At 33.0% G+C, this 136,709-nt stretch overlaps 5 protein-coding genes across 6 annotated transcripts; 1 reads left to right on the plus strand and 4 right to left on the minus strand.

Annotated features, from left to right (window-relative positions):
* Nucleotides 1-596: 596 nt before the first annotated feature.
* Nucleotides 597-23,250, plus strand: LOC132755547 (merlin-like). The gene is made up of 15 exons (XM_060746427.1): nucleotides 597-870; nucleotides 2,983-3,111; nucleotides 4,698-4,904; nucleotides 5,246-5,397; nucleotides 6,641-6,716; nucleotides 7,088-7,222; nucleotides 13,500-13,574; nucleotides 15,125-15,238; nucleotides 15,711-15,833; nucleotides 17,276-17,407; nucleotides 17,911-17,996; nucleotides 19,331-19,439; nucleotides 19,939-20,093; nucleotides 20,741-20,900; nucleotides 21,404-23,250. Exons 1-15 carry the CDS (start codon nucleotides 757-759, stop codon nucleotides 21,452-21,454), a joined length of 1,818 nt encoding a protein of 605 aa, XP_060602410.1. The 5' UTR covers nucleotides 597-756; the 3' UTR covers nucleotides 21,455-23,250.
* Nucleotides 8,295-10,019, minus strand: LOC132755544 (uncharacterized). The gene is made up of 4 exons (XM_060746419.1): nucleotides 9,739-10,019; nucleotides 9,550-9,622; nucleotides 8,980-9,330; nucleotides 8,295-8,749 (listed from the first exon to the last, which is right to left on the minus strand). The coding sequence occupies exons 1-4, from the start codon at nucleotides 9,937-9,939 to the stop codon at nucleotides 8,490-8,492; spliced, it is 885 nt and encodes a 294-aa protein (XP_060602402.1). The 5' UTR covers nucleotides 9,940-10,019; the 3' UTR covers nucleotides 8,295-8,489.
* LOC132755543 (uncharacterized) lies at nucleotides 10,005-13,013 on the minus strand. The gene is made up of 6 exons (XM_060746418.1): nucleotides 12,560-13,013; nucleotides 11,687-11,859; nucleotides 11,227-11,429; nucleotides 10,908-11,043; nucleotides 10,487-10,651; nucleotides 10,005-10,330 (listed from the first exon to the last, which is right to left on the minus strand). The coding sequence occupies exons 1-6, from the start codon at nucleotides 12,666-12,668 to the stop codon at nucleotides 10,106-10,108; spliced, it is 1,011 nt and encodes a 336-aa protein (XP_060602401.1). The 5' UTR covers nucleotides 12,669-13,013; the 3' UTR covers nucleotides 10,005-10,105.
* Nucleotides 23,251-57,009: 33,759 nt separating the features above from the next.
* Nucleotides 57,010-58,840, minus strand: LOC132755550 (uncharacterized). The gene is made up of 3 exons (XM_060746431.1): nucleotides 58,724-58,840; nucleotides 57,992-58,350; nucleotides 57,010-57,904 (listed from the first exon to the last, which is right to left on the minus strand). The coding sequence occupies exons 1-3, from the start codon at nucleotides 58,838-58,840 to the stop codon at nucleotides 57,010-57,012; spliced, it is 1,371 nt and encodes a 456-aa protein (XP_060602414.1).
* Nucleotides 58,841-66,210: 7,370 nt separating this feature from the next.
* Nucleotides 66,211-121,640, minus strand: LOC132755548 (protein yippee-like 2). 2 transcript variants are annotated; one of them, XM_060746428.1, is made up of 5 exons: nucleotides 121,483-121,640; nucleotides 87,444-88,509; nucleotides 79,436-79,479; nucleotides 70,002-70,110; nucleotides 66,211-68,385 (listed from the first exon to the last, which is right to left on the minus strand). In XM_060746428.1, exons 2-5 carry the CDS (start codon nucleotides 87,546-87,548, stop codon nucleotides 68,296-68,298), a joined length of 348 nt encoding a protein of 115 aa, XP_060602411.1. In that variant the 5' UTR covers nucleotides 87,549-88,509; nucleotides 121,483-121,640; the 3' UTR covers nucleotides 66,211-68,295. The 2 variants fall into 2 exon arrangements, with proteins under 2 accessions (XP_060602411.1, XP_060602412.1); XM_060746429.1 differs by lacking the exon at nucleotides 121,483-121,640 and adding an exon at nucleotides 101,828-101,962.
* Nucleotides 121,641-136,709: the final 15,069 nt, after the last annotated feature.

Raw genomic sequence — 136,709 nt, forward strand, 5'->3', positions numbered from 1 at the left:
ATCCTTTACAACATCAACATTGCAGCTATTTGATTATTTGATATACGATTAAGGTTTTTAATTTTTTTTTTAAATTTATTTATTCAAATAACATTGGTGTTAATTAATTTCATATATTAGTACATACGTTGTGCCGATTTTCCAAACTTATCTCCGTTGCGCCATGACATTTCCATTTCGCCAGGCATATATAATCCTTCAGTGTAAACATATACAATTTATGAAACATTTTAAAACATACTTACTTTATAGTGCTAAACAATCATTTTAGATTCTCAAATATAGCATATTGACTTTAAAAAAAGGCGTTGTGTCGGTTTTTTTCTAAAAAATATCTCCGTTGCGCCATGAAATTTCCATTTCGCCAGACATAAAACCCTTCAGTGCAATTAAACATATACAATTTATGAAAGATTTTAAAACATACTTACTTAATAGTGCTAAACAAATCATTTTAGATGCTTAAATATAGCAAATTGACTTTAAAAAAGGCGTTGTGGCGGTTTTTCTAAAAAAAAATATCTCCGTTGCGCCCGTTGCGTCCGTTGCGTCAAAAAATCTCCGTTGCGTATTTTAGTGGTACCCGTTTTAGACGCTTACAATTTGCAAACATTTTAAAGATAGTGATGTAAAAAAAATAAAAAGTTAAAATATTTGTTGAAAATACCTTAATACGCTAAAATTTTAATATTTCCGATGAATAAGTTGTACTATTTTCGAGTTGATTTTTAAAGAGCTACCATTGAAAAGGTAATCATGCCGCTGGTAAACATGAAGAAGGCCAGCAAAGCGGCAGCTAAGTCATCCGGAAAAAGTTTTTCTGTCCGAGTTCAAACAATGGATGCAGAGCTTGAGTTCGCAAATATTGAAGTAAGAAATAGAAATAATAAATATGTACATCACTGCAGTATATTTAAAAATTATAGATTGTAGGTAACAATCTGTTTTTATTTAGGGCTGCAAGGATACACCAAAAGTTTGATCCGATTCGATTACAGACACCCCGATTCGATTTTTTTTGCGATTCGATAGGTTCTACATGTGTAATTACTATTTAGTCTTCAGTTGAAAATTCTGGTTATTTGCTGTAAAAGTCAGTAGTCCTTGACAATTTTTTATTATTAAAGTGGTTTATTTCAAATTTATATTTAGAAAACAATTCTAATCAAACAAACTATCACAATAATTAATTTAATGTGATTAGTAATCTTATAAATCTGACTTTTTCTGAAACTAAAACTAGGCTTTTTATATACATCAACAACAGGATACTTCTTTCTTTTCATGTGTCATGCACCACGGCTTGTATTAAACAGAAGCCATGGTTGCATCAAGTTAGTTGTACCACGGAGCTTGACATTCTATCAATAATTGAAAAATATAAGCAAATTATTAAGAAATAATGGCAAATATACCTCTTTACACAATAAATAAATTATTGATAAGTAATAAATACGTTATTGATAGAATGTCAAGCTCTTGTGGTTGTACTTACCAACTTCGGACATGACGCGCCGGCAAAGCATATCTTACATGTCACAAGCTCGAATTTTGAAAGTTCGGGTCGGATGAGAGAAAATGTTGTTGAAACATCCCCAGCAGGATTAGTAAGATTCTCCAGATCCTAATGACGTTTCACTAAACATTTAATATGAAAGTAGGCAAAGCCTTTGAACAGGAAAGTCGAATAAAAATATTTGTTCATTTTTTTTATTTTACATAATTTTCCATTTTAAAAACAGCATTTGGTTTTTTATGTACTGCTTCCATCTAGACTGATCCCCAGAGCACTTCATCTTGGATGGACACCATAGTCATGATAGTAGGACAGGGAATTAAAATTTATAGATAATGTGTATTAGAAAGACAGTGTCAGGGATTTACCAACCCTTTTTATATTAGGGGTCCATTGGACGCAGGATCTATAAAAACAGGGGTCCACCACAAAGTTTTGGGAGTCCACTCCCAGACAATTTTCGAAATTGCTGACTGCTCACAGAAGAAGTATACTAAGATTGCAATATAAATGACTATTGTAAACAATTTTAGATTTATTTCTCAAACAAAAACAAAAAACAGCTTTTTAGTATTTTGACTAGAAACATTCGTTCATTCGAAGCTCTAGTGTAATCACTTGTATCTACCTAACCAGACAGACCGGAATGTTGTGTCACTTTTCTGTTTTGTGGATTGTTAGATGATGTACTCGTTCAGTTACAGGTGACGAGACAGGCTCATTGTCATCTCATTTTTTTTTCGGACCACCCCCACCCAAAAACTTCTTAAGCCATCGTTTAAATTGAAAGTATTATCATAGTTAAAGGTAACAACCGAATGCTTCGACTGATAATAATATCCGGGACACGTGGGTGCTCATTAATGATTGGTTGGTATTTTGAATGCAGACATTAACTAGCCAATAAACTGACACGTTACTATAAATACCAATTGGTGATTCCCATGACCTTCACCAGTCACCACTAACCAAAACATTTTAGATATCGTAAAAATACGGAAAGAAGAGTTACTCTTAACAATTTTTGTGTGGTCACGATACTAAGTATTTATTTTAGAGTATGGAAATGACAGGTACTTTAGACAATTTTCTGCGTCCATGTGTACGAAGAATTTATTTTTGTGCGTACAGGATGGCATTTTATGCGTATATGACGCAGGATCCTGCGTCCGGTAAATCCCCGAGTGTGTAAATAATTTTTTTCTAGACATGTTAAAGTAAATAACAAGTGCAAAGCCAAGAAAACCAATTAGGAGGCTGATGAACGTCTTTATATATTTAAAAAGTAATATGAAAAAGGACTTGTTTAAATTTTCAGGATAGTAAAACTGGTACCAGTTGGCTATATGACATTTTATTTTTATTGACAAAGCTTGATTGGCTATGACCATAAAAATTGTGAATATATCTTGTTATGAATACATTAAACTTTTTAAATTAAATTTATGAATTTTGTTTGTTTACAGCACAAGGCATCTGGCAAAGAGCTGTTTGAACTGGTCTGCAAGACAATTGGTCTAAGAGAAACATGGTATTTTGGTCTCCAGTATATTGATTCTAAAGGCTATATAGCCTGGCTAAAGTTTGATAAAAAGGTTTGTTCATTACATAATTGCTTTTACCTCACCTTACAATATTTATGAGACAAATCTTAGACTTTCTGTTAGTAGGCCCTTGAAATAGTACCCAGCCATGGGAACATATTTTAAGATTAAGTTAAGTTAGCTGCAACAATGATATGCATGATGATGATATAATGGTTTAGAGATAGGCTCATCTATAATAATCAATGGTATAGAGAAATGGTATTGAGAAAGGCCAGTTTATAATGGTGTAGAGATAGGCCAGTCTAAAATGGTATAGAGATAAGCCAGTCAAAATGGTAAAGAGATAGGTCAGTCTATAATGGTGTAGAAATAGGCCAGTCTACAATGGTCTAGAGATATGCCAGTCTATAATGGTGTATAGATAGGCCAGTCTATAATGGTGTAGAGATAGGTCAGTCTATAATGTTATAGAGATAGGTCAGTCTATAATGGTGTAGAGATAGGTCAGTCTATAATGGTGTAGAGATAGGTCAGTCTATAATGGTGTAGAGATAGGCCAGTCTATAATGGTGTAGAGATAGGCCAGTCTATAATGTTATAGCGATAGGTCAGTCTATAATGGTATACAGGTAGGTCAGTCTATAACAATATACAGATAGGCCAGTCTATAGTGGTGTAGAGATAGGCCAGTCTATAATGGTAAATAAATAGGCCAGTCTATAATAGTATACAGATAGGCCAGTCTATAATGTGATAGAGATAGACCAGTCTATAATGGTATACAGATAGGCCAATCTATAATTGTTTAGAGATAGACCAGTCTATAATGGTAAAGAGATAGGTCAGTCTATAATTGTATAGAGATAGGCCAGTCTATAGTGGTAAAGAGATAGGGCAGTCTATAATAGTATAGAGATAGGCCAGTCTATAATAGTAAAGAGATAGGTCAGTCTATAATTGTATAGAGATAGGCCAATCTATAATGGTATAGAGATAGGTCAGTCTATAATTGTATAGAGATAGACCAGTCTATAGTGGTAAAGAGATAGGCCAGTCTATATTGGTATAGAGATAGGCCAGTCTATAGTGGTAAAGAGATGGCTCAGTCTATAATGGTATAGAGATAGGTCAGTCTATAATGGTATAAAGATAGGCCAGTCTATAATGGTAAAGAGATAGGTCAGTCTATAATGGTATAGAGATAGGCCAGTCTATAATAGTATAGAGATAGGCCAGTCTATAATGGTACAGAGATAGGCCAGTCTATAATAGTATACAGATAGGTCAGTCTATATATTGGTATAGTCTGACATGCAAGATGAAATGGTATAGAGACAGGTTTGTCTACATGTTGGTCTGAACAGTATGCTGTTGGTAGCTGAGTATTGATATTAAAGCCTTTGAACAAGCTACATGTATATACATTTTTGAAAGAGGAAAAGTCTTTTATAAGTGCAAATTTTCAAAGGGTAAAGAGTCCATTTCATTGTCAAGAGTAAATTAGTTGACACATTTAAAACATTGTAGCAGGTGACAAATGGACAAGTTTTATGACTCATATTTAAATCTTAGCGTATTACTAAATATACTCACAGTATCTACATATGTTGTACAACATGTATCATAATTGACAGGTGCTGGATCAAGATGTACCTAAAGAATCTCCTGTAACATTTTTGTTTCTTGCCAAGTTTTATCCGGAGGATGTTTCTGAAGAGTTGATTCAAGAGATTACCCAGCATTTGTTCTTTCTACAAGTGAAACAGTCCATTCTCAACATGGATATATACTGTCCACCTGAAGCTTCTGTCTTACTTGCCTCATATGCAGTACAGGCAAAGGTGAAAACATCAATATTTATATAATTGTTACTTTATAAAGTATGCAACAAATAATTTTTTTATGAAAGAGCCTAAATCTAAACTAAGTTCTGTCTATATTCTTAAAAGATAGATGTATATTGCCTAAATGAAAAAGTATAACATTGTGAAGTTAGTTTATAAACATATTTTTGCTGAATCAAGTCACTTGTAAAGCAAGTTCTTAGAACTTACACTGACCTTGCTTAGTGTTTTTAATGAATTCTTTACATTTGTTTTGTGTGCAGATAAAGATTAAGTTGTAAGTTGTAGATTTTGTTGTGTATTTATATAATTATAATAGTAGTTGTGTTTTACTATAGTATGGTGATTATGATGAGGGAACATATAAACCTGGCATGTTGGCCAGTGAAGATCTACTACCTCAAAGAGTTATAGATCAGTATCAGATGACATCAGAAATGTGGGAAGAGAGAATAAAAACATGGTATGCTGATCAGCGAGGATTTACAAGGTAAATTATTTACTTGACATATTATAGACAGTCAAATTTAATCAATAACAATTTCTTATATATCTTAGTTGTAGGACTTATATATGGTATGTATGTTTAAATGAGATAATTGCTTTTGCAAGTGAAATTATCATTTCAATGTAAAATACCATGTTGAATTTGTAAATTCTTGCATTAATTAAGAGATTTAAATATCATGTATAAAATAATTACTTAATTAATTTAATTACTTAATTAAGGAGTATTTCTGTAGACTGAGTTCAGAAATTGATTTTTTTATGATAAATTATGTGAATCATAGTATGGTGCCTGTATGATGTAAATAGTAGTTTTGCTATGTTTGGTGTATGGTCAAAGTTTATTAGATGTCGTCAATCACTGTATTCTGATATTGATTATTCGAACCCATTGATTATTTGAAGTAATATTCCAGTCTCCGGCAATTCAAATAATCAAAGTCGTGCGGTATCTTCAAATTATGACACAGGCTATGATTATGTTTTTGAACTACCAGTTTGACTGAGCATTTCTAGAAGTAAAACATCTGTAATATATTACATATCATACAAAGTATTAGAATCATATTTTCCATTCACACAAAATTATAACTGAATTACCTAAATAAATATAGATGCAAGAGAGATAACTTCTTTAAATTTGAATTATTGACAACTATTATTGTAGTCTGCTACTTCTGTATATTTGACTTAGTTGTGTGTAAAATTCAAAGGCACACTATGCCTCAGAATTGAATAAATTTCAACTTCTTTATAAAAGGCAAACATTAATTTTATAACAATTAAATAATGGTTTAAGAGCATGTTAGATTCTTATAAATTGAAAGAAATAGGGCTAAATGAGAAATTATTTGTCATTAACGTAGCAAAATGTAAACAAAGTAGTATTTTGACTTCCATACAAAATACTTAAATCACTGTAACTGTACTATCTGCCAAAACTTTCACATAGGCAAAAGATGGTTCAGGTAAATGGCCAATCACTAACCTTTTAGAAATTAAAACAGGACATAATGAATAAAATGCTTTTGAGAAATAAAAGAATAATGCATTTCTGGGGCATAATGGGCCTTTAAACTGGTTTTATATTCATATGAATATTTCTGTATTGTAAAAATACATTTCCTATACATCCTTTTAAAATAGCCTGTCACATGTGGACACCTTTGCAGATTTTGAACAACCATGTGTTTTGATTTTTGTTTCATTAATGAATGTGTTTACAGGAGTGAAGCACAGATGGAGTATCTGAAGATAGCACAAGAATTTGAGATGTATGGTGTCAACTATTTTCAAATCAAAGTACGCCTCTTTACATCCATCTTTTCATCTGGCTAAAGTAGAAAATTAATTTTAAACTTACTTTATCATAAAATGTAGTCTCAATAAGTCAACTAGAAGAGGGACTGACTGACTTTACAATCTGAGATGTTGAGATGGGTGACCATTGTCTATATAGTAAAAAGCCCTGGCACACAAATTGTTGGGCTACGTATCTATGCTTTTATATTACATTGTTGCTTTTATCACTCTGAATTTCAAAATTTAATTGATGAAGTTAATCGATATTTACATGAAACACCCAGAAGTCCTTTTAATTTGATCATTTTCTGTATGAGAAGAGACATGTTTGAAATTTTGAAGAATTAATATGACTTTTTTTATGATTTCAGAATAAGAGGAACACAGATTTATGGCTAGGTGTCAATGCTCTTGGTTTGAACATATATGAGAGAGATAACAGGTTGTCACCAAATGTCACCTTTCCCTGGAATGAAATAAAAAACATCTCATTTAAAGATAAGAAGGTGAGTCATAAGTTATATACAGCTGTCATTGATGGGTTTTTTTTGTATCAATATATAGAAGCCAATTATCAGCGATATATCATATTTATGTAGAAGGTACAACACAAACCATGTGAATATGTATTATACACTATTATCATGTTGATATTGTATGCTTGTTTTAGTCATCACAAATACAAGATGGTTTTTGTGTGTGATTATTTCTCATTGACCTCTGTAAATAAATTCTGTACTCAAGCTAGCCAAGAAAAAGGAAATTGACTTCTATCTTCACACATAAAAGAAAATTATTGCCTTAGAGAGTGAAAAATGGGTGTTTGAACTGTATCTATATTGAATTGTGAACTTATTTAAAGTCAAATGTCAAATATCTATGTTATATTGATATCCCAATATTCAGTGACAGCCATAACTTAACATATATTAGGATCTAAGTTTATTATCAACAGTCTTTTAAAAAATATACTAAATCTCTTTACAAAGACATTAACAACTAAATGTAGATATCTTGTAAGTAATTTTCATGTGTATATATTCATATATTAATTGTATTATAAAATATAACTTATTTACATTATTTAATAAAGAATTTTGAATCTCATATAATACAATATGTGTCATAATTTTTGTTACATCACTAAGAAGGGAAGACATTGTAAACTTTTTAAAAAAAAGACACAGAAATTTTCAGAAATACATATAGAGTGACAAATTTTTTATCTTGGTTTTTGGATATCTATCTCCTATGTCAGGGTAAGTTTATCACTTGTGAATTGTTATGAACAATTAATATTCATGTACAAATGAACTTAATACGAGTGTATGACATCTAGACCCCTTGACACCTCGACCCCTTGACACCTCGACCCCTAAGACATCTCGACCCCTGACACTTAGACCCCTTAGACACTTAGACCCCTTAAATATACCGGACATTTCGACCCCTTAATTAATGTATTGTTATATTAGGAAAGTCCGTGCTTTTATTAAATAAAACACAAAGTAATGACTAGGTTAGAACATTTTCAGCCGTTTATTAATCATTTATGTATATTTTTTACAAACACAGTAACACAAATAAATATACATATACACACATTACATACACACATTACATTGAAACAACAATACATAGAAAACGCAGACACTATCACTTTATTTATATACATGTATGTAAGAACTACATTATTTACAATATATACACTTTTTCAAACTGTATTTGTGTATGTCTTATTGCTCTACAGCGTCCAATAACACACTTCCTTGTCTAGAAGTTTCCGTAGATCGATCCTATTTCTAGAAGGAACTCCTCACAAACAACATCATGAGCGTCATACATGTCCCATAGGTCCATCACCTTTGCGTCCATGTTTCTGTTCACTTCCCTTCGATAGCGACCGACGCCAGCTTCCGTGACCAATTGTAGATGTATGTTCACTAGCTTCGCCTCTTGCAATAGTAACGTAAGAAGAACATAGAAGGGAATCACGCCCCGACCAGCCTGGCTATTAAGACGTCTATGCCATCCTATAAAAAATAACAACGTATATTCAATATAAGCAAACGAACCAAAAACAGTTTACATAAAAATGTGCAAAATAGATTCACCAATGTCTTTATATTTTATTTTTGCGTCACAATTCAATCATTATGTTTTATTAAGAATTATTGACGACATTGTCTGTATAAAATTAAAATATTATTTTACTTAATAACTCTTATTTTTATATTAAAAAGATAACACAAATAGAGCATACCCTCTGTTTCGTTGTTGGTACGAACAGTCTGTCTGTAGACGGACCATTCTTCTGCAGACCACAAACTGTTCTCCAGCCATTGATCATTCACGTACTCGAATAGGTCTACAAGCGCTTGAGAGCTAACATCAACTTTGTCGAACAGCTTCTTGAATGCTCTTGGTATATCACTTCCAGGCAGGAACGGTAGAGCCAGTAGTTTCCTAATAATCTGATGTACACCCTCTATGTGTCGATATGTGGTCATCAAACCTAGCTCCTGTACTCGTCGCTGTATCGCCTGTGCCCAGTGAAAACCGCATCCTTTGAGACTGGCACCAGGAAAGATCTGTCGTAAGGCTTGCCATAAACCTGAAATGTACTTTTTTGTTATGATCTAACGTCGTGCCGAAATATCATATCAGATTATGTAAACTTTAATTTTTTAATAGTGTATGCAATTAAGAAATCATTATTTATTTTTTTCAAGCATTTATCAATATTCTTTTTAATAATACGTTTATGAATAGAAACAAGTCATACGGTGTTATTTGTTCAAATTAAATAAATAAGTGATCAAATCAAACCTACCGGCTTCGAAGTCCATAGTAAAGCGTTCAACCACCGGCGCTTCATCCATGATATCAAGAAGTTTCTCCAATACCTGTATTATAAAATATTCATATTGATATACTGAAATATGATGAACTGCAATTGAGTTAAATACAATTCAAGTGAATTTCATTCATATTAGGAATAATAAATGATTGATATACTAACAGCAATGTAGTCTTGCTTCCGCCGACGAGACATCATCACAAAAAGAAGCGGTACTTGTTTCATTGTCTCTCCTTTGCGTAGAAAGGCATGAATGCTCCATAATTGCCTAAACGGCTTCCTGACGACTCTAAACGTACCATCACGATACCACTTGCGTGCTCTTTGAAGAAGTTGTAGCTGATCGTTGGTTGCAAACATCATATGACGCTCGTCTCCGACGTGGACATCACCAACAAGAAACTCTTGACCAAGGTAGTCACAGTCAAACTGTAGAAAAATTTAACAGTTATAGAAAATGTAGAGATCAATATTTATTAATTTATTAATTTCATTTCTTAACATTCATTATGATAATTCCATTGATATTTCACAATTGGTATGAAATATTTGAAGGAAAAAAACAACTTGCCTCAAAGTCTGTTAACGTTGTGGGTTCTGCTGGCCGGATCTTCTGTCTTGCTCGATTTACCTGTCTCAACATGGAGTCTGGGAGAGGTAAACCAAAATCACCTTTTCCGAAAGTTTCGGCAATGTGTCCGCTTATAACCTTTCCTGCTGGGGCATATACGTCTTTCACAGCATCTTGTTTTATCTGTAAATTAAATGTTATTATTAAACACTGTTTTCGGCGCCTGTATCATATTTCAACATTTATGGTAAAAATATATTTTTTCATGAAAATGATGTTTATTTTCTTTTGGGTAAAAACTGATACAAAGTTAATATGTAATAAAAATGTCGTTCTTACGTTTCGTTTGAATATAACTCTCTTTTTCATTAACGGGTCCGATGAGTGATTGTGAGGCCCTGGTCCTCGCGAGAAGATGTCGCCTCGCTGTGTCACGCTGGCGTAACAAATGTTTCCCGGCCTTCGTTGACTACAACGCCACTGAGTACTGGATTTTGTCTGTCTCTGAAACAAATCACATGTAAAGAGTGCATTTTCGCATCTAAATTAATTAAAATATCAAATGATTATTTCTACTACAAAAACTATGTATTGGATTATTATTCAATTTATAAGAAATTTTCTCCAGTATGATTTTGACATACACTCTATATCGTTCCTTGCACAGACCATTTTGAATAAGGGAAGTTCGTTTTTACATAAGACATTTAGATTAAGTAAACATTACATGTACATGAAAAATTAGTCATTTGTTACACACCTTAACACAGTATGAATAACCATCAGATGATACAAGCTTCTTCTTTTTCCGTATGGAACCCTCTTCTACAACCTCAAACTTGATCATATCATTATCTTCTAAAACCGTATCGGTCAAGGCCGGATCTTCAACTGACCTGTTATTTTTTAATACAAAGGATATGTTAGCATGCTTATATGAAGAAATCGTAGATATAATATATATTGCAAAAACATTTAAAAAGTACACGAAAATACATATACACACGCAGATATATTTACTTGATATTTATTCACCGTGATAAGCATTTATGTTAATTAAAATATTTTCAATGCATTACCTGTCAGTGACATTTGACGTATCTTGCGCATGACGTGTAACGTCGAATAGATCTCTATCCGTATTTTCATAACAAGTTTCTGGTGTAACAACGTAAGTAGCATTCTGTATGTTCTGTGTCTCACCGGCAGTATCACTAGACGTGGAACCAATACTATAATCCAGCAGAAATGTCACATGTCTGTTAACGTCTTCACTCGAAGTCTAAAATACACATTTACGTTATGCATTTACCTATTTACTTTAAAACAATTCATACGTTTCACTATAACATGGACAATTACTAGTTGTATATTTCTTTAATGGCAATATATAATGTCATATACGGGAAATCATGTACGTATTTCTTAAATACATGTAGCATTGATATCAACGAAGAATAATCATTACATCCTTAAAAAATGTTATTCTATGTCATGATTGTGAAGTAAAATAATTTATATCAATTCAATTTGACAAACCTCAATCAAAGTAGAATGCAATGCGGTCCCAACAGCTTCCGAAATTGAATGATCAACGGAATTGTCATGATCAGGTGTTGCTTCATCTGAAGGGGCGTCACTACAAATACTACAAGTGAACTGTACGACGCTTAAACGTTTACGTGCCTTGTAATAATCTATTCTGCTGATACCTGCAAAATACAAATTTTTCATCTGATAACAAAATTTAAAAAAATAAAATTATGTTTTTATTGATAATACATGTATATACCTTTCTAATGACCGATAATCGGATTAGTATCGGCACGCGCCGGTGTTAATCCAATTACGTGTCACTGAATAAACACATACATGTAATACCGATAATTTGATTATTTAACGGCACGCGCCGGTGTTTATCCTATCACGTGTCACGGATTAAACACATACATGTTAAACAAGCACACGGGAGATGTATGATGATAACTTATTTGTCATTTTCATTTTTTGTGGTCAAAATATGTTTGCAAGTGATTAAATGTGTATCAAAAATAAATCCTTTATTATTTAATAATTTTATTGGATACAGTTTGAAGCACACTCATTCTAATTTTCACTGTTGCAAAAATGAAATTTTAATTGTTTTAGTAGTGAGTCATATATATTTTTGTAAATATCTGACATACCAAGTCAGTCAATAAATATATCTTCAACTATATCATTTACCTAAAATTACTGATAGTATTTTTTTACTTTGATAATTATGGGGTCAGCTTCCGTTAATTATTACGCAGTCAATAATTACATTTCCGTTAACTATTACACACAATTCAATATTTCTTTTAGTATAAACTTTCATTGCCAATGTATCATTATCATAAACAATAAACTGAAAAATGAAACATTACTAACCAGTGTTGCAGGTTCTGTGTTGCACCTTCTCACAAATGACACATGTGACGGCATGTTGTAAAGGACGAACAGTCTCCTCGCACGCAATACACAAAACGGACATTATCATTTAATAAATTATCATTTAATAAAGTAATATGATTATGAGAAATATACACACAAAAAAGTCTGTAATACTATTCCTTCACTATTTATGAGGCAATATTAATAGGAAACACGCCTAATTTTAATAAAACTGAATTGATGTAGAAAATACGCGTTTTTATGTATATCTTCACAAGTTTGAGTAAATGGTATGAATAAAAAATGTGTGAAAGTAATTAGCAAAGACTTTCTTTAACATCAAAGATTATTTGTTACGCACGATGTTATATATCTAAAAAATGATTGTTACTTAATGCGCTAATGACGTAATTAGAAATTAGCACCATTACATTAAACCACGGGACTTTAATCCGATTTTAGTCAATAATTAAACAAATAAAAACTGTGATTTGTTTATTAATCACCAAAATTAAATTTAAAAAATGTAAATTTTGCAACTAATATTTAAAAAAAAAACATATAAATTTAAAGAAAAAAATTAAATATTATATAAAAGTCTTACAATATTTTCAAAATATATTTATGGTTCTTTTAAAGTCCAACATTTAAAACAGGGGTCGAAATGTCTTAGTCAGTAGGGGTCGAAAAGTCATCTTACAAGGGGTCTAAGAGTCAAGGGGTCTAGATGTCATCTTAATATCCTAAGGGGTCGAGAAGTCAAGGGGTCTAGATGTCTTACTTCCCTTAATACATATTTAAAAGTGATTAACTGAAAATGCTCTGATTTACATTTTACCCAAATGTCTTTGTAAATGTATGATAATAGTTTAATATTGATATAAGTTAAATTATATGTAGCAAGGACATAGTGTTATAATAGTTTTCCTTGTTTCAGTTTGTGATTAAAGCTATAGACAAGAAGGCACCTGACTTTGTATTCTATGCTCCAAAAATCAGGCTGAATAAATTGGTATGTTATGAGTAGGAGTTTTCTTTTTGTGGTCTTTAATAAGCAAAATAATGAGTATAAAAATGATGAGTATATTTTCTGAATCCTCATAAAACTAAGAAGTGGTCTTAAAGGAACTTCACTGAGGTCTCTAAGCCCAAAATCACAAAATTTGAAATTCATCATCAGTCATTTGGTTCTCTTAAAATGGTAAAAATGTTTAATAGATAATATGTAAATACACTAAACAGCCCATGAGGTCATCCTCCAAAAGCTGACATGTTGCCATATGACCTTTACAAATTACAGTTTTGATGTGACTTTAAACTCAACAAAACAATCAGGTCATTTACTATACCACAGTTTACGAGGATTGATAAAAAAAGTTCTTGGCCCGGTGTACTTCCGGTATTCAGAGAACCCAACAAATGGTCTTACATTTCAAATAATCACCCTCTACATCAATGCACTTTGCCCACCTGTGCTCCAACTTGTTTAACCCTTCAAAATAGAACTCTCTATTTTGGTCCTCAAAGAACTCATTGACCGCCTCCATGACACCTTCATTGCTTCCAAAACGTCTACCACGAAGCTTGGTTTTCAGTTTCGGAAACAGGTAGAAGTCAGAAGGGGCCAAGTCCGGAGAATATGGGGGATGGGGAAGAATTTCAAATCCGCAGTCAGTTGCAGCAGCCATCGCAACTTGGGATGTGTGAGCTGGCGCATTGTCGTGCAGGAGCAGAACGCCTTGAATCAGTTTGCCCCGCCTTTTACGCGTGATTTCTTGACGCAGACACAGAGGGGGTGAGTCAGGGTGCTTCCACTGCATGTTCTGGATTCTGGATCAAAGAACCCATCTAGGGGAAACCTTTTACATGCCATAGACATCAGTCAGAATTGCCTGAACTTAACCAAAACTTATATCCACTTCCCTAGCAATGCTTCGCAGGTCTCGCCTTCTGTCGCATATGACCAGATTGTGCACAGCTTCTGCAGTTTCATTGTTGGTGGCCTCTTTTGGCCGACCAGGCCGTTCATCATCTCAAATGCTCTCCCTGCCCCTCTTATATTTAGCAGCCCATTTTTTCGCAGTGCTTCCCAAGTGTATCCATGAAGTCTTCATGGATTTCCTTGTTGGACATCCCTTTCTGCACAGGTACTTAATGACAGCTCTTATGACAACTTTCTCCATTTGGTCTAAATGACGCACCCATCTACTGATCAAAGTGTGTTTTATGTTACTTAATCTGTGTAAAACCACATGTAACTCGGTCAGTAATTTTCAATAAGATATCAGTATCGACGTATCGTGTGTAAATGTCATGGCTAGAAGTATATCGGGCCGAGAACTTTTTGATCATACCTCATATATATGCACATTACACTGTTATAATAAAGTTTTATGTAATAGAAAGAGCATTGAAACAACTTTTATTAACATTATGTAACTGAAGTATGTCGCTGTTCCAGAAAGTACAGTTTAATAGCATTGATAAAATACTTTATTGTATGACATAAATGATTTGTAGATTATGTTATAGATGACAGTTGACATGATGATATAATTTCAGATATTAGAGTTATGTGTAGGTAATCATGAGTTGTTTATGAGACGTCGTAGACCTGACTCTATGGAGATACAACAGATGAAAGCACAGGCAAGAGATGAGAAACTTAGAAAACAGGTATTATACATCATACTTACATACATATTTATGTTTTACCTTTAAATATCATAGTCGGCAATATAATCACAACAAGTTGTACAGTTTTTGTGTTTTAAGAAAGTTAACACACATCATTGGAAGCGATCAAGAGAAAAATGCATCAAAAGTTCACTGTGATTGAAGATTTTAAAATTTGGAAAATTACATTTTGCAACTTTCAACTATATTGAGGCATTAGGCTAAATCATGCTGGGTTTGATCTTTATTATTGTATAAAATAAACAACTTTATAAATCTTGTATATATGCTTTTTGTTTGATCTTTCACAGCTGATAGTCATAAAATGGATGAGAAAAGAGTCTATAAAAGTGAATATGTTGTGCTGTCTATTTCTATACTGGTGACATTTTGTCATACTATACTGGTAGTAGTGTTAACATTATGATTTTGTTACACAATTGAAGCACCAAGTTCTGCTAACATATTTTAGATAGAGAGAACAAGATACACAAAGGAGAAACAGATGAAGGAAGATGCTTTGAGAGAGAAAGAAGAATTAGAACGAAGATTATCACAGTTACAGGACGATGTTAGAATTGTTCAAGATTCTCTTGTTAGTATAATGTTTTTATAATGTACTAAATGAGGGTTTTTACTTATTGGTATTGTTACCACGTATTTATTCAGTGTAGCCAACTCAAGATATTTTCTGTTTATGTGTTCTGATGGTGGTTGTGCATTATAAAGTAATTTATTTTACAAAACCAAACGTTATGTGTGAATATTCTTTACACCTATATGAACTTTTTAATGAAACTAGAAATGTTTGTGTGTAACACTTGTTTATTGTTTGTGGTTTAATGTTAATATGGGTTCATGTGTCAGCACTAGTCTTTAATTAATACATTGTTATACTACAGTCACAATATTAATACTTAAATTTTTGTGGTATACAAAACATAAATTATCCTGGAACGTCTTTTATAAGAGTTTCTTGTACTAAAGTCTTGACAAACCATTTTTATGCTCATATACTGTAGACTATTTAACAAAAGGAAAGATAAAGTATAATGTTTTATTGAATAAGAGATGTTTTATTGTATGTTATATATTTATATAAGGGAACAGTTGTGGTATTTTATAATATGATACAGGGAAATGTTAACATATGTTATTGTATGATATATATCAGGGAAATGTTGACATATATTATTGTATGATATATATGAGGGAAATGTTGACATATGTTATTGTATGATATATATCAGGGAAATGTTGACATATTTTATTCTATGATATATATGACGGAAATATTGACATATATTATTGTATGATATATATCAGGGAAATGTTGACATATTTTATTGTATGATATATATCAGGGAAATGTTGACATATATTATTGTATGATATATATCAGGGATATTTTGACATATTTTATTGTATGATACAGGGAAATGTTGACATATTTTATTGTATGATATATATCAGGGAAATGTTGACATATTTATTTGTATGATATATATCAGGGAAATGTTGACATATATTATTGTATGATATATATCAGGGATATTTTGACATATTTTATAGTATGATACAGGGAAATGTTGACATATTTTATTGTATGATATATATCAGGGATATTTTGACATATTTTATTGTATGATATATATGTGGGAAATATTGACATATTTATTGAATGATATATATGAGGGATATTTTGACATATTTTATTGTATGATATATATGAGGGAAATGTTGACATATTTTATTGTATGATATATATGAGGGAAATGTTGACATATATTATTGTATGATATAAATGAGGGAAATGTTGACATATGTTATTGTATGATATATATGAGGGAAATGTTGACATATATTATTGTATGATATATATGAGGGAAATGTTGACATATATTATTGTATGATATATATGAGGGAAATGTTGACATATATTATTGTATGATATATATGAGGGAAATGTTTACATATATTATTGTATGATATATATGAGGGAAATGTTGACATATATTATTGTATGATATATATCAGGGAAGATCGGAGGAGACAGCTGAGTTGTTAGCAGAGAAGGCAAGAATTGCTGAGGAGGAGGCATCTCTTCTCTCACAGAAAGCTAATGAAGCAGAAAATGAGAAAAATAGAATTAGATTATCTGCAATTAAGGTATTTATAACATTATAACTTTATACAGAAACACATCACAAAACTCAGGTGTTAAATGGTTAAATGCCAGTTTGGTTGTTAAATGTTTTCACATGGGGCGTAAGAGAGTGGGGTGACCTATTGGTAAATGAATATTGGTTGGTTCCGGGAACAAATTTCCAAGTGTGTCTGTAAGCTTATAGCTTCTTACACAAACCCAAATAAATCAGTACAAACTTACACAAGACATGGTATTCAAGAAGAGGGTGGCTTCAGAACTAATGTGCGATATCATATATCAGTTATGCATCAATATCTTCATTTTAATAATAAATATCTAGATACTGTTCTGTATATTTGTACAAAACAAAAAAGGGGTTTACCAGCCAGATATGCTAACATAATCATTTTTAGCTTGACTTTTTAGCTCACCTGTCACAAAGTGACATGATGAGCTTTTGTGATCGCTTTTCGTCAGGCGTCCGTTTAGCAATGTTATAAATCAATATAATTTCTATTTATAGACAGAGGAGGAGAAATTAACAATGGAATTAAGAGCCAGAGATGCTGAATTCATAGCAACAAGATTGTTGGAAGATTCAGAGCAAAGGTATACTAACTTTTAGTTGTACTGACCTTGTTTGATATGATATTTTTGTTAAACTAATCATTTTTGACATGACTTTACAGTTATACTAGCCATGGTTGACACAATTTTATAGTTAACTTACCTTGTTTGACATGATTTTTTGTTACTGACCTTGTTTGACATGATTTTTTGTTACTGACCTTGTTTGACATGATTTTATAGTTATACTGACATTGTGTTACATTGTTTTATAGTTATCTGACCTTGTTTGACATGATTTTATAGTTATCTGACCTTGTTTGACATGATTTTATAGTTATCTGACCTTGTTTGACATGATTTTATAGTTATACTGCCATTGTGTGACATGATTTTATAGTTATCTGACCTTGTCTGACATGATTTTATAGTTATCTGACCTTGTTTGACATGATTTTATAGTTATCTGACCTTGTTTGACATGATTTATATTTAAGCATACATTGTTTGACAATATTTTTTGTTTTTATGACATGAGTTCTTCAAAATATAAGATTGCTAACAATGTTCTAGAAAAAAGAATCATATATTTACTGTTGGAAGGGGATCTCAGATACCCACTGTGCATTATTTAAGGCACAAGGGGTCACCTGAGTAAATCAAGAGGTCTTCTTAATAGGAACTATAAACTGATTAATGTATAAACAAAGCACAATTTATTTATATATATAAATCAAGAATGATTTTTTTGCCATTTCATTTTACCAGTACATTATTTACAGAAACCATAAATTCAGTTCACCTCTATCTCTGTTACTAAAAATGATGCCATAGAATATACATGTAAATACATGTTTTATTTTATGCTTACCTTTAGGAATTTGTATAATCAATTTGCCCTGCACACAGCTGTCAAAGAAAGTGTGATGGGTAATATAATAATCCTTAATATGCTTGCAAGTGATACTAGTATAGAAACTTTCAGTAAATTTCACTAATAACAATATCACTTATAACAATATACACCTTATAAAGATGCTGTTGTCACATTCCCAACTCTTTGTTTTCAAATTGGTTGCTATTCAGATATAACTGTATAACTTCGGCGGTCCCAAAGAAAATTGTAATGAGCTGAGTTTACTGCATATTTAAATCTATTATTATCACTAATGCTAGTTCTGAGCTTACAGCAGGGCAGTAAGATCAAACAAAATCAGTAGGGCTAGAACAAAGCTTCAGATTATATAGACGTGCAAGCTGATCTGATCTCAGACTAATGATATAGGCTTAGATTCAGACCCTCTAGTACTAGCATTCTGAAGAGTTGGTATTTTATTATACAACTTAAAGAAATCTTCAAATTTGTTTGACTGCAGGGTAAGAGAGGCTGAACAATTGAGAGAAGAGTTACGACAAGCTAAACTGGAAGAAAGATTGGCAAAGGAAAAACTCCTTGAAATTACCAGAGGATCTATGGCATATCCTGTAATTACTTTTCTTTATTCTCACAAATCTATCTGCATTCTTCTATATGAGGAAGCATATTCTTAGCTGACTGAAGTTTGGTGGTTTAATACTCATGTGGCTGCCTGATCCGGGCCACCAAAAAGGGCCACCTAAAGATTTCTAGCCAAAGACCTGGAAAGTTGTCATGTCAACAGTACCAGTTTGACTTTTAAACAGATGTAGTTCATATACAACTATTTAACCTCAGGATTTCAATAATACTGTATTTGTTATAAAGTCTGTATAGTGGATGATTCTCAGAATAAAGAAGATCATAATTGATTTGTGGTTCAGAATGAACAAGCCATAAATAAATCTTGATTTTGATTAGAATGGTTAAATATTATCACATTTTTACAATACTTCTTGTTGTACACTGTTAACAGCATAAATGTCATCCCTAAATGTTAATTGTTGAGATGATTTCAGACACAAAAACATTATATGAAAATAACCAGACATGATTGCATATTTATAGGAAATGTTTTCAATACCTAACTTGACATCTGACCTAGCGTCCCATTTGACGTTGTCACCAGATTTAGGGCCGAACGAGTCGACTACAGAAGCTAACTGTGATCTCCTAGCAACAACAGATATGGCACAACTCTCTCTAGAAATAGAGAAAGAAAGGTGAAGATTTTCTTCTTTCTTATATACAACCATTAAAGATCCTAATAGATCTAATGGTTACAACTTAAGAGAAAATACTAGAGTATATGCTTTGTATTAAATGTTTGAGCTTCACATTTAGGTTGTTAAGTAACTGAGCTATGTAGGGATAAGTTTTTGTCTGTTTTGGACATGCTGCAACGTTCATCAGCAAGGCATGTTACTAGAAATGTTTGTTTATATCATGTTGTGAAATGAAATTTATCTCATATGCTAATATAATGTCACTGACCTTTGTAGCTTGACTATTCAAAGGATAGGGAGAGCTTTTGTTCTCCCCCAGATGTCAGTGTCACACTTTGGTTATGTTATTTCCATGGTATCTCCAAAACTATTAAAAAGAATGGGCTGAAACTTCACACACTCATTTAAAACACATTCCAAGGCTAATTACTCTAAATGAATTTTGACAAAATTATGGCCTTTTTTTTTTAAACTTAAAAAATTCTACTTTATCTAGGCTCTTGTTTTACTATCAAGCACAGAGAAAAGTTGAGCACACTGTCCCACAGACAGCTCTTGTCAGTACCTGTTGTTGATTTATGCAAAGGCAAGAGAGCTTTACATGAGATAATGAATTTAAATGTTTCCTCTGATATCTTTAACAGAGTGGAATACACAGAAAAATCAAAGAATTTATCAGATCATTTAAGAGAACTAAAGACAGAAATAGAGGTATTGAAGAAGGAAGATACAGAGAATATGTTAGACAGACTACATGAAGAAGGTGTACTGAGAGGGGAAACAAAGTACTCAACTTTACGCCAGGTAAGACACACACAGGTTCATACAAATACTGACACAAACAGTATGATTGTCTGTAGCCTTACAGGTCAGCTGTTATTTTACATCAATGATTTCATTTTGTTATGTATGCCTTGATGAAATATGGTAGCTGCCCTGAACTATAAATTTTGTTGTAAACCAGGTTTGCATTGGCTTGTTCAGTGTTTGTTTCTCAACTTATAAACTTTAGAAGAAAGAAAGTTTTTGTAAGTACAAGAAGTAAGAATTATGTTTTTCCATATGAATAAAAGATAAGGGATGAATCGAGACCCGAAAACTTGTCTGGTTTTAGGGGTACTTCACATAATAGAGTTTCACTGTGTAATTGAAAATAAGCTTGTTTAAGTTGATTTAGTTATCTATTTTTGTATCACTTTATCATATAGTACATACTAGATAAATTTATATACTGGTTATATGTTTGTTTTAGTTATTCAATTTTTGATTCAATGTTAATTTTATTTATTAATTTCTGTTACTTACAGGCATCATCAACGAGTACTCAGTCTAGAGTGACCCTGTTTGAACAGTTGTGATATAACAGTAAAGTACATTAGTGTGAGCTAGCAGATACCTTGTTCTTATTGCCAGTAATCACTTCATGTAATATTTCAAGGAGGTATCTTCTGTAATACAAGTGTGTCTGTCTATGTGTTGGCATTATGTAACTTATAGTCTGTGATCAGTATACATGTCATGTTTTAATATAACTGCTATATACAGTTCCAGTTGATCCACATAACCTAGAATGATGACCTGTATAAACGTTTATATACTGTAGGCCCTCATTATCTGATATATGTAAATGTATGAACAGAGGTCTATTTTACCTAAGAACAATGTTATCTTTGTATATTGTTTTGAAAGAAACAAAGATAAAAATCACAAGTTAAAAATAAATATATTGCAATATAATAATGGTGTATAAACTGAGACAAGGTTTGAGGTCTTGTTTTCTTTTTATTACAAGACTAGTGTACCTCCTGCTTGCCCACTCATGTATTGTAAATAAAAACACTTCAGCCTTTCCTTCTCTAGTATACGTCAATATCAATATATGACTTTTTACCTAAAACTTGAATAAAAGTTGAATACAAAGTATAATTATCTTTAACTTGTGATTATCTTGTGGTAATATATCAAATGTAAACTTTATAATTGATTAATATTCTAATCTAACAAAAAAATGAAGAAAACTACCACATTCTTACAGAATCATCATTTAGCCTTAACTTTGCTTTATGTATGGTTATTGTTTTAAGAAAACTTGTCTGAAATGTTCATGAATGTGTTACATATATTGAGAGAAGAGTGTTTTACTATTACTTCTTGCAATTTTATAACTCTGTGTATAAATGTGTTATATGTGAAACTTTATATCACTATGTCTTCCATTGCTACTTTTGACTGCCATATTTAATGTATATACATGAATACACTGTTTTATAAGTAATGAACATTGCTTAAATGTGCAGGTTATTTGTCCTTTTTTAGCTTGATTATTTTAGAGAACAAATTTGGCTATTGCTTTAGGTATGGTGTTGTTGCTTAACATTTGTTATATTTTTTCATTTCTTTATACTTGGTCACAAAAATTATTTGCGCAAGACCTTCAATAGATCTGACTTAACTTGTCCTTGACACCTTCAAGTGGGTATTTTTCACCTTTGCTTGGTTTTTGCTATAACTGGCTATAACTTTGTTTTTCACAGATGGATTGTCTTCATACTTAGTCTCAACAAGCTTTTGGACATGACTTTTAAGTAGACCAGACTGAATTTGACCCTGATGGTCAATATATTGTTTTGTTGTGTTGTTGTTTTTTTTGCTATAATTAGCCATACATTTGTAATAAATTAATGAATTGTTCCCACAAAGGACACACTAACCCTTCAGACAAGATAGTCAAGAAGATTGAATTGAACTTTACATTGACATTCAAGGTCAAATTATTGAAATTTGCTTAAAGTAGCCATAATTTTGTCAAGTTTTAATGGATTTGATTTATACTTAGGCAAAACAACACTTCTTATCATACCAAATGTTGCATAATTTAAAAATGACCTTGACCTTTAATGGCCTTGACCGTGAAGGTCAAATATTTGCTGAAATAGTCTTAAATTGTTTATTAATTTACAGGTTTTATTCATACTTAAATAAAACCACACTTATGAAGAAACTGTTCTGTTTAATAATTCTAATATGACCTTGACCTTTAAATGACCTAGACCATCAAGGTCATATTAATGAATTTTGCTTAAATTGTCATGATTTTATTATCAATTTACAGAAGTGTGTTTTTTCTCTAAAATATCAATACTTTTTACAAAACTAATATAATAAATAATTCAAATAATGACTTTTACACACATAAATGAATTCAAGGTAAGGTTATTGAATTTAGCTTAAATTATATTTTTGTTATTAGTCCCCTACCGGTTTAACCGGAGGGGACTTTAGGTTTACCCTCCGTCCGTCTGTCCGTCTGTCTGTCTGTCTGTCTGTCTGTCTGTCTGTCCGTCTGTCTGTCTGTCTGTCTGTCAGTCTGTCAGTCCGTCAGTCCGTCAGTCCGTCCGTCCACAAAACTGGATCCCGCGATAACGCAAAAAGTACTGAAAATATTTTTATGAAACTTGATATATGGATAGATGGCAGTATGGAGATTATGCACGTCTTTTTTTTTTCTTCCTATGTTGAAAATTCTGGTTGCTATGGCAACAAATAGTCTGAAAATATGGCAAATTTAACACATAAACTGGATCCAGTGATAACTCAAAAAGTACTGAAAATATTTTTATGAAACTTGAAATATGGGTAGATGGCAGTCTGGAGATTATGCACATCTTTTTATTTTCTTCCTATGTTGAAAATTCTGGTTGCTATGGCAACAAATAGCCTGAATTTCAAGATTTCTGATTTAAATTTTTCAGCTTTTTCACTATATGTTCTTTATTTCTTAAGGTGTTTACTTCAAACTTTAAATATAAGTTCCTGGTCATCAACCACATCATATGTGACAAGGTTTATAACTCTAGCACAAAAAATATTAATATTACCTCCCTTGAACTTAGATTTTTTAGGGGAAAAAATGTTGTCTTTTTTAAATAACTTCTTTATTTCCTAATGTATCTACTTCAAACTTCATATATATGTTTCTTATTATCACTCGACATTTTTGAGAAGGTTAAATACTCTAGCAAGACTATTTCCAGAATTATGTCCCCCTTGAACTTAGATTTTTTTCGAGAAACTGGTATTTTCACTCCAACTTCTTCATTCCTTATAGGATTTACTTTAAAATCCCACATCGTAATAATATGACAAGGTTGTATAAACATAATTTCCTTACTAAGCATGGAAACTTAACACATTACTGTGATATAAACAAACTTATTTTATTATGTTTTGTGGTCGATATTTTCAAATACAGACTTCATCCTCAAATTCATTATAAATGGCAATACACAGGAGTGTATGACAATTAAAGAACTTTTTGAGGGACCGGTAGGGGACTACTGTATTGCCCGCAATACTATCAAATGCTTGTTTATTATGGATTTGATTCAGATTTCAACAAAGCTAACATGTTAAATAAGATTGACCTTAACCTAGGAATGATCTTGTCAACTTGTCATTTTATTGAATTCAGCTTAAATTGTAAAAAAAAATTATGTATGACTAATACTTGGACAAATTGACACTTGTGACTAAACCAACATCCTGACATTTCTAGGTTTTGCCTTGAACATAAATGTGACTTTGACAGTCATATTACTTTGCCATAAATGTGTTATACCTGGACAGATTTTATTTATACTGAAACAAAACATTGTTGACAACACAGACTGGAATAATTTGACTATGACCTTGTGACCTTGATTTGTAAATGGCCTTAATTGTCAAAGTCAAATAAAAAATTTTAATTAAATCCTGTACATAAATGTAATGTTTTCTGTGAAAACCCTTCACTAAAATGTTTTTCCTCTGATGTGTTTGCCTTTTGAAATAAGGAATAGTTGACTGAGGCCCCCCCCCCATTCTGCAGTGGCTCTTGTTAGGTGTTGAACATTCGACTTTTTAATGTTATATGTAACTTTGAAATATTTATATGAAATAAGTTTTTTTTTTAATTTATTTTGTAAGTTTACAAAAGATGGGAAATGTAATGAATGTTTTGGTTAAGATCATTTACTTCAGAGAATATTGATAAGGGTTATAATGTATAAATTTTATGTTGTGATATTTCACATGCCCTGTGATATGAGTTTAAAGATAACTATATATATTACAACACTCAAACATTTGATATTATTACGTTTAAAGAAATCCAGTGGAGCTAATATGTTCACTAGTTTTTATATTATTCGAAAGAAGGATGCTTTGCTAAGACATTTAAAATTTTGATTATTGTCTTTTTGATGCATACATTGATTCAATTATTGTTAAATTAAAAAAATTATGGCCACCCTATCCAGCTACAGTGCATTTTATATATTTGTTTGTGCTTTTTTATTTTCATCTTCATACATGTACATTGTATATAATGTTTGTATATTATTTGTATGTTAATAGATCTGAATTGTTGTGCAATATTTGTGAAAACATGTCGCTTGCATTAAGATTTTACCTCACATAAATGAAGCTTTGTTACCTACTATTTCTGAATGCTATCATTCTAAAACTGGCAATGTCTTCTTACACTATTTAAGCTGATTGATAAAATATTGTTTGAGTTGAAATCACAAGTATAGTTATCTAAATTATGTCATCAATACTGAAGGCTTTTACCATGCTGCTAGTGACATAAAATATCCCTCATTATAGAGGTTGTTTAGTATCAGGGAAATACTAAATGGTTTTGCTTGTATTGTGCAAAGCAAACACGCAAGTTTATTAATGATCATATGGTGTTATTAATTAATTAGGTTCTAAATATTTTATGTTAACATAATAAATTATTGCAATAAATTATTTGTAAGACCATATGCATCAATATTAATTTTTTCTGATCTTAAATATCTTAAAGAAATAATGTTTTATAATAGAGCTATTTTTGTGTCGCCTCTACGGAGTAGTGGCGACATATAGGGATCACATCTCCGTCATCCGTCTGTCTGTCCGTCACAAAACTTGTCCGGACTACTCCTCATAAACTACTGGTGCAATTTCATCCAATTTTTACAGGAATGATCAGTACCAAGTCTAGTTGTGCATATTGTCAGCATTTTCCGGTTCAATGATTTTTTGTCAGAGTTATGGCCCTTTAATAATTTTTAATTTTAAAGTTTGTCCGGACTACTTCTCTTATACCACTAATGCAATTTCAATGAAACTTTACAGGATTGATCTGTAGCTCAAGTTCTTGCGCATATTGCACGGGTTTTCCGGTTGAATGATTTTTGGTCGAGTTATGGCCCTTTGATAAAAAGGTGTTTTTTTCTGTGTGTTGCCAGATACACAAAAGCTTGTCCGGACTACTCCTCATAAACTACTGGTGCAATTTCATCCAAACTTTACAGGAATGATCAGTACCAAGTCTAGTTGTGCATATTGTCAGCATTTTCCGGTTCAATGATTTTTGTCAGAGTTATGGCCCTTTGATAAAAAGGTGTTTTTTTCTGTATGTTGCCAGATATGCAAAAGCTTGTCCGGACTACTGTTCATAAACTACTGGTCCAATTTTATCAAAACTTTACAGGAATGATCAGTACCAAGTCTAGTTGTGCACTGTCCGTCTGTCTGTCCGTCTGTCACAAAATTTGTCCCAACATGAAATTGGCCATCATGAGGCGACACATGTGATTACTGATCGCTCTTGTTGTATTTTAAACCAAAGCCTGCATTTTGACTGATGTTAAATACATCTTTATGCATTATATAAATTTTTTCAAATTTTGATTTGAATTTTTGCAGGAGAAATGTTTTAAAGTAGTAAAACTATATTGAAAATGTGTTTCATTTTTATGTTACCTGAAGAGAGAGCCTATGGTTGCTGCCTTGTCTGTTTGTCTGTCCATCCTTGACAGCATAATAACTTGCTGTGTTGCTTAGGTTTTAAACTTTCTCCCTTTATAATATTAATTAATGCTTATTGTAAAAAAAACTTGAAAAGTACTTCATACAATGATAGAGATTAGAAAGTGGAAGTGCAGAGTACAAACCATAATTCTACCATGCTTAAATTTTGAATTATCGTCCTTAATGATACTATAGATGTAGAAAGTCTATAATATCTAATTGATGAGGGGAAGTGGATATTACAGGACTTGATTATTGGTCTTTTATCTGTTGTAGGTATTTACCATGATTTATGCTGTAACTGTGGTTTTTGGTGGTGTCAAGGTCGTTGCTACTTGAATTTTTACACTTTTGTTCTTACTGCTTTTATTTTTTTCACTGAAATATAATTGCACATGTGCAGTTTCGGGGAGTATTCATTGTCTGTAGGGATGTTTTTATTCTGTTAATACATGTTCTACACAAATGAGTTCATCATTCAATAACCAAAGTGTAATTAATGTTTTTTGGTAGAAATCAATTTAATGTTGAAAAGTGAAGAAATCATGTGATGCTATGTTAAATCAAAATTTTTATCAGTATTACAATGTATTTGTTAATTATTTGAAAGGGTACCATATATATGTATTGCTTTCATAATTTGTCTCATTTATAAAAGTTGTATCTATAGTTTGTATTTAACTGAACTATATAGTGAAATGATGAATTTTGTTATGATGATATAAAATATGATAATGAAAATAATGGTATAAATTAGTTTACAGATTATATTGTATGTATAATAGTGACATACTGGACTGATAATCAGTGATATCAATGTTAGAAGTTATATTATAGTACATGTATAAAATATTACCTAGTTGTATACTGTTGACTGTTTAAGTTTAGCACATTAAAACCTTTAAACTACTAAAGGTGTGAATTTAGAGCATTACACACTTTTATTAGACAAATATCAACTAATATGTACTTTATATTGATAATTTGAGTTACTTTTTGATTTACTTTATATTTATTGTAAAACATTTTGTGTTTATATTAATACATGTACTTACAATAAGATAACAATTAACATTGCATCAAAATAATTAAAAGTAACCATACAAAAAGTTATTCCAAAATTACCCTGGAGTATATGGAATCTTAGAACTATAGTATTAATTTGGTTGTAGAATTATTTACATATTGATACATGTGTTGTTAATTACTAACTTAATATTGTGAAACACTGCTTAAAATGATTTTATTGAACATTAGCGAACTATATACTGGCAGGGTTTACAAGTATAAAAAAGTAAACGTTTGTGTTTCAATAGTAGATGTATGTTTAAATAATTCCAGTAGTCTCTAAATGGGTCACAACAAGGTTTCCTCGTATGATTTTAGTAATTGTTAGTTAGTGAATTGGTTTTGAAGTGATTTATCTAGGTTAGAAGAACTAGTGCATCAGAATACAATAAATATGTTTAACTTAACATTACGACAGTCCTTGATTGACAATTTAAATGATCAACTTCATTTTTAGCTCGACTTTTCGCAGAAAAATCAAACTTATGCAGTCACCCATTTGTCGGTGTTGGCGTCCCTGTGGTTAAGTTTTTGTGAGTAAGCTAGTATCTCCATAACTACTGAAGGAAATGGATTGAAACTTCACACACTTGTTCTCTGTGATTATGTTACATGATTGACACAAGTCCCATAACTCTAATTTGCTTTTTTGCATAAATATGCACCTTTTTCGACTTAGAAATTCTTGGTTAAGTTTTTGCTTGTAAGCTGGTATCCCCATAACTTTTGAAGGAAATGGATTGAAACTCCACACACTTGTTCTCTCTGATTATCTCACATGATTGGCACAAGTCCCATAACTCTGATTTGCTTTTTTGCATAATTATGCCCCTTTTTCGACTTAAAAATTTTTGGTTAAGTTTTTGCTTGTATTCTGGTATCTCCATAACTACTGAAGAGTTTGTGCCTTTTTTGTGACAATTTTATGCATTCATAATAATAAAGCAGTAATTTACTCGATAAAACATCTTAATAACAAGCCTTTGTACCGTTTCGGACAATTTTATGTATTCATATAGGTAAACATTATTATATAAATGAAACATTTTTTTAGAATAGTTGAGCGTTGCTGTCCTCCGACAGCTCTTGTTTGTAATTATAATTGCTCTTAAGTTTTCTTTCTTCAACAAAACCACTGTGTATATCCAGTAACAGAGGAATGTGCCAAAAACATAAAAGTAAAGCAAAATCTGTGCAACGCTATGGCCAAAGTATGTAGCATGGTAAGTAAAAGGACTTAAAGATTTTATCTTAAATTAAAAGAAATGAATAAGCGCATACGGCTTCTATTACATTGTACTTTAGCTAGCCTATGAAGGCATTTTTTGTGTTTTGTCAAAATTTATAAGTACATTTTAACATTTAAAACTTTATTTTTTTCATATTAGATATACCTTAACATTTGCCAAACTACTAGTGCTGTATAATACTAGAAGGAAGAAGGTAAAATAAGATTCAGGTAGTTTTAAAGAGTTAATCAGCGTTGCTTCGGTGCATCATTCACAAATTTGGTGTTACCTTGTAAAAATATTCTCTGTCACATTTTATCTGATTATTTAAGTGTAATATGACACAATTAGTTTGGCAAATGTCTCAATTACACAAAAGATCAAAAGCATCATGTAATATATACCTTATTGTATTTAAAGATATTGACAAAACACAAAAGTCGCCATCAATACGCTAGTCAGAACTTCATTCTCACGCATGATCATGAAAAATAAACACATAAACAAGGTTCAATAATACAATTTCTACGCAACCGTATAATGCACTAACTTATTTCTTTCAATTTGATGTACAATAAAAACACTAGTTCATTTACTTATCGCGGTGCTCGTTTCAGCCACAGAATTGTACAGTTCTGTGTTCCTTATTGCACAATTCCTGTATTACTGGATATACACTGTGAAAACCTTGTGTATATGTAAATAAGTTATTGTGTATACATGTAATGTACATATTCTATAAATAATTCTGCATTTTTGTTTCTTCAGTATTTGTTTTAATTCAAGTCACTTTTGTTACTTGGAAAAACAAGTTTTAATATTCTATATTGATATTACATTTTACATAGACAGGTCCCTGTACACCAGCCCCACCCACACACTTGTTTTCAATTTTGCAGTCTTACTCTTTACATCTGTGGTGACATAAAAACACCAGTGTTTATGAAGTTTTTAAATATCTTTTTATCATTTTATGCTATATTATGATTTTGTATATCTTTGATATAATATTGCTGTTGATATAAATAGACAGTAGACATTTAACTTCATATCTTTATGCTTTAAAGACAATGAGGATATAAACTGGTAAAATATAAAACAGTGTAAGACAACATGTATATATAACATAAACAAGTTCAAGTTCAAATTTTATTTGCAAATCGGCAAATCCTTGCCTTTGGCAGTACATACAAAACATATACATACATAGATGTTGAAATATAGCACACATAACTACAAGATACATATATAAACATTTCAAATGTCAGTTTTCGTTTTTAAATTAACAAATAACAAAGTAGTGTTAATAATATATCATTAATTTCGTCTATTTATCATTTGTTAAACAATCTTCTATTATTCAGTGGAGATACTATTTGTCATAAACATTGGCACCAATGTTTGATAAGTAAAGCAATGATTTTATGCTTACAGTTGGTATACTTACATTCAATCACAAAATTTCTATACAAATATTGCTGACTTTTATATGGTGAAATTTTAAGAACTAAAGAATGGTGTTATTTATATTTCTGAAATGAGTATTTTTGGTTTTTGTAAAATTATTGAAAATAAATCATTACTTTAAGAAATTTATAGTGCAAAATATGATTCAATTTAAACATTCTATCTTATATAATAGGATTTTAGAGAGTATTAAAACTGTCAGGTTATATTATATAATACTGCATGTTTGTAAAGTCTCTTTTCATTGGATAATCGTGAAGTTTATATAGTTTTATATACACGGCTGCTGTCAATTTTTTTGGAAATCTCACTTTTTTCTCAAAAAAAAAAAAAGGGAAGTTTGCTGTATTATAAATTCATTATTAATATTCCTGACAGATTATATGACTATTTAAATGGTTATTTACAATATAACCCTGCAGCTCTGGTTATATTTCCAAACAGCCATTTATATAGGGCCATATAACCTTTCAAAAATCTTTATAACTAATATTATAAATCAACCATCAGTATATAGGTTAATAGAATATTATATGATGGGAGAAATTATCAATTTGAAAGTTTCTATGGAGGTAAAAAAAATCAATTATTAGTCATTTTAGTGCATTTGATATAGAATTAAGTTACCTTTTGATAAAAAGAGAGGAAACAATTTAAGACTGTGTTATATAAACATGTATGTTCATATGATGACATATATCACTCACTATCATTGTAATGATAGGCCAGTATTTTTTTGGAAAACAACTTTCATGGTTAATTATTTATGAGTTTGTAACCGAGTGGTTAAGGTCATTGACTTCAAACCACTTGCCTCTCACCACTGTAGGTTTGAGCCGCACAAGTTTCTTTATCAGAAGCTTACAAGTGAAACGCTATCCAGAAAGTCGGTAGTTCTGCTCAGGTGCCTATTTGTGCCCGAGGTCTTCCTCTTATCAGTAAAGCTGGTATATCGCCATATGATCTATACTGTGTTGGTGCAAGTAAATTAATTTCTACACAAATAATTACAGAAATATAATGTGTAGAATCTACTTAAATTAGTTTATAAACCTGTAAACAAACTAGTGTGTTGTGACAAGTTTTTTTTCAGAAATGGTTTGTATCAAGGTCATTAACCAATTGTTACTTTTTTCAATTTATTTACAAGAATGGAAATGTTCTATTATGTGTGTTATATTTTTGTTTGGAACATCTAAGGTAAGAACACATACCAATAGATAGGCAAGGGTGTTCTCTAGGTATGTAATATGTATACTTCTTATTGTCTATTGTAGCATCAAAGATTTCTGTATAAATCTTATGTAAGATACATTAATATTTGATGCTTATGTTATCATAAATATATCAAATTTTGATGGAAATACAAAATTGATTATTTCAATTAATCATGAAAAAACTTAAGTCTAAAATTACACAATTCTCTTTCTAATACTCTTAAAATTAGTTGTTTTTATTCATTTTTAACAAATTACTAGAAGTTTAAATCACTAAATCTTTTTTGCAGATAATATGTATCATATTTAACCCTATATTTTAGCTGTTATCTTTATATATATGCAAGTTTGATGTCTTTATTGGTTGATAAATAAAATAATTGTTGACTTGGTGCTAATTTGAAAAATAAATAATAGATATATTTGATTTATGACTTGACTTGATTTATTTCCAATGAAAACTGCAGGAAGCAACATTAAATTTGATTTCAGATGTTTATTGGTTCAATAAATTTCCCTGTGCTGACATAGTCCCTAATCTTACACCTTTAGCAGAAAATTTATGATCTTAAAGCAATATAACAATTATTATTTCACAATTATATCAGTTACGGCCTTGGGCAATATGACATTAGCCTATATTCAATGTCTCACTAGTCAATAATTATATACATGTAATATAAACCATACTCTATTATGCTAATTAAGCAAGCTGGTCAGTAAAATGTCGGTCTTTGTGATGCTCCCGGTCCATGGCTTTTAGCTCACCACCTTTAGCTCGAGTAAGCTTTTAATAGATAGGTCATTAGATCCGGCGTCATTTGTGCACCGTCAACAGTTAATAATCTTTTACATTTAATGTGAAGACCAGTTAATACCTTGCTATGTGCAGTGTGTCTAGAAGATCAGGTTATATCTTGTCATGTACAGCATTTTAAAGAACTGTCAACATCTTGTCATATATTATGTGTTTACACGACCACCTTATATCATGCCATCAGCTATCTCAACGACCGGCAATATCTTGCCATGTGCTGTGTACCTAAACAACTGGTAATATCTTGCCATATGCTGTGTGTCTAAATGACCAGCAATATTTTGCCATGTGCTATGCGTCTAACTGTGACAAGACCATATCTTGACATGAAGGACTGGCAATATATTACCATGTGCTATGGTCTAACCGACAAGGCCATATCTTGCCATGTGCTGTGTGATTAAAAGGGCAATATCTTGACATGTACAGTGTGTTTAAAAGACCAGCTCATACATTGCCATGTGCAGTATGACTAAAATACTTAACTCGTTTATATCTTGCAGTGTGTAAAAGCGGTTTCACTCCACACTTGCATCCTAAATGATTGGTATAATGCGAAATGAGAAATGTTGAACATTACGTTTTTTATTCTAACCAGCTTTATATATATATTTATATCCTTGTCCAAAGCATATATTTTATAAAGAAATCTGCCCACTAGGATGTTATTCCATATTTTATGTATCTATTAATTGCCTTTCTTAATTAGAAATTATATAGTAAACATGTCACTGCATATCGTTTTTCTTCTCATGTAATGATAAATTCCCGAATCACTATTAAATCTGATAAACGATGTGCATTTCTGAGGAATTATTTCTATATCGATTGGTAAATTACATTTAATTGAATTCTTTATATACGATTTATCATTATTTTCACGATTTACAGAAGAAAGCACTTTAATATTGTTAAAGTTGTACATTGTATTCGTATTCGGCTAAAATATGTGCGGAAATATGTTATTTGTATTATATCTATATACATCTTTGAATAATTGCTATATAGACTTTTTTTTAAAATATCATATTTGTCCTTTCCAAATGTTGTAGAAACACGAAAAAAATCATACCCAAATTTGGCAAAAGAAAAAAAACAACAGAAAACAAAAACAAACAATCAAACAAGAAGTATCTTTAAAAAAGATACTCGGCCGAACTAAAACTGGTTTATTTACATATCGTATTTTAGAAAACATGGAAAAAGAATCATAAGAATTATGATGTTGAGCCTAGTATTGAATTTTACGTTTAAATTTTTGAAATAAAAAAATCCTGTGCATATTTTGGCAAATACAAAGTATTTTAATAGAAACAAAATCTTAAGTTTAAAAGTAAAGAAGAAGTAAGCAAAACAATTTATTTAATTCAAAGTTTATAAATGTTTTGTTGATACGAAATACCCGAATCTCAACAGATTTGCAACACCTTTGGAAATAACGAAAGAAACCTAAAATCCGAACAAAGAATTTAAAATACATTGGCAACATTTATTATAAATAAACCATTCAATCGTTAGCGGTTAAATAAATTCTTTATAAATATGTAAAATACGTGAAAATTATAAGCTTTGTATGTATTAAGTGATAATACCAGATAAGTTCGTGTTCTTGTGTGCTTTTTGCTATTTTCATGCGCATGAGTAAACGGGAAAGTGGACCAAGTGGAAAGTGGTGGTTTTCACTAATGTGTGACAAAATCTATAACTCGAAAAAATCTGTAGGATACATGGCGATATAGAACTTATAATGTTGAGGAGAAGTCATGGCTAAACAGAACTTAAGTATCTGAAATTGAAGGGTATAGATGGAGACCGAAAATAAGCTATTTTCGCGAAAATAAGATCGCGGCTACGAAAATAAGATTTATTTTTGAAATAGTGCATTTATCTGTTGACATAATTATGATAATTATATATTTATACATTAAAGATGTACTAAGGTCATCCTTGAGTATAATATTTTAATCACAGAAATTTATTGGGACCAATGAAATTTTTATTGAATATGTCTAATTTGAATAAAGAATTAATAAACTATGTATGAGAAGCTGCGTTCCCTATTACGGACAAGTGAAGTTGGTCCTTTCTTAAAAAACTGCCAGTTTTTTAATGACACAATATATTAATATTGGGACAACCTATAGTGTATAGAACTTTAAACATGACACATTTACTTTGTGTCAAGTCAAAACGTATTAATTTCATATATACAAAAATGTAGCAATAGTATAAAAAAATATTGTAATATGAAATTTAAGCATAGTATATCTTTAACTTGATAGTCAAAGAACATAGATATAATAAATGTAGAAATTTCGTTTCCAGACTCCTTAAGATCAATCAAAAATTAGACGCGTGTACCATATCAGAATCAAAGTGCTGAATGCACTGAATGCGACGGACATGCAACCGGAGATTCTCACAGGACAGTAATTATGTGGCTACTCTATTGTTCTCTCTATTGTTCTTTTTAGCCACACAAAAGAAAATAGCCACATAAAAGCATTACGGAATGAATGACATCAAAGAGAAAGAACAGTTACCTATTGTCCCTCTAGCCACATAATTACTCTCCTGTGAGTGCGGACGGACATAAAGGTTTTTTTTAGAAAAAAACAAAAACAAAACACAAATGATATAAGAGAGACAATTTTTCCATACAAGTTCAAGATTTGTAGAGCAATATATTTTAGGTGTCCCAATCTGATATAATTCAGATTTTCTACTTTCAAGCAGAACAAGTCCAAATTTTTAAATACAGAATGTTAATGCCTTAAAACTTTGGTCAAACTTGTAAATCATTGTCCTTATCGATTTATTCCAAGAAATGATATGTAAATAAAAAAAAAGTCATTTGTATTTTTATTTCTCTTGGATATGTCTCATTAAATATATTTTTGGTGAAAATCATCAGCAATTAATGGTGTATTTTTTAGATATTTTTTCATTTACAAGGTAAAGATGTAGAGACCAGAGCACATCGTTTTTAAATTTAAATATCCCGACAAAGAATGGGGATTTCATAGGATCAAATGCATGTACTATTTCTTGGGCTGTTATTCGGTTGTGGTCACTTGCTCGATTGTAGCCGACGAAATACCATGTGTAGATGACAAAGCTCTGAAATCTTTTACGTTATTCTACTAATTTTACAATGGCCAATCAGATTCCGAGATTTCAGATTGTTTTTGACCAATGAAAAGAGAGGTTACAGTTGCGCTCAAAATAGAGTCGGTTAGAGTGACTTCCCCTGCTGACATTGCAAATGGCGAGGGTTTAAAAATGAGATTACTGTTGCGCTTAAAATAGAGTCGGTTAGATTGACCTCCCTTGAAAACATTGCAAATGGCGTAAGGGTTCAAAAGGGAGGTTACTGTTGCGTAAATTTAAAAAAAGAGTGGGTAAGAGTGACCTCCCCTGAAAACATTGCAAATGGTGCACGGGTTCAATGGGAGGTAACTGTTGCGTTCGTTTAAAAGAGACGGTTAGATTGACCGCCCCTGTAAATATTGCAAATGGTGTGAGGGTTCAAAGGGACGTAACTGTTGCACTAAGAAAGAGTTGATTAGAGTGACCTCCCCTGATTACATTGCAAATGGCGTTAGGGCTCAAAAGGGAGGTTACTGTCACGTCTAAAAACATTGCTAATGGTGTAAGGGATGTAAAGGGAGGATACTTTAGCACTACAAATAGAGTCGGTAAGAGTGACCTCCCTTCGTAATATTGCAAATGGCGTAAGGGTTCAAAAGAGGTTGCAAGATTTTGCATGTATGAGGTGTTAAAAACTTTTTTATTCTGTATTTTGAAGCTTCTCCTAAATAAGATTTTATTTCTCCTAATTAGGAATTTAAAATCTGGATCAAAACGCCTTTATTAACCTTGTCATTATTTTAGAGATTTTCGACCATGCGACCACATACATGCATCGAGGACATGTTTGAAAGAAAATGACCGTGCGACCACATACACGCATCACAAGATTCCCCTTCTCTTACGAGAAAAGGACAAAGAGTTGTCCGCCCTTTTATTAAAGGGCAGACTTACAAATATGCCATTGCCTTATGTTATTGATAAGGAGGCTAATTTTCACAAATATGTCTTGAATTGGTTTATATACAACAATAGTAACGCAAACCAAGCTGGTTATCAGTTTCCGTCTTTTTAAGTCCGCTATGAAATTTTAAAAGGATAATATATAACTTCGAGGGAAATTTTGAGTTTAAAGTTTTTTCTACTTTTCATTCTATGTATATAACAGAATTATTTAATTTTTGCAAAATATAAACGTTTCAAAAACGTTTTATATGCATTAAAATATTGGAGATATATTTCACACGTTGTTTTCAAATATTATCCTGGGGGCATTTTTGCCGAAGTACTGTCCCAGGACGATAACTTCAGCCTATGTTTACATACAAATTAACAATAGGTAAAGCAGACTGAAGCCTAATAAATGAAACACAAAGTAAAACGTCATATTTTCATGTGCCTTGATAGCGCAGTAGTTCGTGCATTTAGATGCTCGTATCATAGTTTGGTACCATTACATTTGAGTGTTTTATGTATCTTTTTCTTATTTGACCAGTTTTCTTGCAAATAGTTACAAATGCATGAGATATAATATTTTTGTACACAGGTTGATATGCAGTTGTGTTAAGTTTCGTCAAACATCCAAGAAAAAGCATTATCAGAAATGTAAGAAATATAATGAAATGAAGTGTGTTATATATTGATCCATATATTCAAATTATTAATATTTCGTAATCGTAGTGTGTTTAAAATTGTTTGATTTTTAAAATGTTGAATAAAATTTAAAAAAAAAAACATCACTAGAAATGTAGTTAGTTTTTTAACTACATATGGTTGTTGACACTTTCAATCTCAAATAATATGCAGACTTACCCTTTATTGAAATTTCCCAAGTACCGTTTAGACCAACTTATCATCACAGGACAATATGGACAATACACAATCAATTTCTATTTTCGACTTATTATACTTGAAAAAGAAAAGGTAATGTAATTGGCTGCAAGAAAAAGAAAATAGATTAAACTTGAGCAGCACGCAAATATGACACTGGTAAGACTATATACACGTATTTGCAAATACAAAAGTATGAAGTAGCCGAAAAGTTTCGATCATACAGTCACGCAGACCTTCATCCGTGTGACGTCATTTAACGATCTCCTCGAGAAAATTCCCTATCAAAAGAGATACCTTAATTTCAGCTACATCTACCCTTCTTACCGTAATCTAACGCAAAACATATACAATGCATACGTAGAGACTTTTTTTCTTTTCTTTTTTAAATTTGTTTTTTTTCCTTCAGAAAATAGCTGTACATAGAGATCCTGGTGATAAGATTTAATACAGTGATACAAGACTTTCTAGATCTAGTTCAACGACAGAGATCTAGGCCTTTATACCTAAATTGACATTACGCCGCCTGCCGGTCAAGTTGGTAGGGGTCTTACAGATCAGCAAATCAGCGATAGATAAGTTTCCCATTGAGGTCACATTTAAAATGTGCAATTATCTTATTATTAATTAATAAATTAATAAATATCCACAACTGATAGACGCTGATATTGTAAGATGATAGCTTCCAGTAGAAATCTTAAGCTTATGGTAATGTTGTTTCATTACCTAGTATGTAAATTGTAAGCATTGTTGAATAAAGTAAGTTTTAACCAAATAAGAATGTATTGTAATTCTACGCAATGACCTACGCAGTGATCAGTGCCAAGGGAGGTAATCACTGTGAGGAGTTTGAAGTATCTGGAGACCCCATTGTGTGATTGTCGCTACTTTCATGCACATGAGTAAACGGGAAAGTGGACGTACTTGGTGGTTTATCTTTGACAAAATTTATAACATGTGACAAATGTGCTCCGATCAAGTTTTTTTAAGGGACAAGAAAGCACATTTGTCTCATGTGTTTTTAAGGGACAAGAAAGCACATTTGTCTCATGTCATTTTTTTATGAATTATTTGTCACATATTTCCCGACGGCAGAAATTCTTTTTTAGAATCGAGGTTCGCCGTTTTACCTCAAGTGTAATCATCAATAGGTTTGCTTATGCTTTCTTTATGAAAACCTACAGTGAACTATTAATTATAATATCTCTAATTCAAAAAAATGATTGGCTTAATCTGAAGGCGTACAGTGAAACATACTTAATCCCGTTCACGATGGTACAATGGTGACAGCGCGATTGCACGATGGTACGTTGATGAAAACGTGATGGTACGATGGTGAAAACACAATGGTACGAACGTGAAACAACGATTGTACGATGGTGAAACAACGATTGTACGATGGTAAAAACAACGAAGGCTCGATGATGAAAACGTGATGGTACTATGGTGAAAGACGATGTTACGATGGTGAAAATACGATGGTACGATATGATGAAACTGCGATGGCATGATGATGAAAACGCGATATTATTTTCTCTATCGTGTCATCGTATCATCGTGATTTGACCATCGTGCCATCGTGTTTTGATCATCGTACCATTTCAATTTCACCTTTGTACCATTGTGCATAGCTGGTCAGGGAGACAAAAATGTTACTAATGTCCAAACGGAACACCGTAATCGGTTGATATTGAATGATACAATATCGTGACTCGTTTCGCATCTCGCCGAAATATCGCGTCTCGCGAAATCTGGCGTCTCGCTTCGCATCCCGTTCGTCGACGCGAGACAAGAAATTGATTCCAGGTAATATACCGCTAAGTAGTATTCCCTGTATAGTCTACATAAAATCACTTAAAGGCCCATTATGCCTGAGAAAAGCTTTTTTTGTATTCCTCAAAAGCTTTATATTTTTTGGTATACTTTTATAGCTCCAAAAAGTTACTCATTGGCTAATTACCTGAAGTATTTTTTATCTGCTGCTTTTTTGCAGTTTGTACAGTTGAAGTGATTTAGAATTTTGTATTGAAGTCAAAGTACTACATTGTTTACATTTTGCTACATTTATGACGCATTGTTTCACATTTATCGCGAATTTCTTTGGAATACTAGCATTTAACTTCCTCAAAAAAACATTATTTGAATATTGATAAGTTCATACTTGCCCTATCTAAAGAAGTAAAATTTTATTCATTTCTGAAATCTCTTGGTACGGGATACTTCGACATTGCGAGATCTCCTGTTACATTATCGTGCCTCGCTTCGTGTCTCATCGGAATGTCGCGTCTCGCCCGATTCTAAGTGGCCCGATATTCCATAATTATGACTTTACCCGGATTATTTTAGGAACTCATGCATGTTGTAAGTGCCTTTTCAATGGCGAATCTGAAAGCCGCAATTCTTGGAAAATGACGATTTTTTTATACATATATTTCTGATGAAAACGAAAAAACGTGTGTAATGGTCTTCTTTATTTTCTCCATAGATCATTTAAGGGCCTCCGTGACCGAGTGATTAAAAAAAAACACTTGCCCCTAACCGCTGTAGGTTCGACACATACACGGGGCGTCGAACTATTCATGCGAGGATCACGGTCAGGCTCCAAATGCAATACATATGCGCGTGCGCACGTAATAGCTATCGCGTGCGCACATAATAGTATCGCGTGGCCACGGAAAAGCTATCGTGTGCGCACGTAATATATAAGAAAATTCTATGTCCCCTTTCTGCCACCGTAGATACTACCTTGTTTTTTGCTAAGAATATTTCTAGTGCCATAAATCATCTATAAAACTTTAAGCATTGAAAATAAACGTATCACAATTATTAACGACAAGAATAGACTTGCTGCATATGTGTTTAGGTTCTGGATGCTGCACTTGAAGAAATTTTCATTGTGACATGCAGAACAGTGATATTCTTTAATTTTAAATATGACTCCTATGCAGAGGCAGGAAGTTTTTGACTGACCGGAAGTGACCTTAAAACGGTATTATAAATAAAGAAAACACAGAACAATGGTTGGTAGCCGGTATACAGATGGACATAATTATTACCTTTTAAAGATTTTATGGAAAAAATGTGAGACAAATGTGTTTCGGGTGTCCTTTCTATTGTGTGTCGAATACATCTGTCTCATTTCCAATTTGTCGCAAATATGAATGTTTACGAACACATCGGTCACACTTCGTGAGACAAATGTGCTCCGAGACAAATGTGCTCCGAGACAAATGTGCTCCTACAAGGCATGGTTAAATAAAAAATTAGACGCGAATACCATGTCAGAAAAATCCTCTATGTTATTTTACTAATTTGACAATGGCCAATCTGATTCCGAGATTTCAGATTGTTATTATAAAATGACCAATGAATTTTTTACATAAATTCAGTTTTTCCCTGTAAATTAAACAGGAAGTCATATCGAAAACAGACCGGCCTTTGGCCGGAAAAACAAGACAAAACCAACAAAAAACAACAACAACAACAACAAAACACCTTGTATTAGTTTGAAGATGCAGGTTGCTACAATATATTTTTCTACGACATTATCTTGTGTGCATTAAACTATAGTCTATGTGATTGTGTCTTCTTCGAAAATACTGCAAAAATAAGAATCTTGATTCCACACAGTTATCTTTAATAAGTACCATCTGCAGTAAAGACGTAATTGTGTACATGTAAATTAATGTGTCTCGTTTTGTCTGCGGTTTCTCATACTGAATAATTACTGGTGTACATGGGGATTTTATATAATTTTAGTGATTAAAGTTTGAATTCCCTTATAATACAGATCCTATATGTACTTTACTTGAAAATGGTAAAGACATTCTAATCACTTTCCCCAATTATACACTATATAAAGCACGCCACATTTATAAAAGGGTAGGCAGCTGATGTCCATACGACCAGTGTAGACCATGGTCGGACGGCACTCATCTATATTCCCCTAAAATAATGAATGGTTTAGTCTAGATTGGCATGCCCATTTAAAATAATCAGTTTGGTGAGGGTTACAATGATAAGAAAAATGAGAATAAAATTAAATATTATTGGATTTTTACTGATAGGGAATGTTGCCCTAATTATTTTAGCTCGTCTGTTTTGAAATAAAATCGAGTCATTATGAGTGCTGCCGCCTTTGCCATCATGTAGCCAATTTACTAGTAAATTGGAAACTTTACATTTAAGCAGTTATGACCTCTGAAATTTAACATTTATGGAGAAACGTCCCTTGTTTAACTAAGAAGTATCAAATGCATCGTAATTTAACTTAAAGTACTTGATTATCAGTTTATATAAGGCGCTGTTGTTAGACAAGGAGCATTATCCTGAAATCAATATCATGTACAATGTATATGTTTATTAAACCCGGAGCCTAGACAATTGGTATAACACATTGTGATCTTCTGTAAATCATGCCATTGCCCCTGGAGCTGATTTTTACAGGAAACATGTACATCTTTTAAAAAAATAAAATGCAGCATTTCCAAGTAAACAGATATTTCATAAATCATGGAATTATGTACAAACAAAAATGACACAACCGATGTTATCTTATTATTTGCTCCTGTGTTGAAAAATTGTGACTTTTTCTAGCAATATTGTGTGAGCGATCATTGGTCCTTTATGACCCTCTTGTTATATACATGGTTGATCATGATTCATTTACACAGCTCATTCATCAACAAAGTAAAGTATATTAAATTCGGCTGTCAGACCTGAAATTGTATAATTACAGGATATTTACCTGGTACCTTTGGGTCATCTACTACCCATGACAAATCTTATGCGTTATCTGGTTATTGTTCAGAAAAACTTATAGGTCTAAGTAAGCTTGAACTTTAACCAATTGACCTCAAAATAAATAACGATCAACAAATCTCAAATATGTAGGTCAAAGCGGCGACCTTTAGTCATTGGTCTGACAAGATTTTAAAGGTCAAAGTCACGGAGACCTTGACCTTTGATTGACTTACCTCAAATATTTATGACCAACATCCACACTGTAGTCGAAATCATTATCTAGTTACGAGTTTGACGAATTATTTGCAGTCAAAGCCAGTGTGTACTTGACCTATGACCCACATACCTCAAACTCAATAGAAATTATCTACCAGTCATAACAAACCTGCACACCATATTTTGGGACTGTAAACCATTATTTTTTCAGAGAAGACAATTTTCAAGTTTATACCATGTATGTAAAGGGAAAACTCATAACCTCCGTGACAGGACCGATGTGACCCAAGAGCCATACATGGAACAATCCTATGCAATATTTAATTAAAAGAATTAAGCCTTAGCCCTTGGTTGTTTCCGAGAATTTTTCATGTTTCTAAAATGAATAAAATTACATCATGAAAGGAAAACCAATAGCCCCTGTTGACGCAAGGGGCATAATTTCAGCAATCTTGGTAAGTATTAATTAGATGATGCTTTCAGACAATAAGATTTTTTGAAATTTGCATTTACATAACCTCTTTTTTAAGTCAAGAGATCAATGGAGCGAACCTTAACCATTTGAACAACTTTGATAGGGACCACACAAGGACCATTCCTATGAAGTTCGGTCCATATCCGGTCGTTGCTTTCAGAGGAGATGTTGTTTAATTAAAATAGCGACAAACGGACGCACGACGACGAACGCCGGACAGGGGGGGTCAGAAAAGTTCATCATATACACTTTGTGCTCAGGTAAAACAAACAAGTACTGTAAGACACAGTATCATACTACCATTGATTATTGTTAACATGGTAATGTTAACTTCTTTATTACTGCTGATGTGACATATTTTCCATGAAGTTAGCGTTCTTAATTAAGATTTATTAAGTAGATATAATCAGGTGTCGTTTATTTTCTCATGTTAATATAAAACAAGCTTCATACTTGATATCAATAAAGCAGTGTGAGCACATAACTTAAATTTATTTTTGCAGGATGTCATTTAGAACGACTACGAGGGTATTTGTAGAGTGGTCAAGTGTTTTACTAGCCTGGCATTCAGGCGTTGATATTTTTTGCTTATTCATACTCGTCCGTGTTTTTGATATGCCAAACAGAAGCACATAAAAATTGAAAAATTGACAGACTGGAACCCAGGCTAGTGTTATACATGTATACAAAGGTTGGGTTGGCGGTAGCAGCAGATATATACATGTAGTATGATGCCCGCTATACAGTAGACGAGATAAGTCATTTGGATTTTTACGGCACGTCAACACACAACTGGCCATATCGTGCCGAATGCTATAATAGGCTTAAAATGTAGATAATTCTTTATTGTCATTAAAAGGTTTGTTTATCAAAAGATTTCTTTAAAATTGACATTGCAAGAAAAAGGACACTTTCCTGCCAGAAAATAATAGTTAAGATAAAAATATAAAAAATATTTATTTCATAAAAAAGGGTAAAAGAATATGATTTCCTGATTTTCATGTTAATTTAGATTTGCTATATTTATCCCTGTAATTTGTTCTCGCTGTTAGATCTCATATTGCACATGTTTGTTAACGTGTCCACTCACAAGAAAGAAATACATAGCTAGATTGACGTATTAAGAAAATATTAACTTGTTATCTGTGAAGAAAAAAATGGCTGCCATTTACAGTCAATCGTAACAACTCGGCAATCTCCGTCAAGTTCTCCGGCGAATTCTTGAAGTCGCCCGAGGTGTTCCGATTGCATTTACAGTATCAAGTGATAATCCCAAGCACCACCGCGACTTAGCGCGGGAATTTTAATTATAGCTAACCTCGGCGCGTATACCTTTTTCATATTTTATTGTAATAAATATTTAAAAACTGTGTCTTTCGGTTTTTTTTAAATCAAGATATAACCAATAATGATGTTAATATGAATAAATAATCATCTCAAATCTTTGACTATGATTTACAATGAAATTCTACCTTAAGTGTATTAAAAAGGTTTTTAATTTCCTGTAATTTTATTTTGTGATTATGCTTTAAAGCAGTCAATTGACCGTGAATTTTCTTTTCATATTTTGATTTCCTTGAAATCATTTTTCTCATCTGAAGCCATGCAACTTTAATATGGTGATACATTAATTACATTCCATGAAAATGTTTAAAGATATAAAATATCTCATGACATGTTTGTTCATTTTACATTACACCTTTAATTCAGCAAACATAAAGTCTTCACAAAAAGTAGTATGTAATCGTACCTATATTACATACGAATGTATGTAATATTTTTCTTGTTTATTATTGACTCATAATTTTATATTTTACTCTTGTTGCACTATTTAAACAATTATATAATTCTCCCTATTTTGTATAAACGTAAAATATTTTTTTCAACAATGTAACAAAAATCCCTAAAACTGCGGCAAGTACTGTAAAACTTTTTCTTTGAAAGAGAAATTAAACCACTTTAACTGTAATGTAAAGTGGAACAATGAGTACTCTAAAATACAAAATCTCCCTGAAAAACAAACCTGTCTAAAGAGGACAACAAATTCTCCATTTAACAAATGCAGTTTATATAAATGGATAAATATAAAATTATGTGTCAATAATAAAAAAAAACATGGAACAACCGGACACCATTTCGTTACAGAAAACAAGTTAATAATTTCTTAATATAATGCATCAATCTAGCGAAAATTTGACTGATATAAATAATGACTTTTGAACAATTTTATAGAAAACAGAATACATGTATCAAAAAATCAAAATATGAATAATAATTATTTGCGTATTTATTATAAAGTTTCTGAAGTACACCTTACTTCAAGAACGCCCTTGCCATTTCGTAATACAACATGTGTATATTTAGAGAGCCTGCTTTACTAAAACATTATTATTTCAGTTAATCATATATAATTAATAACCCTGTGTTTTCGTTAGAATCGTGTGTTTTGGTCCAGTTTGACAACAATACTCTCAAAAATCAATGTTCTATTTGGAAGCTTTTAACTTTTATAGTACAGAATCTGTAATCAGCATCCCATGAACCTTAAATATATCCATGAAATTACGGACGATCTCTCTGAAGAAGGGGATTATTACCGTGGCAGTCTATAATAATGCATTCAATATTTGTTATATGTAACACAAATTTGATATTGGAACAAAGTCTGTGATAGTCTCAGTTTAAAATCGTAGAACCAGATATCAGTGTTGATGTATTGCTAACAATTCGACTACCGTAATTTTGAGAGTATTTTTGGATCACATGGTAGTATTTTAACCTTCTTAAATAACTCGGCCATTTATAGTATATTTTAGACAATTACTGATTTGTTTTTCTTGGCTTCGTGATATATCTAAAGATGAAAAATCACATGCAAATCTGATATTTTTTTGAAGAAAAAAGCTGTGATGAGAATTTCTGTATTTAATCAAGTACAAGTTACATATAATGAGTAGCATGTAAGCATTTTAAAAAAAGTATTGCAATTTTGGTTAGAACTATCTTAAATATATCTTAGATATGTCTACCCTTATATTTCTTGTATGGAATTATCTTAGGTATGTCTACCGTTACATTCTTAATGGAATCATCTTTAATATCTCTACCGTTATAACTTTTGTTTGGAATTATCTTAAATATGTCTACCATTATATTCTTGTACTGAATTATCTTACATGTATATATGTCTACCATTACATTTCTTGTTTGGATTTATCTTTAATATGTCTACCATTGTATTGTAATTTCTTGGTATGGAATTATCTTTGATATGTCTACCATTACATTTCTTGTTTCAAACTTTCAAACTTTTTATTTCCATCTTAGGTTTACATCAAGTAAACAACATAAGCATCGTTTTATAATAATTACAGTGAATAATGGCGGCATATTAACAAGTGCTATGTAAATAGAGAATGACAAACATATCCAAATCATACATGTAACATTACAAATAAACATACATATAGCAAATAAATATATGTTTCAAGTAAACAAGCCATCCAGGCATATCAGTATTACAAATTTTTAGATATAATTTCGATAAAAATACTAAGTTTATTCAGTAAACTTTTATTTTCACTACTAAACAATTCTTCTAATTTGAAAAAAATGGGAATTATTGTTTGGAATTATCTTTGATATGTCTACCATTGTATTGTAATATTTTGGTATGGAATTATCTTATATATGTCTACCATTACATTTCTTGTTTGGAATTATCTTATATATGTCTACCATTACATTTCTTGTTTGGAATTATCTTATATATGTCTACCATTATATTCTTGTACTGAATTATCTTATATATGTCTACCATTATATTCTTGTACTGAATTATCTTATATATGTCTACCAATACATTTCTTGTTTGGAATTATCTTATATATGTCTACCATTACATTTCTTGTTTGGAATTATCTTATATATGTCTACCATTATATTCTTGTTTGGAATTATCTTATATATGTCTACCATTATATTCTTGTACTGAATTATCTTATATATGTCTACCATTACATTTCTTGTTTGGAATTATCTTATATATGTCTACCATTACATTTCTTGTTTGGAATTATCTTATATATGTCTACCATTACATTTCTTGTTTGGAATTATCTTTGATATGTCTACCATTGTATTGTAATTTCTTGGTATGGAATTATCTTATATATGTCTACCATTATATTTCTTGTTTGGAATTATCTTATAGATGTCGAACATTATATTTCTTGTTTCAAATTAAATTCAATATGTATACCATTATAACTAAGAAATGTTTGGAATTAACCTTCGGAAATAAGTACCTTTTTTCTTCTTTCATTTTATTCTTTTTCATTACAGAAAAAATAACACTTTCATGTAAAGCAGAAATGGTACTAATGGTTGCAATTTTTTTAAAAATAATGTTCAAATATATTTCATATATCATAACAAGTATTTTCCAGTTAATGTTATTTGACATAATATTGTTCCGTTATTAAAGCGTTGATGAACTCGAAGATATAACCAGTGTCACAATACATGAATTCTTCGCAATATTCTGGTAATTTTCTTATTCAAATCAATATTGTATTAAAAGCTTACTTAAGACTTTCAATTAATCTAGATCTTGTAAATCTTGTACGAATAAATGATTATTGTAATCTTAATGTATTGATAAATGTGTAGAGACTCTCACTTGAGATATTATATCACCTTAAATAGTAATATAAAACCTTGGGAATCTATGTAGAAAATGTAGACAATTTATAAATTATCCCAAATAAGAAAATCCTAGAAAAATGTCTGGTACTATATGGAAATGACCTGATATTGTAAATACATTTGTAAAAAGATTTCTACAACTCAACACAGTTGATACAAAATTATTCATTTAAAATATATATAGTTGTTTACATAAATATTTGCAAACTGACTGCAATGAAAGAAGCCAGGTATGATGGCTGATTTGGTACACTTGCGCGTTGCGTTGTCGATAGCGACAACACAACCTATATCGTTATCGTATTTGTCGTCTTGTCGTCCTGTCGCTAAGAAAGCACACCAAACGGCGCGTTTTCGTGCGGCGTGTTGCCGCGATATTCTTCGATTTGAGCCAAGCGACAATGTGGCATCGCGACAACACGCCGCACGACTAACCACCGTTTGACGTGCATCGTTAGCGACAAGACGACAGTGCGACAACGCGCCGTTTGGCGCTTTGTCGTCCTGTCGCTAGAGCCAACACGACGCACAAAAGCGTTCCAAATCAGCCACCATAGCCAGGTGTGTTGCCATTTTATCATTAAGTAATCATTAGATATAGAGAGCATTTATTAATTTATTATGGTGGCTGATTTTGTACGCTTTTGTGCGTCTAGATGGCGCTAGCGACAACACGACAAAGCGCCAAACGACGCATTGTCGCACTGTCGTCCTGTCGCTAGCGACAACACGCCAAAGCGCCAAATGGCGCTTTGTCGTACTGTCATCTTGTCTCTAGCGCGGCACGCCAAACGGCGCGTTGTCGTGCGGCGCGTTGTCGCGATGTCGCCCTGTCGCTTGGCTTATAAGCCAATCCTTTAATTTGAACCGAGCGACGATGTGACATCGCGACAACACGCCGCACGAAAACGCACCGTTTGGCGTGCCGCGCTAGAGACAGGACGACAAGACGACAGCGCGACATCGTGTCGTTTGGCGTTTTGTCGCTAGCGCCAACGAGACGCACAAAAGCGTACGTACCAAATCAGCCACCATAATTTATCGATCTTCATAATTATAGACGAAACAGATGATTATTTATAGGATGAAATATATCTTACATTTGTCCAAAAACAGTTTCGTTTAGATTCTCTTTTGTTTTTAATAAAACGCATAAAAATAGGCATGCGTCACATAATTTAAAAGTCAAGGAAGCCTCACATACATTGTTGATTGAAATCCAGTAAACAAATCGAGTAGAAATCATAATTCTGATGCTATATATTATGGTATTGTAGGTTAGTTGCAATCAGTTCATAATAGATACACTGTAGTATGCATTATAACAAATTACACCACCAGTTCCATCACCCCATTCTGATATACATTTGTATATCTAAAGTTATCAACAAGTTCATTTTGCGCCAATGTATTCATTTCTTTACATGTTTTATAAAGATTACACATATGTTTTATATGTAAAAGTGATCACGGACATTAGCAAATGACAATTAACATACAAATGTAATTGATTGTATTGCTTTTCAACAATACAAACAAGAAATTTCACAATAAAATATATGTGCGACTGCTGCCAACATCACGTTAGCTATCAATCAATGAATTTCGTCTGACCGATTTACTTCCTTCCCGACCGCGTGTATAATAAACACAAAAAGTACATCATCCAATTTTCATTAATTGACTTTTGTTGATAATGTGTGCTGTTTTCTTTTTTGTATATATTCATCAAAAATTTTGTTCCACAAACCGGACTTTTAGATGTAATATAGTTTAGAAAATTTAATCATTTTTCGGTCAGATAAAGACAGTAGGGCACTTATTGAAAGAATGTATGTATAATTTATAATCATTTATCATCAGACAGTACCACAACAATAAAACTATTTTACAAAGGACGTTTTTCCTTCAGGACAATATTCAGTAAGTTTGTGCTGAGTGCTGGTTTAGGTCTATTAAATATAATAAACAACACTTGGCAGTTTTAAACACACAATAATATATTATATGATGTACATGTATGTTATAACAACGAAGCTATTTAATATAGAACATTCATTAAATTATACACATTTGAGCAGCGTCAAGACAAAACCAACATAATGTGTTTGCGATCAGCATGGATCCAGACCAGCCTGCGCATCCGCAGGCTGGTCTGGATCCATGCTGGTCGCAAACGCATGACGTTGGTTTTGTCTTGACGCGGCTCATATAACGTTCCAGTCGATTATTTACTAGGTTTAATTCATCCCTCTGATATTGTATTATATCATTGGCAAAATCAATTGGATATCGTAATTCTGGAGCAAAGAGGACATTTTCTTAGCCAAAAAACTGATATATATGACAAAATGCCACATATTTTCACTCGCCGTCCCGGCTCGTGCAAATATGTGGCATTTTATCATGTTTCGTGAAAATATATTCCATATTTCACTCAAACGAAAAAATATCCTCTTAATATTATCATATAGAAAGAACAATGACCAGATTGGCATGTCGCATGTTAATTCTTTTACAGAATGGCAAATAAATAGATTTAACTTCGTCGCTTTCATATTGGTTAATAATTTGTTGGTTAGTTATTGGTTACATATTGATGATTTTGGTTAGTTATTAATTAATTATTGGTTAGATATTGATTAATTAACGGTTGGTTACTGACTATTTAATGGTAATTTATTATTAGTTATTGGCTGATTATCAGATAGTTATATATTATTATGTGTAATTTATTGATTATATATTGGCTATTAATTGGTTATTCATTAATTAGAAATATGCTGGTTATTGGGTACTCAAAGGCTATATATTGGTTAGTTATTGGTTGGTTGGTTATTGGTTGGTTGGTTATAAGTTAGTTAACAACATGTTTCATTAATTGTAGTTTTATAGTTTGAAAATGCTTTTAGGAAAATATTTAACAACTCTTCCTAAGATAATTATTTGTTTGTCAATATAATTTGTCTCATGTTTTATAGAGAATTTCCGCTTGTTTTATAATAAAATCAAGTGTCTCGTCTTACCGACTTGTAATGTGGAGGTTGTCTAGAGGCACAAACCAAACACAACAAAGAACGTAGTTTGAATGGTAAGTCACTATAAATCTAAATGACAGTGCATATGATATTTGCATCTTGTTTATACTATGTCACCAATCAAACTTTCTCTTTATCAACATATAACATTGTTATTATAAGTATGGTATAAAGCCTTGCACGTAATGTTTGACATCAGTTGCAATCGTAATTTCCTCTTCTTACTTTATAGACGGTCAGTCCTCTTTAAAGTTTGTCACTGTTTTGATCGCTTATCATGCGTGATTTTATTTCTGGTTTTCTGTGTAAACGACAGTCAGTGTTTGAAAATTGTTAATCGTTTAATCAAACATTTAATGTGTTGATGGTAGTTGACGTAATAACGAAATGAGACTGGTCACCGGTCAAAAGCATTCGGCAACCGATATATAATACTGAGCCGCACCTGATGCAGCCCTGTCTCCGACTAGCTAAAGATTGAACAAATCAAACTAGTCACCGTCAACTGGTCATCAGCCGATGAGCTCTTAACAGTTTGAACAATTTGTTGAAAATGTTGGGCCTCTAAGAGGCATAAGTCACATATACAATAATATACATATAATGTAAAATATCATAAAAAGAATTCCACAAAATATACTAATGTACTACATGTAAGAATGATTGACAACTAACAAATTAAAACCAACCGTGAACACGATTGCATACAGCCTTTACTAACCACCGGTCCAAACGAAATCTCACATTTTAATTCTCATCCGGTGACCCATTGGTAATATCGGTTGAAGACAGGTTGTCAATAATTATCACCAACCGTAAATTTAAGACAAGTTGGTTAAACCAAAATAACTGATATTTCCCAAAGGTGGAAAACAGGTGACCAATCGTCGGTTATAATTCGGCCACCAGTGTAACTTGGGTGTTTAGGAGCTTCATAGAGGGAAACTAAACAATTTTAGTGTTTATACCTAACCTTGTACAATAAAATAAATAAAAAGTAGGCTCATCATAGATAATATTAATTTATTAACCAGTGATACGTTACATCTGTATTTTGTTATTTTTATTTCTTTTTCGATTATCAACTTGAATATCTATAATGAATATAGTCTGACCGATTTATTTATTTCTCGCGAGAATAAAATCCTTCCTTTATCACTGTAGTATATCATCCGATCTATCTTGTTTCTATTACGGAAGCCTGTATTAAACATCACACAGCCACTGATTATTTTTGGAGTATATGATAATTTACTGCCGTGAGATCTGTATACGAACACATGAAACAATGCATACAAAACGTTGCTGTATGTTTAATTTCTTGGCATATGAAACACAGCTTTCTTATTTCATAATATGAAACTATATATACTGACAACACTGATTAATATTGATTGTATACAATACAAGTATATATTTGGTGTATAAGTTTTTACTGAACTACTCTTAACAAAATAAAATAGGGGTCAATAATATATTTTAGGGTATTTTGATAATAACTTTATATTTTAATCTAAATATATCACTTTCACCTTGTGCACATAACCATGAAAATATCGAAAAATCCGTGCAAAACGCTCAGAAAGACATGTACCTTCAAAAATTGCATTGAAAATGAAGATATCATATCCAACCTGTTTAATATTTCTTTATACCGCTGGAGTTTTAACACAGTTTTTTGTTTTCTGTGTTTCAAATTCATTGACATTTATCACAAAAAATGCCGAGGAGACAAATGACTCGAGATGAGGCTGCACAAGCCCTGGGACGTTTGCTAGCTGGTCAAAGTCAGCGTCAAGTGGCACAGGCCAACAGCACCAATCAAAGCGTAATTCAGCGGTTGTGGACAAGGTACCTGGATACCGGATCTGCATTTAGACGAACTGGAAGTGGTCATTTGAGGGCAACATCTGCCCGAAACGACCGTGCAATGGTAGTAATGGCGAAATGAAGGCGATTTGATTCTGCTGTTTCGTTGAATAGAGATTTTGCAAGGGCAACAAATGTGATCATTTCAGTTCAAACATATAGAAACAGAATTCATGAGGCTAATTTACGCCCTCGGAGGCCAGCTGTTCGTGTACCACTCACTCCAAGACATCGTGTCAATCGATTGGCGTTTGCACGGGATCGCCAGAATTTGAGGTTGTGTCAAGCTAGACATTTTGTTCACAGATGAATCAAAATTTTGTTTGGATCGGAGACGTGTCTGGCGGCAACGTAATGAGCGTTTTAGAGACTGTTGTGTAGTTTAACATGGCCAATTGGGAAGCGGATCAGTTATTAATTAAAAAAAACAACAACAACAACAACAACAAAAAAACAACGATATAATATTGAATGTTGTGTCGATTAAATGCAACCAGTATTAAATCTATGATATGCTGTAAGTTCGAATGATCGCTCATTATACTATCTAACATTCTTCAACTACATGTATTGTTCGCTACAATATAATATACGCATCAGTGTTCCTTTGATGTGATCGAATAGTTGGTAATTTACAGACTGTACTTTCCATATTTAGACCTAGTCATGTGACTTTACGAGCAGATGTACGTCAATATAAATGTAATTACACCAGAACATGCAAAATTGCAAATGTCAGCCCAATTACCAGTGAATCCACATGTCTGTCTATCTATTTCAATAAATCGGTGTGTTGTTTTTTTTCTTTGTTGTTGTTGCTGTTTTGTATACTCTATATCATTTAGATATTACCCAATAAATAAGCTTTTAAATATTTTTCTTATTTATTGTTTGTTTCTTCTCTTTAAAACAAATTTTAACTACTATCAACAAATGTTTTGAATTGTAGAAAGAATTAACCACGTGTTTCATCTTGAGTTTTACAAATATACCAAATTAAATAATGCAACGTTGATATATAATATATATCTACGGTATGTTGATGTGACCTTTAAACAGATTCCGTACGTTTGTATTCTTGGCAAAGAAAAGTGTATATTGTCATTGATATATTGTCGTGAGTATTGTCTACTGACGTATTTCTTGAATGATTTTCCGCAAATAGAATGCGTCAATCACAAAGTTTTCCGTAAAGCCAATATCTGAAACAGTTCTCGGGCAAGAAATTTTTTTAAATTGTTTGACTACATGTATATAAAAATTATAAAAACCATACCCTGTCTGATATTACAAAGACCTTACGGTTTTTGGTAATATACAAAATTTACATGTTGGTATGAGCTGGTCACAAAAATACTGCAATAACCATGCTTCGCGGTAGCAGTGAGTTCAAACGTTTAAAAATGTTTATTTCCTACATACATTTAAAACTTAAATTCAAATCGATAGTCTATGAATGTCTATTAGTCTGTAAATATCTAATATAGATGAAAACACAGCTGCTAGAAAATATCGAACTCCTTTATCAATTTATCTCCATATTGTCTCAATTGCTAAATTATTTCTTACACATTAATAACAGACTTCTTCTTATTGGATAAAACGCGAGATTAATTTATATTATTTGCAAGGCAATTACGTAAAATCAATGAAATTGGGATATCACTATATCAACTGTAAAAGCAGTTCCAGTCTTCTCTCAGTAATTGTATTATTGCTAAAACACCGGTCTTTTTTGTTTTTGAATTACAATCAACGAACCATTCGTTTGTTTTATATTTCCAATATTTATTTTATCTCTTTATTTTTGTCGAGCTAAGCATTGATTGTTTGTAAAAGCAAACATACCTCTCAATGCGCCTATAATTATTTGCTGTTGTTTTTCGCCATTATGAGGTATAAAGACATGGACTCAAGGTATGAATCAAATATCTTAAAATGATTTAACTAAGAGAGATCTTACAGTTTGAGCATTATTCAGATTGATATGATAATTTCCAACATAGGAGTTTGATTTACAACCTTTAGAATATAATAAATTTGAACATTTGAAGTTCTGAGAGGTCATTACTCACGCTTTAACAAGTAGGTATAATATGTATACTATAAAACAGTACTGCTGAGATTTCCTTAATGTTATTATGTCAACTGATCATAAACGTTGTATCATATGTGTATCCAATGGAACACAATATATAAAAATAGATTGAAAACATATGTGACACATTCATATGTGATTACATTATCATCAGCCAAACCACATCATCGAATCTAACTTGTTTGCAACAACAACAAAAAATCTTATATCTTGAACTTGTCAAAGAACTAGAATTAAGTTGTAATAAGATAGAAATAAATCAGTTGAATATTTAATACTTATATTTTATTTAACATTGCGCTGTACGTTAAGTAACAACAAACAAACGCTGAGGATCGATGTTCTTAGTGCGTTCTAGAACTTCCCAGTGATCCCATTGTCGCGGTATAAACCATGTGAACCCCAATCACGTACTATGAACGTACTGTAGATGCAGCATAGTGGCAGACACGTAATTGGCGAGTAATATGGCAACCACATAACGTTTGAAGTGCGACGAGGAAGTTCTTAATTGGCGTCCGCGCCGAAGCGCGGCGCCCCTTTATGGAATGAAATCAGATTTTGTGAAAGGGCGACAGCAACTTCTCGAGCCTTTTAGTCGGTCATAATAAAAGCCAATCATTCCGATCGTTATGAGGGTGCTTGATTATTATTAATTAAAAATGAAATGTCGCGATATGTACAATGAACAGCGAACTGGGGGATTTCGCAATGCAAACATTTTCAAATGCAATAACCTTTTCCGTCTCTTCGGTTTTTTTATTTATCATTTTGTAGTACACAGTGGGTTAAAATGGTATGTTAAAATAGAATGATGAGTTGATGGCCTAAATATTCCGAAAATCTATTTATAGAGGGATGTACTCCTATCGGTAATTCCGGTCTCTCCCGGTCTATTTTGACCGGGATACTAGTGACCACACGTTTATTGTCCGGTCTCTCCCGGTTTTGGAGTAGATGTTTGATATCGTTACAGAACAGAACAAATATTTTACAGATAAATAAGCTTTTTTCCAAAATGAATGTTTGTCACTTAGTTTGATTACAATAATTTATAAACATAGATAAACTCTCAAATTTATTGATTATTATTATACATAAACATACAATTCGAAAAAAAAAACCAACAACAACAACAATAGCATGTTTCATTTTATCTATATGAGATAAAAACAATAAATATGTACAATAATTGTGAAAAAAGGTACATTTTTATGGTTTTTATATGACACTATCAACTTTGAAACATTTTATTTAATTTGTTATTCGTGTTTAGTAAAGATGCCGAGGAATTATTCAAAGTTCCAAACTAGATTTTATTAATTATTTAATTGATTGATAATTTAAAAAATGATAAGGAAAAATACAAATGTACATGTACATGGTTTAAGAATAAACAATATTATATATTGAAAGATTAACCATAATTTACTGAGTTTTTCCAGTTAAGGTTTGACTTATAATCGTCGGTCAATATGACAATTGAATTCTTAAAATTTATTTTACAATTTTAATAAAAAAAGAGTAGTAAACGTAAAAAACTCAGTATTAAAATAGCACATAAAAACACAAAAAAGAGAGGAAAACAATATTCATTAAATCTGTATTTTTGTTATTAAAATAGATATTTCAATTATTGTATAATAAACAATAATGCTCAACATGACATGGTAATATAACCAGTGTCATATTTTTACTAAGTGTGAACAGATACCTTAAGAGGGGGTCTTCGCTAATAGCGATTACATAATAAGGGACAATTCCACAAATGTGGTGTTGATCATGCGTTACACATATGGATTATAAATGATTGTATACATGAATATCCGTTGCTATTAATAATCACGATCATAAAGAAATAACAAGTAATATTCTAATCTCTAGCATGCCAATCAAAGTTCATAATGAACAATGTCTTCCGTCCGTTCATTCTGGTAAAAACCAATTAACCATTGAAAAGTTTATAAGAATATCTTGACATCATATGTCTACTAGTTCATCTTCACTTTCTGCATTTCTTGCTTGGACGCCCTTTGATGCTTTGCATCAATGCTTTTCTTGTATGACTACTGTTATGGCGTTGAGAACGCGTACCATATAATGGATTTTCTTTGCTTCCAGATAACGGCATCAATAGCGTTTTCTACGTTCCTAAAATATGAATTGTAATTGCCAATATATTAGCTTACTTATGTTACTATACCATGGCTTATCTTTGCCACCAGATAATAACTTGCCTTTGCCACCAGATAATAGCGTGTTTACCTATAAGATAATGGCCTGCCTTTGCCACCAGATAGTGACTAAGCTTTGCCACCAGATAATGACTTAGCTTTGCCACCTGATAATGGCTTATCTTTGCGACCAGATAATGACTTATGTTTGCCACCAGACAATGACTTATTTTTGACACCATAAAATGAGTTATCTTTGCCACCAGATAATGACTAGTTTTGCCACCAGATAATGACTCATCTTTGCCACCAGATAATGGCTTATCTTTGACACCAGATAATGACTTGTCTTTGCGACCAGATAATGACTTATGTTTGCCACCAGACAATGACTTATCTTTGACACCATAAAATGACTTATCTTTGCCACCAGATAATGGTTTGTCTTTGCCACCAAATAATGACTTATGTTTGACACCATAAAATGACTCATCTTTGCCACCAGATAATGGCTTATCTTTGACACCAGATAATGATTTGTCTTTGATACCCGGTATTAGTTTGCCTTTGTCTTTAGATAATGGCTTGTCTTTGCCACCAAATAATGGCTTATCTTTGACACCATAAAATGACTTATCCTCGCCACCAGATAATGAATTATCTTTGCCACCAGATAATGGCTTATCTTTGCCTCCAGATAATGACTTATCTTTTCCAGCAGATAATGACTTATCTTTGCCACCAGATAATGACTTGTCTTTGCCACCAGATAATGACTTATGTTTGCCACCAGATAATGACTTGACTTTGCCACCAGATAATGACTTATCTTTTCCAGCAGATAATGACTTATCTAAGCCACTAGATAATTGCTCATCTTTTCCGTCAGATAATGACTTATCTTTGCCACCAGATAATGACTTATCTTTGCTACCAGATAATGACTAATCTTTTCCACCAGATAATGAATTATCTTTGCCACCAGATAATGACTTATGTTTGCCACCAGATAATGACTTGACTTTGCCACCTAATAATGACTTATCTTTTCCAGCAGATAATGACTTATCTAAGCCACTAGATAATTGCTCATCTTTTCCGTCAGATAATGACTTATCTTTGACACCATAAAATGACTTAACCTCGCCACCAGATAATGAATTATCTTTGCCACCAGATAATGGCTTGTCTTTACCACCAGATAATGACTTATGTTTGCCAGCAGATAATGACTTGACTTTGCCACCAGATAATGACTTATCTTTTCCAGCAGATAATGACTTATCTAAGCCACTAGATAATTGCTCATCTTTTCCGTCAGATAATGACTTATCTTTGCCACCAGATAATGACTTATCTTTGCTACCAGATAATGGCTAATCTTTTCCACCAGATAATGAATTATCTTAGCAACTAGATAATTACATAATGACTTATCTTAGCCGCTAGATAAAAACTTATCTTTGCCACCAGATAATGACTTATCTTTGCCACCAGATAATGTCTTATCTTTGCCACCAGATAATGACTTATCTTTGCCACCATATAATGACTTATCTTAGCCACTAGATAATAACTTATCTTTGCCACCAGATAATGACTTATCTTTGCCACTAGATAATAACTTATCTTTGCCACCAGATAATTGCTTGTCTTTGCCACCAGATAATGACTAATCTTTTCCACAAAATAATGAATTATCTTAGCAACTAGATAATTACTTATTTTTGCCACTAGATAATGACTTACCTTAGCCACTAGATAAAAACTTATCATTGCCACCAGATGACATATCTTTGCCACTAGATAATAACTTATCTTTGCCACCAGATAATTGCTTGTCTTTGCCACCAGATAATGACTCATTTTTTCCACCAGATAATGAATTATGTTAGCCACTAGATAATTACTTATTATTGCCACCAGATAATGACTTATCTTTGCCACAAGTTAATGACTTATCTTTGCCACAAGATAATGACTTATCTTTGCCACCAGATAATGACTTTTCTTAGCCATTAGATAAATAACATATCTTTGCCACCAGATAATGACTTATCTTTGCCACCAGATAATGGCTTGTCTTTGCCACTAGATAATGTCTCATTTTTTCCATCAGATAATGAATTATGTTAGCCACTAGATAATTACTTATTATTGCCACCAGATAATGACTTATCTTTGCCACAAGTTAATAACTTATCATTGCCACCAGATAATGACTTATGTTTGCCGCCAGATAATAACTTATCTTTGCCACCAGATAATTGCTTGTCTTTGCCACCAGATAATAACTTATCTTTGCGAACAGATTATGGCTTGTCTTTGCCACTAGAAAATGATAATCTTACTGACATTGGTTCAAAGTGTATACATGTATTATATTTGAAGCTTGTTTTGAAGGCATAATCAACCACAATCAACCAGACGTTGTAAAGTAAAGCAGGAGGACCAGTTCATTATACTAAATTTAGCATGGAGCAGTCTTATTTAATACTAGAACTCCGCGAGTCGGATGTGTCGCCTTGTGAACAATAAAGTTTAGGAGAAATGGTCAGGACAAAAATGAAATATGAAAACTAACAAAGGGCAATGACTCAAAAATAATAAGTGCAGAGCAGCAGTTTCTGTGCACTGCACTTCTTATCAATAAGATCTATCATTCTATGAAGTTTCAAGTCCATATCTTTTATAATTTGTGAGAAAAAGCCTGGACAAAAATAAAGTATGAAAATTAATAAAGGGTAATAACTCACAAATAAGAAGTGCAGAGTACCGGTTCTTGTGCACTGCACTTCTTCATGAGATCTACCATCCTATGAAGTTTCAAGTCCATAGCTTTTATACTTTTGGAGAAATGGCCCGGACAAAAATTAGGTATGAAAATTAACAAAGGGCAATAACTAAAAAAATAAAAAATGCAGAGTACCGGTTCTTGTGCACTGCACTTCTTCTTAATGAGATCTATCATCCTATGAAGTTTCAAGTCCATAGCTTTTATAGTTGAAGAGAAATGGCCCGGACAAAATTAAAGTATGAAAATTAACAAAGGGCAATAACTCAAAAATTAAGAACTGCAGAGTACTGGTCCTTGTGCACTGCACTTTGGGTTATTGAAAGAAGCATGCATACCAAGTTTGAAGTCAATCAGACTTATAGTGACTGAGTTATGCTCCGGACAAGCTTTAGGGGACGCCGACAACAAAAGTAACCCCTATATGTCGCCTTTTCAAGGCGACACAATAAGGGGGAAATGGATTTATATCATACTTAATATATCTGACATTACACTGTTTTATTAGCCAAAAACTCAAAGCTTATACAATGAATAATACAATTAAAAATAAATACATTTGAATGAAGAGAAACAACATGAATGATAACCAAATCAATGTTCCTATGCAATAAAATGACATGATTTAAGCTATAAATTATGAGAAAACGTGAGTCAATATTGATGATACATTCAAAATGATTACACACAAAGTATACAACACAAACTTTTCAAATACTTTACTTATTAAAATAGTTGTATTATTTAAACTTGATATCAACTGGAGTCATATATTTTTATGAACTTTAAGTGCATGACACTTTTACTAGTTACTACAATTAAAAATATCCATTAATGTTCTATCTCAAAATACCATTAATATTCTATCTCAAAATAGGAAATGAAAACGTAAAAATGACATAAAAATGAAAATTTTGCAACTATCACAATACTAACAAATGGATCTGACAACAGAGTCACTAAATATATGATCATAATAATAAAATACAAAACAAGTGAACAATCTCACATGGCAACTGATACAATTTTCATACAACAACAACAACAACATGACACTGATGTATAACTACAGTATTAGATGACTAGAACAAACTATACCACATACACATATCACATTTGCATTGCATTTATATTGTTTTAAAAAAATGATTTCTAATACAATCATATTAAACAGCAAAGTATGTTGGAATTATGTCAGAGGATTAGAGTTACGTGTACATTTCATTGAAAACAAATATTTCAAACATTTGTGTCTTTAACTTTACATCCAGATTTTGATTTTATAATATTTAAGCACCAAAAATTGTGAACTATATACTAGGCATACTGTAAATTCTTATAATCCTGCAAATTATCAATAATCCAAAACTACTGAAAAATCATATGTCACTGTATTGCAGATATGATAGAGCAATAAAAAAGAAAACAAGTATTAGCTCCCAATAAAATGTACAATAAAATGTATGTTATAGTTACTCACCATTTACCATTATCACAGACTGTCCCCTAATCCTAGGACTAAAATTCCAAGAACACTTTATTCTGTATGCTAGAAAAAAAAATTACTATATAATGTGACCTATTGAAGACAGAGGCCTTTAAACTAGAGTATCTTCTCAAGTGATGGATGCTCCCTAAAACTACACATTTGTTACTGTATTTAAATACACAACAATAAATAATGCAAGGCAACAACAGTTAAAGTGTCTTGCCAGTGATGTTGACCCCAATAGACCAAAGAAAGTGGGAAAATCAAGGTAGTAAGTACTATAAAGAAATAACTATGTAATGTAGAGTTATGGCTCTTTTACAGCACTGCACTTCCTGTAACCAGTCTTTATAAATGTGTGAAGTTTCAATGTGCTTTAAAAAAATTAAGCAAGGTAGAATTGTGGTTCTTGGACATTGCACTTCCACTCAATGGTATCTTTGATTTACTCACATCCCTTCAAAAAGTTTGAGCTATTCTTCAGGCAATCATTATTAAATATAATACCGCGAATTCACTTATATTCGTGGGCATGAAATTTCGTGGATTTATCAAAACGGGCATTTTCCAGGGTTTTTAAATTCATGGATTTTCAATTTCTTGTAAAAAAAAAAAAAATAAATAACCTAATGCAAAGTAATGTTACACTTAATCACCGCGCATTTTACTTACCGCATGTACATATCTTTACGTATCACATAGCGCTTGTCAATAAATTTAATCCTTGCCTCTGGGCATTCATTACACAAAAATCGGCGGAAAAAGCGCCAATGTGTGTTTGTAATATTTAGAATAGAGACATGGCAAGAAGTATTTGTTGAGATAAAATTTCATCGGATCTTAAATTCATGGATTGACCTACCCACGAAAACCACGAAAATTCGTGCCCCATTAATAATAATAATTTTACAGTAAAAGGTGATAAAATCTATTATGATGTGATGTTTCAATGAGATATCATTGATTGTTTTAAAAGTTACACTAAGGTCAAGCATTATAAAGTTAATGAAGATAACTAAGCAAGGTAGAATTATTGTTCTTGTACAATTCACTTCCTCTCACTGGTCTTTCTCACTGTGTTAAGTTTTAATTTATCCAATTCCTCCAATTCTTTTCAAGTTATTCTCCAGACAAGATTGTGACAACTGAACAGACAAAGTGGCAACTATATGTTCTCCTTTCAGAAATTATAAAACTATTATGATATAAACTATCTGTAACATTGTATCAACAAGATATGTTTGTAAAACATGTATGCCCCCAATCAGCAGCCAATAAGTCATATGATAAGGTTATTATGCATGACTTCTGACCCAGTGATCAAACAATTAATAAGGGTTATCAAGTATCTACTGGTCATGACCTTAACCTTTGACCCCTTGACCCAAAACTCAATAGGGGTCATCTGCTGGTCACGACCAATCATCATACAAAGTTTGAAGTTCCTAGGCCTAAGCGTTTTTAGTTAATTTATCAGAAACCGTTTCTACCTACAAGGTCAATGTGACCTTGACCTTTGACCACTTGACCCCAAATCTGCTGGTCATGACCAATCACCATACCAAGTTTGAAGTTCCTAGGCCTAAGGGTTCTTTAGTTATTGATCGGAGACCGTTTTAACATACAAGGTCAATGTGACCTTGACCTTTGACCCCAAAATCAATAGGGGTCATCTGCTGCTCATGACCAATCACCATGCCAAGTTTGAAATTCCTAGGCCGAAGCGTTCTTTAGTTATTGATCAGAAACCGTTTTTACTTACAATGTCAATGTGACCTTGACCTTTGACCCCTTGATCCCAAAATCAATAGGGGTAATCTGCTGGTCATGACAAATCACCATGCCAAGTTTGAAGTTCCTAGGCCTAAGCGTTCTTAAGTTATTGATCAGAAACCGTTTTTTACTTACAAGGTCAATGTGACCTTGACCTTTGACCCCTTGACCCAAAACTCAATAGGGGTCATCTGCTGGTCATGACCAATCATCATACAAAGTTTGAAGTTCCTAGGCCTAAGCGTTTTTAGTTAATTGATCGGAAACCGTTTTTACCTACAAGGTCAATGTGACCTTGACCGTTGACCCCTTGACCCCAAAAATCAAAAGGTCATCTGCTGGTCATGACCAATCACCATACCAAGTTTGAAGTTCCTAGGCCTAAGGGTTCTTAAGTTATTGATTGGAAAGCATTTTTTACCTACAAGGTCAATGTGACCTTGCCCTTTGACCCCTTAACCCCAATATCAATAGGGGTCATCTGCTGGTCATGACCAATCACCATACCAAGTTTGAAGTTCCTAGGCCTAAGGGTTCTTTAGTTATTGATCGGAAACCGTTTTTACCTAAGAGGTCAATGTGACCTTGACCTTTGACCCCTTGAATCCAAAATCAATAGGGGTCATCTACTGATCATGACCAATCACCATATCAAGTTTGAAGTCCCTAGGCCTAAGGGTTCTTTTCTTATTGATCGGAAACCGTTTTTACCCAAGAGGTGAATGTGACCTTGACCTTTGACCCCTTAACCCCAAAATCAATAGGGGTCATCTGCTGGTCATAACCAATCACCATACCAAGTTTGAAGTTCCTAGGCCTAAAAGTTCTTTAGTTATTGATCGGAAACCGTTTTTGCTTACAAGGTCAATGTGACCTTGACCTTTGACCCCTTGACCCCAAAATCAATAGGGGTCATCTACTGATCATGACCAATCACCATACCAAGTTTGAAGTTCCTAGGCCTTAAAGTTCTTTAGTTATTGATCGGAAACCGTTTTTCCTTACAAGGTCAATGTGACCTTGACCTTTGACCCCTTGACCCCAAAATCAATAGGGGTCATCTACTGATAATGACCAATCACCATACCAAGTTTGAAGTTCCTAGGCCTTAAGGTTCTTTAGTTATTGATCGGAAACCGTTTTTCCTTACAAGGTCAATGTGACCTTGACCTTTGACCCCTTGACCCCAAAATCAATAGCGGTCATCTACTGATCATGACCAATCACCATACCAAGTTTGAAGTTCCTAGGCCTTAAGGTTCTTTAGTTATTGATCGGAAACCGTTTTTGCTTACAAGGTCAATGTGACCTTGACCTTTGACCCCTTGACCCCAAAATCAATAGGGGTCATCTACTGATCATGACCAATCACCATACTAAGTTTGAAGTTCCTAGGCCTTAAGGTTCTTTAGTTATTGATCGGAAACCGTTTTTGCTTACAAGGTCAATGTGACCTTGACCTTTGACCCCTTGACCCCAAAATCAATAGGGGTCATCTACTGGTCATGACCAATCACCATACCAAGTTTGAAGTTCCTAGGCCTAAGGGTTCTTTAGTTATCACTCGGAAACCATTTGGTCTACGGACCGACGGACCCACAGACCGACAAGTGCAAAGCAATATACCCCCTTTTCTTCGAAATGGGGGCATAATAAACATTAATGATATGATCATTGTATTTAACATCACAGTCATACCACAGCACTAAATAAGCACATATCACATAATACCACATATAATAGACAGCACATATCTGCCAGGGAAGGTATATGTTTAACACAATACCACATTCAATGGTCAGCACATATCTGCCTTGGGGAGGTATGTGTTAAAGAACATAATAACACATCCAATAGTTAGCACATTATCTGCAAGGGAAGGTATGTGTTGAGAACATAAACAAATATCACTTTCAATACACACCACATTTTACATATGTACTGGAGAACTCAAAAACACATTCAGTACATGATACATTTAAAACAAGGTATGTGTTGAAGAGAACACAATGTTACATTCAACATACAGCATATAATGGCTAGAAAATCAGATATACCACAATTCTATACCACATATAAAATATAGTACATATCTGCCTAGAAAGGTATATGTCAAATAACACTTTACCACATACATTGTAAACTAAAGTACTAACTATATAGTACACAATGTGCAACATTGTTATCCCACTTTTAACAGCATCATTTCAAGAGATTCTAATAGTTATCTCCCCTTTTCCCTCTTTGACAAAAACATCCACTTTTCAATGAGCATGTTTACAATTGCTACAACTTCTAAATAGAGTATCTAGTGATTTGTATTAACCTTAGAAAAATATAGAAAATAGAAACATCTTTTGAAATGATGCCAAAGCCACAAACAAAATATACAACTAAATTTTATACTATTAATGTCAGCAAACAGCAATAATATATCAATAATTATAAAATATTTTCTACTCAAACACCTATAGCAACATACACATCAAGATTTCATTTATAAATGATTAACTTATATTAAGAAAAAAGAAAGAGCAAACATAAATTAGACTCTCTAATACTATCAGAAATCCTTGGTGCAAATTGACCAACATTATGTTTTATAAAGATTAAAGAAAACACTAGAATGTATCAGAAATTTCAGATAGTTATGGTACAATTTTAACTGATAATGATCCAGATAATTTAATAAGGTATGTTTTCAAATAAATAAATGATAATGTTTTCATTTAAGTAACAATTCTATCATGTAGGTATTGTTTGAAGAAAAAAAACCCCAAAAAACAAACAAAACACATATATTTAGGCAACAGACCAAAGTTAAATATTGTACACAATTTAGCTCAAAGTTTGTTGCATTTTTTGTTGTTGTTTATGTTATAATAAAATAAGTGTCATGAGATAGGAGGTCAATCAATATGTATCAAAGACAAATGATTTGAAAGACATTTTGGTAAGCTGATTATGAAGAATTATGATAAATTTATTAAAACTGTGATGATTGTACTCTGTAATGGATACATGATATTATAATAGTCTGTAAACATTGACAACAGGTAATATTTGTTATACCTTCACAATCTCAAATTTCTTCTAACATAAAGAGTAATCGTGTAACAACATAACAAATACCAGTCTAGTATCTAGACAGTCACAAGTCTATGTCTCTGTACCTCTATATTTTTGATTTACAATAAACTATTTCAATATTTATAGGTATCTTCCAGTCAGAGTAATATATAATGAATCAGTGGTGAAATTATCAATATATATTATGTAAGTTTGTCCAACAAACAAGATTGTTTATAAAAATCAATCAATAAAACATAAATCACCAAGTGTCACTATCTACAGACTATCTTTATGTGTGCTCAATAGTGAATAACATATGGAAAAAAGAGACATTCAACCTCTTATTTGTTGACATGAAAAAACAATTTACTCTTTTTAGTATAGTGTAGACAAACTTCTCACAAAAAGACTATTCATTTAATCATATCAAACATCCCTAAAAATACTACAATTATTATAATATACATTTTGCACACAAAGCACACAACAAAAAACACAAAGATAATAATTGTAGAAAACAGAATTAGTTTTAGCACAATATCATACTGAGAACATTTCTCAAAAATTAACTCTGTAAAAAAATTCATAAAAGGACTCCATCCTATTTTAGTATTAACTCTATCACAATTTATAGTTTTTAAAAGTTCCTGAGTTTTAATTGGACAAAAAAAAAGCAAAGAGGAATCAAGCAGCCATAATTATGTCTCAATGACAATTACTTCAATATTTTATAAGACAGCCTGATTCAAGACAAAGACATTTTACTTCTCAGTCAAAAAAACTTCTCAGCATACATAATGAAAGGTGGTAACTATAATGACCATGTTAACAGAATATACAAAATACTGGTACAGCTAGTCAAACACATCATATATAGTTTATATAATGTATATATAAATAGTACAGTCATCATATAGTTTTATCACTAAACCCTGTTATATAAATATCATCAAACAAAATGTTCACATTGAAGTTTAGATTTTTAACCTTTAGCATTATCTGTAGATGAAATGCAAGCATGTGATATCAAATAACTAGCATATATGTCGTCAAATCTTTTAAAATCACATGTTTTTGACAATCTTTTAAAATGTGTTTAATTTTATGATAGAGCAATTAGGATAAAATACCTCATTAACACACCATCTTCAACACCTTAAATGACTTTCGAGTGCACACTCTAGTGCTCAAAACATGATGACTACATTAAATCAAGGTATGTGTTATACATTTTTAAAGACTTACTTCATAAACTCTCTCTATAATGTTTACATCACCTGTTAATACACTTGATTGTGCCTCTTGCAATATAATGAAGAAACAAAATGACAATTGTTATTTTATACACCAAACAATATTTATACCATATACATATATATGATCATATAGTCTTCAAGGATGTCCACATATTGTAACCTGTCAATCTAGTTACATTCAGCAATCTGTTCCTCCTCTCAATAAAATGTTTGAACACATTATATAAACATGTTGAATATACCTCCTCCAAAATGCTCCTTCATCCTCTTCTTCTTCCAAATACTTCAACTTCTATTTCAAAATTTTATATATTTCTCTGCTTTCAAAATTATTTTTGTCATATTTGTCCTTTTATGTATATATATATATACAACTAATTTCAAATTCTGAATTGGAAAAAAACATGTTTATAATTAAGTAAAATGAATGTTTAGAACTATCTTGTAGCATATTGTACAAATTATTTCTATCTATCATTTTCTTCACACACACAGATAATTATGACTTTGTGTTCTGTCTTTTATCCTCATAAAAATGTTAAGATTTGGAACTGTGTTCTGTACTTCAGCTATGATTTTGTATCCTCAAAAAGAAATGACTGTTCTGTACTCTTGTATAGAGTACCAGATGAAAGACACCAAGTCACTGATAACAGTGGGAATGTAAATTAAGAGATCCATTTACTGTGCGTTTAACCATATCATTAAGGAGGGAACATTGTATACTGTTCAATAACATTCTTCTTGAACATTCTTTAAATATTCTGGTATTTCTACAAGGCAGAAAATAGATGAGTACTTGAGAGTTATATTTGCAGTCAAAATTAAATCACTAAAATGTCTGAAGATAAAAAAAAATATGTTTTTAAAATTAAAGAATTTGTGCCAACAGTTATTCCCTCCTTAACTATTATGATGACTCCACCTCCATCCTGTGCTAGTCCCACCCATTATCTTTTATCATGTGGGCAAGCTCAATGATAAATTTCCCCTCCTTGTATTTCTGACTAGACTCAAATGCATGTTCCTGGAAAAAAAACAGGAAATAAAACATAACTTTAATACAATTATTTCTTTACTTGTAAAGTATAAATTCAAATGAACACTGTTGATGTTATATGGTTACACATTTACACACCACAACCATTCAAACATTAATAAAGAGCAGTCCTATTATTTGATAGATGGCCAAATTTCAGTTCAATCTATTATCTATTTTTTTTTTAAAGTTTATAAAGAATTCTGCAAGTAAAAATACAAAACATAAAGTTCAGCCTGTTTTTCTAATACTGCCATGTTACCAGAAGTGATATATTTATACTGAATGTGATAAGACTCATCTTAATGGTCAGTTATGTCATAAATTTAGCAATTATCATTTATATCATAAATATAGAAATGGTCACTGATATCATAAATATAGAAATGGTCTCTGATGTCATAAATTTAGCAATGATCATTTATATCATAAATATAGAAATGGTCTCTGATGTCATAAAAATAGAAATGGTCTCTAATGTCATAAATATAGAAATGGTCCCTGATGTCATAAATATAGAAATGGTCTCTGATGTCATAAATATAGAAATGGTCACTTATGTCATAAATATAGAAATGGTTACAGATAATATAAATATAGAAATGGTCACTCATGTCATAAAAATAGAAAATGGTTACTGACATCATAAATAAAGAAATGGTAACAGATGTCATAAATATACAAATGGTCAATGACATCATAAATATAGAAATGGTTACTGATATCATAATATAGAAATGGTTACTGATGTCATAGATATAGAAATGGTCACTAATGTCATAAATATAGAAATGGTCTCTGATGTCATAAATATAGAAATGGTTAATGATGTCATCATAAATATAGAAATGGTTAATGATGGCATCATAAATATAGAAATGGTCACTTATGTCATAAATATAGAAATGGTTACAGATAATATAAATATAGAAATGGTCACTCATGTCATAAAAATAGAAAATGGTTACTGACATCATAAATAAAGAAATGGTAACAGATGTCATAAATATACAAATGGTCAATGACATCATAAATATAGAAATGGTTACTGATATCATAATATAGAAATGGTTACTGATGTCATAAATATACAAATGGTTACTGATGTTATAAATATAGAAATGGTCACTTATGTCATAAATATAGAAATTGTTACTGATGTCATAAATATAGAAATGGTTACTGATGTCATAAATATAGAAATGGTCACTGATGTCATAAATATAGAAATGGTCACTGATGTCATAAATATAGAAATGGTCTCTGATGTCATAAATATAGAAATGGTTACTGATGTCATAAATATAGAAATGGTCACTGATGTCATAAATATAGAAATGGTCACTGATGTCATAAATATAGAAATGGTTACTTATGTCATAAATATAGAAATGGTCACGGGTCACTAATGTCATAAATATAGAAATGGTCTCTGATGTCATAAATACAGAAATGGTCACTTTAACTGTCATAGATATATAAAGTCCAGTGATGTCAGACATTATATTCTACACTGTTTGCTGCTCTTATTTAGTTAATTATGACTTGAAAATCAATTAAGACATTTAAAGAAAATTCTAAATTTAGAGTTGAACAGCACTTACATATTTCCATCCAAGTGTGGTTTTGCAGCATTCACAGAATATATCTGCCACAGCATGCAATCCTGTCAACAACACCCTCTCCTCTGCAGGGCCACACCCAATGTTTACACTGAAAATATAACAGTAAAATTACCATTACCAGTATACATTACCAATATGAACACTGATGTATAAAATTGAACCTTACTTGTCTGCAAGGTAGTGGTGTAGGACTCAAATAGTTTCAACAAACAAAACCAGGCTGTTGTATAAGATTAGCTAGGGTAAGCATCTTCTCAAGACAATTACAGATTTCTCACCAGTTATAAACACAGGTGGCACCTTAACAGGTTTCTCACCAGGTATAAACACAGGGGACACCTTAACAGGTTTTTCACCAAGTATAAACACAGGGTGCACCTTAACAGATTTCTCACTAGGTATAAACACAGGGGGCACCTTAACAGGTTTCTCACCAGGTATAAACACAGGTGGCACCTTAACAGGTTTCTCACCAGGTATTTACACTGGGGGCACCTTAACAGGTTTCTCACCAGGTATAAACACAGGGGGCACCTTAACAGGTTTCTCACCAGGTATTTTCACTAGGGGCACCTTAACAGGTTTTTCACCAGGTATAAACACTGGGTACACCTTAACAGGTTTTTCACCAGGTATAAACACAGGGGGGCACCTTAACAGATTTCTCACCAGGTATAAACACAGGGGGCACCTTAACAGGTTTCTCACCAGGTATAAACACAGGTGGCACCTTAACAGGTTTCTCACCAGGTATTTACACTGGGGGCACCTTAACAGGTTTTTCACCAGGTATAAACACAGGGGGCACCTTAACAGGTTTCTCACCAGGTATTTACACTGGGGGCACCTTAACAGGTTTCTCACCAGGTATTAACACAGGGGGCACCTTAACAGGTTTCTCACCAGGTATTTACACTGTGTTTCTCGCCAGGTATAAACACATGTGGCACCTTAACAGGTTTCTCACCAGGTATAAACACTGGCGACACTTTAACAGGTTTCTCACCAGGTATTTACACTGGGGGCACCTTAACAGGTTTCTCACCAGGTATAAACACTGGTAAATGGTCCTTTACAGGTGTCTCACCTGACATAAACACAGGGGGCACCTTTACAGGTTTCTCACCTGGCATAAACTGGCGGGGGGGTACCTTTAAAGGTTTCTCGCCAGGTATAAACACTGCGCACCTTAACAGGTTTCTCGCCAGGTATACACACTCATGGCACCTTTACAGGTTTCTCACCAGGTATAAACACTTGGGGCACCTTTACAGATTTCTCACCAAGTTTAAACACTGGGGGAGCACCGTTACAGGTTTCAATCTCATGTTTCAAATGTTAACATAAACATCTGATGTGTGTTTTCACACCTGGTATCTCATTTCGGTTAAATATGATAAGACAAGAATTTTAATTACATGTAGCTGTATATTATGACAGCTCATATCCAATTTTCCATAACAGTTTTATTTTTGTTTACATTTTAACTTGTACTAATTTCCTAAAATAGCAACCAATAGAACATTTAATGTGTAAAATACTTAAGAGATTACATCATCATGCCCTAAATCTTCCATTAATAATAAAGGAAAACATGATGCTAATTTCCCTCCAATTTACATATTTTACCTAGTTTACTGATAACGCAATAACAAACATTCAAAACTATTTAAAGTTGTAAACAATTATGAATTTGAAATGGGACAACACTGATGTACACCTATGAATCAGAATAGATATTAAATAAAGTGTGTCAACATTGGTATATTAAAGGGGCATTAAGCATTAGAAAATGAACATTGTGAAATAACTTGTCATAGATAAACAATGTGCTATTTTGACTTTCATATAAAGTACATATACTAAATCACAACAACTTTAAGTCTGACCAAAATGCATAAGCAGGATCAATCCTTTCTTGTGTGACAGCAGTTATCTTGATTTAGTGGATTGTTTCCTTATCTTTCTATAAAGAGGTTTGGCAACTATCTTGTACCTGTCATGGCAAGTCAATTATTGCCAGCTATCAATCTGGACTAAACCATTCATCATTTATATATTATATACTCATTGCGACCATGAGATGACTGACAGACATGCCTGAGCTGATCTTGATCTGCACTGGTCTCATGGGCAGTAGGACATGTCTCAAAATATCTCACTATTTATCATAAATGTTTAAATCAGTATGTTTCATACATGTATTTTGTTTGAATTCTCAGTATCTTTTGAAGAAAATGGTTTCATCAAGGTTTATTCTAACAAAGAAAGTTGAAAGGCAAGTGTCTTAAATCTGTTGCTATATTCACATAACATTTATGATAACAGATACAGAAACTCATCTCTGTAAACATTTCACTTGTATATGCCATAAATATAGAATGTTGTGCCAATAATGTTATCAAAATAGACACACTGTTGCCAAATAACCTCATTCTGTCATCACTTTTTAAGACATTTACACTTGTACATTTTGCAAACAAAGCAATATTATAGCTGACCTCTCTTGTTGTAATATATACCAGTAACATAAAAACACATGCATGTTGTTAATTAAACTACATCTAATGAAATGGCCAGCAGGCATCATGTTGTATGTATGTTTTATTATAGAGAAACAGACTTTGTTTTTGTGGCAGCAACCTCTTTGGTTTATTATAGATGAATTGATTTATTATATATCATTAATGTTCCTAGTACATGACCTCTAAAATACTTAAATTACGAATAAGTTATTTGTGAATTTGCAGTTAATTAACAAAGAATTAGATATTTGAGGTACAAATATGGAAGATTTCATGATTATCACAAATTGTTGCTTAACAGGGAGCCAAATTTGCATAACATTGTGCTTTGAAACTCTTTTATAATCAATTCTATCTGCTTTAAACTTAAGTAAAATAGTTAAAATGTGTTATTTTAAGAAAGCTGATGACGTTTTGTGGCAGTAAAATATAATTATACAACTGACAGTCTCTAGCTGGTCTTGGCAGGCTATATAATTATCTACTAGCTGTAGCTTTTCCAAAATATTCCAAAAAGTATTTTATACCTTGCATATGTACCTAATGAATTATCTATAGAGTCTCGTATATTAAACAAGACACAGCTTGTCTATTTATAGATTGTTGTTGTTTTATGAGTGACAGTACAACATTGATTTGTTTGACATATCCAATTACAGATGTTCTGGTGTAATTAAGTTTTCCTGACATTAACCAAGCCAAAATAAATCAGCATGCAACAAGATAGCAAATTTGGACTACAAAGACTATATTAATACTTGATGGTATAGGTATCATTCATTATTTAAAAGATGACAAGAAATATCAGTGTATGGTTTAGAAAATAAGAGAATTTGTATACCATCTGATATCATCAGGCTTTATATCTGCAAGAATAATTCTAAAATAGTAGGACACAAGTATTCTATTTTTGTTTCATAGACTTGAAGATAAAATCTTTTCCATTAATCTAGCATTATCCATGATTTCTTTGAATTAAAAAAGGATCAATTACTCAATTGTCTGCTTCTTTATTTAGCTGAGAGTAAATTACCTGTTACCTCAATCAATCATTCTCGCTAAATAAAAAACTATGTACAGTCTGACCCCGGTTATTCGACAACCCTTTATTCGAATACCCGGCATTATCCGAAGTAGATCGGCGGTCCCGTTTTATCTCTATATAAATCAATATAAATACGAGCGTATTATTCGAAATGCATTATCCGAATACCTCCTATTTTTCGTAGTAAAATTTTGGACCCAATTATACAATTATGAAAGAATTTCACACCTATTATTCGAAGCCAGCCTAATTATTATTCGAAGCCAGACTAATTGGCTCAGATCCACTCGCTGACCGGTCGACTTGTGAAAAATATCAACAGTCATGCGTGTATTTAGACAATCATGATAATAATTCTTTGTGTGTTCTAAAATCAACTTTAATTACCGAAAATGAAAAGCAATGCACCATGTCCGATTTTATTACTGTTATTGCGTGAAGGTGACAGCAATAATTATCATACATACCGTATATGTAAATTTGTCAAAACATCCAAAACATTTTTTTCATTAATTGTAACGCTACATGAGAGTCTGTATCCTAATCGAAAATACCAGAGTTAAATACCGTAGTGAAAACACGGCCATTATCAAGGCTTTGCGCGAAACGAAACGATACATAATGTAGAATAAAATGCAAGTATTTATGTCTTTAATGACAATACAACAATATTTACGCATCTTTTCTTTAATATTTATTTTTCTCAATTGATTACAGGAAGTAAGTATGTTGTAAAAGGTAGTTTTGCTATGATTAGACTAAGTGGAGTAGTTTTCGTCTATCACAATATTCCTATTTTGATTATTCAAACCCATCGATTTTTCGAAGTAAATATTCAGTCCCAGGCACTTCGCATAAACGGGGTTGGACTATATACAATTACAGTTACAGCCCGGACACGAATGTGTGAACCTCTCTAATTGTGATAAAGTGAACTACATAATGGTAGTGTGACCTTGACCTTTGAGGTAGGGATGTGATAATTAGACGCGACACACTGGTGTAATTGATGTTGTAGACATTTATGCCAAGTTATTTTAAAATCCTTCCATGCATGACAAAGTTACAGCCCGGACACGATTGATTCTAATTGTGATAATGTGAAACTTCAAAATGTTAGTGTGACCTTGACCTTTGAGGTAGAGACATAATTCTTCGACGCAACACATCATCTTTATGTGGTAGACATTTATGCCTAGTTATTTTAAAATCCTACGATGCATGACAAAGTTACAGTCCAGACACCAATGTGTGTACCTATTTACTCTAATTGCAATAATTTGAAACTTCAAATTGATAGTGTGACCTTGACCTTTGAGGTAGGGACATGGTTCTTGGACGTGACACATCGTCTTGATGTGGTAGACATTTGTGCCAAGTCATTTCAAAATCCCTCAATGTATGACAAAGTTACAGTTGACACGAATGAAGTAAGGAGGCACAGACGGATAGAGGGACAGACAGACGGTGTGATAATATTATACCTCCCTTCGGCGGCATAAAAAACAAAAAAGACTAGAAATGTGTTGCTACGCCACAAATGTACCCCCAAGTTTGAATCAATTGCATTGTTATAATCATTCTAATTAACTATTCAAAAATTGCAAACTTTTTGCTAATTTTTTCATTCATTTTCATATCTTTCAAAATCAAGTACTTTTCTGCTGATTTTTTCAAGGTATATATTGACACCATAAAACTGGGCATTCTGTATCTGCTCTGTCAAAATAATCCCATAATGGTGCAATACTGTAGATCTAATACAACTGTTAGATTTTAATATAATTTACTACTTGCAGTCAGGGCAGATGATATGAAAATACCTACACTTGCATTTTCAACCTTATATAATACTTCTTCCTACAAAAGTTAGAATGCCTAACAGGAAAATTTCTTATTTTTTTCAAAGTTCATGGGGCAAAACTCTGGCAAAAATCATCAAACAATGACCAAATTTGGACTTGACCTGCGTATTCCCATCATGTATCCATATGGAATGAATATACTTGTTGGCAAGACTGAAAATTTCTTCAAGGGGCATTACTCTGTCAAAAGTCATTAGACCATGACCATATTGGAACTTGACATGCATTTTCCTATGATATACGAATATGTCAATGTGTGCAACTGTTGCCTATATAATGAACGGACACAGATGATGACGGAATGACAGAACAGCTGGGTCTGTATGCACGGCGTGGGCATAAAAATGCGGACAAACTGAATCAGACATACACTTTAATGCAAGAAAAGCTGTAAAAGGTCATTTCTTCTTGAATTAACATTATTCTACAGAAGCTTTCAGACTTATTAAATCCCTGTAGGTACATCTACATACTGCTGCAGATATTGTATGAATTTTGTAATGAAATTAAATCAAAACTTTAAAATTTGTTGTGCCTTACAAATAGGTCAGTGTTTATAACAATATAACAGTAGTGTAATAATAATTCAGCTAGGCTTTTTTTTAATTTATGACCAAGATGACTTAAAGTAATTTTTATTTAGATTGATCAGGTCAATAAAAAGAATGATATCAGCTGTCATGCTTCAAATCATATTTACCATACATTAGTTCTGAAATATCATACCAATTATCAATGTAAAAGTGTATTCTTTCGGAGCATTTTTCTTACAATACTCCCTTTAATAGATTATTTAATTGTTTAATCTATATATGAAATCAATGTTAACTGTTTATAATAGTGCAATTTATTAATAATATTTTTATTGACTGCATGATCATGTATATCTGTTGAATATTGTATTATACTTTAAAGGCCAAATTTAAGCCTCAAAATGCTATATGAGTTTTATTTCTCATAAACTTTTTATTCATAGTGTTTTATAACAGCTTCCAAAGTTACAAATTAGCCGTATAGCTGGGCCACATTCTTTGTTTTCTTGCAACTTGTATATTGATTGTTTTTATTTGTTTGGGTCGTCAGACCAAACAAATAATGGTAGCGAAATTTCAGAGTCTAATGTTCTTAATTGCAAATGCCGAAAGTAGTCCACTTTTTTGAAGCGGTTACTTCCCTTTTGTATGTACACTAAAGCCGAAAAATTCAGGGGAGATCACTGCGTAAAGATAGTCAAAGACATGCGCATCAATTTTCAAGCACAGTAATTCCCGAATGGTCGAAGGTTTCTAATATTGTTTTATTGTATTTTCTGATCGAAAATAACTAAATACAAAGCGGACATTCAATCTCTGACACAGAAGTTTACAACAAACCTAACAACAAGTAGTTCTCAAAACAGCTTAAAACTAGCGGTTTAAAAGAAAGAAATATTTTATTTTGTTACAAGTATCCAACAAATTACAACGCATTTAAAGTTAAACAATAGCGTTGGCTTATAGAATTGTCAATAAATGCACAATCACAAATTACGCGGATGAATATGATTTTATCAATGAAAATACTATTTATAACCGAATACTACACAAACTGAGTAGTGGAATATATAGATTCTACATGTCGGACTGTTTGGGCGAGAGGATTTTCGCTAAAATATTTACTTCAATTTTAAACAACAGGTTTTCCCTGAACAAAATACCTCGAAATTAATAAGGATTACAAACCCGAAATGCAATGGAAGTTCTCAATCTAGAATGACTTGATATTATTCAGACCGTCTGTGTATAACTTCTCCGTGGTACAGTGGTAACGCGCTCGCTTAGTGAGTGAGAGGTCTAGAGTTCGAATCCCAGTCGAGAAAATTTTTTTCTGATAAATTCTTTTTTAAGTGTTTTTGTTAAGGAAGTAGCCATGATATGCAAGGATAAATTAGTGTGACTGTCGTAAAAAATGAACATAAATAATTTTTTGATGCAACTCTAGTAATGCAGGATTCCGTATGTATCAAACTCTGGTGCCTTGCAAAATGAATTATAATACATAAAAATAAACCTATATTGCAAAGATCAGAAAATACCACAGAACTTGCAGCACTTTGATTTTTTATAAATATAAATGCTTATAGTAAGCTCCAGGATTATTTACATCTGTGTTAAACAACAGTTAAAGTCGTTACAAGCCCTAATTTAGAATAATATGGTTTTCTTCAGCCCGTTCACATATAAATTCATCGTGGCTGAAGGGTTTTCGGGCTCGCTTAGGAAGCGAGAGGTCTGGAGTTCAAATCCCAGTAAAGGTAACTCTTTTTTTTTCAAATTGTTAAAGTCAAATAAACATTGGATTGAATATCAGTGTTGCAATTAGTCTTATAGCCAATTTACTACAATTAAAACGCTGGAAAGCATTGGTGGCACTATACATATAATCTCACAACCTGCACCTTTCTTACATTCTGAGACCCAAACAAATTCAGCACCTTCTGTGCTTTGATTTATTATTTTGTATGGAAGTCAAAATACCACCTTATTTACATTTTACTTCCATTCTGTCTTATAATATATCAGCATATCACACAGGTGACTGTAGGTTAAGGTTGTATCTGGTCTGTCAAATATTCATATATATGAAATGTTTCCATATACACAACAACATACATTGAGAGTTTGATAGGTGTCTAGTTGAAATAGCATCAGAAATATTGTTTTTGCAGACACTTAATAACAATATTTACCTGTAAAACCTGATATGACATTATTGTAAAATGAATATTTCTACCACTACTGTTATACATTAGTGATTTTAATCAATAATGTTTGTCTGCTACACTTCCATCATGTAGACTTTTGCCTTATTATGCTTAAATATCTTACCCACAGTCATGTCTAGAAAATTAAAAGACTTATTCAAGTTTCACAGAATCTCTTTGCATCTATTCACTAATTACAAGTAAATTTACAAGTATGCAATTGGTAAACAAATTTCATTGTAATATCAATATAATATGTAATAAACTTTGTCTATATCATGGTCAGATTTCCAGATAAATTGAGAATGCTAACAAGTTTACTGTACTACTTTCGGAAACCACCAAAGATAATTATGCATGAGACTTAATACATGATGTTATCAATTCAAGTGTTTTGCCTTTAATAAACACTACATAAGTATCCCAGTTACTACATGAAGACATATAAATCATCATGTAGTACCTGGAGTCATTTGTAAGCCACCAGCACCTCAACAGCAGGTATAACAGGGCCATGTCCATTCTGCCAGAAGATTGGATTTGGAAACAACCTCTATAAATTCCCAGAAACTGACAGGAATTATAATATATGATTGTCTCAGATACTCAATGTAACACCCTTATTGTGGCATTGCTCTTTCTATTATGGATTATTGATTATTATGAATTCATAAAATTGTGATAAAAAAAGGCCCAAACCCTTCAGTAGTTATGGAGATACCAACTTACACGCAAAAATTTAACCAAGAATTTTCAAGTTAAAAAAGGGGCTTAATTATGCAAAAAAGCAAAACAGAGTTATGGTACTTGTACCAATCATGTATGATAATCACAGAGAAGAAGTGTGTGAAGTTTCAATCCATTCCCTTCAGTAGTTATGGAGAATTACCAGTTTAAACGCAAAAACTTAACCAAGAATTTCTTAAGACCAAAAAAGGGGCATATATATGCAAAAAAGCAAATCAGATTTATGGGACTTGTGCCAATAATATTAGATAATCACAGAGAACAAGTGTGTGAAGTTTCAATCCATTCCCAACAGTAGTTATGGAGATACCAGCTTACATGCAAACACTTAACCACAGGGACACCAAAGCTGACACGACCAAATGGGTGACTGCATTAGCTCCAGTAATCAGAGAAAAGTGGAGCTATAACATATCATTATAATGAAACCCTCATCATAAACATATTACAAACAGCAACAGTATATCAAATAAGTAATGTACACTTACACTGAGTTGAACAGGTATGCTCTTCCCTGACTTCCTTGAAATGACTGAAAATACAGAAAAAACAATATATATATCTGTTTTGGCAAGTCATAACTAATAAAATAGTTTATTTCATAACATAATTTTAATGTGTTGTTGGCAAAAAAATATCTGTTAGACGATGCTGATATTGCATATAATAGACTGCTGCAGCTGCTGTTGTTAAAGATGGATTGCTGCAGCTGCTGATGGTAATGATGGACTGCTGCAGCTGCTGATGGTAATGATGGACTGCTGCAGCTGCTGATGGTAATGATGGATTGCTGCAGCTGCTGATGGTAATGATGGATTGCTGCAGCTGCTGATTGTAATGATGGATTGGTGCAGCTGCTGATGGTAATGATGGATTGCTGCAGCTGCTGATGGCAATGATGGATTGCTGAAGTTGCTAATGGATTGCTGCAGCTGCTGATGGTAATGATGGATTGCTGCAGCTGCTGGTGTTAACATGGATTGCTGCAGCTGCTGATGGTAATGATGCACTACTGCAGCTGCTGATGGTTACTGACGGATTGCAGCAGCTGCTGATGTTAATGATGGATAGCTGCAGCTGCTGATGGTAACGATGGATTGCTGCAGCTGCTGATGGTAATGATGGATTGGTGCAGCTGCTGATGGTAATGATGGATTGCTGCAGCTGCTGATGGTAATGATGGACTGCTGCAGCTGCTGATTGTAATGATGGATAGCTGCAGCTGCTGATGGTAATGATGGACTGCTGCAGCTGCTGATGGTAATGATGCACTACTGCAGCTGCTAATGGTAATGATGGATTGCTGCAGCTGCTGATGGTAATGATGGATTGCTGCAGCTGCTGATGGTAATGATGCACTACTGCAGCTGCTAATGGTAATGATGGATTGCTGCAGCTGCTGATGGTAATGATGGATTGGTGCAGCTGCTGATGGTAATGATGGACTGCTGCAGCTGCTGATGGTAATGATGGATTGCTGCAGCTGCTGATGGTAATGATGGATTGCTGCAGCTGCTGATGGTAATGACGCACTACTGCAGCTGCTAATGGTAATGATGGATAGCTGCAGCTGCTGATGGTAATGATGCACTACTGCAGCTGCTGATGGTAATGATGGATTGCTGCAGCTGCTGATGGTAATGATGGATTGCTGCAGCTGCTGATGGTAATGATGAACTGCTGCAGCTGCTGATGGTTATGATGGATTGCTGCAGCTGCTGATGGTAATGATGGATTGGTGCAGCTGCTGATGGTAATGATGGATTGCTGCAGCTGCTGATGGTAATGATGGATTGGTGCAGCTGCTGATGGTTATGATGGATTGCTGCAGCTGCTGATGTAAACGATGGATTGCTGCAGCTGCTGATGTTAACGATGGATTGCTGCAGCTGCTGGATGGTAATGATTGATTGCTGCAGCTGCTGATGTTAACGATGGATTGCTGCAGCTGCTGATGTTAACGATGGATTGCTGCAGCTGCTGATGGTCATGATGGATTGCTGCAGCTGCTGATGTTAATGACGGATTGGTGCAGCTGCTGATGGTAATGATGAACTGCTGCAGCTGCTGATGGTTATGATGGATTGGTGCAGCTGCTGATGGTAATGATGGATTGCTGCAGCTGCTGATGTTAACGATGGATTGCTGCAGCTGCTGATGGTAATGATTGATTGGTGCAGCTGCTGATGTTAACGATGGATTGCTGCAGCTGCTGATGTTAACGATGGATTGCTGCAGCTGCTGATGGTAATGATGGATTGCTGCAGCTGGTAATGATGGATTGCTGCAGCTGCTGATGGTTATGATGGATTGCTGCAGCTGCTGATGGTTATGACAGACTGCTGCAGCTGCTGATTGTAATGATTAACTGCTGCAGCTGCTGATGGCAATGATGGACAGATTGATATCTTATCAAAGTTTTGTATTACTCACTTTTTTCTAAAAGAGGAGTCTCTTTAGCAATATTACATTCAAGGCTAAACAGTTTTTGTTTTTTCCACCTATCTTACAAAACAGATAACCTTTGAAGTTACCAAAAACAACATTCTATTTGAAATGAGTGATGGCCTTCAATTTTGCAGTGACCTACTGACTTGATTCTATACCAATGTACATTAATCAGCTTTCTATTTGATTGAAACATGGTTCTCTTTTTGTAGCAAAGAAATTTTCATGGGTTATTTATTTAAATTCCCTCTTTATCAAAGAGTGTCTATATATATATACAAGTATGGACTGATTTTTTTTCAAAGGAGCTTATTGGCGACGCCGGTGAGCGCTCGTCTTATATGGAATGCTTTTTATTTTTGCCTATGGAAGGAGCTGTTCTTATTAGCAGTTAATTTCATGTTGAGTTAATTTAGATTTATTTTGATTTGTAAAAAATCAAGTAAACAAAATATGTTGTTATATTTGTATTTAATAACTTTATTATAAAAAGCATGTGCATTTGTTAAATTTTTTTCACGAAAATTTGGGAGGGTTTAGTTTTAAAAGCTTGTCCCCTTTGTTTTATTTTACAAAACTAAAAAACCCCTTTCGAATATCGTTTGTCTACATTGAAAGCCCTTATATAATTTTCGTTTTCATTTTATTTTATATTTTTCAAAAATTTTCTTAAAGAAGAAAATTTCCCTGCAAAAAAAGTTTTAAGGAAAAGGGAATGGGCTGTTTTAACGGGGTTTATCCTTTTTTTATTTTTTCCATAAAATTTCGGTTTATCTGTTTTCACAGGAAAAGGTTTGTTTTTTTCAAAATGTACCCGATTTCCGGGTGTTAAAGCTATCCGGGGTTTTTTGAATAAATGTGTCACATGGCATTTTTATTTTTTTTTTAAACTTTCCAAATTTAATTTTCATGGCTTTAAAAAAAAGACGAGTGCCAAAAATTTCCCCTAATTTTAAAAGTTTTTGGGTTTTTTTTGGGGTTTTAGGTTTTTTTCTATTTTAAGGGGAAGTAACTCATGTTTACTAAATTATTTGTTCTTTTCTGTCTACTCTATCTTTAGTATTACTTGTGCATACATGTATATCTTAGTATATTGATATGATGAGACTTATAATATTTCTGAATTTAAAGAGTTACAGTTATGTCATTATTATTAAAGGGATGAGACTTTCATTTAAGTTATAAATGATAATACATGTATTGATTGAAAATGTCCTGAAACTTTGATCAAGCAATATAATTGATAAAGTCTCAAAAAAATCACATTTTGAATGGTTATTCTAATTTTTTTCTAACATGTGCATAGATTGAAAAGGACAGCTTCTGTCTTATCTATTTGTAATGGAGGGACACTAATCTCAATTTCCAAGCTTAGGTCTCCTGAGGTCAACCCGACAACAGACTTTTCATAGAGTAGATTGTTACTTGCCCTTTAATAAATTTGTAAACTAAATTTTATAGCGGGTGATTTTTGCCACATGAAAACCAACAAAGTACAAAAAAGTAACCGGGCGCCAGACACAAAGTGGTGTGTTTGTTGCATTTTCATGTTTTCGCCCAGTGCCCTTGATGCAAAATATAAATCAGCCTTCATAAAATTTCTTATCATAGAAAAAGGTTAGTTTTTTATCCGTACAAAAAATAGATATTGTACATGTATTAGCACAGTTATGTTCACTTTCAAATTGACCTGTTATAAATAATGGCACAGCCAATAGTTTACTGTCTAAGCCCTTTTTAGTAAAAATAATTATACATAATATATAAATTGTTATTTTAATTTAGACTATGAGTATGTAAGGTTTTTATTTCTTATTTATTAATTAAGAATTAATTATCTGTTAATTTAAAAATCTAAATATCTGTCACGGTTTAGAACTGTTCACTATTTAGGCCAGAAAATGTGTAAGCGGCCAGATAGTTCAATCGCTTACAGCCGCCGGTACATTTTCTGTGGGTCACAGGTTTGAGTTCTGGTCAAGCTGAAAGTTTTTCTCGTCCAGTGACTGCATATAACCATGAGTTTCATTCACTATGCTCTGTAAACATCAGAAATTCAAGGACATAAACCAATAGAGTGGGGAAATATGTTGTGGTTTAGAACTATTTCATTATTAAAAGAAAATGTGTAGCCGGCCGGATAGCTCAGTTGGTCTTCTGAAAGTCATTGGTTCGAGTCATGGTCAGGCAGTTTAAGTCAGGGTTTAGAAGTGGTTTTTCAACTGACACATGTTTGATTCATTTAATAGATTATATTTTATTTGAAATGGACAAAGGCAGTATTGCATGATACTTTTAGATCTACAAAAAGCATTTGATTACAGTTTGATCACACTATACTGCACATGAATAAGTTCTTTTTCTTCTTCTTCATGGAACTTCAAGCATCTGCCATATGTAATGACATTCTTACATGGTTCAAGTCTTATTTCTGATAGCAGCTGGTTGATGTGGCTGGTACTCCTTCTACTACTGCTCTGAGTACCTATGGTGCCCCCTGATGTTCATTTTAGGTCCTCTTTTATGTCTAATATATGTCAATGACATGTCTGCAACCTAAGCAATAAGCTTTTATTATATGCAGGCACAAGTATCAGACCTCACCCAGGGAAGAAAAAATATGACCAGATTGATAAAAAACTTGTGTTCATCTAAATAATTGTCACAAACCAAAAAATGTAAATAATGACCCCCTTTAAAAATATGCTTTAAGTTAATAGTATATTTTTAAAGGGGTCATTATTTTACATTTTTTTTTTTGGTTTTTGACACTTTGAACACAGTTTTTTTATCAATCTGGTCATACTTTTTCTTCCCAGGTTCGATACTCGTGCCTGTGATTATATGATGATGACTCAGGTATCCTTGTATCTGGTAAAATAAACTTAAGATTGGTTAATTGACTGTAAATTGTCTTTGCATCTTGGCAAGACAGAGTCTTTTCTTTTTGGTTTAAGTTTCAACTTAAACTGGGCCTAGCCTCCAGGTCACAAGAAATGGTACTGCTATAAAGTACACATCTTTTGTTAAGTATTTAGGTGCAAACCTGGATCAAATTATTTTGGCGTCGCCCTTTGATGCTTTGCATCAATGCTTTTCTTGTTATCACCTTGATATACTTTATAATATTTTCTGAATCCATAATTCTTTTACCAATATTTGTATCATGTTTTCTACAGTAAACAATGAGCCACACACATTTATTCCTCTATCAGTGATTCAAAATTTATCTGTCCAAAATTATACAAAAATTAACATTCTGTAATTAAATATCCTGTGCGTTAAGCTGAACAATAATTTAGGTGTTTTCCATAAAAAAATGTCTGACATGATAGATAGTACTGAATGAACTACTGGCTGCTATTATGTTATATACTGTGAGCACAGTCAATAAATATTTTCTGGCATGTCTTTATATATAAACATCTCTGTTTAGACATTAAAATGCTTCACTAAATGAAAAAAGTTTGCTACAGTTTACAAAAGAGCCTGATGACTCACTACAAATATGGAATATCTAAGGAACCATGAGAAATCAATAAGTATTATACTGAGGTAACTATTTCTTTATAAGTTGAAGATCAATATATTCAATTCATTTCCCTTAACTGTTCACTACCTAAGCAGTATTTATTTTATTACCAAACTAAGTTGACAGTTAGTACATGTGTAAGGTACAAAACAACTTAAGCATTGAACAGTTTGAAAAAATGTCTTTGTTAGCTCACATCAATAAAAACATTTTTGTCCCCCGCCTTTTCGAAGTAAAAGGGAGATATAGAAATAGGCTCGGTCCGTCTGTCCTTACTTTTGTGACTTGGAGAACAATGGGTAACAGTAAATTCTCTTTGATCCTATTCATTCCGTGTTTAATTGTGTGGCTTTTTTTAAGCCTTGTGTGACTAAAAATGGCTAAAAAGATCAAAGGAAAAAAGTCACATAAATACCATTTCGTAAGTACATCCAACCGTCTATCCATCCGTCACACTTTCGTGTCCGGTCCATAACTTTGTCATTTATTAAAGGGGTCCAGAATAACTTGGCACAAATGTTTGTTATAATAAGACGATGTGTCATGCGCAACAACCAGACCCCTACCTCCAGGGTCAAGGTTGCACTTGCTCATTCAAGGTCAACATTGTCTATTTGAGGGTATATGTCGTGTCTGGTCCATAACTTTTTTATCTTTGAAGGGATTTTGTAAATACTTTCCACAATTGTTCACAATAAGACGATGTGTCATGAGCAACAACCAGTCACCTACCTCTAAGGTCAAGGTCTCACTTGGAGGTAAAAAATTAACATAGTCTGTTATAGGGTATATTTTGGGTCACTGGTCCATAACCTTTTTATAGATCAAAGGATTTTGTAAATACTTGCCACAAATTAATAGTCACTATAGTAAGATGATGTGTCATGCGCAACACCTGCATTCCTACCTTCAAGTTCAAGGTCACACTTAGAGGTCAAAAATTAACATAGTCTGTTTAAGGCTATAATTGTAACAGATCTAGAACTTCTTCTGGATTTTGAAATAACTAGGCACAAATAGTCACAATAATAAGATGATATGTCAAATACAACACCTGCACCCCTACCTCCAAGGTCAAGGTCACACTTAGAGGTCAAAGGTAAACAGCGTCTGTTATATGGTATATTTTGTGTCCCGTCCATAACTTCTTCATAGATCAAGGGATTTTGAAAATACTTTTCACAAATAGTCACAATGATAAGATGATATGTCACACATAACACCTGTGTCCCTACCTCCAAGGTCAAGGTCACAGTTAGAGGTCAAAGATTTACATAGTCTGTTATAGGGTATATTTTGTGTCCTGTCCATAACTTTTTCTTAGATCAAGGGATTTAAAAATACTTTGCACAAATAGTCACTATAATAAGACGATATGTCAGGCGCAAAACATGGGTCCCTACCTCCAAGGTCACACTAAGAGGTCAAAGATTAACATGATAGATTTTTAAATTCCGTTTATTCATTTTATTTCTTTAATAAATTTATTGTTGCATTTGCAGATCTAGCATTGATTATAATTTTGGACTGAAAGTCCTGAGATCTAATGCTTACCTCAATCTTTTGAAGTAACACAAATTTATGCTTCATATAAAACTTCCCCGAGGCGGGGGACATTGGTGACTCTGTTACAAATTCTTGTTAATATCAATATATAACTTTTTTTTAATTAAGAAAATAATTGTTCACTTTATTTTTTAGCATTTAACAAAGAATGGTTAGATTGGTGCTTATGACAATCTTTTAGTAGAATGATTAGCTTTATAAAAAAGTTTGTATTTATTTTTAGATTTTCTTTATAATTCCAAGGCAAACCTTAACCTAAGTACACCTTCATTACCATCAAACAGTGTTTATTTTTGTTTCTTCATTATAATTACAGGCCAGTGTATTCCTTGTTATATTCTTGAATAATATATACATCATGTTAGAACATTGATATTGTGCCAAGTTATTTATGGTGTATAATCTATGAACATCCTACAAGTTGTTAGGCTTACAAGTTGTTAGGTGATGGATATTCAGAGGTACCTAAATATACCTCCATCAAAATAAACTTTGATATACTTTTGTAATAAAATGATAACTCTTATAAGATAGTGTAAAATAATAATAATAATTATGAATTGAGACTAAATAATTTAGTACATGAATTTCAATTATAACATGACCGTTTTTATACTACTTAAATATTAAGCACCAAGAACTGAAAGAAAACAACATGCCCGTAAAATAATAAAGACATAACCCGTGCTGAATCTTTCAAGTAAATGGTGAGAACCAATTTAGAGAATACCACATCCCAGTCATAGTATACAGTCATCACCCATACTTAATGCCTTAATGGTGAGAACAATCTTTGGGACTATCTCTATAGTATTGTCAGCAGAGAATCAAACCTGTTACCATTTGAGGTGAATGCCTACTACCATTACCAAAGTTAGTGGCAGCTCCTTTAATTTTATAACATGCAATTACAGAAAAAAACATGGAAGCATTAAAATTTATAAACTTACCTTGGAAATAAGTTCATCATGATTAGCCAGGTGTGCTCTGCAATGTACACAGCTATAGAGCCTGTGACACTTTGTGGGCAAGTAAGCTTGAAATGTTTTCACCATCTTCACTCTTTCCACACGTTCTTCCTGCAGGAGCCCTCTATCACAAAATTTTGTCAAAAACGATAAAATCCTTTCACCTATTTTCGTAATTTTGGCAGTGAGCTCTTGAATTTAATTCAATCCAAGAGCATATCTTAAATCACAAAAAAGGCATGACCACAAACTTTAACAAAAGACATTATCATGAAGATAGAAATGTATTTTATTTCCTGCTATAGCAACATTGTTATTTTCTTCCTTGTTCACTGGTACTATTTTAAGCAATTCATATATATTATGATATCTGATTCTTTCACTTGTGTTAAACAATCATTTCACTTCCTCTTTTCAAATGTTTTATTTCTTGTTTCACAATTACATAAACAAGTTCTTTCTGATTTTATATCAACACAAAGCCTATTGGTTTTAAAAATGTTTTATAGCAGAATGTTGCAATAATTTGTTTATAGATGCTCATATAACTCTGTAAACAAATAACCATCATATATTCCACCTGTCTTTCTGAAACACTACAACAAAACTTGTTTGCCCCAGTACTAAACCTGTTCTCTTATGAAGTGTTAAAAAAATCAAAGTATTATCACGGTACACTGACAGTTGAATAACTCACGCTCTTTCTATCTAATGTTTATTATCTAACATATGTTTGGTTTCTGTAGAATCAAGCCTCTGTTAACTCAGACAAAGGATGTTATTACCAATAACCAATAACTTTATGCAGCAATCAACAGTAATTCTCATCTATGCTAAGTCAATTTTTGAGTGCAGAATTTAGCAATTACAAGTTGTTTATAATGTATTGTAAGTTTACTGAACTATTTCTATGTGACTTTCAAATCACAATAAAGCAGAGTCTTTTTCTGTTGATATTCAAGTTTCCTTTGTGTGCTTGTATCACTGTCTAACTTTCCTATTTTCTCTCTTTGTCTAATGTGAGACAAAGCAAACCTCCGATCAATACCTGTAAACAGAGGACAATGAACATTAGGCATGCATAAAATTCACATTTTATCAATATGACACAAATGAAAGTCAGAAGCTAATGAAAAACGCCTTGTGAGGAGAAGGGCTAGGGCACGTGGCCGTTACACACGTTATTAAAAATTTGGCTACATGACTGATGAGGTCATTTTAGGTTACGTAATCGTCAACATTTACCAAAAATATCAACCAGTAAATGTTTTGTAAACGGTCCAACACCATGCTTACCCTAGCGAAAAAGAAATCATGTTATATGATTAAACATGATAAGATGTGTACAAACATGTTTTTTTCCTCATTAACCATGTTGGTCAATCATGTCTTATAAACATGTTTGACCATCAAACATGATTGTGGATGAAAATTACAATTTGTTCAATAAAACATCTGTATTTATTTCAACTAATATTATAATGACTTTCAGGGAGAGGTAAATATCATAAAGATTGTTTTTTTTCTGCAAACAATCTTACAAGAAATCAACATATTCAATCATGAATAAACATGATAAATTTATAAAAAAAAAAAATCAAACAAATCTCTCTTTTTTCTTGTTACTTTCATCAAATAAGTTATTCTTTTGGATAAAAAAGTATCCATACATTTCAACTTTGTGTATAAATAGCCTTAAACGCTTTAATAATTACTGACACATTGACCCATTTATTACTAAGAGAATAACATAGTCATACATGATCAAACATGGCTGAACATGATAAATTCAAAGTCGATATTTTTTAACAAATAAGCATTTTTTAAATTACATCTTACAACAGGATTTTACTTTCTGTGAAAACATTGATAATAAGAATAGTTTCAGTTGTTTTGTTTACAAATTTTTTTTATAGGAAAGCAAACATGTTTAAACATGACAGAATTTTGAATATAACAAAATTTTCAGACAGCTCAGAGCATGATTCAGCATCTCCTTGGTTATTATCCTAGAATCCATCTGCTAGGTTATAAATGGAGGTTAAACATATTGTCCCCATTTTCAACAGTTTTACAGCATTTATCGAATACAAGATAAGCATTGATATAAAGCATCAAAGGGCACTGGGAAGAAGTACATGTACTGATGTAGCAAAATTAATTAAAATGGTAAATTAAGGTGGGATCTTAATGTCAGAAGCCGGGGATTATGTGCATAAATTGATAGTGGGATATATTACCCTGTATTGTAGCCATAAAAGCTAAATTACTAGGTAAGCTATAAGTTTAGGTACAAAAATCACATAATTATGTTCCTACCAGTTACAAATATACAACAGGCAAAATAAAATATTCCATACAGGACGCTGAACTTCAGTTTGGCCCAAGTAAAAAAAAAACTCAGTTAAGAATAACCAATTTTTCCATATGAAGGTTATGGTTGCAAAGCAGAGCTCAAACTCGCCATCCACCATTTTTGGCAGACAAGAATTACTGAAAAAACTACTTAAACTTGAAAAAATTTATCAAAACAAAGGAAAATATCTTGGAATAGAAAATATTTTCATGAAATTGGAACACCTATTCAAGAATCTGAATTTATTTGTATCCAAAATCAATGCTTTTTAGTTAACATATCATTTTAGTATCTATTATGAAAGACAGATTTGAAGAAGTGACCCGTAAATCACTCTACCACGGGGATTGTGCCTATAATAATTAACAGTAAATGTCACATTAAAGTTGTATTTTGTAATATTAGACTTATATTTTACTGTCTCAAACTGCCATTCAAATGATGTAATCTAAGATACGCCAGTCACTTGAACAAATTTGGAACACAACTAACTTAAAAAAATGTATTTTCAGTTTGAATAACAAACACTTCTTCAATTATCTTATCAACATGAACATCCTCTTCAGTTTTCATTCTTAACAGATGGTATCCAACATCACAAAAAGGGTGTACTAGTTCTGTTATTGTACATATATGTCCAACAGCAAACAACTTCTCATCCACAATATTTTCTATGAAATATGATAAAGCTAATATCACACTATCCAGGCACAAAACAGTGTAACAGTTTTTTTCATTTGTTTGTACTTATCGGAATAAAGAAATTTTCCTTTGTCGTAATAATCGGTGTGTTGTTCTGTAATCTTTTACATTGTTCAAACCAATCTTAGCAAGAACATTATAGCATTGTTCTTCTTTAGATGCAAAATTTCCTTTTGAATATTCAGTGCCAGAGGGTTTTTCATCACCTGACATAAGTTGACCAGTATTATTTGGACAGACTCTTGATAGAAAATCTAACCAACAGGGTTCGCATCAGCAATCATTTCAGTACTTTTAGTTCTGATATACAGATCTGTTAACTTGTAGTTTATTGTTTACATCCAAATTTATGTCCGAATTACTCTTCCTTGTATTTTCATGGTCATACTCATAGAAATTGTCACACTCATACATGTTTAAGGTAGCACTCTACAGTTAATTTCAAGTTCCTCAGCCGTCAATGTCCTACAAGCAATACGTCTATTTATTCTGATACCAAACTACACAACCTGGAAAAAGAAAACACATTTTGTTGAGAACATATATGACATAAGATTGCAAATCTGCAAAGAAATTATCCCATCTGCAATAGGCAGGCAGTAAAAAAAAATGCAATTCATTCCGTTAAAGCCCAAAATCTACAGTGGACGGAGACCCAAAACAACACATTTCGTCCCTCTGGCAAATATACAGGCTAAAGGAATACCGTCTCTGCTTTAGCAACTCTCTAAACATGCAAAATATCACAAAGTAACTGGTGCTCAACCTTGTAGAATTTTTGCTACTGCTAAAAGTTGTCCTTATAAAATTATATTAAAAAAAAATAATATGATGGACACTTGTATGAAATAACAACAAAATTATACCCTAAAAATTTAAATGTAGACAACAAATATTATCATATCTTTATCTTAAATTGCAAGTATATTAATTAATGAATCTAGATCAGCAAATCAAATGTCACAAGTTAATTTTCTTAAAAATGTAAATGAAAGAAAGTTACAGCCGGCTTATTCAAGTTATTTTATAAAAAATAATTTATTTTCTCATTACAAAAATATATGTTAGGCAAACAAAGATGAATATTACTATATTTGCCTTTATTTGGGTGTATCTATTCTGGGTATAGACTGGGTACTTCGTGTGGGTCGATTTGTGCCGCCGGTTTCCCATGTTTCCGTAGCCAAATATCCCCATAAATACCCCTCGGAATTAATTTCATTCAAAGACGGCCATCTCCAATTATTTGCAACTTTGCTTTGTTTCTCTAGGACTTTGGTATTTTGCCTCGCGGGCAGAAACTTCATGATGAGAATTACTTTTTTGTTTTTTTTTTTGTTTTTTACGGAAGTACAAACTAGCCGGTCACTCGTTTTCTATAATCTGATTCGACAATCACAACTTGTCCGACCAATCAGAAGCGTTGTTTCATACCAAGGTGCGTGATGCACACAATCGCTCATAATGGCATTAATGCACAAAAAAAAACTTTTTGAATTTAACGAAACGGACAAAAACATCACCTGTTTATAAAATTAAATGGGCAATAGAGTTCTTTCAGTTCTCACTCGAGATAAGAGGCAACCTATACCCCTCAGAAATCTAAACGGATTTACGCGATTCACAAAAATGATCCTGGAGACTGTCTAAAATCCGGAACTTCCGGACTATTCCGGATGTTATTCTAATAATAAATATACAGCTAGCAAACGGGTTGTAGCACTTGCCGTGGTGTTAGAACAAACATATTGTTAAATATAATGACATTTACCTTCTTCAGCTTCTGAAAACCTCGAAATCCACCCAGATCGCATGTTTACAGTTTCTTCAAATGTTATCTTTCTATACTTCCGGTTTAGAAAATCACGTTATCTTTAGCGCCACCTAACCCAAAGTTTATATTTAGCAACCAATAGATAACACGAATACATGTGCGGTCAGTTTTAAACGAGGGAAAAATCAAAATGGCTGAAAAGTGAAAGTGCTTGTTTATTGGACTTTGGAGAACAACTGGTCGTTTGTCAGCACTGCCGCTGATCGGGAAGGGTCAATGCCTGGGACAAGAACATTTGCCAAGTTCCAGGAGAAATGGTATCCTGCTATACCCATCGCAAGTAAGTTCTTCATCTGCACGCATGCTTCCGAGCACAAGGACAGTCTTGATAACTAAAATAAGATTTCTCTTGCTTTTAAGGAACAATCGACCATACAGTATATCTGGAGATTTTGGAGGAAATTATTTAAATTCTCATATCCACAAAATTTCCACTTATAAATGAATGAAATTTAACTTAAAAAGAGATTTTAACTGTCAAATTATTAAGTTTTTTTGTCATTTATTAACATTTTTTCGGATAACACGAAGTCCGGATAAGTACAAAAATAAAATGATTTATTTTGCTTGTGTAGCACACGAATTTTGCCCGTTCTAACTTAATACAATTGAAAATACATTCTTATATTAATATGTATTGATTAATGTACCCACTTCTCGAAATCAGCATTTAATTTAAGCACCCACTAATTTCAATTGTCACATGTTGTCGCGATCCGATATTTTGAAGTTAAAACATTTTTTTAAATAATAAAAGGAGAAAAAGTATGTAGGTGAATAAAACTGAATTAGCAGAAAACATTATTCAAAGTCGGTGCTTCTTTTGGCAGGTTTGCAACATTTGATCATCTGGAGGATGTCCTGGAGAGGTATGTTCTTCACCATCGAAGAAATTCAAAACCATAGTGCAACTGGTAAAAAGACCAACAAAGACCAAGTTTGATCCTGCCAAATTTAACTTAATCAGCAAGCTCGTTCAGAAACATTTTGATATCACTGACAAGGAAGTGGTCATTAAGACACAAAATGTGAAGCAGAAGTATTTCAAGTGACAATGTTAATCAAGTATTCATAATGAAAATTACTTTTGTGCTGAAAGAAAAGAAATAAAAAAGAATTGTGTCCAGGGTTCTGATCTCAAAAGGTGTAATTTAAGTTTTACCTCATCTGAGCATACTCGAGATGAACTTTTGTAATTGCCTTTGTCTGTTGACCTGTGCTGATGTAAAACAATGTCAGCTCTGTTCCTTTGACCTGTGCTGGTTTAAAACAATGTCAGCTTTGTTCTTTTGGAAATGTTTGAACATGTTTGAAAATGTTAAATGACCCCTTGATTTGGATATATTAACATGTTCGACCATGTTATGGGATCTTGATTTGTATATGTTTAAACATGTTTAGATGTGTTTGGATCGTGGTGCCATTTAATGTGAATGTTTAAACATGTTCCATCATGTTTTGGGGACATTTTTAATCATGTTTAGATGTGTTTGACAGTAAAGTAGTAGTTACATGATCAAACATATTCAAACATGTTCTGTGAACGTTTTCAAACATGTCTAAAGCATGATAGCTGGATAGAACAAAAACATGTCAAAATGTGATTGACCATGTTACTCTTTTTTGATCATCAAACATGACTAATCACGATTGTTGACTGATCCTGTTAGATCATGGTGCCATTTCACGTGCATGTTTAAACATGTTTAAAACATGTTCAAAACATGTTCAAACATTTCGAAATAACATGTAAGAACGTGTTTAAAACATGTTAAGACATGTTTCAATCATGAAATTTTCGCTAGGGGATAAACACTTACATTTTTGGTGAAAAACAACACATCTGCAAATCTTTCAATAATTTGGTTAAGAATTAACTAAACTCATAAATTTACTCATGGTTTATGATTACTAAATTGGTATAGCTACTTATATCAAATTACTATTTACTAGCTCAAATAAGTTGTCATCTCATGACAGTGCTTTTAATCACAACCAATTTTAAATTTTCGGGTTAAGCTTAACTTATTTCCAGGTGTATATATCATGTTTTCAAAATTCTGAGTCAAATCTTTAATTAATAAAGCAAATGCCACTAACTGAATCTACATGTACCCAGAAGTTCAATTAACTAATTCTTTAAAAATGTTTTAGATCAGATGAGATATTTTGAAGTTGATTAATTCAATTCATGAATACTAGATATAATATATACCTGCATTTAACATATCATACAACTGTTGAGTTGCCAATATGTCAAATTCTCCCACAAATCTTCATGTTTATCAATATATCAATATTACTTATTAACAATTTGGTTGCTTTAAAATTGATTAAAATTTATAAGCAGCTGCGAGATGCATTTAACTATGGTACAAGAAGATTTTCAAACATAAATAACATATAAATATATATGTACATATGTGAAATGTTTTGGAACTGCAGAGTTCCCTGTGTAGGAAAAAGAAGAAATTAACAACACACATGATCAGAATACAGTGTTGCACTAAGGCAGGGAAATGATGTATTATAGAGAGACAGGGTGGGCAACAAACTGGAGGAAAAAGTATATCAATATCAACTACAGAAAAGGTACAACTTACAACCCCTGTGATATTAAATAATCAAGATAAATGGTAAGAAGTAAATCCAGACAATAAGCTACAATTTCCTGATATTGTTCCAACAAATCTTAGGCTTGATATGGTCCTGTGGTAACCGGAGTTAACAAGAAAAAAATACCCAAGAATTGAAAGTAGAGCTACTGGTGTTAATGAAATCACACACTGCATGAGAGATGACCACTACTGAGTTAATTTGCAGTAGTAACATCAGTACTGTAATCAACTTAATAGTGGAGATCTGCTGTTTTTATTGATACATGTAAAGATCTTCACACTCAATTACATTTTATTTGCCAGTCTCATGTCTTTTCCCTACTCAAATCAGATCTATAAATTCAATATTACAAAGAATAGTTAATATTCCAAGGCCACCATTTTTGCAGACTGTCAACCTATATATTGACCTAGATTTAAGTTGACAACATGGCTGCCCAAGTTTCCAGACAAATACTCTTTGTCCTAACAGATTCATGACTAATACTGAATTTCTATCAATAATCTTTTGTATAATTACACCTTCAAGAAATTTTCTAGACTTCTCTAATCATCACTTACAGCAAATAATGACAATGAAGCTGCATGTGTATAGAGATTTAAATTACTACTATGACGTCATTCCTTTGTTCTGACCGAACTGTATTTTTAATACAGTACAGGTAGGTGTCCAATATTAATGTGTAAGTCCAATATTAATCGTGTAACACATTAATATTAGACAGCGTGCCGTGTCTTGAAAGAAGCTTGCATGACCACAGGATTTTGTGGAAAATTCTCCAAAGAAAAAAAAAAAAACAAATAGAAGAAACAAAACCGGTTTAGTAAAATGTAACCTCTTATCTCAGAATTTAACACAAGGAATGATGCAATGTCTTTCCTTCGTCCATTACGCATTTTACATAATTTTACAAAAAGAACAATAATAATTTTTATCTGGCTTATTTAACGAATTATTATTCCAAGTCTACTGATTTTCGATTTTCAAGCTCTTAACATCATATCACTGCTTACGCTTTGCAAGTGAAAGATAGCGGGGGTCAGTTAGGATATGATTTTATGGGATTGCTTAATTTCTTGTCTATTTTCCGTGTTTTTTTTTTCTTTCTTTTTTTAATATACGTTTAGTTGACAATCATACTTGATTTGCTTTATTGTATGTGCGTTATGTTTCAGTTACGTCAACTTTTCAAAAACGGGTAATGGTCGGCTTGTCAAATAGATACAATAGAGAAAATTAATTCATCTATTTAAACCAAAAGCGGTTATATTTGACTGCTTATATAAAGAAAAGATACCAGACTCCTGTGGTATGACAAATATCATTTCAAAAATAAGAAAATATCATTTTGTTGCGTTAATATCCAAAATTTATACTAACATTTTACATCCGAGATTGTTGTAGTAAAGTAAAAATATCACTTTAACACTAAATGGTCAGTATAAATCCTTCTTAAAAGTCATAGATTGTTTCAGTCAATCATTTAGAATATCCAAGATTCAACACAAATCTGAAAACATTTCATTTTTATTATTTCTTGTAAAAGTCACAAATGTACATTGATGTATACTGTATGTGTGTAATTCCAACATTTTGTGTAACTAGTACATTTTGTGTTTATCATTGTGTTCATGTACATAATTGGTCATATTTCAAAACACGAAAATTTCATGCAACGGAAATTTTGTCATTCAAGAGGCTACCTATAGGGTTTTGCAAGTAAGAAAAAGATAATTGCTAAAACATTAATATTGTACATTTCTAGCACAAAAATACATTTTTTCTAATTTTTCGATAGATAACATGATATTTGATAGTAAAAGTGGTAATTTAAGTAAGATATAAGCCTAAAACTGACCAATAAGTAAAATATTGAATTCCCTTCGGCGCTACGCGCCTCATGAAATTCAATATTTTACATATTGGACAGTTTTCGGCTTATATCTACTACTTAAAAGAAATATCAATGGTTTGCTTGTTGTACTGTCATATTAGGAGTGAGATCACTTGCCAATTATTGTGTTGTTTTTTCCAGTGGGATAATGTTTTTAACTTTTATGGGGGCCCAGTTTATTAATTAGTAACATGAGCAATTTATAAAAATATCCCTGACAGTTTAAGTTTTGCTTTTGAACTGTTAGTCCAATTTCCAAAGTAGAAGTGTGCTCTTGACCTTTGTCCTCAAAATCAATAGGGGTCATGGATATTAGCTGAATATCGTTCTCACACAAAAGAATCCAAAGATGCTTGCTCTACTCAAACCTACCCTAACACATCGGCCCTTCAAGGGCAGTTTGGACAATTTTGACCCCAGGGCCATAATTGAACAATTTTGGTAAAAATCTATTAGATTAAGTATCAAGCCAAATATCTAAGCTTGAGATCTAACCCTTGTTGTTTCAGAGGGCTACATCACATAAAAGGAAAACAAGGCAGGCCATTTTTGATCCTAGAACCATAATTTTGACAATCTTGGTAGAGGACCTCTAGATGATGTTATACACCACATACTAAAGCTGGGACATGTACATTCTCATAAAGACTTTGAAATTTTAAGGACCCTTCTTTTCAAGCCCTGTGACCTTATGCAACCAACTGGAACCATTTGAACATCCACCCAAGGATCATTCCTGTGTTGTTTGGTTAATATCAAGTCATTGGTTTCGGAAAAGATGTTGCTTTAAAAAAAAACAACGACACACAACAATGGATGTCAGAGGATCACAATATGAGCTAAACACATGTCTGTTGTGCTGAAGTGAGCTAAAATTTATGGATCTCGCCACTTAAAGGAAGTCAATATATAACATAACACGGTATCTCAACTCAGTAGAGTTAGTTGGACTATATACCTATGATGATGCAAACTCTTAATATTCCAAGCTTAACTAGAACTGCCACTGTCATGGCTTCATTGGCTTGAATACCCCCGCATACCACTTTGACAGAATCAACAGTGGCCATTCAGAGCTCAAGGACAACCTCCCTGCCAAATCTGAGGTTACTAAGCCAGTGCATTGCTAAGTTATGTATTCTACATGCTTCAAATGTGAAAATGTCAAAATCAATACACTGCGGACTGGCATTCTTAAGCATTTGAGCAGACAAGCTTATTAAAGTAAAAATCCCTGTGACCTTGATCTTAACCACAGTCACTTAAAATCAATAGGGTCATCTAATGGTCATAAACAACCTCAATACCAAATATGAAGACTGTTGACCAAAGCATTTTTAAGCAATTGCGCCGACAAGCTTTTTTTAGTCAAGGCCCCTGTGACCTTTGCCCCAGTGACTTCAAAATCAATAGGGGTCATCTAATGGTCTGATGATCAACCTCCATGCCAAATATGAAGACCGTGGGTCAAAGGTTTCTTAAGTTATTGGGCGGACAAACTTTTGAAGTCAAGGTCCCTGTGACCATGACCTTTGACCCAGTGACCTCAAAATCAATAGGGGTCATCTACTAATCATGACTAACCTCCATGCCAAATATGAAGACTGTGGGTCAAAGGAATCTTCAGTTATTAGGCGAATAAGATTTTTTAGTCAAGGCCCCTGTGACCTTGACCTTTGACCCAGTGACCTCAAAATCAATAAGGGTCATCTATTAATCATGGCTAAGCTCCATGCCAAATATGAAGAATGTGGGTCAAAGGAATCTTAAGTTATTGAGCCGACAAGCTTTTTTTAGTCAAGGCCCCTGTGACCTTTGCCCTATTGACTTCAAAATCAATAGGGGCATCTAATGGTCTGATGATCAACCTCCATGCCAAATATGAAGACCGTGGGTCAAAGGTTTCTTACGTTATTGGGCGGACAAACTTTTGAAGTCAAGGTCCCTGTGACCTTGACCTTCGACACAGTGACCTCAAAATCAATAAGGGTCATCTATTAATCAGGCTAAGCTCCATGCCAAATATGAAGAATGTGGGTCAAAGCAATCTTAAGTTATTGGGTGGACACGCTCTTTTTAGTCAAGGCCCCTGTGACCTTGACCTTTGACCCAGTGACCTCAAAATCAATAGGGGTCATCTAATGGTCATGGCCAACCTCCATGCCAAATATGAAGACTGTGGGTCAAAGGAATCTTAAGTTATTGAGTGGACAAGCTTTTTTAAGTCAATGCCCCTGTGACCTTGACCTTTGACCTGGTGACCTCAAAATTATAAAGGATCATCTACTAATCATGACCAATCTAAAAAACCCCCAAAAAAAGACTTTTGGGGCAAAGGGAAACTTAAGTTTTTGGGCGGACAAGGGAAAAACCCCCGGACGGGGGACGCCCGGGCATTTTTGGGCGGAATTTAAAATGATTCCAGTATTTCCCCCCTTAAAAAACTTTTTTTGTTTTCGGGGGGTATAAGACACACACCAATGTTTAAAGAGTACTTTTTTATGGGTTTCCTAGTTTCTTTAAGTCACCAAAAATTCTTAATTTAAAAATTTGCTCCCCAAAAAAAATGAATTTTTAGTTCCTTTAAATATGGTTTAAATTTTTCCAAAACCAAAAGTACAATTAAATTTTGGGGCTCTTTTTTTAAAATTTTTACTTTTTCAGAAAATACAAAAATCTTCCCTCCAAAATTAGGAATTCTTGGAATAGCTGATGTCAACTGCAGCAGTTAACAGTAAATAAATGGGTTTTCCTTAAAAGTAATTAAAGCCTGCAGATATATCTTCAATATTCTTTCTAAATTCAACCCATAAACTCTGATAATGACTATATCTGAAATGGTATGCATCATCAATGCTCTTTTAACAGAAAACATTACAATGTTAGATCTTTCATTGGGATTTCCCTGGAAACTTCATCAATATCTTAGTCATGTATTATAGCCTCCCATTTAAAGTTCTCATATAAAATGTCATTTAATTCTTAGAAAATAATTATGCATAACTCACTTTCCAGTCTTTAGTTCTGAATAAATTATTGCCCTCATATAAAAATCTTAAATATAATGCAGAGGTTTCTTTCTGACAGGAAACCCCCTACAAAACACACACATGTATACAGGGTGTTCACTAGCCATGAAATCCTGAGGGTCATTTTGACAAAGTTTGACCGACTATGAAGTCAAATCCCCATGATTTTAACAAAATTTGACCCTCCAGTTAAAATCCTGAGGGTCAAATCAGGTCTTTTGGAAATTTGAAAGGTCAAACAGTCATTTCAAGGGTCAAACAGACACCCTGTATATACAGTATATAATGTGTACTTGCTGTGTGCATACTGTGAGCTTGGTAGGTCAACAGAGACTTACTTAGTACACATCATGTGGTGTACATGCTTTATTAAAGAAGTACTTGCTGTGTGCATACTGTGAGCTTGGTAGGTCAACAGAGACTTACACATCATGTGGTGTACATGCTTTATTAAAGAAGTACACAGCAGTATAGACACAGGATGACAGTACATTTCACCACACAGTAATTGTTAGTTTTGGAAGTACACTTTCTGTATGACAAAATTGTATTTGAACTTTATGTTTACTGCAGCACTAATTTTAACAGTTACGTTTTTGTCTTAAGTTTAAATTCTTTAGCAACTGCATGTTTTATGATCTGCTATCTGATTTTTACTGGAGCCCTATGCCCTGTAGTACAAATTTTGATAGCCTAGTATTTTGATTGCTCTTTCTATTACTTTTAAACATTGTCCCAATGAAAAACCAAACATCAAAGTTAAGTTTCAGTCTGTCAGATAATATTAAAATCTATAAATAATACAACCATAATTTATTAACCTGACCTAGTTATAATATTGTAAGTTAATCTCTTAGTTGTAATACTTTAATATTACAGTTTTTAGTTTTTCAACTTTGTCCATCAGTTAAGTATAATATACCTGAACTCGGGAAGGGGTATGGTCACAAAAACATAATATATGTCTCCCAAAACTGTTATGGTACTGATCACTCATGTGAAAGTTGGATAAGATTTTTCTATTTATAGCTCTGGCGGCCATTTTGTGCAGCAAAGCCAAATGTGCTGGTGATGTGAACAACTAGAAATGGCAATTATCACTCCTGTAAAGTTTGGTTGAAATATTCAACCAGTAGTTTGACCTGTGAGGGCCAGACATGATTTTTCTATTTTTAGCACTGGTGGCCATTTTGTGCAGCAAAACGGAAGATGCCGGTGATGTGCACAACTAGGAATGGTACTGATCACTCCTGTAAAGTTTGGTTGAAATCCCACCAGTAGTTTAATCTGTGAAAGCCGGATAAAATTTTTCTTTTTTTAGCTCTGGCGGCAATTTTGTGCAGCGAAGGCAAAATGCACAACTAGGAATGGCACTGATCATTCCTGTAAGGTTTGGTTGAAATCCCACCAGTAGTTTGACCTGTGAAGGCTGGACGCGAACGGACATACTTACGAAATGGTACTTGTGTTACTTTGCCTTTGATCTTTTTAGCCATTTTTTAACCACACAAAGCTTAAAAAAAGACACACAAGTAAAAACGGAATCAATAGGATCAAAGATAATTTACTGTTAGTAACCTATTGTTCTCCAAGTCACACAAGTACTTGAGTACCTCTGGGTTTGTACGGACGGACAGACAGACAGACGGCAAAGGCAAAAACAATATGTCTCCCAAAAATTTTGGCGGACATATTGAAGAAGACAAGTTAAGATGTGTCTAATTCAAGCTGTATACAATAAATTATAAATCTTGTTACATGAACTTACATGTTCTAAACAAAACAAACTGTTACAATTTGTGTAATCAATAATTTTACCTCCATATCACAATCACCTGTATACAAATTAAAAAGCCTGAAACAAACTCACATAAACAAAGAAACAGGCATGCTACATCTAAACAAAGACACAAAGAAATATAGTGCACCAACCTTCTTGTTATGAATCACATATATCCTCAACAAATAAACAAACCTCAAAAACCACAATGTAAAGGTGCAAAAATATCCCGCCTAAAGTCTAGTTCAATGAACGGCTGAACGCATAATGTTTACCTATATGGTTTTACAATCTCTTGACATGCGAAGTGACAATGTTTTGGTTTGTAAACTCATGTATAGGTACATGTATATAAATATATATATAAACCAAACAAAAGTGTCTATATATGTATACATATAAAAGATTAAGTGTAATATCTCACCATACATGTAGATAAAAAACTGAAGTACATTATAAATATACTTCTAAATTACACATAACATTTAAATTAAACAAGCCTGAAATTTAGAGTACTGGAAAGAAATGGGGGATTTACCTGCTAAAAGCATAATACAAAATATATTTTAGATCAATAAACTATACTTGCTGTTGAAGTCCATGTAAAAGTTTTGGTGTTTGATTTAATATAAACATTAATGAGCTGATATATTGGTTTTATAAGTGGTAAAGATCAAAATAGTACATAAACAGTTGTGTATCTATGCCTTAATGTAAACATAATCCCCAGTAACAGCTGACTAATATAGGTCACAGCACTCTAGCTGTATAAATGTAAACAGAATTTCAATATCTGGGCAAAAGAGAATTCAATCCCTTCCAAAAGTAACAAGCAAATTCGTTGAATTTATATCCCCCGCCGAGTACTGGTTATTATTAACACAACAACTAAAGACATAATTAAGGCTTTATTTATATATTAATCATGGCATAAACAGTAATATTCTTTGAACTTGATAAATATTCAGGGCAATAACAGAGCCATAACTTTGTGTTAAATAGTAAAATCTGGAAATGCCAATGAGATGTATGCATACTACATAACTAATCAAGGGCCATAAATCTGAGTTATAAGTATCTGACTGGAACAAGGCGACTATATGCATATCTCCTCTTAGTATCCCATAAAGTTTCATTGAATTCCAGCCAGTAGTAGCAGAGAAGTAGCGAGGAAACAAATATTTTTCTATATGGATACTGCATAACTAATCAAGGGCCATAACTCTGAGTTAAAGGGTCTGACCGGAACAAGCCTATGATATGCGCATCTCCTCTTGATATTGATGATTCCGATAAAGTTTCGTTGAATTCCAGCCAGTAGTTGCAGAGAACTACTCCGGAAACGATTTTTACTCCATATGCATATTGCATAACTAATCAAGGGCCATAACTCTGAGTTAAAGTGTCTGACCCGAACAAGCCGACGATATGCGCATCTCCTCTTGGTATGAAGGTTCCCATAAAGTTTCGTTGAATTCCAGCCAGTAGTTGCAGAGAAGTAGCGCGGAAACGATTTTTACTCCATATGCATACTGAATAACTAATCAAGGGCCATAACTCTGAGTTAAAGTGTCTGACCCGAACAAGCCGACGATATGCGCATCTCCTCTTGGTATTGATGATTCCCATAAAGTTTCGTTGAATTCCAGCCAGTAGTTGCAGAGAAGTAGCGCGGAAACGATTTTTACTCCATTTGCATACTACATAACTAATCAAGGGCCATAACTCTGAGTTAAAGTGTCTGACCGGAACAAGCCGACGATATGCGCATCTCCTCTTGATATTGATGATTCCCATAAAGTTTCGTTGAATTCCAGCCAGTAGTTGCAGAGAACTACTCCGGAAACAATTTTTACTCTATATGCATACTACATAACTAATCAAGGGCCATAACTCTGAGTTAAAGGGTCTGACCGGAACAAGCCTATGATATGCGCATCTCCTCTTGATATTGATGATTCCCATAAAGTTTCGTTGAATTCCAGCCAGTAGTTGCAGAGAACTACTCCGGAAACGAAATTCGGACGGAAGGATGGACGGACGGGCGGACGGACGTTCTGACTGACGGACGGACAACACCAAAACTATATCCCCCTCCCGATTCCATCGGCGGGAGATAATAATACTTGACTAAATAATATTACTGATTGATTTGAACATTTTCTTGTTACAGTGTTGAAAATGATCTTTAATCAAGGATGAGCAAACATTAAGTGACTTATAACCTATTTCCTGTATGGCAACAAAGACCTTTGTGTGTGCCAATCTAATAGACAAATAACAGCTTGTATCAAGTGTTTCAGTAAAATCACAAAATACTTAGATATGTTAATGCACTGCTACAACCTTTGTAAATTATCAATCCTGATACAGACCAATCCTTTATAGGACACATAAAGGAACATTCCTGGCAAACATTTTGTTTAAGTGCTCTTTGAGTACAATGTGTAAGAAGTATTTAATTTATTCATTTTATTATTTTATTAAAAATACACTTATATGTATCCTTTAACCAATTACACGATATACACGCCTTTTAACGCCTTTTTTAACCCCCCCCCCCTTTTTGTTGTCTCTTAAATGGTGAAAAAATGCCTTATTTAGGCCCCCAACACTTTTTTGTTTGAGAAATGTTGTTTTTTTCGGCGCGGCCCCCCAACTAAAAGATACATCAGGGAGTTGCCAGAAGGGGGATGTGCCCCCTTCTGTTTGGGGGGTTTGAAGGGGGAACGGAGTCCCCCTCATCGCCAAGAAAATTTTGGACTTGTGAGAGGCTATAAATGACCCCAGATTGATCATAAGGTAACGTGTAACCAACGCTGAAAAGCATTTGACTCTATCTCAATCCATTGAGAAGTTGCAGCACTTTGAAATCAATTTTGATGGAAAAAATCAACGCAAAATAGTGATTTTTGGCAATTTTGAGATGTCCCCTCGTTGCCATGGTAACAGAAAATTTAAGCCTGAGCATGTTGTTTCAAGGGCAATGGTCCAGTCAACATTTGTGCCAAGTTTGATTAGTGTTGAAGCAGTTTTTATAGTATTATACCAATTTGAACTTGTAACGGGAGACTTTTCAATGAAAACAGCCATTTTTCACAAAATGCTCATGAAGTAATGGGTTAAATAGCAACAAATTTACCATGATTTCAACTGATTATGAGTGTCATGTGAGATGCAGCCCAGAGGAACAAGTTATAATCCTGCTGAACAAGCAAGAACACAAGCCACAAATGGTCAAATGTGATTCCATAAATGATCTCACCAAAAAGTGAAAATTGTATTTTTAGTACAGATGACTTGATTTTGCTAGTTTTATATTTGTCAGCAATTAAATATAACTGCAAATCGGCTCTTACTCGGCAGTAATTAGTGTAGCCGCTTTTTTCATGAAGAGACCAGTGCTAGTTTTTCATCAAGATGACCCTGATGTTCGAACTTATCTGAGCAATTACTTAGCAAGTTTGATTGCAATTGAGTCAAAAATGTGGCCACTAGAGTGTTAACAAGGTTTTTCCATATTTGAGCAATGTAACCTAGTTTTTGACCCCAGGTGACCCATATTTGAATTTGACCTTGAAATCATCACAACAAACTTTCAGAATAATTTCCAGGATATTTCGATCAAAACAGTAGCCACTAAAGTTTTAACAAGATTTTTCTAGTTTAAGCTCCTGTGACTTAGTTGACCCATGTAATTACCTTGACAAGCATCCTGACCCATTTTGATGATGATTGAGTCAAATATAAGACCACTAGAGTGTTAACAAGGTTTTACCATATTTGGACTTGTGACCTTGTTTTTGACACCAGGTAACCCATATTCAATCTTGACCTAGAAATCATCAAAACAAACTTTCAGACTAATTTCCAGGATATTTGGGTCAAAACAGTAGCCACTAGAATGTAAACAAGATTTTCTATTTTTAAATCCTGTGACCTAGTTTTTCATCAGAGATGACCCATCTTCGAACTCATCTGAGCAATTACCTAGAAAAGCATCCTGACATAGTTAAATGATGATTGAGGCAAAAATGTGACCACTAGAGTGTCAACGAACAAATGAGGACTATTGACAGATGACGGACAACGGACCATGGACAGACATTCAACAATCCTAAAAGCTCATCCTGAGCTAGCTCAGGTGAGCTAAAAATCAACTGTAAGAAAAATTCTTATAAAAGTAAAAATATTCAGTTTAAAAGAAGAAAGTAAATAGCCAATTGTAGCAAAAATAAAGCATATATCAAAACTATTACATTGAAGGTCAATGTCCATTATAAGTCAAGTTCAGTTCTCAGCACAGTTTCTCTGAAGGTCTTTAATTCAAAGGGTTGTATGTGTCATAAGTGTAGAAAATCCCTTAAGAAATAAACAAATTATTACCAGCAGGCTGAGCAGCCACAACAGAAATGACACCATGTATGTATACCAATAACAGCTCAATTTTTTTCAATGTAAGTCAGTCGAGCTAAAAATGATACATACAACAGACGTTTTCTAGTTACCAACTTGAACAATTTTACAAATCTAAGTATCTCTATCTCTAGAAAGGACCACCTTTTGATCATTCTATTTTAACTTGCATTTTATTTAACTGTTGGAGGGGATTTTATTTTCAGAAATAGGAGAAAACAAAAACTTTTTGGAGATGGCCAAAAATTTAATATAACTAGAAATGTGTTGTCACGCCATGGATGCCCACGCATGCAGCCAAAATTTCAAATGTTATAATATATAGTTCCAAATTTGTTTGCATAAACAATTTTTTTCATTCTAAGTTCAAAGCCCTTAACACCAGCAATTTTTCTACATGTTAACCTTTTGTAAATTGCATCAGGATAACTCTGTCAGCTATCATCTAATCATGACCAAATTTGAACTTGACCAGTGTATTCTTATGACATATATGTTAAATTTGACTTGAATATGTACCACTGTTGGGGAGATAATAAATGTAAACTGAAAATTTCCTTTTCTTCAAAGTTAAAGGGACATTTCTCTGCCAAAAATCATTGAACAATGATCAAATTCAAACTTGACCTGCACATTCCTTTGACATATCCATATGTCAAATTTAAGTTGAATGTGTAAAACTGCATGTTGGGGAGAAAATGAACAGAAACTAAAAATTTATTTTTTCAAAGTAAAGGGGCATAACTCCGTCAAAAATCATTGAACCATGTCCAATTTCAAACATGACCTGTATTTTCTTATATCAAATTTGAGTTAAATGTGTGCAACCGTTACTAAGATAATGAACGGAAACTGATGATTAAGGAATCACGGAAGGACGAAGGATGGAATGACGGAACAGGGTAAGACTATATGCCCCGGCCATTTTATGGCAGGGACATAAGAACAGTACTGCCATTTAACGATAAGTCCATAGAGTTTAATCAATATGTTGTTTTTTTTCTATTTTCAGATTTTGCAGCCATCATATTTATTGCTGACTGATCATTTGAGCAATTTTCATAGAGGACCATTGAAAGATCATTTCTGTTTGGCTTTTACACTGTTGACCAAAGGGTTCAAGATATATTAAATTAAATGTCAATGATGGAGAACTTACAAAGGACACTCGGTGATCACAACAAGCTCCCCTTGAGCACAATTGAGTATGCTGCACTGTGTTAAGGTGAACTAAAAAGCCATAGAAAGTTACAGTCTATTGACACCATTTCATCCACCTATGTCAACAAGCATACTATATCTATAGCCCATCTGTCAACATATAAATACAGATATCATAAATAGGTTAATGGTAGAGGACAATATTATGATTACCAGAGTTATTATTGTTATGGTCAGGAGAAAAAAAATCAATACACTCTGAATTAAGATAACTGTTATCAAAATACAGTAGAACACTCATGTAAAGTCTGATAACCTTTTATCTATATCATACAGAATAACTAATTATTATCACATAATTTACACCAGTTTAACTATAGTTATTATTATATAGTTAATTAGTTATTATACACCAGTTAAACCACCTTATTATAGACTTTGATACCTATACATAATTAATCAAAATGATTATTTAGTAACAAAACTGCAATATCTCAATGCTTATATGAAGTTTTTGTGAGTGCCTGACAAGAAAGTTTATAATAAGGGCTTGGAATTGTAGGGGGTCTTTGTAATTTAAATGACCTTTAAGCTCCCTCAAATATAACCCCCTACAAAACTTTCTTGGGCATAATAATCATCGCATAAGAATATGGTTGCACCTCTTTAAATTATAGTTCATTACATACCAATTGCTAAACCAGAGCCATTGCCTAGCTGGGGCCTGCATTCTCCACAAACACATAACAGAAAGAAAATTGTTAAAGCAATAAATACTCCTAAAAAACATTATCTTGTAAAAATTTCACATTTGGTTTAATCAACATGTCAGTTTTTTTAGAATATGCTTTTTCTGTCAAAGAATTTTGAATCAAATCCACAAATAAATTACAAAGTTATGACAATGTAAGCAAATTTCATAAATTTGACCTGGTCATGGTCTATATATAGCTATCAGGATAATTCAACATGTTGGTTTTGTCATATGTATTCTTTCATCCAAGTATGAATCAAATCCATACATAAATAACAAAAAATTATGACAATTTTACAAAATTCAATAATCTAATTGACCCTGACATTCATGGTCATTTAAAGCTCAAGGTCAAGGTCAGTTCAACCTTTTAGAAGATCTTGTCCAAAAGATTGTTTTATCAAAGTATGAAGATCGATTATTCATTTATTAATTACCACGCATGAAAGTTAATTATCAGTCAATTACAGCATTAAACAAGAACTGTCGGAGGACAGTAACGCTCGACTATTTGAAAAGTTGTCACAAGGGTGTTTCATTGAGTATAATAATGCTTACCTATATGAATACATAAAATATTTTGAAAAAGTATAAAGGCTTTTAAGGTGTTTTATCGAGTAAATTATGAATGCATAAAATTGTCCCAAAAAAGGCACAAACCCTTCAGTAGTTATGGAGATTATAACCAGCTTACAAGCAAAACCTTTACCAAGAATTTCTAAGCCGAAAAAGGGGCATAATTATGAAACAAGATTGCATTTGAGAAAAATGCTATGCCACCGCATTTAAATACAACACAAAATAGTGGTGTAGGAACAGATTTTTTTTGTTTCTATACAATTGAAGATTGTCATAATGCATAGATCACTGACCTATCTAATTCTTATTATCAGATTAGTGGTTAAATCTATTGTTAATCCAATAAAAGATCAGAGTAGGAATATATCAATGCACTTGAGTCTAGTGAATTTGGTGGTGAAGGTCATATTTCACACAGCCTAAATTTCATGACTACATCAAAGGACAACACAGTAAGACACTTTGTCAAAATCTAGGTCAGCTGATATCAAAGTTCACTTCACATCTTAATCTGTGCACATGGTTCAATTTCATAGCTGTACATCAAAGCACAAGAAAGTAGGTCACATCATCAAAATCTAGGTCACCTGATATCAAAGTTCAATTTTACAACTAAAACTGTGCACACGGTCAAAATTTCATTGCTGTACATCAAAGGACAAGAAAGTAGGTCACTGTCCCCTTGGGCAAGGCAAAATTTTGACCCAATGGTTTAATTCAAAGCAATCTTGATACAGGTCCACCAAACAACATTTCAAGTCAAATATCTGTTTTTACTATGTGTACATAATGAGAATCACTGCCCCCGGGCAGGGCCAATTTTGACATGGTGGCATAAAAAAACAAATCAAATCAAGAGTTATGAGACTTGTGCCAATCATGTAAGATAATCACAGAGAACAAGTGTGTGAAGTAAAAGAATCAATCCAATTTCTTAAATGCAAAAACTTAACCAAGAATTTCTAAGTCGAAAAAGGGGCATAATTATGCGAAAAAGCAAATCAGAGTTATGGGACTTGTGCCAATCATGTTAGATAATCACAGAGAACAAGTGTGTGAAGTTTCGATCCATTCCCTTCAGTAGTTATGGAGATACCAGCTTACACCACAGGGATGCCAACGCCGGCAAATGGGTGACTGCATTAGCTTGATTATTCTGTCAATGTCATTAATGAGCCAAAGTCAATTTAAGTTTAAATTACATGAAGGTCTTATCCTAAAGAATGTTGTATCTTAATATGAAGTCAATCCATTCATTAATAACAAAGTTAGAGCCAGTTACAGCAACAAGTCTGACTCAGGGCCATGATGGCCCTAGATCGCTCATCTGACTTATCAAACTCATCCAAACAATTACCTAGACAAGCATTCTGACCAAGTCTCATAACAGGTGAGTCTAAAATGTGACCACTACAGTGTTAACAAGGATTATCCATATTTGAGCAGTGCGACCTAGTTTTTTACCCAGGTGACACATATTCAAACTTGACCTAGAAATCATCAAAACAAACTTTCAGACCAATTTCCAGGATACTTGGATCAAAACAGTAGCAACTAGAGTGTTAACAAGATTTTTCTATTTTTAGCTCCGGTCACCTAGTTTCACATGTGATTTCGAACTCATCCAAGCAATTACCTAGACAAGCATCCTGACCAAGTTTGATGATAATTGAGTCGAAAATTTGCCACTAGAATGTTAACAAGGTTTTTCCATATTTGGGCGGTGTGACCTAGTTTTTCATCCAAGATGACCCATGTTCGATCTTGACTTAGAAATCATCAAAACAAACTTTCAGACCAATTACTGTAACCCAATTTATATTCGCGAATACAAATTTTCGCGTTTTGTCGAGGTCGGACATATTCGCGAATATTAATTTCCGCGTTTTCTTGATTTCCGAAAAAAAATTATTCGCGGATTGGAAAGTCCGATGGGGCCGTAAAATCCATTAGCCGACTATTAATCTTCAATAATTGAGGTCATTATTGGTATCTTAATTGGGATTAAAATACGCTAGCCTTATATTGTATTGGTAAGTGGATTGTGATCACAATTCAACAAAACATTTTCTCTATATATGTACATGTATACATCGTTCGTCTTCATTTCTAAACATGTTGTTGAAATGGTGGTAAATTAATTTCAACATCTTATTTTCAAATCATATTAATATTTGTACCCACAGTTTATCTAGAAAAGTCTTTAACACATTCAATTTAAGCGTTTCATAAAAAAATATACCTTCTCCAATCAGGGATCGAGCCCACGCCGAGGAAATTATGTTATATGAGTCCGCAATCTAAACAGGCTGTTAAGTTCGACGGGAAAAAATAGATACTTGTATGAAACCATCTTGTTTTTCACTGTTTGTAATTATGTACGCCCAATACTCTTTTGTGATGCTTGATAGGTTTATACCACCTTTGTCATAACAATTCACTCAAACAATTATTTTATAGGATCCAAAAAACAATAGCCTTTTGTGATGCTCGATAGTTTTCCCAATTTTGTCAAAAGATTTATTCAAACATTTATTTTATAGGGTCCAAACTCGACTGGAAAAAAGCTGGACTTCTAAAGTAAGTGCGAGTACTTTGTGTATAGAAGTGTAAATATGAACAAACTTAAAACTGACACATGCTCCGTATAGTACCCTATACGGAACGTGATTGACAATAGGCCTACTAGTACTTCATAAACTGTATTAAAATGTGGATGTTTATTTTGATTGCTATATTGACATAGAGTTCTTTTGATATTTATAAAACAGAAGTTGTTTACTTAGTTTGTGTTTTTATTGCTTTATGACAATATTCATAACAATACATTACTTCCTAACAGGTGCCCGTAAAATTCGAATATATCCGGTTAAGTAGCTTTGCATGAACATCGTCTCAAATAAAAATTTCTCTCCAATTTATACGCGAAATCGTGCGGACTTATTCGCGCAAACAAATATTCGCGCTTCGTGGCTATCCGCGAATAAAGCGAATATTAATTGGTCGCGAATATTCGTTGGGTTACAGTAACAGAAAATTTGGATCACAACAGTAGCCACTAGAGTGTTAACAAGATTTTTCTATTTTTAGCTCCTGTGACCTAGTTTTTCATCCGAGATGTCCCATGTTCAATTTATTCCCAGCAATGACCTAGACAAGTTTCCTGACCAAGTTTGATGACAATTGAGTCAAAATTGTGACCACTAGAGTGTTAACAAGGTTTTTCAATTTTTAGCTCCTGTGACCTAGTTTTTCATCCGAGATGACCCATGTTCAAACTTATCTGAGCTATCACCTAGACAAGCATCTTGATCAAGTTTGATGATGATTGATGCAAAAATGTGACCGCTAGAGTGTTAACAAGGTTTTTCTATTTTTAGCTCCGGTGACCTACTTTTTCATCCCAGATGACCCATGTTCAAACTCATCCGAGTTATCACCTAGACAAACATCTTGACCAAGTTTGATGATGACTGATGCAAAAATGTGACCGCTAGAGTGTTAACAAGGTTTTTCTATTTTTAGCTCCGGTGACCTACTTTTTCATCCCAGATGACCCATGTTCGAACTCATCCGAGCTATCACCTAGACAAGCATCTTGACCAAGTTTGATGATGATTGATGCAAAAATGTGACAGCTAGAGTGTTAACAAGGTTTTTTTATTTTTAGCTCCGGTGACCTACTTTTTCATCCGAGATGACCCATGTTCGAACTCATTCAAGCTATCAACTAGATAAGCATCCTGACCAAATTTGATGATGATTGATGCAAAAATGTGACCGCTAGAGTGTTAACAAGGTTTTTCTATTTATAGCTCCGGTGACCTAGTTTTTCATCCGAGATGACCCATATTCGAACTCATCTGAGCTATAATCTAAACAAGCATCCTGACAAAGTTTGATGATGATTGGGTAAAAAATGTGACCACTAGAGTGTTCACAAGGTTTTTCTATTTTTAGCTCCTGTGACCTAGTTTTTCATCAGAGATGACCCATGTTTGAACTCATCCAAGCAATTGACTAGACAAACATTCTGACCAAGTTTGATGATGATTGGTTAAAAAATGTGACCACTAGAGTGTTCACAAGGTTTTTCTATTTATAGCTCCTGTGACCTACTTTTTCATCCGAGATGACCCATGTTCGAACTCATCCGAGCTATCACCTAGACAAACATCCTGACCAAGTTTGATGATGATTGGGTCAAAAATGTGACCTCTAGAGTGTTCACAAGGTTTTTCTATTTTTTGCTCTTGTGACCTAGTTTTTCATCCGAGATAAGCCATGTTCGAACTCATCCAAGCTTTCAACTAGATAAGCATCCTGACCAAGTTTGATGATGATTGAGGCAAAAATGCGACCGCTAGAGTGTTCAGAAGCAATTGTGGACGTACGACGTACGACGGACATTCACCGATCCTAAAAGCTCACCCTGAGCAAGCTCAGGTGAGCTAAAAAGCTGAAAATTTAAACAATTTGATCTTCAAGGTCAAGAGGGTCAAGGTCTTCTGGTTTACTTGAAGGTCTATCTTAAAAAATTGTTACACTGTGTTCAAGTTTGAAGACAATTCATTCATTAAAGTAATGAAAGTAATAGCCAGTTACAGAAAAAAATGGAGCAAAATTTAGACATTTGACTTTGAAGGTCCAGATCACTTATGAATGAAGGTCAAGTTAAGTCTGGTCTACTTGAAGGTCTTGTCTGGCCGAGTATCAAAGACAAAACACCAGAACTTAAAAAGTTATGATCAAGGTTAAAGTTTGCTGATGTTAACGGGAATGCCATTCGTTCGTTCACTGACTGTAACAATTAATACCTCTAATTTTTTTTTTAGAAAAAAAAAAGAAAATAAAAGTCAAGCTAAATATAATGGCCAACGTTTTCAGATGGCACAATGACCTGACTGTTATAGCTTAAATTTTATTTTTGAAAAAGTCTAACTTAACAAAATGACATTTGAGAGATAGATTAGAATATTTTTCAAGTTATTCTACTATTTTTCACCGCCTTCATTTGATAAATATTTTCTCAAGTTAACATGTATAAAGCTATATATCTACTGCAAAAATTATTGTTTAAATTCTAAAAAATTACCTCCAAAATGCTTGTATGAAGCTTTATACCCTTTAAAGTTCCAGTCAAAACAACAGAATGATTTCTATGATTATATTTTACTTATTTAGAAGTCAACACAAAAATACCCTCAAAACCCTAAGAAACCATTTCTAAATGAACTCCATCTGGAACCTACCTCATCCTCAACCCAAATTTAAGTAATTTAATTATGTCTTAAAAATATTTTATAAAGTAAGTACTAACTTAAAAACTTAAGCTACTTCTTTTAACATAATTTAATAATTACTTTTTTCTATTTCATCAGAAAAATATTTTTTTTTTTTCTATATCATCAGAAAAATAATTACTTTTTTTTTCTATAATTATCATCAGAAATAGATCAGTTTGCTAAACAAAGAAAGTTTTAGCTGAGTTCATAATGTATTATCTTGCGAACCAGCTGTTGTTATGTTGTTAACTGTTATAAACATGACCTACAAACCTAGTTTCACTTGTTTACAATCTAGATACAGCTTATACCTTCAGGCACTGATCGACACAGTGTACAATAGGTACATGTATTCACTTTATTCATTTGAAAGATCATTAGAGTATTGAATGACTTTAACAAAAAATTGTATAAATCAGAGTAAATTTCACATTCAATCAAATCTATATACTGAGCTGTGATTTTAATAAACTAAGCATATTGCATTTAGTTTAAACATATTTTATTCATCAATTTTTACAAGCATGTAACATTTTTACATCACAATATATATGGATTGGAAAACAAGCATAACACTTATATTAATTCCTTTCCATGATGGAGTTTCGTCTTTGTTATTTCACTTTATATGATCAGTGCATGTTTTTAAGTTCAAAATTGATCTAAATTTATAATTTTTCGGAAGGTTTTTCTTGATTTTTTGTTTATTCATTTTCCCTTTTAATAAAAAAAAAGAGAGAAGAAAATAAAAATAATAATAACAATAAAAAAAAAAAAGTTGTGTCACACAGTTTGTCATGGAAATACGATGTTTAAAACGCTGAGTCGGGAATTATGAATCGAAACGCTTTGATGCTTCAATGAAGCTCTGGACAAGTGTGAACAGATTCTGATTGATGTCCATACTTAGGCGATCATTGCCGAAAAGAAGATTATTAAGGGTTGGGGCACAGGGTAGGTCGTCAAAGAATTGCTGACGTATGATATGGTACTTAGGACAACTGAGCAGAAAGTGGGAAACAGTTTCTATGGCACCACATGTACACAAAGGAGACGAGATTAAGTTTCTCCTATGTAATTCGAAATTAAGAGAGCTGCATATTGCATTTATTAACCTCTAAGATTTGTATGTTTAATAAGTACGTATTATAAGTATGATGTATTATCTAGTCACAGCTTAAATCTATAAAGCAAATTATATAGACCTCTTTCTATACATAATTCAGAGTAAAACAGATATAATCTTTTCTTTATTTCTATCAATTAAGTCATGATTTGTTCAAATTTTACTAACTAAAGAATTTTTATTTATTCACTGGGGCATTTTATACAGTCAAATAATTATTAACACAACATCTTAGATATTATAGAGATTGAAAGTAGAAAATCTAACATGTGACTATTGATGAAAGTATTTACTTGACACCTGATGGAGAATATTGCCTTTTTTTCATTTTATATAATATCATGTCTGACAATCAGAATCAATTTTAGAATACCCATTTACATAATAAATATTATCCAACTGTATATATTATATAATAAATTAATATATAAACAAGGGGGCCATTGGCCCCAATGTGCTCACCTGAGTATAAAATGCAATTGATATACAAAAGTGAAGTTACATTTTAGGTCTAAAATTCAATTTTGACCCTAGGGCTATAAATTGAACAATCTTGGTAGAGTTCCACTACATAATGCCTCATGCCAAAGATCTTACCTCTAGCCTTTGTCAATTCAGAGGAGAAGATTTTAAGATTTAACTTATATACATATAAGGAAAACCTTATAATGACCTATGACCAATTTTGACCCCAGGGCTAAAATTTGAACAACTTTGGTAGAGCACCTATAGATTATACCAATTATCTAAGCTCTAAGCCTTGTACCTTCAGACAAGAAGTTTTTTAAGTTTTTATTATACACATATCAGGAAAACCTATGATCCCCGGGGCGGGGCCAATTTTGACGCCAGGGCTATAATTTGAACAACTTTGGTAGAGGACCTATAGATAATATTATATACCAAATATCTAAGCTCTAAGCCTTGTACCTTCAAACAAGAAGATTTTATTAAGTTTTTATTATATATATAAGGAAAACCTATGATCCCCAAGACGGGCCAATTTTGACCCAAGGGCTATAATTTGAACAACTTTGGTAGAGCACCTATAGATAATATTAAATACCAAATATCTAAGCTCTAAGCCTTGTACCTTCAAACAAGAAGATTTTTTAAGATTTTACTATATACAAATTATAAGGAAAACCTATGACCCCCTGGGGCGGGGCCATTTTTGACCCCAGGGCTATAATTTGAACAACTTTGGTAGAGGACCTATGGGTGATATCATATACCAAATATCAAAGACTAGGCCTTGTACTTTCAGACAGGAAGATTTTTTAATTTTGCATTTTTTAAACTCCTTTTCTGGCACCGTGACCTACTTATGCAACAGACTGGAACCATTTGAACAACGTTGGCAGGGGACCACCCAAGGATCATTCCTGTAAAGTTTGGTGACTGTGCAGTCATTGGTTTCTGAGGAGATGTTGTTTAAAGAAATTGTTGACGACGCACGGCGACGGACAGTGGGGCTTTAGGTGAGCTAAAATTCTTAAGAACAATATTTCACAGAAAACTTGCATTTATAATAAAGAGGCATAACTACTTTGATCATCAATATTTCAATGATAAAATCATTGCAGAAAATTCAGAACTTGTTTTTTTTTTTGTGTTTTGATAGAACGTAAATTTGCATGCCAAATAACACAATCACTTAAATCCTTTTCTTAAAAAAGTCTCAGCATAACTGGAGCAACAGTATGTTGATAGTAGCAAAAATTTAACTTATTCTGTCTTTTTGATACAACATGTTTACAAGACTACTTATTCTGTCTTTTTGATACAACATATTTACAAGCCTAATAGAAACACAATTATTGAATTCCCCTTCAAAAGTAGTCCAGCACAAGTCATACTAAAAATTTCCACAACCCCCCCCCCCCCCCCCCCAAAAAAAAAAACAACAAGAGGGCCATGATGGCCCTGAGGTCGCTCACCTGTATATAGGCCTGCCACCCCCCCCCAAACGTTGCAGGGCCAATTTAACCCAAGGGCTTTTATTTGCACAAACTCGGTAGACACCCATAAGAAGATGTTTCATGCTAAACATCTAAGCTCTAGCTCATTGGGCTTTATGAAAGAAGATTTTTTTTTAAGTTTTTACTATACACATATAGTTAAAAACAATGACACCCCTGGGGCCGGACCAGTTTTGACCCCAGGGCTTTTATTTGAACAAACTTTGTAGACACTTACTAGAAGATGTTTCATGCTTAATATCTAAACTCTAGCTATTTGGGTTTTTTCAAAGAAGATTTTTAAGTTTTTGCTATACACATATAAAGAAAATCAATGACCCCCGGGGCGGGGCCAATTTTGACCCCAGGTCTTTTATTTGAACAAACTTTGTAGACACTCACTAAAAGATGTTTCATGCTTAATATCTTAACTCTAGCTATTTGGGTTTTTTCAAAGAAGATTTTTTAAGTTTTTGCTATACACATGGAAAATCAATGACCCCCGGGGCGTTGCCAATTTTGACCCCAGGGCTTTTATTTGAACAAACTTGGTAGACACCTATTAGAACATGTTTGATGCTAAATATCTTAGCCATAGCTCTTTGAGTTCTTTAAAAGAAGATTTTTTAAGTTTTTACTATATGCATATAGGGAAAATCAATGATCCCCCGGGGCGGGGCTAATTTTGACCCCAGGGCTTTTATTTGAACAAATTTGGTAGACACTTATTAGAATATGTTTCATGCTAAATATCTTAGCTGTAGCTCTTTTGGTCCTTTAAAAGAAGATTTTTTATGTTTTTACTATATGTATATAAGGAAAATCAATGACCCCCCGGGGCGGGGTCAATTTTTACCCCAGGGCTTTTATTTGAACAAACTTGGTAGACATCTATTAGAACATGTTTGATGCTCAATATCTTAGCCATAGCTCTTTGAGTTCTTTAAAAGAAGATTTTTTAAGTTTTTACTATATGCATATAGGGAAAATCAATGACCCCCTGGGGCGGGGCCAATTTTGACCCCAGGGCTTTTATTTGAACAAACTTGGTAGACACCCATTAGAACATGTTTCATGCTAAATAACTTAGCTCTAGCTCTTTTGGTTCTTTAAAAGAAGATTTCTTCAGATTTTACTATATGCATATTGGGAAAATCAATGACCCACCGGGGCGCGGCCAATTTTAACACCAGGGCTTTTATTTGAACAAACTTGGTAGACACTTATTAGAACATGTTTCATGCTAAAAATCTTAGCTCTAGCTCTTTTGGTTCTTTAAAAGAAGATTTTTTTAAGTTTTTACTATATGCATATAGGGAAAATCAATGACCCCCCTGGGACGGGGCCAATTTTGACCCCAGGGCTTTTATTTGAACAAACTTGGTAGACACTTATTAGAACATGTTTGATGCTAAATATCTTAGCCATAGCTCTTTGAGTTCTTTAAAAGAAGATTTTTTAAGTTTTTACTATATGTATGTAGGGAAAATCAATGACCCCCGGGGGCAGGGCCAATTTTGACCCCAGGGCTTTTATTTGAACAAACTTGGTAGACACTCACTAGAAGATGTTTCATGCCAAATATCTAAGCTCTAGCTCTTATGGTTTTTTAAAAGAAGATTTTTTAAGTTTTTACTATATGCATATAGGGAAAATCAATGACCCCCCGGGGCGGGGCCAGTTTTGACCCCAGGGCTTTTATTTGAACAAACTTGGTAGACACTTATTAGAACATGTTTCATGCTAAATATCTTAGCTCTAACTCTTTTGGTTCTTTAAAAGAAGATTTTTTAAGTTTTTACTATATGCATATAGGGAAAATCAATGACCCCCCGGGGCGGGGCCAATTTTGGCCCCAGGGCTTTTATTTGAACAAACTTGGTAGACACCTATTAGAACATGTTTGATGCTAAATATTTTAGCCATAGCTCTTTGAGTTCTTTAAAAGAAGATTTTTTAAGTTTTTACTATATGCATATAGGGAAAAATCAATGACCCCCTGGGGCGGGGCCAATTTTGACCCCAGGGCTTTTATTTGAACAAACTTGGTAGACACCCATTAGAACATGTTTCATGCTAAATATCTTAGCTCTAGCTCTTTTGGTTCTTTAAAAGAAGATTTTTTAAGTTTTTACTATATGTATATAGGGAAAATCAATGACCCCCCGGGGCGGGGCCAATTTTGACCCCAGGGCTTTTATTTGAACAAACTTGGTAGACACTCACTAGAAGATGTTTCATGCCAAATATCTAAGCTCTAGCTCTTACGTTTTTTTAAAAGAAGATATTTAAAGTTTTTTCTTTTGGTTGCCATGGCAACCAGAGTTCTGCATGGAATTAAATTCTTTGAACAATTTTTAAAGGTGACCACCAAAGGAACATTCCTGTGAAGTTTGGATGAAATTGGCTTAGTGGTTTATGAGGAGATGTCATTTAAAGTAAAAGTTTACGGACGGACGGACGGACGGACGGACGACGGACGGACGACGGACGAAAAGCGATCACAAAAGCTCACCCTGTCACTTTGTGACAGGTGAGCTAATAAAAAAAGCTTATAAAAATGCCAGAACTCAATAAACATGTAATCTATGTTTGTCCTACAGATACAATGTCCAAAGTAAAATGAGAACAATGAAATTGATCATCATTTACATGGCCTGCTAAAACCTCTATTGAGGTCAATGAATTCAAGCAGATTGAATACAAGCTACATGTAATGCCCTACAGCACAAAAACTATCAACTAAATCATCCTTTAAATAATAAAATTGATATACCGTTATATACTGTAAATGAATATTACTTTAGGAAAAACTAAAATGAGACTAAGCCTTAATTAAACATAAAGACAAAAAACACAAAAAAAACCCCACCTTTTTTATTCAAGTGTGAAAACTCTGCCAAAAATCATTCAAGCAGAAAACCTGTGTTATATGTGCACAGTGCAAGTGCTTGAGCTACCGATCAATCCTGCAAAGTTGCATTGAAATTACATTTGTGGTTAGAAAGAAGTAGTACAGACAAACTTTAAAAATAAAAAATCATTTAGGGCCATAACTCTGACAATAAAATATGCACAACTATACTTGATTAAAGTTTGGATGAAATTGCACCTGGAGTTTCTTAGGAGCACTCCAGACAACCTACATGTATAACATAACCGTTTTCATTGAAAAGCCTCCAGTTATAAGTTCAAACTGCTATGAAACGATGAAAAATGCTTCAATATTAATGAAACTTGGCACAAATTTTGACTGGACCATAGCCTCTGTAACAGCATGCCCAATCTTACATTTCCTGTTACCATGGCAACGTAGGGGAACATCTCAAAATTGCCAAAAATCACTCTTTTGCAACATTTTTTTTCCGTCAAAACTAATTTCAAAGTACTGCAACTTCTCAATGGATTGAGAGATATTCAGCATTGGTAACACGTTACCTTAATATCGACCTGAGGCCATTTTTAGCCTGTCACACGTCCAAAATTGTCTTGGCGATGATGGGGGCTATGTCCCCCTTAAAACATCCAAACAGAAGGAGGCACATCCCCCATTCTGGCAACCCTTTGATTTACCTTTTTAATAGGGGGTGGTGCCGAAAGAGACCACTTTTTTCAACAACAGTTCTCAAACGAAAAACAGTGTTTATTATGGGGTTTGAGGCCTCAAAATGGGGGGGGGGGGAAAGCCATCAAAACATGTCTATATGAGGTAAAAGGTGGGTCATCATCATACTGTATATATTATTTAATATACCGTATGTGTTCCTATTTTAACATAACCCCAGGGGCGTACATTTTTTCAAAAGGGGGACACTAATTACAACTATAAAATGTGCTGTAAAATAATTATGTTTATTAAAGATACAATTAAATAATAAAGGTCAGTTATCATTCTTAAGATCTAATATATGGCCAGGTACAAGATTTTTTTCTCCTTTTTCCATAGTGCTGATAATTATTAGTAACAAAATTTTAATTGACTGTCTTATTTTTTTCACACAACAAGTTAGAGTATTGATGGGTTTTTTTTTTGTATGATGTATTAATGAGCCGTACACATGCTGTGTGATGTTTAAATACATGTCATGATGTGTGTGCAGCATCTTGGTGAGAAGGGTAAACATTATAATATGTGGCAAAAGTATTTGGTCTAGAAAATATGCGAGTACGCGAAATGTGCCTGGGACAATAGATGCATCTTGGTATTTAACATAATTTGACCTATCTAGAGTAGGATTTGATCATACAGTAGACAATGTGTGTAATACCTACTCCAACTAATTAGACTTGTCAAAGGGCGCTGTCTTTTTCCAACGGCAACGGTTTGACAGTGAGAAAAAAAGTCTGTAAAATGGGTCAAACCGTTCACGCCGAATTAATTAGGCTAATATACCAAGGAGTCAAACCTTCATGATTTTATACAAACCTAGTAAGGTCAAGGTTGAATAAAAATTATGGAAACAACAAAAATAATGAAGGTTAACAAACTGTAAATTTTTTAAAAATCTTTCACTGAAAATCCTACCTGTAAAGACAATCTTTCAGCAACAGCTTAAACAGTTGACACAGTATCCTACTCTCTCAATATGCAGAAAGACGGGTGAACAAACTGGAAATAGGACTCGAGAAAAACAATAACAAACATTAATAATGTGCTGCGCAGTGTCTGACGTATGTACCACGTGGTTTTAATATCAAAATCCATAACAAAACCACGTGATCTAAGAACGAAATAAAAATATATACATTTGTATAAACAGTACTGACCGACTTACAACGCTTCTTTTTCCTAAAAAACACAATTGTTGTGTCTAATTGTACTGGGGGATATTTGAACATATTTGGCCTCGTCTCTCTACTTTTTTGGCATTTTAAATTACCATACTGCAGTATACAGTATTCAAGGGAAACAAAGTAATGTTTAACACAATTGAATATATAGCAGTAGGTCTAGTCACGTCCCTTGATTTTTTCTGAACTTTTTTTTTCTTATTAGAGATCTACCTATAATCATTAGATAAAAGTTTAATATGTACATAATATGTACATATTAAACTATTATCATAATGACGATGATATTTATGATGGACACACCAATAGTCTCGTTGAATGATCCCACACCCTTGGTGTCAGTGCATGTACTTACAATATTTAATAAGAATTTGGGTGTGTGGCTTTTACTGCCTTTATCACACACCCGTGCCGATTTTGCGACTCCGTAAAAATGGTATTGCACGGCCGTGCATATATTTTGACGTGACGTCATTAGCGTGTAAAGACGCGCAAAATGTAAGCGTAATACTATAGGCGCGTCAATGAAAAATGACTCTTATTTCACTTTAAGCGGTCTTTATTTTGGGTATGCAATAAATAGAATATTAAATTTGCGAATTTATTGCGCTCGTTGAATAAAATAATATTATTCAACGAGTGCAATAAATTCAGTATTGAACTTACACTCGATCATTCAATATCCTCTATTTATTACACTTCAGCACCGCGGTTTATGTAATAATATTAATGTTTTTCCATATGCCTAATAATTTAAACAAGATATGAACCTATGTGAGGATATAATGTAAGATGCATTTACATAAAAATACACGGAACATAAATCTGAAAATATCCCCAATATGAAACGAAAAATCCTAACAAGAAAGGCTATTTATAAGATATAAATCAAATACATGTACATTTATAGTCTGACATCATTCGTACTCCACCTCTGATTCATGTGGGGAAGTTGGCAGTCACAAATCTTGTTCGGTTCCGTAAGCTAAATATCATTATCCTAGGGGATATTTATACTTTGTTGAACGAAACGGAATCACAATTTATAGAGTTGAAGACAAGGTTTGAACACAACGCTGACTGTAATAGTGAAATTTCAGCTTTATTGGTGCATGTAATTTCAAATTATATATGGCAAATATGTTCTCAAAATTTAATTTGTGTACGATAATTAGATAGTTTCCACATTTCTGTATTTGATTTATATCTTGTCATTTCTAAAAGTGATGAGTCTTCAGAAGCAGGATAGGTAGTCTGCGATTTTGTTTATGCATCATGAATGATTATTTATATGTGAAGTTTATACCAGCATTATAAAGGAGGAAATTGGTCATGAATAACAAATCTTGTTCCGTTCCGTTCCGATAACTATCATTATCATTGGGGATATAAAATTTTATACTTTACGGAATGAAACGGAATCACAATTTTTAGAGTTGAAGACAAGGATTGTACACAATGCTGACTGTAATAGTGATACTTCAGCTTTATTAGTGCATGCACATTCAAATTATATGGCAAACATGTTTTTTAAATTTAATTTGTTTACGATAATAATATAGTTTCCAACACGCACACTTAGATCTGTAGGTTAGAGCGTCGGTCTTCGGATTGCATAGTCGCAAGTTCGATCCTCGGGCGGGCCATTTTCTCCGTGCCGATTTGATAAAACATTGTGTGTGACATCATTCGTCCTCCACCTCTGATTCATGTGGGGAAGTTGGTAGTTACTTGTGGAGAACAGGTAAGTACGGGTACAGAATCCAGCAACACTGTTTAGGTTAACTGCCCATCGTTACATAACTGAAATACTGTTGAAAACGGTGTTAGACCCCAAACAAACAAAGATAGTTTCCACATTTCTGTATTTGATTTATATGTTGTGATTTCTAAAAGTGACGAGTCTTCATTAGCAGGATAGGTAGCCTGCGATTTTGTTTATGCATCATATGTGAAGTTTATACAAGCATTATAAAGGAGGAAATGGGTATTGAATAACAAATTTTGTTCCGTTCCGTTCCGCTACATATCATTATCCTAGGGGATATTTATACTTTGTGGAACGAAACGGAATCACAATAAATAGAGTTGAAGACATGGTTTGTACACAATGCTGACTGTAATAGTAATATTTCAGCTTTATTAGTGCATGTAATATCAAATTATATATGGCAAGCATGTTTTCAAATTTAATTTGTTTACGATGATTATTAATATTTTTTAGAACTTTATATAATACACTAGAAATGTGTCATCATGCCACGGATGCCCCCGCATGCAGCCAAAATTTCAGATGGTGCATTAATTATTTTTTTCATTTTAAGTTCAAAGCCCTTAAAAGTTTTCAATGTTAACACAAACCATTTTCATACAATGTTCATGGCACTGAAATTATTCAGTCTTAACCTTTTAAAAATAGCATATTGCATATTTGTAGCCAAAATTATGGCTATAAGTATGAGTGCTGAAAGAACCTGAAAGTTCAAAATTTTTTCCAACATTCAGGAAAGATAAGTTTGTCTAAAAATCATTGAACCACGACCAAATTCAAACTTAAACTGCTTATTCCTAAGATGTATCTATATTATTTTCAAAGTGAAAAGGACATAACTCTGCCAAAAAATATCAAACCATGACCAAATTCCAACTTGACCTGCCCATTCCTTTGACATATCCATATGTCAAATTTAAGTTGAATATGTAACACTGTTGGGTAGATAATGAACAGAAACTGTAAATTTCGTATTATTTTCAAAGTGAAAGGGGCATTACTCTGCCAAAAATCATTGAACCATGACCAAATTCGAACTTGGCCTGGGCATTCCAAAAACATATCGATATGTCAAATTTGCGTTAAATGTGTTGTACCATTGGGGAGATAATAAATGGAAACTGAAAATTTCATATTACTTTCAAAGTGAAAGGGGCATAACTCTGCCAAAAATCATTAAACCTTGACCAAATTTGAACTTGACCTGCGCATTCCTTTGACGCATCCATATGTCAAGTTTGAGTTGAATGTGTACCTTTGGGGAGATAATGAACAGAAACTGAAAATTTCATATTGTTTTCAAAGTAAAAGGGGCATAACTCTGCCAAAAATCATCGAACCATGACCAAATTCAAACTCGACCTGTATTTTTTCATGACATATCCATATGTCAAGTTTGAGTTGAATGTGTTGTACCATTGGGGAGATAATAAATGGAAACTGAAAATTTCATATTATTTTCAAAGTAAAAGGGGCATAACTCTGCCAAAAATCATCGAGCCATGACCAAATTCAAACTCGACCTGTATTTTCATATAACATATCCATATGTCAAGTTTGAGTTGAATGTGTTGTACCGTTGGGGAGATAATGAACGGAAACTGAAAATTTCATATCATTTTCAAAGTAAAAGGGGCATAACTCTGCCAAAAATCATCGAACCATGACCAAATTCGAACTTGACCTGTATTTTCTCATGACATATCCATATGTCAAGTTTGAGTTGAATGTGTTGTACCGTTGGGGAGATAATGAACGGAAACTGATGATGGCGGAATGACAGAATGACGGAAGGACGGAATGACGGAACAGGGTAACACTATATGCCCCGGCCATTACATGGCGGGGGCATAAAAATGAGTGTACTGGATATGACGGCCATTCGATACATATTAAAGAGGTCCTGATATCGCAAAAAATATTTAGATTGTCCACTCATTTTTTTTTCATTCGTCAGTTTATATGAATAATAAATATTAAATTACTGCAACAAGTGCAAAACATTTAAATATATAAATTTTATGGCGATAGGATTTCCTATATTGAATAAGTCAAGAACATAGTTTTTTTTTAAAAACAGGTTGCATGTAATAAATTCATGTACCTGTAATATAACAGGATGAAAAATTCCATTGACAAGAAAAAATAAATCTTGTTCCGTTCCGTTCCGTAGAATATCATTATTCTATGGGATATTTATACTTTGCGGAACGAAACGGAACAACTGTTTGCAGTACCCGAAGATTTTATATAAATAATGTCCATTTAGAAGTGGGTATTTAGATGGTTCAGTTCGAAAAAGCCATAAATCGACTGTTCGCTAGGCAGTTTCAATATTTCATTATTTTTATTTAATATATTTACATATTAGTAAAAAAATTGCTGTGCCCCGTGTGGTGCCTCAATGTTTGTTCCGTTCCGTTTCGTTCCGTTCCGCAAAGTATAAATAGTCACAAGAAACATTAACAACTGAAAATGTTATCGATGGTCTTACTATAAAATGCCGGACCTACATTTTTTTCGATTTTGCGTTTTTGGAAAATTCCGAAGCTTCAAGTGCTCCCGCTTCTTTTGCCTGACTCATTTTGAAGTCAACCTTCACATGTAGAAAAGCCGAACTTTCATTGGCCAACTCTTTTAAATTAGAAAATGCCGTAGCTACACATGATGTAGCTCCGGTGTTAAAACCACAGACACTTGGGGTTTGGAGCTCAAAACGCCTTTAAAATCCAAATAAAATGCATATTTGTCAATCCCAGCACATGTACTGATCATATATATCAAAAAAACTTAATATAAGCCGTTTTGAAAAAAAATCATATTTCAACATCTATAATAATACACAAGATAAAAATGTTCGCCGGAAAGAATCCGCACCCCTACCGTCATAATCACAATGTATTTTATTCCATTTCCAATATTTTCACATAATTCTATGGTCCATCGACACAGAAGATGAACGAAGCTATCCGATTATGTGGCCCCAGCTTTGCCGTGTGCAAAATGCGCAGCGCTTTTAAGTTTGGGAACCACATAATCGGATAGCTTCGTTCATAGCCGTCTGGTCCATTGAATTTATCGAAAGTTTTTGTCGTTGAAAAAAAACGGCGAGAATATTGATGTTTATTTCGGCTGTTGCGTTGTTTATATTACCGTTGAGGTTTAAAATTGACCATCATCGTGAAGAATTATATCTTCTGTGTCGATGGACCAAAGGATTATGTGAAAATATTGGAAATGGATTAAAATACATGGTGATTATGACGGTAGGGGTGCGGATTTTTTCCGGCGAACATTTTTATCTTGTGTATTATTATAGATGTTGAAATATGATTTTTTTTCAAAACGGCTTATATTAAGTTTTTTTGATATATATGATCAGTACATGTGCTGGGATTGACAAATATGCATTTTATTTGGATTTTAAAGGCGTTTTGAGCTCCAAACCCCAAGTGTCTGTGGTTAAAACAAGAAGCTGAGAGAAAATTCGTCATTTTATTAGTCGCCGGTAGAAACCGGCGACTATATTTGTAACAGTTTAATATTATACCTATGGTAGGAGAAGGCCTTATAAAATCTGTAAAAAAAAGCATATCAATTACTGAACAATTAATGACTACAATTGTTTTCAGTAATCTCAAAAATTCAAACATACAATAACGTTGCTCAATGAAATGAAATATTCAAATATTGACATCTTAAAAAGCAACAATACAATTTTTATAAAATGAATTAATGATGTATCCCTATGGATAAGTCATTGAATTTAGGGATACATTTACTTATTTCAAAGTGTCAAGCCTTGCTATTTTATGATAAATAAATTATGCATGATATTTGAAATGACACTTTAAATTATCTGGTTGTTTTTCTATTCTATTTTATTATTTTATTTTGTTATAAACTATTTCTCCCTGATTCTTTTGTAAGAATCACGTGACTACACGTTGTATGTTATTGTTATGATATCTATTAATAGTAACAAATGGCTGATACGACAGACATACAGGTAACTTGTAAATGGTTGTATAGAAGATGATAAAGTGCTAATCAAAGTAATTTGATACAAAATCTCGGTATGACGGTCATCGTACTGGATACACAGAGAAAACTAATAAACTATCTTTGTGTTGATAGTTTATCGCACTGAAAGGCAATTAAACGTTAACTATATCGTATGTAACGACGGGAATATTGATTTCAACTAAATTATATTTGTTTTCGTTAGCGCATAAGAATAATTTTTTTATGCACACACCACTTTTACAGCAGAATTGCATTGTTTTATGCAATAATTAAGCATACATATTTTCATAGTCACTTTCCAAATATTCGATGATCTGTACGAAATCTGCTGTGGTCATAGTATTATTTTTACAATAGGTTTATCTCTTAGATTTGGTTTGCTATTGCTAATCATGGTCATGCAACTACATAGTTAGGTGAAGAAGCAGGCGCTTGTTTTGGTTGAGTCTATTATGTTTTATTTAGGGGGTGAGTTGTCATACACAAATTTACAATTTATATGCATTTATTTTTTTCCAATGATTGTTATTATCTTAAATGCTTCTGGGATTGTTGTTTTATCAATTCATTTGTAAATAAGATTATTATATGTCTATTAACAGAATAATTTTAATGAACACGAAATTAGTTCACACCTACATGTGTATTGGTAACGTGATGGTTTAAGCCAATGAAAACACATCTATATTATTACAATCAGGCAGAGAAAAAGTGTGCAAAGAGTAAATCGATAATCTTTATGTAGCAAACAAACTTTGAATTGCAAGTATTTTTTCAGGATAAACTGTCCGAGGAGGGCCAGGCATTTTCATATCGTATAATGGCTGCCATTTACAGTATCAAGTGATTATCCCAAGCACCACCGCGACGTTGCGCGGGAATTTTAATTATAGCTAACCTCGGCGCGTCGAATAGGATTGAAAATACCTTTTTCATATTTTATTGTAATAAATATTTACAAACTGTGTCTTTCGGGTTTTTTTTTTATCAATATATAACCAATAATGATGTTAATATGAATAAATAATCATATCTCAAATCTGTGACTATGATTTACAATGAAATTCTACCTTAAGTGTATTAAAAAGGTTTTTTAATTTCTGTAATTTTATTTTGTGATTATGCTTCACACTCAAATGGCCGTGAATTTTCTTTTCATATTTTGATTTCCTTGAAATCATTTTTCTCATCTGAAGGCATGCAACTTTAATATGATGATACATTAATTACATTCCATGAAAATGTTTAAAATATCTCATGACATGTTTGTTCATTTTACATTCAGCAAACATAAAGTCTTCACAAAAAGTAGTATGCAATCGTACCTATATAACATACGAATGTATGTAATATTTTTCTTGTTTATGTTTTCTTTTATGATATTTTTTTTTGTATTTTTCAAAACTTGACCAGTTATCAAAATTATGAAATAAAAAAGTGCTATAGAAATGACACACACGATTTATCAACTTATGTTTCATATAGTTGAAAGATATAATAACTAGAAATGTGTCCATAGGACTCGGATGCCCCCACACGCCTCTGTTCTGTCAATCTTATGACTCTAGGTCAAATATTTTTTGGACTACATGTGCCACAAGTTGAAAACTAACAAGAAAAATATTACATACATTCGTATGTAATATAGGTACGATTGCATACTACTTTTTGTGAAGACTTTATGTTTGCTGAATTAAAGGTGTAATGTAAACTGAACAAACATGTCATGAGACATTTTATATCTTTAAACATTTTCATGGAATGTAATTAATGTATCACCATATTAAAGTTGCATGCCTTCAGATGAGAAAAATGATTTCAAGGAAATCAAAATATGAAAAGAAAATTCACGGTCAATTGACTGCTTTGAAGCATAATCACAAAATAAAATTACAGGAAATTAAAAACCTTTTTAATACACTTAAGGTAGAATTTCATTGTAAATCATAGTCAAAGATTTGAGATATGATTATTTATTCATATTAACATCATTATTGGTTATATATTGATAAAAAAAACCCCGAAAGACACAGTTTGTAAATATTTATTACAATAAAATATGAAAAAAGTATACGCGTCGAGGTTAGCTATAACTGGGACATACGATAAGTATCCCAGGCTATAATTAAAATTCCCGCGCTAAGTCGCCGTGGTGCTTGGGATAATCACTTGATACTGTAAATGGCAGCCATTTTACGATACGAATCCTCGGATAGTTTATCCTGCCGAAAAGATATGAAAAAATACTTGCAATTCAAAGTTTGCTGGCTACATAAAGATTATCGATTTACTCTTTGCCCTGAGTATAATAATATTGACGTGTTTTCATTGGCTTAAACCATCACGTTACCAATACACATGTAGGTGTGAACTAATTTCGTGTTCATTAAAATTATTCCGTTAATAGACATATAACAATCTTATTTACAAATGAATTGATAAAACAACAATCCCAGAAGCATTTAAGATAATAACAATCATTGGAAAAAAAATAAATGCATATAAATTGTAAATTTGTGTATGACAACTCAACCCCCTAAACAAAACATAATAGACTCAACCAAAACAAGCGCCTGCTTCTTCACCTAACTATGTAGTTGCATGACCATGATTAGCAATTTAGCAAACCAAATCTAAGAGATAAACCTATTGTAATCAAAGTGCTGCAGCACTGAACGCGACGGACATGCAACCGGAGAGACATTAAGGCTTTTTTAAGAAAAGAAAAAAACAAACAAAAAAAAAACACACACACAGAAGATATAACAGAGACAATTTGTTCCATACAAGTTCGAGATTTGTAGAGCAATATATTTTATGTGTCCCAATCTGATATAATTCAGATTTTTCTACTTATACAGAATGAAATTTATGCCTAAAAACTCTGGTCAAACTTGTAAATCAGTCTCCTTATCGATTTATTCCCAGGAATGATATGTAAATAGAAAAAAAACTGTCAACGAAATATTTCTAAAATAAAACCATGCAAATTAACTTCAAGCATAATACATTATACATGTGAGAATGTTATTTTTAAGCTGTCCTTTTCAATTTCACACTAAATTCCATTTTTCAACTTGTTTCCTTCTTACAGTTGTATAGAATTTCTTAAAGTATTGCATGTAAACCGCTGGTTTATTACATGTATAATGTGTACTCCCTAATCGCCTGTCCGGTGAAGCAGAATCTATTTTTAGTATATCGAAGGTTAACTCATATCGTGACCTAGAAAAATATGTTAACAAACCACAAGAATCGGAAGTAGAACTGATATTATAACTTCCTTCAATAAAGATTACCATGAAAGACTACATGGTGGTAAATTGTTGAAAAAACTCTCTTGTTACATGCATTTTCAAAAATAGATATTTATACTAACCATTATACTGTATCTAATTTATTAATAACTGCTGAATATTCAGCAACCCGCGGTATGAGTCACGAAAATAGTTCTTCTTTTATTAATGCGCGAGTTATTCTAGAGTCACGAAAAACTTTTGATTTGTTAATAATAATGTTTTGTATAATGTAGAAATATTTATTTCCTACTAATAATTTCATGGAACTCAGAGCTTACACCTTTATTATAGTATAATTTGCTGTCCTACTTTTTCGACAGCTGTAAATCGTTTCGGCAGTAATTTGCATATTGCGCAATAATACTACGGGACTACAACGTTTTTATCAATCAAATACGTTCATATTTTAACTTGGATAACTTAATTTGAAATTGAAAAGGCTAAACATGGAAGATTTTAAGATATCCCGACAAAGTATGTGAGTTTTAAAGGATCAAATTCATGTACTATTTCATGGGCTGTTATTCGGTTGAGGACACATTGCGCGATTGTAGCAGACGAAATCCCATGTGTAGATGACTTAGCTCTGAACGCGCCTGAGGGCGCGTCCGTCGCAAAAATAATACTATGACCACAGCAGATTTCGTACAGAAAATCAACAAAGGGCCATAATTCTGTTAAATTTGGTCGCAGCAAAAATTCCTTCCTTTACTACCATCTACACATTAAGGTTGTTAATCCCTGGAAGTTTAAGCAAAATCTGCCATCCGGTTTAAGAGGAGTTGCGTTCACAAAATTTCTACATAGTATATAATGAAAAAAATGAACAAAGGGCCATAATTCTGTTAAATTTGGTTGCAGCAAAAATTCCTTCCTTTACCGCCATCTACACATTAAGGTTGTTCATCCCTGGAAGTTTAAGCAAAATCTGCCATCCGGTTTAAGAGGAGTTGCATTCACAAAATTTCTACATAGTATATAGTGAAAAAATCACAAAGGGCCATAATTCTGTAAAATTTGGTCGCAGCGAAAATTCCTTCCTTTACTACCATCTACACCTTAAGGTTGTTCATCCCTGTAAGTTTAAGCAAAATCTGCCATCCGGTTTAAGAGGAGTTGCGTTCACACAATTTCTACATAGTATATAGTGAAAAAATCAACAAAGGGCCATAATTTTGTTAAATTTGGTCGCAGCGAAAATTCCTTCCTTTACTACCATCCACACATTAAGGTTGTTCATCCCTGTAAGTTTAAGCAAAATCTGCCATCCGGTTTAAGAGGAGTTGCGTTCACAAAATTTCTACATAGTATCTAGTGAAAAAATCAACAAAGGGCCATAATTCTGTTAAATTTGGTCGCAGCAAAAATTCCTTCCTTTACTACCATCTACACATTAAGGTTGTTCATCCCTGTAAGTTTAAGCAAAATCTGCCATCCGGTTTAAGAGGAGTTGCGTTCACAAGATTTCGGGACGTACGGACGGACTGACGGACGGACGGACGGACAAGTGCAACGCTATATGCTCCCACATTGTGGGGGCATAAAAATCAATTTATGAAAACTACCAGCAGGATTTGTCCAAGATTCGAATTTGCGCCTACTAGGTTACAACTTCGTCATACTCACCACTAGGCCACATTCGGAACTGCTTCGGCTATTATCTGTAATAATGACTGATGGAAAGGGCCGAGTAGTTGCGATTGCACTAGGCCATCGAGCAGTATTAATTGTTATATTCATGAAATTATACTTACCATTAATCATAATAAGTTATGAAAGCTAACGAAACACCTCGTCTCGGGTAAATATTGCCAAACAATACTTGCTTATTTAACAATGATAACAGTTTCTTGACAAAATTGCTAAGATGATGTTTTATTATAACATAACATAAATCTATTGCATAAAATTCTTTTACAAATTTTATAGCAAGTAAGATATAATTGTGGCAAGTACATGAAAACATGTTTATGAATAAACATTACTCAACTTATTGTTCCTCTTTTCCATTTTAACTGATATTTTCTTTTATTTATGATAATACAATCACATTTCTATCCGGCGAAACTCTACTTGTATTCAATTGATCGGTGTTGTATTACCGGCGCCAGTGATGGCAGATCACTGCAGTGATGGCAGATAGCTGAAATTTACCGCTCGGTACAGGTAGGTTATAAATTTGGTTGGTACTATTATGTTACACAAATACGGCCCATTTCATTGCTATAAAACTTTTGTCCATTGACTGGAGATACTATTAGGTAATTTTGGACTCGTTTTTTCTTGTTTTTACACTATTTTGAGCAGCTTAAAAGTGACAGCTTCGGAAAAATTCGTGAAAATGTCTGTTTTTTGTTCAAAATATCTCAAGTTTTTACTAAATGGCAGGATTTCGTGTTATTAATATAGACGTTCATTCATTGGGGTCACGCAAGTCACAATCTACCCAGTGAGTCTTTTCTTGAAAGTTTTACAGACGTTCAATCTGGTCTGGTCGAAGAAAAAATGCTGCCGTTGTAGGCAGATACTTATTTTAAATGCTGCCGTCGATGGCAGAAATACCATGAAAGTGGCTAACATTCTGACAGAAAATCAAGGTCAATCTTTTATCAATTCCTCTATTCTTTGCGTCCTTTTAGTCGAAATTGAGACGTTAAACTATCATTTCTAATATTTTCTCAAGATAGAAAAGTTATTAATGCGGTATGTGCATCGAAACACACAGTTACAATACAAAATGTGATGATTCAGTACGATCAAATTGCACTATAAATAGAGCAATTAACATGAAGAAATTCATTTTTCTATATTCATGCATGTGTGCTTGATCTGTTGTGTCTGTCAGTTACATGCATACAATACCATGTGTATTTTAAGTTTACCAGCGCATAATTCACCCCCTTTTATATATATATATATATATATCTTACAAGAAAAGCATTGATGCAAAGCATCAAAAGGCGTCAAAGCAAGAAATTCAGCATTGAAGATGAACTAGTAGACATCTGATGACTAGATATTCTTATAAACATTTCAATGGTTAATTGGTTTTTACCAGAATTGTATATCAGACGATAGACATTGTTCATCGTGAACTTTGGTAGGCATGCTAGAGATTAGAATATTAAATGTTTTTTTTCCACAGGAACTTGAAATTATATCAATATTAACGATAAAATATACAGGTTTATTATATCCAAAATATAACCTCTATATGGTATAAGTTTATTTATACAATATAGAGAGTATTTTTGGATGTAATCATTAACATTGGTTATTTGATAGAATTTCAAGTTTATGTGGTATTTTCGCTGGAACATACAAAATACATGTAGTAGTCAAAATGAACTAAGTCTGTTAATTGGTTTATTGGAGGGGTTAATGATTATTTAAAACAAGATTGCATTTGAGAAAAATGCTATGCCACCGCATTAATACAACACTAAATAGTAGTGTAGGAACAGATTTTTTTTGTTTCTATACAATTGAAGATTGTCATAATGCATAGATCCCTGACCTATCTTATTCTTATTATCAGATTAGTGGTTAAATCTATTGTTAACTCAATAAAAGATCAGAGTAGGAATATATCAATGCACTTGAGTCTAGTGAATTTGGTGGTGAAGGTCATATTTCACACAGCCTAAATTTCATGACTACATCAAAGGACAACACAGTAAGACACTTTGTCAAAATCTAGGTACGCTGATATCAAAGTTCACTTTACATCTTAATCTGTGCACATGGTTCAAATTTCATAGCTGTACATCAAAGGACAAGAATGTAGGTCACGTCATCAAAATCTAGGTCACCTGATATCAAAGTTCAATTTTACAACTAAAACTGTACACATGATCACAATTTCATTGCTGTACATCAAAGGACAAGAAAGTAGGTCACTGTCCCCTTGGGCAAGGCAAAATTATGATCCAAGGGTTTAATTCAAAACAATCTTGATACAGGTTCACCAAACAACATTTCAGGTCAAATATCTAAGCTGTAGCTTTCTCCCATTCAGAAAACATTTGTTTTATTTTCTGTTTTTAATGATAATCACTGCCCCCGGGCAGGGCCAATTTTGACACCAGGGGAAAAATTTGAACAACTTTGGTAGAGGACCTATAGATGATATTATATAGCAAACATCAAAGCTCTATGCCTTGTACCTTTAGACAAAAATATTTTTATATTTTTTTTACTGTATGTACATAATGAAAATCAATGACCCCCGGGGCGGAACCAATTTTGACCCCAGGGCTATAATTTGAACAATCTTGGTAAAGGTTCACTTCGCAAAGTCTCATACTATATATTTAACCTCAGAGTCTAGCCTTTGTCAATTCTCAGAAGAAGATTTTTCAAGTTTTTACTTTATACATATAAGGAAAATTATCGCCTCTGGGGCAGGGCAATTTTAACACTAGGGGCATAATTAAAAACAACTTCAGTAGAGGACCCATAGATGGTATCATATACCAAATATCAAAGCTTTAAGCCTTTACCTTCAGACAAGAAGATTTTTTAATTTTTTACTATATGTACATAGTGAAAATCAATGACCCCTTGGGTGGGGCCAATTTTGACCCCAGGGCTATAATTTGTACAATCTTGCTAGAGGTTCACTAAACAATGTTTCATGCAAAATATCTTAACTCTAGCCTTTGTAAATTTAGAGAAGATGATTTTTAAGTTTTTACAATATACATATAAGGAAAACTTATGGCCCCAGGGGCGGGGCTAATTTTGACACTGAGGCAAATTTGAACAACTTTGGTAGAGTACCTATAGATGATATCATTTAACAAATATTAAAGCTCTAAGCCTTGTACCTTCAGACAATTAAGATTTTTTACTATATGTATATATTGAAAATCAATGACCCCCGGGGCGGGGGCAATTTTGACCCCAGGGCTATAATTTGAACAATTTTGCTAGAGGTTTAATTCACAATGTTTCATGCAAAATATCTAACTTCTAGCATTTGTCAATTGCTAAAAGAATTTTTTTTAAAGTTTTTACTATAAGTTTTTACTATATACATATAAGGAAAACCAATGACCCCCGGGGCGGAGCTGATTTTGCCCCAAGGGCTATAATTTGAACAATCTGGGAAGAGGTCTACCAGACAATGCCTTATGCAAAATATCTAAGCTCTAGGCCTTTTGGGTCTTTACAAGGAGGTATTTTAAGTTTTTACTATACGTACATATTGTGAAAATCAATGACCCCAGCCAGGGGCAGGGCCTATTTTGACCCCAGGGCTATAATTTGAACAATCTTGGTAAGGATCTACCAGACAATGCCTTATGCAAAATATCTAAGCTCTAGGCCTTTTGGGTCTTTACAAGAAGGTATTTTAAGTTTTTACTATATGTATATATAGTGAAAATCAATGACCCCCGGGGCGGGGCCGATTTTGACCCCAGGGCTATAATTTGAACAATCTTGGTAGAGGTCTACCAGACAATGCCTTATGCAAAATATCTAAGCTCTAGGCCTTTTGGGTCTTTACAAGAAGATTTTTTAAATTTATTCTAATAATTTCTTTTGGTTGCCATGGCAACCAGATTTCTGCATGGAATGAAATTTTTGAACAACTTTGGAAGCCCTTCACCCAAGGATCAATCCTGCCAAGTTTGGTTGAAATTGGACCAGTGGTTTTTCACAAGAAGATTTTTTAAGTTCACTATATAATCTATATAACACACACACAAACGAACACACACACACACACACACACACACACACACACACACACACACACACACACACAGGTGAATCGCTATATGCCACCGCATTGCAGATGCTGCGGTGGCATAAAAACCTGACCCACCCGTGTGTTTACATTCCTATTAATAAAACTCA

The sequence above is a fragment of the Ruditapes philippinarum genome, unplaced genomic scaffold (genome assembly GCF_026571515.1).
Source record: "Ruditapes philippinarum isolate M1 unplaced genomic scaffold, ASM2657151v2 ctg2558_1_1_1_1, whole genome shotgun sequence".
Classification (NCBI taxonomy): domain Eukaryota; kingdom Metazoa; phylum Mollusca; class Bivalvia; order Venerida; family Veneridae; genus Ruditapes; species Ruditapes philippinarum.

Excerpts from the sequence above, each read along its gene's own strand:
- LOC132755547 (XM_060746427.1), top strand. The coding sequence starts at position 757 with ATGCCGCTGGTAAACATGAAGAAGGCCAGCAAAGCGGCAGCTAAGTCA. Across the intron at positions 17,408-17,910 it reads TTAGATTATCTGCAATTAAG|ACAGAGGAGGAGAAATTAAC; the intron begins GTATTTATAACA and ends TTCTATTTATAG. Across the intron at positions 19,440-19,938 it reads GAGGATCTATGGCATATCCT|GAAATGTTTTCAATACCTAA; the intron begins GTAATTACTTTT and ends GCATATTTATAG.
- LOC132755544 (XM_060746419.1), bottom strand. The coding sequence starts at position 9,939 with ATGATGTTTGCAACCAACGATCAGCTACAACTTCTTCAAAGAGCACGC. Across the intron at positions 9,623-9,738 it reads GGAAGCAAGACTACATTGCT|GTATTGGAGAAACTTCTTGA; the intron begins GTTAGTATATCA and ends TTTATAATACAG. Across the intron at positions 9,331-9,549 it reads TACTATGGACTTCGAAGCCG|GTTTATGGCAAGCCTTACGA; the intron begins GTAGGTTTGATT and ends AGTACATTTCAG.
- LOC132755543 (XM_060746418.1), bottom strand. The coding sequence starts at position 12,668 with ATGATAATGTCCGTTTTGTGTATTGCGTGCGAGGAGACTGTTCGTCCT. Across the intron at positions 11,860-12,559 it reads ACACAGAACCTGCAACACTG|GTATCAGCAGAATAGATTAT; the intron begins GTTAGTAATGTT and ends TGTATTTTGCAG. Across the intron at positions 11,430-11,686 it reads TGCATTCTACTTTGATTGAG|ACTTCGAGTGAAGACGTTAA; the intron begins GTTTGTCAAATT and ends TGTGTATTTTAG.
- LOC132755548 (XM_060746428.1), bottom strand. The coding sequence starts at position 87,548 with ATGGTGAAAACATTTCAAGCTTACTTGCCCACAAAGTGTCACAGGCTC. Across the intron at positions 70,111-79,435 it reads GCATACCTGTTCAACTCAGT|TGTAAACATTGGGTGTGGCC; the intron begins GTAAGTGTACAT and ends TTATATTTTCAG. Across the intron at positions 68,386-70,001 it reads CCACACTTGGATGGAAATAT|GAACATGCATTTGAGTCTAG; the intron begins GTAAGTGCTGTT and ends TTTTTTTTCCAG.
- LOC132755550 (XM_060746431.1), bottom strand. The coding sequence starts at position 58,840 with ATGAGTCATTATCTGGTGGCAAAGACAAGCAATTATCTGGTGGCAAAG. Across the intron at positions 58,351-58,723 it reads GTTTTTATCTAGTGGCTAAG|CCATTATCTGGTAGCAAAGA; the intron begins GTAAGTCATTAT and ends GGAAAAGATTAG. Across the intron at positions 57,905-57,991 it reads TTATTAGGTGGCAAAGTCAA|CAAAGATAAGTCATTATCTG; the intron begins GTCATTATCTGG and ends ATTATCTGGTAG.